Source organism: Patella vulgata, chromosome 9 (assembly GCF_932274485.2).
Source record: "Patella vulgata chromosome 9, xgPatVulg1.2, whole genome shotgun sequence".
Lineage (NCBI taxonomy): Eukaryota > Metazoa > Mollusca > Gastropoda > Patellidae > Patella > Patella vulgata.
The window spans coordinates 35,634,068-35,762,200 of record NC_065887.2 but is presented as its reverse complement, the minus strand read 5'-3'; the positions used below and the strand labels follow the sequence as shown (position 1 = coordinate 35,762,200).

General features: G+C 35.2%; 6 protein-coding genes across 11 annotated transcripts; 3 read left to right on the top strand and 3 right to left on the bottom strand.

Annotated features, from left to right (window-relative positions):
* The first annotated feature begins 13,719 nt into the window (after positions 1-13,719).
* LOC126831829 (uncharacterized) lies at positions 13,720-49,782 on the top strand. 2 transcript variants are annotated; one of them, XM_050562460.1, is made up of 4 exons: positions 13,720-13,851; positions 25,698-25,868; positions 45,726-45,857; positions 47,986-49,782. In XM_050562460.1, the coding sequence occupies exons 1-4, from the start codon at positions 13,724-13,726 to the stop codon at positions 49,763-49,765; spliced, it is 2,211 nt and encodes a 736-aa protein (XP_050418417.1). In that variant the 5' UTR covers positions 13,720-13,723; the 3' UTR covers positions 49,766-49,782. The 2 variants fall into 2 exon arrangements, with proteins under 2 accessions (XP_050418417.1, XP_050418418.1); XM_050562461.2 differs by lacking the exon at positions 25,698-25,868 and having other exon boundaries at positions 13,741-13,851.
* A 5,871-nt stretch (positions 49,783-55,653) lies between these two features.
* On the bottom strand, positions 55,654-81,683 carry LOC126831832 (RNA-binding protein 45). 3 transcript variants are annotated; one of them, XR_007684376.2, is made up of 14 exons: positions 81,427-81,683; positions 75,773-75,870; positions 75,091-75,216; positions 74,425-74,551; positions 73,583-73,738; positions 73,266-73,334; positions 72,143-72,307; positions 71,181-71,352; positions 70,727-70,754; positions 70,317-70,530; positions 69,510-69,695; positions 63,166-63,235; positions 62,044-62,112; positions 55,654-60,346 (listed from the first exon to the last, which is right to left on the bottom strand). XR_007684376.2 is itself a non-coding variant. In XM_050562465.2 (12 exons), exons 1-11 carry the CDS (start codon positions 81,593-81,595, stop codon positions 69,529-69,531), a joined length of 1,491 nt encoding a protein of 496 aa, XP_050418422.1. In that variant the 5' UTR covers positions 81,596-81,681; the 3' UTR covers positions 65,420-67,998; positions 69,510-69,528. The 3 variants fall into 3 exon arrangements, 1 of the variants encoding a protein (XP_050418422.1); XR_008789232.1 differs by lacking the exon at positions 62,044-62,112; XM_050562465.2 differs by lacking the exons at positions 55,654-60,346; positions 62,044-62,112; positions 63,166-63,235 and adding an exon at positions 65,420-67,998 and having other exon boundaries at positions 81,427-81,681.
* A 1,035-nt stretch (positions 81,684-82,718) lies between these two features.
* Positions 82,719-86,976, top strand: LOC126831840 (uncharacterized). Of its 3 annotated transcripts, none has more exons than XM_050562482.2 (3): positions 82,719-82,845; positions 84,449-85,362; positions 86,174-86,976. In XM_050562482.2, the coding sequence occupies exons 2-3, from the start codon at positions 84,468-84,470 to the stop codon at positions 86,359-86,361; spliced, it is 1,083 nt and encodes a 360-aa protein (XP_050418439.1). In that variant the 5' UTR covers positions 82,719-82,845; positions 84,449-84,467; the 3' UTR covers positions 86,362-86,976. The 3 variants fall into 3 exon arrangements, with proteins under 3 accessions (XP_050418439.1, XP_050418438.1, XP_050418437.1); XM_050562481.2 differs by having other exon boundaries at positions 82,729-82,950; XM_050562480.2 differs by lacking the exon at positions 82,719-82,845 and having other exon boundaries at positions 84,360-85,362; positions 86,174-86,975.
* Positions 82,948-83,969, top strand: LOC126831843 (galactosylgalactosylxylosylprotein 3-beta-glucuronosyltransferase I). The gene has a single exon (XM_050562484.2). The coding sequence runs from the start codon at positions 82,953-82,955 to the stop codon at positions 83,967-83,969; it is 1,017 nt and encodes a 338-aa protein (XP_050418441.1). The 5' UTR covers positions 82,948-82,952.
* Positions 86,977-89,564: 2,588 nt separating the features above from the next.
* Positions 89,565-93,096, bottom strand: LOC126831844 (enkurin). The gene is made up of 4 exons (XM_050562485.1): positions 92,893-93,096; positions 91,763-91,908; positions 91,023-91,252; positions 89,565-90,696 (listed from the first exon to the last, which is right to left on the bottom strand). The coding sequence occupies exons 1-4, from the start codon at positions 92,964-92,966 to the stop codon at positions 90,379-90,381; spliced, it is 768 nt and encodes a 255-aa protein (XP_050418442.1). The 5' UTR covers positions 92,967-93,096; the 3' UTR covers positions 89,565-90,378.
* A 1,335-nt stretch (positions 93,097-94,431) lies between these two features.
* On the bottom strand, positions 94,432-122,564 carry LOC126831826 (calpain-7). Its single transcript, XM_050562457.2, has 21 exons — positions 122,463-122,564; positions 120,179-120,364; positions 117,980-118,088; positions 117,655-117,713; positions 116,779-116,895; positions 114,603-114,670; positions 113,774-113,971; positions 113,190-113,276; positions 112,786-112,912; positions 111,889-111,974; positions 111,583-111,676; positions 110,514-110,660; positions 109,816-110,043; positions 109,079-109,223; positions 108,226-108,325; positions 98,548-98,680; positions 98,300-98,375; positions 97,911-98,122; positions 97,271-97,410; positions 96,343-96,435; positions 94,432-95,645 (listed from the first exon to the last, which is right to left on the bottom strand). The coding sequence occupies exons 2-21, from the start codon at positions 120,311-120,313 to the stop codon at positions 95,501-95,503; spliced, it is 2,499 nt and encodes an 832-aa protein (XP_050418414.1). The 5' UTR covers positions 120,314-120,364; positions 122,463-122,564; the 3' UTR covers positions 94,432-95,500.
* Positions 122,565-128,133: the final 5,569 nt, after the last annotated feature.

Below are 128,133 nucleotides of genomic sequence, written 5' to 3'. Positions count from 1 at the left end.
AATTCAGAAAATTTCTGAATTTGGCAATCGGTATAGGCCTTATATTAGTAATAAAGTAATATACGAAGCTTAAGCCTACAATTCAGAAATTTTCTGAATTTAGCGATCGGTATAATATACGAAGCTCAGAATTCAGAAAATTTCTGAATTTAGCAATCTGTATAATATACGAAGCCAACAATTCAGAAAATTTCTGAATTTGCATGGCGATCTGTATAAGCTCACAATTCAGAAAATTTCTGAATTTGGCGATCGGTAAAACATACGAAGCTGACAATTCAGAAAATTTCTGAATTTGGCGATCTGTATAATAATTAATATACGAAGCTGGCAATTCAGAAAATTTCTGAATTTGGCGATTGGTATAATATACGAAGCTCAATGTGATCTAATTATATCTTCTACAGGTAGAGTGTATATAGCAAACAACATGCCGGTGTGACAGTGTGAGACGGTTCCTGATGTGGGATTACCGTTTAGCGCATGCGCAGATGTAGGAATCAGCTCACCGTCATCGACACGGTGTGCATTGACTCCCCGTGATAGGATTTCCCCTAAAATTTTCTTACGGTCAAATAGGTTTCTACACTAGTATTATCTACCAATATTAAATATTAAATTTTGAGTCTGAATCTTTGCAGATATTGAGATCGATATTAAACTATTACAACACAATTGCTAGTAATACATTTAAATAAAATAGTAATTCAGAATCGTAGATTGAGGCGGGCTATATTTCAGCCGCTGATTATCAGATTTCACGCTAAAGTCACGTGACCTGAAACCCCTTATATGAGTAATAAAACAGCTGCGCCACATTGTGAAGTTGTAAAAAATTTAATAAGAAGTACAAATTAAAAATACAATGGTACAGAGAAATCCCAATCATATAAAGGCCAATATTCAATGTAGAATATATTTAATTATAACCAAAAAATGTAACTACTAAATACTAAAACAAAAAAAAAACAACGGCAACAAATCACGGACGATAGAACTATCAATTTCAAACCAATCAACTTAATATATGAATCCGTGCACCTAAATTGCATACTTCACACAAAACTATAGTACAAAATAACCTTGTCAACTTGTCATGTTTGAAAAGATGTTTTTCACTCTCTCTTTGTTGTGGATATGTTGGTCTAAGAAATGTTTTTACCTTGAGGGAAAAAAAATCGGTTACAAAATAAAGTGCTCACTTCAGTCAGTTTCAGACTACATGAATTAATGAGGTGAACAAACAATGCCAAAATAAAAGGGACAAATTCCAAATACTTAAAGAGCCAATCTCGATTATGTTTTTGAGAATAAAACTGCTTAATTTTGTATTAAAAGCCCTTAAAAGTCCTTCAGGCCGAGCAACTGACTCAATATACGTTTTCAAACTATAATATTTTGGACAATAAAACTGTTTAATTTTGTGTTAAAATCCACTACCTGCCGAGCAACTAACTTAATATATGTGATACGTATTCAAACAACTTAAACCCGCCAATCTTCATCTGGAAATGGAGACCGGTGTCCCAAGCTGTATTATGTGGTGTTTTGATAAAACCAGACTTTTATTTTATAAAAATAATGTGTAGGTAAAATTTATCAGGTCACCCAAGGAAAAAAATGATACGAAATCTTCCTGAATTAAGAGCCCTGATTGTACGAAAGATCGCGTTTTTAGCTTGTGGACCCTATAGCGGTCATAATTTTTATCGGATTTAAAAAACCGTTTGAATATATCACCGTTACACCCTAAGACTGGTTGAGTTCGAATTTCGTAAAAATCGGACAAAAACTGACAGACAAAATGGCCGTCCCTCGTACTCAATTAGCGTAAAAATTATATATTCAATGTTGTGGACCCTCTAGAGGTCACAATTTTCTTCTGATTTTGATAAAACTTGAAATGTAAGTTTATAACCCAAAGGGCTTGGTTCCTGTCGATATTCGCGCATATCGGATAATAACATCCAGAATTATGGCCCCTGATTGTACTAAAAATCACGTTTTTAGCTTGAGGTCCCTCTAGATGTCACAATTATTACCCAATTTAAAAAAAAACGTTAAAATATATCACTGTTAGACTGTAATTTTGGTTGAGTTCGAATTTCGTGAAAATCGGACCAAAACTGCCGGACAAAATAGCCACCCATCGTACACAATTAGTGTAAACATATGGTATATCAAAGTTGTTTACCCTCTAGAGGTCACAACCCAAAGATCTTGGTTCCTTTCGATATTTCGGCATATCGGATAGTAACTCCCTGAATTATAGCCCCTGATTGTATGAAAAATCATGTTTTTAGCTTGTTGTCCCTCTAGAGGTCACAATTATCATCCGATTTAAAAGAAAAACGCACGAATATATCACTGTTAAACCGTAATGTTTATTGAGTTCGAATTTTGTGAAAATCGGGCCAAAACTGCCGGACAAATTGGCCGCCCCTCGTACGCAAATAGTGTATAGCATCTGGTATATCAAGCTTGTGGACCCTCTAGAGGTCACAATTTTTATCCGATTTTGATGAGAGTTGAAATACATGTTTATAACCCAAAGATCTTGGTTCCTTTTGATATTTTCACGTTTCGTTTTGTAACTTCCTGAATTATGGCCCTTGAATTTACAAAAAATCACGTTTTTACCTTGCCATTCATGCAGAGGTCACAATTTTTATCCGATTTAACAAAAACATGTGAATATATCACCATTACACACTAAAATCTTGATTCCTTTTGATAATCGCGTATATCCGAACGTTACTTCCTGGATTATGGCTCCCGATTGTTCGAAAAATCGCAATTTTATCTTGCAGATTCTCTAGTGGTCACAATTTTTTTTCCGATTTTAAAAACCGTTTAAATATTTCATCATTCCACCATAATGAAGGTTGTATTCGAATTTCGGGAAAATCGAAATGAAACTGCCCGACAAAATGGCCGCTCTTTGTACGCAAATTGTGTAAAAGTATGCAATACCAAGGTTGTGGACCATCTAGAGGTCACAATTTTTATCCGATTCTGATGAAACTTAAAACATATTTTTATATCCCAAAGATCTCAGTCCCTTTTGATATTTGCGCATTTCAGACCACTGGATTATTGCCCCTGATTGTACAAAAAAATCCTGTTTGTTTTTAGCTTGTTCTCTATCCATCTCATGCTAAATATGGACGTATCCTGCCTGCCAGCCGCTGGTTAGCTTGTGGTTCCGCTAGAGGTCACAATTATTATCCGATTTAAAAAAAACATTTGAATATATCACCGTTACACTGTAATGATGCGGGGGGGGGGGGGGGCGAATGGTTAGCACGTGCGCGCTGTATCATAAGGCCTGTCATTTAGTCAACTGGCGTGGTTTCGAATCCCCGGTTGTACGTGACAAGGAGTAGGGTCGCCTGTCCAACCTCGTGGGTTTTCTCCGGATTCCCGGTTTCCTCCCACTGCTAAAGACCACAACGTGGAAACGAATTATTGAAATAAAAATTAATCCATATGTTAGTCCCGAAATGACCTAGTTTGTGTCGAGTGGACGTTAAATCACGATTGTACGAATCTAATTAAAATATAGATCTATATTTCGTTTGGTTTTTTATACTTTCGATGGCCTACACTACATGTAGATCTAACAAGTTATAGTGGGAGTTCGCGTTCTATGACGTCAGGTACCAAGCAAGCGACATCTGACCCGATAACGTCAGTCATACGATTAACCAATTAGCGACCGCTATGCTTTTTTAAATCTTCTTTTGCTTTGTTTTGATTTCTATCGCTGGTAATGCCTACCCACAGTTCCGGGCAAAAAAGGTCAAACGCTCGATTCGACAGACCATTTGAATGGCTGACCCCTCATTTCAAGCAGAACACGAGTTAGGGGAAAGTGGGGTAAAAGGGACCCCTTAACTTCAAACTTCAAATTCCGAGGAGCGTTCTCGGCCAACACCAGGTCCAAACCCTGGAACTGTTCTCACGTCATTTGGTCGTCCCACAAGAAAATGTTCGAATTTCTTATAACCTGTTGAACCATCTCAACATTTAAGATTTGTAAAGATATAGTCGGCACACCTATAAGGGCAGCGGGGCAGTTGTCCCGTTCTTTTGAAGGTACGGCGTCATTTGCATCTAGGCCTATAACTTATAACACGCCAACATAGCGCCCCTGTGGGTAGTGATTATTCAGACTGGTCTGCGTAGAGAATAGTCTGTGATATGATTCTAGGTGGAAACAGGCGTTTAGCACCACGAACGAATATATCACCATTACTGCACCATAATGATGGTTGAGTTCGAATTTCGGGAAAATCCGACCAAAACTGCCGGACAAAATCGCCGCCCCCGCATACGCAAAAAGTTTATGAAAATGGTATCAAGGTTGTGGACCCTGTAGAGGCCACACTTTTGATCCGATTTTAAATTTATGTTTTTGTATTCAATTTTAAAAAAAAACCATTTAAATCTATCACCGTTACACATCAATGAAGTTTGAGTTCGAATTTCGTAAAAATCTGACAGAAACTGCCGGGCAAAATGGCCGCTAATTATATACAAATAGTGTAAAAATATTTAAAGGTTGTGGACACTCTAGAAGTCACAATTTTTATCCGATTTTGATGAAACTTGGAATGTATGTTTATGTCCCAAAGGTCTCTGTTCCTTTCGCTATTTGCGTATATCAGACCGTAAGTTCCTGGATTATGGCCCCTGATTGTACGAACCAGCGGCTGCCAGGCAGTATACGCCCACATTTTGCAAGAGATGGATAGAGAACAAGCTAAAAACAAAAACGCTTTTTTGTACAATCAGGGGTAATAATCCAGGAAGTTATCGTCTGAAATGCGCAAATATCAAAAGGGACTGATATTTTTGGAATATAAAGATATGTTTTAAGTTTCATCCAAATTGGATAAAAAATTGTGACCTCAAGAGGTTTCATAACCTTTGAATTACATACTTATATACAATTTGCATACAAAGAGCGGCCATTTTGTTGGCAGTTTCATTTCGATTTTCCCAAAATTCCAATTCAACCTTCATTATGGTTGAATAGTGATCCAAACGTTTTTTAAAATGAATTACCCAGATCTTTGGGTTATAAACATGCGGTTCAACTTTCATTAAAATCGGATCAAACGTGTGACCTCTAGAGTGTCCACAAGCTAAAAATGCGATTTTTCTTACAATCAGGTGCCATAATTTATGAAGTTTCGATCCAATATGCGCGAATATCGAGAGCAACCACGATCTTTGGGGTATAAACATGCATTTCAAGTTTCATTAAAATCGGCACAAAATTGTGACCTCCAGAGGGTCCACAACCTTGATATACCAAGGGGCGACCATTTTGTCTGTCAGTTTTGGTCCGTTTTTCACGAAATTCGAACTCAACCTTCATTACGGTGTAACAGTGGTGTAATCAAACGTTTTGAGAAATCGAATAATAATTGTGACCTTCAGAGGTACCACAAGCTAAAAAAAAGGCGATTTTTTGTACAACCAGAGGCCATAATTCCGGAAGTTACGATCCGATATGCGCGAATATCGACAGGAACCAAGATCGTTGGGTTATAAACATACATTGCAAGTTTCATCAAAATCGGATCAAAATTGTGGCCTCTAGGGTGTTCAAAAGCCAAACACGCGATTTTTCGTACAACCACAGGGGCGATAATCCATGAAGTTATGCTCCGATACATGCCAATATCGAAAGGAACCGAGATCTTAGGAAGATAACCCTATGTTTCAAGTTTCGTTGAAATCGGATAAAAATTGTGACCTCTAGAGTGTCCATAAACAAATTGTGGACGGACGGACGGACCAACAGGGGCGACGGCATAATATATCCACATGAAAATGTGGGCGTATAAAAATCACGTTTTCAGAGGTCACAATTTTTATCTGGTTTTGATGAAACTTAAAATGTGTTTATATCCCGAAGATCTATGTTTCTGTAGATATTCATGCATATTGTACGAAAAATCGCTTCTTCTTCTTTTTTTAGCTTGTTCTCTGTCGATCTCTTGCCATTTTGTCCGGCAGTTTTGGTTCGATTTTCACGAAATTCGAACCTAACCAAAATTACGGTGTAACGGTGAATATATTCGAACGTTTTTTTTTAAATAGGATAATAATTGTGATCTCTAGAGGACCACAAGCTAAAAACACGATTTTTCGTACAATCAAGGGCCATAATTCAGGAAGTTGTGATCCGATATGCGTGAATATTGAAAAGAACCAAGATCTTGGGGTGATAAATATGTATTTCAAGTTTCATCAACATTGGATCAAAATTGTGGCCTCTACAGGGTCCACAACCTTGATATACCATATATTTACACTATCTGCGTACGACCATTTTGGTCCGATTTTACGAAATTCAAACTCAGCCATCATTAGGATGTAACGGTGATATATTCAAACGGTTTTTTAAATCGGATAAAAACTGTTACCTCTAGAGTGACCAAAAGCTAAAAACGTGATTTTTCGTACAATCGCAAACGTGATTTTTCGTACAATCGCAATCTGATTAAAACACAGATCCAATTTCGTTTCGTTTTTTATAGTTCAAAATTTCGTTTCGTTTTTTATAGTTCAAAATTTCGTTTTTACTTGTCTTTACTACACTTGGATCTGGAAGACTTGGTATTTAGGCCTAACTCGTATTCTGCTTGAAATGAGTGGTCAGCCAATCAAATTGTCTGTCGAATCAAGCGTTTAACCTTTTTTGCGCGGAACTGTGGGTAGACATTACCAGCGATAGAAATCAAAACAAAGCAAAAGAAGATTTAAAAAAGCATAGCGGTCGCTAATTGGTTAATCGTATGACTGACGTTATCGGGTCAAATGTCGCTTGATTGGTACCTGACGTCATAGAACGTGAACTCCCACTATAACTTGTTAGATCTACATGTAGTGTAGGCCATCGAAGGTATAAAAAAAACCAAACGAAATATAGATCTATAATTTAAGTAGATTGGTACAATCGTGATTTAACGTCCACTCGACACAAACTAGGTCATTTCGGGACTAACATATGGTTTAATTTTTATTTCAATAATTCGTTTCCACGTTGTGGTCTTTAGCAGTTGGAGGAAACCGGGAATCCGGAGAAAACCCACGAGGTTGGACAGGCGACCCTACTCCTTGTCACGTACAACCGGGGATTCGAAACCACGCCAGTTGACTAAATGACAGGCCTTATGATACAGCGCGCACGTGCTAACCATTCGGCCACCCCCCCCCCCCCGGCATCATTACAGCGAAACGGTTATATATTCAAATGTTTTTTTAAATCGGATAATAATTGTGACCTCTAGCGGAACGACAAGCTAACCAGCGGCTGGCAGGCAGGATACGTCCACATTTAGCATGAGATGGATAGAGAACAAGCTAAAAACAAACAGGATTTTTTGTACAATCAGGGGCAATAATCCAGAAAGTTATGGTCTGAAATGCGCAAATATCAAAAGGGACTGAGATCTTTGGGATAAAAGGATATGATTAAGTTTCATCAGAATCGGATAAAAATTGTGACCTCTAGATGGTCCACAACCTTGGTATTGCATACTTTTACACAATTTGCGTACAAAGAGCGGCCATTTTGTCGGGCAGTTTCATTTCGATTTTCCCGAAATTCGAATACAACCTTCAGTATGGTGGAATGATGAAATATTTAAACGGTTTTTAAAATCGGAAAAAAAATTATGACCTCTAGAGAATCTGCAAGATAAAATTGCGATTTTTCGAACAATCGGGGCCATAATCCAGGAAGTAACGTTCGGATATACGCGATTATCAAAAGGAATCAAGATCTTAGTGTGTAAATGGTGATATATTCACATGTTTTTGTTAAATCGGATAAAAATTGTGACCTCTGCATGGACGGCAAGGTAAAAACGTGATTTTTTGTAAATTCAAGGGCCATAATTCAGGAAGTTAAGATCCGATACGTGAAAATATCAAAACGAACCAAGATCTTTGGGTTATAAACATGTATTTCAACTCTCGTCAAAATCGGATAAAAATTGTGACCTCTAGAGGGTCCACAAGCTTGATATACCAGATGCTATACACTATTTGAGTACGAGGGGCAGCCAATTTGTCCGGCAGTTTTGGCCCGATTTTCACAAAATTCAAACTCAATAAACATTACGGTGTAACAGTGATATATTCGTGCGTTTTTCTTTTAAATCGGATGATAATTGTGACCTCTAGAGGGACAACAAGCTAAAAACATGATTTTTCATACAATCAGGGGCTATAATTCAGGGAGTTACTATCCGATATGCCGAAATATCGAAAGGAACCAAGATCTTTGGGTTATAAACATGCATTTCAAGTTTCATTAAAATCAGATCAAAATTGTGACCTCTAGAGGGTAAACAACTTTGATATACCATATGTTTACACTAATTGTGTACGATGGGTGGCTATTTTGTCCGGCAGTTTTGGTCCGATTTTCACGAAATTCGAACTTAACCAAAATTACGGTCTAACAGTGATATATTTGAACGTTTTTTTGAACCGGGTAATAATTGTGACATCTAGAGGGACCTCAAGCTAAAAACGTGATTTTTCGTACAATCAGGGGCCATAATTCTTGAAGTTATTATCCAATATGCGCGAATATCGACAGGAACCAAGCCCGTTGGGTTATAAACTTACATTTCAAGTTTCATCAAAATCAGAAGAAAATTGTGACCTCTAGAGGGTCCACAACATTGAATATACAATTTTTACGCTATTTGAGTACGAGGGACGGCCATTTTGTCTGTCAGTTTTTGTCCGATTTTTAAGAAATTCGAACTCAACCAGTCTTAGGGTGTAACGGTGATATATTCAAACGGTTTTTTAAATCCGATAAAAATTATGACCGCTATAGGGTCCACAAGCTAAAAACGCGATTTTTCGTACAATCAGGGCCTTTAATTCAGGAAGATTTCGTATCAGTTTTTTCCTTGGGTGACCTGATAAATTTTACCTACACATAGGTTTTATCAAAACACCGCATAATACAGCTTGGGACACCGGTCTCCATTTCCAGATGAAGATTGGCGGGTTTAAGTTGTTTGAATACGTATCACATATATTAAGTTAGTTGCTCGGCAGGTAGTGGATTTTAACACAAAATTAAGCAGTTTTATTCTCCAAAATATTATATTGAGTCAGTTGCTCGGCCTGAAGGACTTTTAAGGGCTTTTAATACAAAATTAAGCAGTTTTATTCTCAAAAACACAATCGAGATTGGCTCTTTAAGTATTTGGAATGTGTCCCTTTTATTTTGGCATTGTTTGTTCACCTCATTAATTCATATAGTCTGAAACTGACTGAAGTGAGCACTTTATTTTGTAACCGATTTTTTTTCCCTCAGGGTAAAAACATTTCTTAGACCAACATATCCACAACAGAGAGAGTGAAAAACATTTTTTCAAACATGACAAGTTGACAAGGTTATTTTGTACTATAGTTTTGTGTGAAGTATGCAATTTAGGTGCACGGATTCATATATTAAGTATTGGAGATTTCCCCCTCGAGGGAAACATACGCACAACAGAATAAGAGTGAAAAACATGATAAGATGACAAGGTTATTTTATACTATAATTTTGCGTGCGTAGCGTGATGCATGCAATTCATGTGCACGAATTCAGTTGATTTTTTTTTTATTTTATAGCTTTGCGTGATTCGCGTGACGTATGCAATTTAGGTGCACGGATTCTATTTTGGCAGCGTCTGTTTACGTCATTAATTCATTTAGTCGCCGATGCACCCCAACCTCCCACATTTACGTCCCTGCATATATTTCAAGTTTCGTCGAAATTGGATTAAAAACTGTAACCTACGGTGGCTGATAAGGGACATGAAAAATAATATAATTTGGTTTTTTTAATATTTACCCAAGTCAATTTTAATATAATTTGTTTTTTATAATTCTCACCCAAGTCAATTTTAATTTTCACCCAAGTCAATTTTAATATAATTTGTTTTTTAGAATTTTCACCCAAGTCAATTTTAATTTTCACCCAAGTCAATTTTAATATAATTTGTTTTTTATAATTTTCACCCAAGTCAATTTTAATGTAATTTTTTTTATATAATTTTCACCCAAGTCAATTTTAATTTCCACCCAAGTCATTTGTAATTTAATTTGATTTTTAAAATTTTCACCCAAATCAATTTTAATTTTCACCCAAGTCAATTTTAACTTTTCACCCAAGTCATTTGTAATAAAATTTCAATTCTGTTGAATTTCAACCCAGCGCGTGATGTCATCTCAATTAGCCTCGTTTCCAAAACACTAATTTTCGCCCGCCATTGGGAAAATAAACGTGCAGGGGTCGACACAGTCTTAGTCGGGATCTGACAGTGAAACGTATTGAAATAAAATGAAATGGGGGTTTAACGTTCTACTCTGACTGGGTTACTGAATGCAGTATGCCAAAAGTACGGCGTACGGTGGCTGATAAGGGACATGAAAAATAATATAATTTGTTTTTTTGAATATTACCAAATCAATTTTAATATAATTTGTTTTTTTTTATAATTTTCACCCAAGTCAATTTTAATATAATTTGTTTTTTATAATTTTCACCCAAGTCAATTTTAATATAATTTATTTTTTATAATTTTCACCCAAGTCAATTTTAATTTTCACCCAAGTCAATTTTAATATAATTTGTTTTTTATAATTTTCACCCAAGTCAATTTTAATATAATTTATTTTTTATAATTTTCACCCAAGTCAATTTTAATATAATTGATTTTTATAATTTTCACCCAAGTCAATTTTAATATAATTTTTTTTTATAATTTACACCCAGATCAATTTTAATTTCCACCCAAGTCATTTGTAATTTAATTTTTTTTTATAATTTTCACCCAAGTCAATTTTAATTTCCACCCAAGTCAATTTTAATTTTCACCCAAGTCATTTGTAATATATTTTCAATTCTGTTGAATTTTCACCCAGCGCGTGATGTCATCTCAATTAGCCTCGTTTCCAAAACACTAATTTTCGCCCGCCATTGGGAAAATAAAAGTGGAGGGGTCGACACAATCTTAGTCGGAATCTGACAGTGATACGTATTGAAATACAATGAAATGGGGGTTTAACGTCCTACTCCGACTGGGTTACTGAATACAGTATGCCAGAAGGGAAATTTCCCTCGGTCAGCGGCACGACATGAAATTTCAACTGTCAAGAGTTATTTTATATATACATTCTCGCCAATGTACTACTACTGTGACTAGGGGCCTGGGTATTGATATAGGCATGCACCCATCATAGACAACGCTACCGAACATCCAGACATAGAATTTAGCGCAGAGATAACAAAAAACAACTTGGCCTATGTGCACTAATGAATGATGGGTCACACGCATGGATCTTGACCTTACTACTGGAAACAAACACAGATAGTCCGGTGGCTGAAGGGGTGGAATCGCCACCCGAGCTGTGAATTTATGAGACCACGTTTTTCTAGACCAGTTTTTTGCGTAGATTCCGAATCTGGGTGGTGATCAGGCGTTCGAGGGGGCGTTTTCGAGATATAGGGGGTCAAATGTCTACAATGGGGGGGGGGGGGGGGGGGTGATGTCATTATGTTGACATAATATGTTATGAAAACATAAATTTCTAGGACTGCCCATCTATAAATAAGTGTTTATGATGCCCCTGGACAACTGTTTTGATTTATGGGGAGATGGGGTTGGGGTAGCAGATGTGCGCGTGTGGAGGGGTGGGGTGGGGATAAAATTGGCGGGGAAATGAGTTCACGTTGATTTAAATGATGATTTTCTAAGAGCTTGATGAAACATCTCTAAATATGTTGATAAGATTCCTATTGTATGGGGGTGGACGCCAAGGTGAGTGCCCGTCGTGGGGGGTGGGGCGGTGCGGGTGATGGCGGGTGGCAACATGTATTTTTATGGACAGAAATCATTTCGTTCATAATTGAGCTTAAAGTGGTATCTCGTTAGTGTTTTCATTCAAAATATTAAATTTTCAAGAGATCTGGAAGTGTAAATCAAAAACACATTAACTCAGAGAAATGTTTAGTTGTTAGTTTATTCTTTGTCTTCATCAGAAGATTCAAAATCAAAAGTTCATATGAGCGAGATAAATATTTTTTTGGTTGCTGGCCAACAGCTCGCATATCCTTTGGATATGCTTCAGAAACAAATTCACGTCGTAAATCTTCATTCCAGCCATGCAGCAAAAGACCACGTATACGGCAAGGTGGTAATAAAGAAAGGTCTGTTATTTTTTCACCCAGAAAATCGTTTTTCTAGCGTCATCTATAGTGATGCAAGTCGTCTTTCGCGATATTTTCTACCTTTGCCCGTCTCATTATCGATCAAAATTTGTATATTTGGATCATCGTTTGCGAAGAGAATGATTTGGATGTCTATTTCGCCCGAGCAAGAATGCAAAATACAATTTGTTTCGGCACCTCCATTAATTTGCAATGCAAAGAGGAGTAGGTAAGATATTTTGGTGTCCTCGTGGTTGGTTGTCAGTTCTAGGATATTCTCGACACTTTCAATACTAATCTTGAAATTTTTTGATCCAATCAAGATTAGTATTGAAAGTGTCGAGAATATCTCGGGCTCTCGGCCTACATGCTTTCAGTGGTAATGACTATCTGTCGTTCTTTTTCAAGATAATCCCAACTTTCTAACAATTTTTAAAGAGCCGGGATAGACAAACGATGCTTCTGATAACGTAATTGCTGGTTTAGAAAAAATTGTTTGTACATGTACCTTGTACGGCGAAAACCGACTTACATCAGTAGATGACACTAGGAGAAGGATCTTCTGGAGAAATTTTAATTGTGATGAAAAATAACAAAACTTTCTTTCTAGTCCGGTGGCTGAAGGGGGGGGGGGGAATCGCCACCCGAGCTGTGAATTTATGAGACCAAGTTTTTCTAGACCAGTTTTTTGCGTAGATTCCGAATCTGGGTGGTGATCAGGCGTTTGCGGGGGCGTTTTCGAGATATAGGGGGTTAAATGTCTACAATGGGGGGGGGGGGGTGTCATTATGTTGACGTAATATATAAATAAAACATAAATAAGTGTTTATGATGCCTCTGGACAACTGTTTTGAATTGTGGGGATGTGGGGTGGGGAAAGCAGGTGTGTGTATGTGGGGGGGGGGGGGTCATTATGTTGACATAATATATTAATAAAACATAAATTCCTAGGACTGCCCATATTTAAATAAGTGTTTATGATGCCCCTGGACAACTATTTTGATTTGTGGGGAGGTGGGGTGGGGGTAGCAGGTGTGCGTGTATGGATGGGGGGGGGGGGTACAATTGGCGGGAAGTTCACGTTGATGATATTTTTAGAGCTTGGTAAAAACATTACTTTTTAATTCCACTGCACATCTCTAAATATGTGTATACGATTACCATTGTATGGGGGAGAGTAAATGTATTTTGGGGACAGAAACCACTTGGTTCAAAATGGACCTGAAAAGTGTTTTCTCGAGTTTTCTTTCAGTGCCAATATCGTCATTCAAAATTATAATGGCACTTTTCGAGAGACCTGGAAATGTACATAAAAAAACACATTCTAATAATATGAGTGGGATAGATATCTTCTTGATATGCGTATATCCTTTTGATATGCTTCAAATACTTAGCAAACGGCTGCACGTTCTCACATGCCAATAGCGGAAGTTTATTGACATGCTTTAAAATCACCCAGGGGTAGATAATTTAGTGATAATGCAGGACCCCGAGATTATAGGCTTAAACATTGAATATAAACTGCGTTACAATCCCGTTGAACGAGTTGTAAACGATCGTACGCCTTTCAACACTTGTAAGGAATGTCATCAGTCTTGTACAACAAGGTAAAGTCATAATTCTCACTTAAAAATATCAACCTTATTAAATACAGAGCGGGTGTAATGGTATTGGAATGGAATCATTATATTTTTAAAATAATGGTCATGTATTCAGTAATGGAAGATTTCAAAAGTTATAATGAGTATTAGAAATTTAACTCCAAATATTATGTAATGGTCAATTACATTTCAATTACTTTTCAATTACATTTTATGGCACATACATGTGCCAACTATGTCAAACAAGAACACAAACAATAGTCATCAATTGCTGAGCCATTATACACAAAATTAGCGGATGGTCGGCCGTTGTACCCGATACATGACCTATAAACATTATGCATCACAATGTGTAATACTTGTTACACCTACAGCGCCTTCATCAGGCCTGTGGTGAAATCAAAATAGTTTTTCGTTATGAAATTAACAGATTTAAAAAAAGCATCTTAAAAAGTTACGGAAAATGATTGAAAAAGTATGTTCGTTGGACTTTTAATTGCTGTCAACTACTGCCATTAGTTGTAAAATGTTATTTTCTTAGAGCCAAAATAGGGGTGTTCTTACGGACCATGGCAATTCTTCTTTCAACACCAGTCTTTAAGGTAAACAAAGCATGTGTTTCATAGTGACAATGTTTATCAACTATATATTTACATAAATATTACACGTTTTGGTACCTAAATGCAACTATAATTATTTTCTAATATATTACCCAATGATTTATGTACAAAACCCCCCAAAAAAACCCAATCAATATATATCAGTTATAATTGAAAGTAAAGAATTAAAAGTGTTATGATTTGTAGTCTCGGACAACTAAACCTGGTACATTTTAGACGTCTTGGTAACCAAGACTATGTTTGCAGGTTTTCTACCATACACCATCTTGAAAATTAATGTTATTTTGTAAGACATGTAGATAGATATTGTTATGCTTCACAATGTGAAACGTTTGTTGTAACTTCCATACTCATGTCTGTACATGCAGTTGTGAATAAACTGTTATTATTATTATTATTATTACAGGCCGCCGCCATGTTAGACACGCCACCTGTTCGTAATCATGGCAGTAGGTTTCAGTACCATCCAACATTGATTGTTTTTCAGAGTAAATAAATATAAATGCACCATAAAATAATTTACATATTTGAAAAGAGCAATGAACGTGCTTTTCAGTGATACGTAATATGATATCTGGAATTTTGTATTAAGACCCGTATTTTTTAATTTAAATACCCCTATCCACGTCAAATAATACGAGTTTCGTACCACAGTGGACTTTCATCGCTTTTCAAGGCAAAAAAAATTAAAAAAAATGAATTTACGTAGGTCTCGAAATGTCGCGTCAGCATATAACCTATATAACTTATAATTTTCCACGTCAGACGTTATCCATGTAGGTACACAAACATGATGCAGCTATATAGTTCGCTTATATAAATAAATATAATGGTATTTTTTTTTTTAAATCACATAAACTATTCGTGTATTATTTTTTCAATACGCCGGGGCACAGATAAAATAGAGTTTGCACAATTATGAATCCAGATATAATGGGGAGAATAACCCGCGTAGATGTTTTTGATGAACCGTTCCTTAATGTCATCGATATCTAACTCGAAAGTATAGTTAACGTTCATTTGGACCCGGAGAAAACCCACGAGATTGGACAGGCGACCCTACTCCTTGTCACGTACAACCGGGGAATCATTGACTCAATGATGACAGACTTTATGATACAGCGCGCACGTGCTTATCATTCAGCCATCCACTCCCCCCCCCCCCCCGTCTAATAGCAGAAAATGACCGTTCTGCCTCACAACTTGTCACTGATTGGTAGCAGTCTACATGTATATATATTATTGGGGAAATTATCTTTGGAACACTGATTTTGATTGAGCGACATCAGTTGCCGTAAAACATGTATCGTCAGGGAACCAGTCGGTCAACCAACAACGGACATCAACAATATTGCGTAAATAATACTCCTTTGGGGTTGCGGAGGGGTTTGTGGCTCTGTGAATCGTTAGCTCTTTTCATATTTTCTTCACAAGATAACTTCTCAGTCAAATCCTATATCTCACTGTACCATGAATCGTATATTTTATCTATTTCTTCTCTCGGCATTCTGATATCTGCTCTCGATTCTTTGATATTTTTATATGAACTGTAGATGTCTAATTATCCCTAATCGGTGCTAGAACCGTCTTCAGTGTTACTAGATTTAAATAGTTTTTCGAATACATCTAGCCCACTTTTCATCAATCAGTGCAAAGATCTCATCATTCCTGTACAGATGTAGGGTGACCCGTGCACCCAAAATGTTCCGCACAGAAAGTTGATCTCGACACGGCGAATGTACACGCTTCAGTGGCTTGTCTCGAAGTGATTTCTCGCTTACTACGTACGCACTATCATAAGACTCAGCGGTAGGGTCGATGATACTATAAATAGCCATCGCACGTGCAATTCTCTACACATCTATCAACTATTACAGCCGTAGGCTTAATAATATATTGTTGACGATTCTGAATAGCAGTAATATTTAGCTTATTGGTTATTACAGCAACTCTAGAAATTACGGTCGTTTTATCATTAACTGTACCGTTAGGAGCGGCATCTTTTGGTTTAGTACAAATAATATCTCTGAAATACTTGCGTTGGGCAAGAACATGATACTAGCAGTAGTTTCATTTTACTTTTACAGGGTTCTTAAAACAATTGTTGAGTTGCCCAAAAAACGTGCAAGTTTCTAAATTCAATTTCTTGTTCCAGCTTTCTGCTATGTTTCGTAAAAAAAAGTAGTCTTGATTATCCCGGCCTGTCAATGGCCGGTAGACAGGGCACGTAATCTATTTTTTACTCACATGTGGAGGCAGACCACCATTAAATTTCACCATCTCGGTACCCACGAATTGTAGTTCGTCTATTTATAGCAATTCTCTCCCTCTCTCTCTTTTCTCCCCTATTGCATGCCCATTTTTGTTGATTTTTTGGTCTAGAATGGACGAAGAGGGTTTGAATTAACATTTTCTGCCAGGTTTTGGTAAATATTCATGATTTTGAGGCGGAAGGATAACAGGGTTATCAGGTTGGCTACGGCGATATGTACGGCAACTAGTTACATGTTTTTAGTATGCTTCTTCAAGTTTGTGTATCTCAAAATTTTGGTGGTCAACCTCATACGAGGGGTGATTGATAAGTAGTTAGCCTAACACAGAAAGAAAAAAGAAATTCAAATCAAATGCATTTATTTTTCAACATAGACCCCTTTCAATGTAATACACTTCTGCCATCGGTGTTGCAGAGCCTTTATTCCAGTTCTGTAGACGTCTTTGTCTTGGGTGTGTAGAAAATCATCCACAGCGGCAATGACGTCATCGCCAGACGGGAAATGCCTACCGGAAAGACATTTCTTCAGAGCAGGAAACAGATAGAAGTGTGAGGGAGCTAAATCAGGAGAGTAGGGTGGATGCTGAAGAAGTTGAAAACCACAGTCATAGATTGCTGACATGGCAACAGCTGATTTGTGCACTGGCGCATTGTCTTTTGGTCTTAATTTCTTGCCTCAACTGCCTTAAAAGTGCTGCATAGTACACTGAAAAAAAACTTGTGTTGAAACAACACAAACTTTTCAACACAAGTTAGGTGTCTCTATTTAACAACACAATCTTGTGTTAAATGTTGAAACAACACAAAACTTGTGTTAAATGTTGAAACAACACAAAACTTGTGTTAAATGTTGAAACAACACAAAACTTGTGTGAAAATCTACATATTATTTGTGTTGAAATTTCTGAAACTTGTTTGTGTTGAAATTTCTGAAACTTGTGTTGAAATTTCTGAAACTTGTGTTGAAATTTCTGAAACTCGTGTTGTTTCGTACAAACGTATGTATAACAAAAACTTGTGTTGTATTTTACCAATTTATATCCAGTATAACAACCTTTCGAATGCAACCCCTTCCATTCGTTCTGTTTAAACTGTAATTATTGATAAATGACATAATAATTTTGTTTGTTAAATTATTATTTATTCAATAAATGATATGAAAAAATAAATTAATGCCTAATTAATACCAATACAGACATCCCGAAGGTTAATAAACAAAGTTAATTCCAATACTAATAAAATTGTGTTATACAATGAAAAAATACCCCCCCCCCCATTCCCAATTATTAAATAAAAAGTAGCTATTTAAATTGAAAAATAAAGCACCGAGACATTTGGAATATTAATCAAAAAAGTTAATTTCAATACTAATAAAATTGTGTTCAATAATAACAATATCCCCCCACCCCTCAAAAAAAGCTATTTAATTTTTTTTTACAATTAACCTTAAAAAGAACTGAGAATATAATATATATGTTCACAATATCCCTACCCCATGGTCCCAAAACATGCATTTTAAATATATCTAAATTTAATATCAACCAAACCAAGCACTAAAGACATTAATAATGCACTAAATTGAAATACTTTTAAGAAAAAATAGTCCCTTTAACAGATTAGGAATTCAAAATTTTCTACAGTATATAAATGGGAACTAATAGATAAAGCACAGGCAAATAATTATAGATAGATAAAATAAATATAGCATAAAAATCAAACAAAATGGAGAAAATTAAAAATTTGTAAAACAAAAATTGATTAATTAATAAAACCATTTATTAACATTCGAAATGTTCACTAAATGTTTAAAAATAAAGGTTGATTTCATCCTACAATAATACATTTTTATAATTATCGAATGTTACTATTAATTATTGATGATCCCTCTATATTATTTCAAATTTTCAGGCCAAATCTTTAGTGTTTAGGATTACACTGCATTCTATATAATGAAACAATATTAGAGATGGTTTGGTATTTGACATTAAAAACAAAAATGTGATTAAAAAGGCAATGGTGACATATAACTTTTGGGTTTCCACAATAAGATCTGTAAAAGAATTTGATGACTTTATATTCAGAATTTAGAGTTGTTTTCTTTCTTTGGTATTAATATTCACTAAATAGATATAATTCTCCAAGGATGTTCAAGTGATTATTATAAATACACTTATCGACAAATGGGGTTTTGATGTGGATTTAACTTGGTACACCAGTCATGGGTATAGAGTTATTTAGATGGCAGAATAAAAGTAAAATAACTCATTGAGCAGGGGGCGGCGGCGGGGGCGGGGGCGGGGGAGTTGAAAAGAGCATAATTTAACAATATATTATATTATTTTGAGACTCATATGTATGACTACATGCGAATGCAAGAGGGGGGGGGGGTATTTTAGTCAGGTAGCATTATTGCTTACTCATGTACACCAAAAACACGTCATCTCGCCTAAACAGATGTTTTACGCCAAAACGCTTCAACTTGATTGATTGCCATGTTTTTGGTGTATATTTATATCTTTTCTTGGGCGCCGAATCGAACTACGGCTTTTAAAATGTTCAAAAATCGACGTACATTGATTTTTTCAACGATAGTTGGTATACAACGATGAGCACATGAGTGAGTAGACTGTGGGAAAGTTACGACAACTCATTTCCAGGCGCCATTTTGGGTCCCAATTATGACGCCATAAAAGCTATGACGTCATGGCTTCATACAGGTTTACATACCAAAATTGTTTTTTTTCTTGCAGTATTAGGCGTTGAGGGATAATATAACGTTTTACCCTAAAAAAATGCAAAAGAAACCAATGCAGTTTGGTTCAGTGATAAATATATCAAACAAAATCATACCCAAAATCGGGGAATTTTCTGAGAGCGATATCTCGTAATCAGTGTGTTTTACTATTTACTTGTTGGATTATAAATGATTTCTTTTTAAATTCCTCAAACAGAGAGTGGTTATGCAAGCGAAATGTGCCGAAAAATCGAATTTGACAAACGTCAAATTAAAAAAAAGAAGTATTTGTTATATGGTGCCGGGCGTTTCTTTCATAATGGCCGCCAAATTTGGAAATATTATTATTATTATTATTATTACAGCATATTTATAGCGCGCCCTTTCATAAAACATGTTCAGGGGGCACTTTACAAAGTGACAATGTAATCATAAATAAACAACAAGATTATGGACATGTTAACAATTGTATACAGAGTCAGTTAAAAGCCTCATTAAATAAATGTGATTTAAGTTGTTTTTTAAAAGAATATAGCGATGTACAACATCTTAAACTAAATGGTAGATTATCCCATAAAACAGGTGCTTGATAATTAAAAGAGACTAGTTGAACAGTTTTGGGCTTTAAAAATAGTTTATCTGATGTACGTAATGTTCGACCATTATACCGTGGTTATGTACGCGAAATGTGCGGAAATCGAATTTGACAAACATCAATTAAAGAAATGTATTTTCCATGTGGTGCCGGGCGTTTCTTTTAAAAGGGCTACCGAATTTGGTAATACATGTATAAGGCAATTTAACAAAAAAAAACATAAATTTGGTAGACTAAAAGGGCATCTCTTAAGATACGTAATGTCCTTTATATGGTTTTCGATGTCTCTGAATTTGAAGATAAATTTTGAAAATACAAAATAGCAGCAACACCAATTGGCGGATATTAAATTAATCGTCATTTTTCCTGTTGGATATTAGATAGTATCTCTTAAGCATGATGTACACTGTAGTTCGATGTACCCTGTAGTTCAGATACAGTCTCCAAACCGTGTTTACACTGACTGTAGTTTGGGTGTAGTTCGTCAAATGAAGATGAATTTTACGATACAAAAAAATGAATATATTGTAAACGCGCTTTGCGATAGACTTCGTGATAAAAAATTCAAGGTACATTATATCATTGGCAATAATAAGATCAAATTTTAGTTTTTAGTTACACACTGTTAACCACCAATAGATGTTGTAATGACAATAAATCATAAAATGTATTCAGCTCGACGTAAGACATAAATAGATACAGTTGGTTTAACTTGAATAAAAGTTTTAATTATCTATGCTGCATATATCACCTTGCAGCTGAATCACATTACATATCTTTTTAGTTGATGTTCATATCGTCTTACGTATTTGTCAACATCAAGGTTAGTGCGACCCATTTGTGACAATTTCTAGTTCCCAAATATTAGCGATTTAGCTCCTTTAAAAGCGAATGCAAGTTAAATATGTTTAATCAGAGGCGGATTCAATGGGGGGCGCGAGGGGCGCCCCCCCCCCCCAATTTTCAACAGTGCCCTTTTTTACGGCTGAAAGTGCCTTTTCTCAGACTCAAATATGTCCGTTCCCAACCCGTTGTAGGGATCCCAAATGACTCGAACCATCGACTCAAACACACCAGTCTGGGAAATAGCTCTTGGAATGGCTACAGATGCAAGGAAATGACGGATAATTTTCTTGGGGACCCCCCCCCCCCTCAGCGGCAAGCCACGTCTCCGCGGTCAATGCCTTCATTTTGCAGCCCCCCCCCCCTTTTCAAAATTCCTAGATCCGCCCCTGGTTTAATAGTACTTTTATCTAGTGTATCTTTTATTTTGATTTTTCTTATAGAATAAGGCTATATAACAATAATGTGCGCTTCTTGTTGTATAATACTAATAATAGTATGTTCAGCTATACTTTTCGTTTAAAAAATGTATGTTTTATGTCCCCCCCCCCCCATTTTGGGAACCAAATGCTGGGAAAATTTGGGCACACAATTGTACTTTGTAAAAGTTGTATAAAAAAATATTGTGTTCTTGAATGTGTCCAATTTAACAGCGAATTTATTATTATTATGTAACATACTAAGAACCTAACTACATTTTTGGGGCACCAACCACCACCGCCCCCCAGTCAAAAATTTCCCCGTACGCCTATGGTTATGTGTAAGAATATTCAGTTCAATATATTCACGGTGTATGATTTTATTCATACTTCAATTTTAGTGAGTTACTTCTGCAACGTTTTTAGAAAAAATTGCTATTAATTTGGCCAGTACTGTAATAGCAAGTGTATTAATATTTTCTGTTCAGTCTGTACACAGTAACATATCTGAGAACCATATTATCATTTCTGCCCAAGGCTCCAAGTGATTTATAGTTAGCAGTGATACAAGGCAATTACCAATTTTCCATGCTCTTGGCCTGAAGAAATAAAATAATAAAAGTCAAGTTTTTATTATTATGCAAGTGTAAAAATACAATTCTTCATGGTATGATTTGAATAAATACAACTGATTTGAAGTTGGAATTATTATTTGTCTAAGATGACTGGGCATTTACAAATTGAAATAGCTACTCTTCATCAAGAAAATACATGAATATTTTTTTTCCAATTCACCTGGATTTTATTGTAGGTCTTTGTACGTGAAATAGCTTTATTTAACGTCCGCTTCCACCGAAGTGATATTGCAGAAAATTAACAAATTCGGATTCCCTTTTAAAGGAATTAGACTACACTATCGCTGGATTGTATTATATTCAAAATGGCGCCCAGAACACAAAACAAACATTGCAATTCAGGGCGGACTGGTGTCGAGGTTGTATCCTAAGAATGATTTTTTGAATATTTAATCAAACAGAACACAATTATGCACATGCAGTTATGATATAATATTAAATTAGCTTACCTCAAATACCTCGAAATATACTGTTTGGTCAGTTTGTCCGCCCGTCATATTTCTATTAGTCACACATCCTTCGGCCAATTAAAATGGACGTATATTTTGTTTTAACCGAAACGAAAAATTTGCGTTATAAATACATTGTATTAGAAAATACCAAAATCACAAACCTGATATTCTTATTTTCTGAACAAACTTTTTTCACAACAATATCACTTTTTTCGATACTAATGCTTAATAATACAGTTAACATTTGCAGTACCACAGGGTTTAATACCGCAAAATTACTTCAATAAATATTTCTTTCTTTGTTTTAAGAGTAATTCATTTTAATTGGTCATTTACAGGTAAGAATAAATTTCCAATTTCGATTAATGAACCAATTAAATTAAATAAAAAGATTAACTCGACTATTTCCACGCCCATTCAAACATTTTTTTAAAACGTAGATATAACACAATTATTATTGTCTTTGATGTGTCAAGTTTATTTGGGCGATATCAATCAAACACTTCCAAATGCAGACATTGTAATAACCTGTCTCTGTATATTGTCTAAGACAAGATGTGAAAATAAACAAAGAGTAGAATCAGAATAATCTTTTATTATATCTAATTAAATAAATAGTTTATATTTAGATAATAATTGACTAAAACTTTGATCTCTTATATCAGTATACTGTTATAAAATACGTTGTTTTAAAAGAGATATTAAATGCATCGCACGATACATACATTGCGATTACTACTTAATGTTTGTAATAATTAATATATCCTTTTAGATAATTAGAAATATTAAAAAATAAATCAAGTGAATTACTCGACATTCAAATTCAGGAAGAGTGGTTTTACATATAGGCTAGGCCAGATCCCTAATCCAGTTCCCCAATCCCATTCAGATTTTCTCAATAAATAAAAAACATAATGTGATAAAGGAACATAATAAATGTTATCTTTAATGTCGACGTAATTAATTATATGGAAAAAAAAACCACATAAGATTTTATAAATGTACACAAGTTTGTGTTAAGACATTGAAAAGAACACAAACTTGTGTCATTGCAATGCAATATAACACAAACATATGTTAAATATTTTTAACACAAGTTCTTGTGTTGAGATCCAACACAAGGGTTTTTTCAGTGTATCTACCGTTAATTGTTTGACCCTTTTGGAGGTAATCCACCATGAGAACACCCTCAGAATCCCAGAATACTGAGGTCACCACTTTTTCTGCCGATGAAACAGTCTTTGCCTTCTTTGGGGTCGGCGACGTCACATGTTTCCACTGTTTTGACTGCATAGTATCTACCGTTAATTGTTTGACCCTTTTGGAGGTAATCCACCATGAGAACACCCTCAGAATCCCAAAATAATGAGGCCACCACTTTTCCTGCCGATGAAACAGTCTTTGCCTTCTTTGGGGTCGGCGACGTCACATGTTTCCACTGTTTTGACTGCTCTTTTGCTTCTGGCTGAAAGTGGTGGACCCAAGTTTCATCCATAGTAACAATTTGTTTTAGGAACCGGTCAGGATCGGTTTCAAATAAGGCTAGATTCTCTTGATCAGGCGTCAAAAGCTTTGGCACCCATCGTGCTAAAACCTTTGTCATTTCCAAAGTTTCAGTGATAATAGAATGAACTCTCTCCTGACTAATACCAACTACCCCAGCTATGAATCGTTCGGTAACTCATCGGTCATTCATTATCAGATCATGGATTTTTTGTACCATTTCATTTGTTGACACAGTTTTTGGTCGACCAGGGCGTGGTTCGTCTTCAATGCTGTCTCGGCCACGCTTGAATTCAGCTGACCACCTTTTAATTGTGGCATATGAAGGAGCATCATCTCCTAATGTCTCAACCATATTATCATGTATGGCTTTCGGTGTTAGACCCTTTTTATGCAGATACTTAATCACAGCTCTCGCCTCGATATGCTCCATTTTCTGATAACAACAGACCCTACTTGATTGTTATGACCTGTCACAACCAGTTTAACCGAATGTGATAAAAGTTTGTGACAGAGCCCGAGGAACATAATAGTGCACGTCAGAAACGTGGTATCATTGTGTTGCACGGTTTTCCAATCGAGGCTCACTACTTATCAATCACCCCTCATACAAATTTTAGTGCAAAGACATGACCATTTGTTTCTCTGTCTGTACTGAAAAGCATTCAGCCCAACGAAAATTTTGGGAAAAGTTGAAGGTGGGCAAAGAGGCCAGAATTAACATTGAAGTCAATGGGGAAATTAATGGTGGTCTGCCTCCATGTGCTCACATGTTATGGCCGACACTCGTAACCATCTTTCAGTGTATTATTTATGGATGATTTAATGGTCATAGCTTATTAAATACAGCATCTCCGTTTATTTAGTGACTGTAAATGTTTGAAACTGATTTAAGGCTTGGTGTATATATAAATATAGTGTTGTAATTGTCGAGATATTTGGATATATTTATTTATGGTGGGGCACCCTAACAAATGTGGATTTACTATTACTATGCATTATACCATGACCAAGTTTGATGATGAGAATTTTCTGCTAAGACTAAGTAGCGATAAACAGTTTTATTGATCAAGATTATGGAACATAACAACTCTGCTTTTAATTGAGATAGAATGTTTAAACTTGATGTAGATGTTCATTATAGTAAGTGCAGGGGGGGGGGGGCTGCACCACACACAATTTACACAAAAACAAATACACGGACAATACATCATACCCAGAAAAAGACAAACAATTAAAAAAAAGTGAATGGATCCGGGGGCTAGCCGTAAGCGTCAACTGCGCTTAGGCGAGTCTATAGGGATGTTTTAGATATGATATTATGTGAGGCTATAGACGTTTTAGATATGATATTAGGCGAATCTAGGGATGTTTTAGATTTGATATTAGTTGAGTCTATGGACGTTTTAGATATGATATATTATAGTTATAATAGTGTATTAAATTTAATTGCATGTCCCTTTTAATCAATTAAATGTGTAACAATGCCCCTTTATAATATTCAATTTTATTTTATGATCAGTAGGGGAATACCGCGTTTTATCAGTGAAATAAAAGTGTTATTTCACTGGCTAGTTGTTTTTACCTAAAATGATTGTAAAATCATAAAATAAATAGAACATTTGTCGTTTTGTCGTGAATAACATATTTTATTTCATCTCTAAGCAAGAAAACGTTTATATTTTCACGAATGCGTAGCATTCGTGAAAATATAAGTAATAAAATATGTTATTCACTCTAAAACGACAAATATCCTCTATATATTCATTCATATTGCAGATATATCATAATGTTAACGAGGTTTTTATGTAATAGAAACAGGAGATACATGTATTTGTTGAAACTAACGGGTATATCTGTATTGGTATTATTGGTAATCAACGGACTTATTAAATTAGATGAATATCAGATCATTAAACCACTCAGTAAACCACAACAAAAACAAATCAGGTAAGCTCTGTTAACTTATAACGACTCGTTAAACATGGAGTTCACGGATCGTTATATTTAAAGGAATGCAGGACGGAGGGCCTGACAAGGACAGCTGTCTAGTCCTTCGGATGGGACGAAAAACCGAGGTCCAGTGTACACATTGGCGTGCACGTAAAAGATCCCTTGATAGTTAGAATTCGATATAAGAGTAGGCCGTAGTGCCGCTGTCCGGGCAAAATTTCCCTCATAACAGTTAGCACACTGTTTAAGCGTATGCCCGTCTTCATTAGCCCAGTTCGGAGCAGAACAGTGGGACGTTAAACCCAATTACATTTCATTTCATTTTATATTTCAAATATAAGCTAAACAACATTTGTTCAAGGATTGGAGAATTTTATTGATTTTTTTTTACAGTTGAGCCAATTAATATTTATATACTGTTGGTCTATATTAACACAGGGTACAATTTTATGGATACGCAGTTACTGAGTTTAATACTAAGCGACGTTTCGACGAGGATACTCTCGTCTTTATCAAGCTCATCTCTCTCTCTCTCTCTCTCTCTCTTTCTCTCTCTCCCAATTTCAGCACTCCTACCAACCTTCAACCAGACGAATAATGAGTCGTTTATATCAAAATAATGGTCCCGACCAGGTGCGCAATCCCCAAATGAGCACGCAGTGGCGACACCAAACGAATTCATAATGGTGGTTGCTAGGCAGAAGTGTAAAAATTCTAAATTCGTTGATGTTGATGCTAAACGTGTAAAGCGTCGATTAAGAAGACGTTTTTCGTCTAAATAATAGAAATAAGACGGGATAGAATTAAAATTTACACTGAACAAATAAAGAAGTTGGATTATACATTGTCTTAATTTAAAAATTACATGAATAGAAGTTAGAAATTACATGAATAGAAGTTAGAAATTACATGAATAGAAGTTAAAAATTACATGAACAGAAGTTAGAAGTTAGACGAAAGCACGTTAGAATTTTGGATCTAATATACCGCCATACACTGAAAGTACCAATTCCGCCATGTTACCACTCTCAAAACATTGGTTTCTACCGTTGACGTAGTTGTATTTACCTCAAGGTAAATTTCGATAATTAATTCCATTATAAGTTTTTAAAATAATCATAAATTTTCAAAATTAATAACAAGTTATCCTGAATGAAATGTGCGACAGTTTATGAAAATAAAATAAACTAAAACGTGAAAAATACCGTTTACGTGAGCATGCCTTGGTCTTTCTTTTCATTCATAATCATAATAATGATAAATTAAAAAATGGTCGCATGGATGGTAAATAGACGTAAATCAGGCCTATTATTTTAATGAAACTTTTCATATTATAGAGGAAGGAAGGAGAAATGAATTCACGGGTGAAAAGAAAAGCAAATAAAAACAGATCGGCTTTATAGATTAAGCATTAAGGGCAAACATGCAGCTATTTATAGGCCTACCATAAGGCTAACTACAACAGCCATATTTACGTATTTTAATATAGTTCTTCAAGTTTTCTTTTTTTTTCTTTTTATGTTGTTTTTGTTGTATATATTTCTTCTTTTATATTTATTGATTTTCTATTGACTTTGATTTAAAGTAAAAAGAAAGAAATTGGACACATATTTAGGCCTATATATTAATAGCCTTTTTTTAAAAAAAAATAAATAATCACTACATCCTGGCCTTTTTCCTTCTGGATCAACTGGAATTACAGAATAGTAAAGAAGACAATAAGTTAAGGCTTAGCCTATAATAATATAGGCATTTATTTTATGATCAGTAGTGGAATACCGCGTTTTACAGTGAAACAAAAGTGTTATTCCACTGGCTAGCAGTAGTCCATGTTGTTTTTACCTAAAATGATTGTAAAATCATAAAAAAAATAGAACATTTGTCGTTTTGTCGTGAATAACATATTTTATTTCGGTTGAATAATATCATAGAAATATCTTATTTGCACAGTTTTACGTATTTGTCGACATTAAGCCCATGAATTTTCTTGTTTCACTTGACTGAACAAAACATTTTGTAGGAATGTAGGCTTTTATAGATTGAACAAAAAGCTGATAAATGTTGAGATGGGTGGAACATGCTCGAGACGATTTGTGACAAACCTCAGACACAATGTTTTGTTTAGTCACGTACACAAATAAGATATTTCTATGATATTATTCAACCGAAAGGTCTTATATATGCATGATATAATATTTACATTCAAGTTAAACAAACCGCATCTATTCATTTTAAATCTTCATTATATTCATTATAACATCTACGGATGTAACAGTGTATAACTAAAAACTATGATTGGATCTTTATTGCCAACATTTCAATGTAGCTAGAATTGACTACACCTTGTCTATTGCATCTAGATGTATAAAGCGCGTTAACAATATATTCATTTAAGAGCAACCATGTCATTTCGGGATTAATATACCACATATTACAAGTCATACCCAACGGAAAGAAATGACGATTAATGAAAATTCTACCATTTTGGATTTCATTTTGCCGGCCATTTTGAATTTCTACCATAAAGAATTCTCGAAATAAAATTTTTGAGAATATCGCTGCCCTTTTATTACAAAATTAATGAAGTTTTTTTCATTTTTTTTTTAAATTTGGCAGTCAGTTTGAAAGAAATGCCCGCCATTAAATGAAAAATACATTTTTAAATTGATGTTTGTCAAATTCGATTTTTCGACACACTTCGCTTGTATAACCACTCTGTGTTTGAGGAATTTAAAAAAAAATTATTTATCCTACGACCACTGAAAGACACTGATTACGATATAGCGCTCTCGATAATTCCTGAAGAACGCCAAATTGAATTATGTTAATCATGTCATTTTGCCTTGGCCGATTTTGAGTATGATTTTGTCTGACATATTATCATTGAACCAAACTGCATTGGTTTCTTTTGCAATTTTTTTAGGATAAATTATAGCCCGTAAAACGTTATACCAAGAAAAAAATAAAACGTTTTGCTAAGTAAAGCTATATGACGCCATGACGTCATAGTTTTTATAGCGTCATAGTTACAACTAATTTACAGGGCTTTGCGCATGATCAGACGGCAACAGCGGCCGCCATATTGTTTACATTGCACGCTTAAAAAGTTGATCGGCGTATTTTATCGTTTAAAATCCCAATTTGGGGATTAAGCATGTTCATTTCAAGGTTTTTATAGAAAAGGTAGAATTTTCTGGAATTTAGATGACATTTGATATGTGAAATTTAAGAATATGGACCGAAAAAAGGGATTAAAAGAAGTTAGCCTAGAACAACGATACGATGGTTGGTTTGGGTGATAAATCATTTTTACATCAAATAATTTGTAATAAGTTCCACCATATACTGAATAAAACAAGTCCAGTTTTTATTTATCAGTTATTAAATTTATTACGTCTGTAGCCTACTTCAAAAATAAAAAAAAAATCTCGGGAAAATCAAAGCGTACGGTAACGATAAATCAATTTGACATTTTAAATAATTTGTACCGTAATAAATTCCATTATATAAAATTATATGTTGAATAAAACAATTCTAGGGTTTTTTTTATCAGTCATTAACTTCATTACATCTGTATATAAAAAATAATGGACAAAATCAAGGCATGGGCATCAAGCCATTACCATTAAAATTTTACGATCTGTATATAATAAATAATGGACAAAATCAAGGCATGGGCATCAAACCATTACCATTAAAATTTTACGTTACGGGTATTCAAAATAAAAAAAAAGTATTGACAAAATCAAGGCATGGGCATCAAACCATTACCATTAAATCTGTATTTATTCAAATTAAAAAAATTAATTGACAAAATTCAGCCACAGGCGCATCCAACCATTCAAATCTTAGTTATTCAAAATAAAAAAATTATTGACCAAAAGCAAGGCAACCATTCCCATTAAAATCTTACTTATTCAAAATAAAAAAAATAATTTACAAAAATAAGGCATGGGCATCCAACCGTTACCATTAAAATTGTATTTATTCAAAATAAAAACAAGAGCATTTAAATTCATATTCTGCTTTGAGTGGTAGTTTTTTTAAAATGAAATATGAAATGGCTGCCATGACCGATTATTTGAAATGAATAATCATGCCTATATGAACAAATTCTGTTAATAATAGCAGCCTGTATAGTGTTTACAGACATGCACAAAAATCAATAGGTACCCGCCTGTCTTCGAAATGAATTATAAGGCATAAGTATGCCCAGTTCCAAGATGTAGGTGATACACATAAAAATTGGTCGGGACTAACATATTGCTCAATATTATTTCAATAACTGGCTTTCGTGTGCAGGTTGGACAGCTGACCCCACTCCCTGTCACGTACAAGCTCACGCTCGAAACTCACCACTTGACACAATGACAGATCTTAAAATCTAAAGCGCACGCTTTAAACCATTCGACTATCCAACTCCCCTCCAAACACTAGGGGCGATGGCATAATATGTCCACATTATAAATGTGAACGTATAAAGATAATTGACAAAATTAAGGCATGGGCATCTAACCATTATCATTAAAAAATTTATTATTTAAAATAAAAAAAAAATTGACAAAATCAAGGCATGGGCATCCAACCATTACCATTAAAATTTTAGTTATTCAAAATAAAAAAAAAATATTGACAAAATCAAGGCATGGGCATTAAAATTGTACCGATTCGAAATAAAAAAAAAAAATATTGACAAAATTAAGGCATGGGCATCCAACCATTACCATTAACAAGCCAACAGTGGAGTGGGGCTGATGTCCCCCGCTGAAATCCCAAAATTTCATCACTCTGACTTAATTAGAAAAGAACTAAAGTTATTGTGTCCAAAAGCATCAACCAATCAAATTGCTTATCTCGGCTTACCCTAAGCAGAAAATGCTCATCTTCGAACTCCATCAAGGCATTGACCTAATAAAACACCTACACCAAGTTTGAACTTTATAGCTCAATTAGGAGAGTTATTGTGTCCCAAAAAGTGTGACGGACGGACGCACGGACAGACAGGTGGACGAACCCATTATAATAGTCCCCTGCTTTCTTTGAAAGGCGGGGGACCGAAATTAGGATTGGCATAAAACCATTACCATTTAAATTATTGACAAAATTAAGGCTTGGCATCAAACCATTACCAGTAAAATTAATCAACTGTGAAGGGGATCACGTGGCTAAGTGGGTAAGACGCTGGCTCGCTAGCCTGGAGGTCGGGTGTTCGATCCCTGCATAGGCCGAGAAAGTTCATTCAAATCTTCCGGCGTGGTTTCCTCTTGTCAGTGATGCAGGACCTGACAAGGACAGCTGTCTAGTCATTAGGATGGGACAAAAAACCGAGGTCCCGTGTACAGATTGGCGTGCACGTAAAAGATCCCTTGGCAGTCAGAATTCGATATAAGAGTAGGCCGTAGCGCCGCTGCCCGGGCAAAATTTCCCTCATAGCACACTGTATGGCGTATGCCCGTCTTCATTAGCCCAGTTTAGGAGCAAAACAGTAGGACGTTAAACCCCATTTCATTTCATTTCATTTCATTTCATTTCATTTATCAACTGTAAAGAATTACCGACAACCTTGATAGGGATCATCCTTAGGGTATAATAATTAAAGATACATTATGGGATATTAGATAAAGAGCTGGCAGTTCTCACTGTAATAGTTAAAGATAGGTTGCCAGGTAACGAAACATACGCCCACAACAGCTAAATCGTCCGGGCAGTCAACAAGAGTTGTTGCATATATTTACTTTTTTCGGTAATGAAACATTAATAATACACTAAAATCTGATTAAGAGCAACAACTCATGAAGTAATTATCAGAAAACCATTAGAATTTGTTTGTTTTTATAAAGTTCTGCCCCATGCTAACGTTTTGTATACAAAACTTTTAATATCATGGATTTAGCTGTTCAAGACATAAAAATACATTGAAAATCAATATACTTGTTCGTCTCAAGATCTTAAACTCTGTGTATCAATCTGAAGTCAATCGGATGATAACTTTAGCCTTTAGAGCGTCAAAAAAATGAGCGCCATAACTTTGGGAATAATTATTGAATATCATTGAAAATCAATAGGATTCTTTGTCTCGTGACCTTAAACACTGTGTATAAATTTAAAGTCAATCAGATATTAACTTTGGACTTTAGAGCGTCCACAAGATTTTTTGAAGTGATCAAGGGCCATAACTCTTGCAGTAATTATCGGAAATCGTTGAAAATCAATAGGATTCTTCGTCTCGTGACCGTAAACACTGTGAATAAATTCAAAGTCAATCGGATATTAACTTTGGCCTATAGAGCGTCCATAAGATTTTTCAACGTGATCAAGGGCCATAACTCTGGCAGTAATTATCGGATATCGATGAAAATCAATAGGCTTCTTTGTCTCATGACCTTAAACACTGTGTATAAATTTGAAGTCAATCAGATAATAACTTTGGCCACTAAGTATACAAAACTTTTAAAATCATGGATTTAGCTGTTCAAGTCATAAAAATTTACTTGTTCGTATCAAGATCTTAAACTCTCTGTATCAATCTGAAGTCAATCGGATGATAACTTTAGCCTCTAGAGCGTCACAAGATTTTTCAAAGTGATCAAGGGCCATAACTTTGGAAGTAATTATCGGAAATCTTTGAATGAAAATCAATAGGATTCTTCGTCTCATGACCTCAAACACTGTGTATAAATTTAATGTCAATCAGATATTAACTTTAGCCTCTAGAGCGTCCACAAAACTTTTCAAAGTGATCAAGGGCCATAACTCTGGCAGTAATTATCGGAAATCGCTGAAAATCAATAGACTTCTTCGTCTTAGGATCTTAAACACTGTGTATAAATTTAAAGTCAATCGGATATTAGGCCTCTAGAGCGTCCACAAGATTTTTCAAAGTGATCAAGGGCCATAACTCTGGTAGTAATAATCGGAAATCGCTGAAAATCAATAAGCTTCTTTGTCTCATGACCTTAAACACTGTGTATACATTTAAAGTCAATGGGATATTAATTTTGGCCTTTAGAGCGTCCACAAGATTTTTTGAAGTGATCAAGGGTCATAACTCTGGCAGTAATTATCGGAAATCGCTGAAAATCAATAGGATTCTTCGTCTCATGACCTTAAACACTGTGTATAAATTTTAGGTCAATCGGATATTAACTTTGGCCTCTAGAGCGTCCACAAGATGTTTCAAAGTGATCAAGGGCCATAACTCTGGCAATAATTATCGGAAATCGCTGAAAATCAATAGGATTCTTCGTCTCGAGACCTTAAACACTGTGTATAAATTGGCCTCTAGAGCGTCCACAAGCAATTGTGGATGCCGGACCGACGGACGGACGGGCGGGGGCGACAACAATATACGACCACATTTCAATGTGGGCGTATAAAAACTAGATAATGTAAAGGGAATTTGCTGATAATTTCAGTCAAATTGATACACCCTGAACCGAGAGTTAAAGGATTGAGTTTTGGGCCTAGCCTCGATCATCATTTCCAAAGTCGGAACGATAAAAAAACATAGTCTCAATTATCCATTTTTTGATTTAATCAGCAGCAGCTGACCGGGTTCTAATCCAGTAAATATCGCAGACTAGCGATGACATCTAGAGTTGATTATGGTCTGGATAAGTTTATTAATGTCTAATTAATAATTTAGATCACATTTCAGGCCTAAAGAAAGACCTGCCATAATTTCATACCTATTTGGGTCATAAGACATTCACTGCCCTTTAAAAAGAATTGCTTTAGTCATTTTATGTCTAATACTGTTTCCCTTGACTTTTATGTTATGGGTTTTCACTAGATGATGAATATGTAAATTAAAAAAGACAGTAACTAAAGATCTGATGAGAGAAAAATAATGATTGTTAATTCCCTCTTGAGTTTCCTTTTCATGCTGTGCCTCTCCAAAAACATTACACACTCCAATTTCGGCTAAAACATCTGTTTGAATTCTTAATAAAGTCATATGATTCTTGTAATTTGACAAGTCACAATTTTTTGAAAATCTTCTAATATACTTTTCTGCACATAGTAACACTTGAATTTTTCCATCTGAAGGAAGGATAAATCCACCATTTTGTTTATTGAAAATTAAACAATATGATGAGATGAAAGCCTGGGAAGGTTTTTCTGTTGCCAACATTGCTTTGCAATATATACATTTAACCTGGTGAAGCAATTTCCGTATTACCCAACCTGAAATAAGCCGGGAACAATTATTTTAGTCATGAACACATACAGGAAGGGGTCTTGATTTTTAGTTCCATAATATTATAATAGTGACCATTAAAACTCTTTTGTCATTGTGATTTACATATGTAATGAATAAATATTAATTGTACAAAATCTATGCCAAAGGTTAACCAAAACAGTTAAAATTGTTCACCTGCTATATAAACTACAACATTTTCTACAAGGGGCTCCATCCTTCTTGTATCATATGTATGTTCTATGGCAGCCAAGTTACCAGCAGATAGACTTAATCCATCATTGCCCTCGTTGTATTCTGTGACAGGTGGCACATAACCATCTAAAGCACATCGAAGCAGTCTTGTCTCTTCATCTTCAAGAACTGAACAGTTCCCATGCTTAGAAATCTGAATGAAAGATGAAAATATTATTATTTTAAGACAGAAGCTGTCTCAAAAACAAAACATAGCCATTGATAGCTGCTTATCTGAATGGAAAACTTGGGTGTTGACCAAATTTGATAACGATTCATTTTGCCTTCAAGAAATCTGATCTCTATTGTGTTTACAAGCTTCTTCCATGTTTGAGGGTGGGGGCTGAATGGTCTAACAGCCCTTTAGATAAGGTTTGTTAATGAGTCAAGTGGCGTGGTTTCAATCCCAACCATGTGGGTTTTTCTCCGAGTTCTTCAGTTTTCTTTTTTTGCTAAAGACCGCTATGGGCTAGCAAATTATTGAAATAAAGTTGTATGGTACATGTTAGTTCTGAAATGAACTAGTGTGTGTTGAGTGGACTGTAAACTTCCCCCTTCCCTCATGTTTTATTCTGTAATATTAACTTACTGTTAGGGCTCCACAATGGGAAATAATCTTTAAACACTTTAGCTGTAGGATTGTTATTCCATCCTGCTGTAATAATAAAACAACAAAATTAGTGAAAAATAATTAAATCTTTGTAATAACGAAAGACTGAAAGCCTAATTAGTTATGTAATGTTCATGGAATAGATAATAATATCTTACTAGTACGGCGTACAGCATTAAAGAACAGCTCCAAGTGATCTGGAGAACACTTGTATGTTAACAAGTACTTTTGTGCATCCAGAATTTGGTTAGCAACTCCAAGAACAGAACCAATGAGGATTATAAACCCCCTTACACACATTCCTCTAAAATTAGTTTAAAAATTAACATTAATCATTTTTGTAAGCTCAATATTACTTATTAAATTAGTTATTTTTCTGAAAGAGGTAAGTCATATATACCAAAATTGGTTAGCAACAGAATAAATGAGGATTATAAACTCCTTCACACACATTCCTATAAATATATTTTGAAAATTAACTATCAGTCTTATTAGCTCTGCATAACTAATCAAATGAACTATTTTTCTGAAAGAGATTTGTCATATACAATGTACCAATACCCTATTTTTAAACGCATAATATTACAATATTCAAAATACTTGAGACATAAACTGAAAATATAGCAAACTAAAAAAGTGCAAACTAGACATGCAATGCAGCTATGCTCGGTTAAATATAATATTAAACAATTACTGAATAACAGCGGATAAACATATAGTTTTTACCAAAATGACCTCATTTACAGTGACAGTGAAAATGTTAAATTGATTTGAATTTGAATTGATTTCAAGAGGCATCAAATGAAAATCAAATAATAATTTAATCTGTCGGTCATGTACACTTTCCCAACAAAATCGGACGAATGGGAACAATCCGACAAGTAGTTCCTGAGATATAAGCAAAGTGGAAAAAGAATAAAAATAATACCAACAAAAATAATAGTGTTTCACACCGAAACTGTGTGAAACCCTAACACTCGTTCTAACACAAAACAAAAACAATATAAATAATAAGGGAAAAACTAAAGATGTGTTATGTAAGAGCTAAATCTGACTATTGCAGGTCTTTTTTCTGGCTTCAAATGTTATATAAATTATTATTTAGACATTTATTCACATGACAGACCCATAATCAACTCTCTAGACCAAGTTAGATTACACAATGTTTGCCATATCCTCGTTAAACACTAATATGGATGCCGCTCACAAGACTGCTGAATAAAGGACTGAAAATCCAGACTTTGTTTATTATCGTGGCTTTGGTACTCGACAATCGAGACTATTTAGGATATTTCTTGCCAAAACTTCAAACATTAATAACTTCGCTCTGAATAAAGTAATTTGACTGAAATTTTCAATATATTCATTTTTCATTATCTATTTTTAAACTATCATAGCAAGAACGGCCAGCTATTTATCTAAATCTTACACAGTGCATCTTTAACACAGAACGTAACTATATCAACAAGTAACTGTCCCGATGAATACCTCTTTGTTGATACAAGAAATGGGCCATTGTTAAGTAACCTCAAACTGAGTAAATATGCCCTAGTTTCCTCTAAAAACTTAGTTTTGCCTTGCAAATTATGTTTGTTTATTGGACTTTTGTAGCCCTTTGCTATAGGAGATCTGCTATTCCTTATATCGAAGAGATGGTCCACACACTATATAAAAGTACATGAACATTAATTTTAATTTTACTATGACAGAAGAGATATTACTATAATACATGTTATATGAAATATTAACAATTTTACTACAAGCTGATCTTGATTTAAAGCTGTGTTGAAATAGATGATTTCTTACCTCAAGGAATTTTGCAGTGGCTTCACATTCTGCAAATTGTTTATCACCAATGTCTTTCATTGTTCTCAATGCCTTCGCTACTGATGAGGAGATAACCTGAACAGCCAGGCTGACCTTCATCTTCTGTTGAGCAAATTGTATTGTTTCATTAATAGTTTGTTAGCTAGCTTCAGACCAGATTCATTTTGAACATCATTAACTTCTTTTATAAATTTCCAAAGGACCTGTCCATCACTAGTAAATCCACCGTAGGCTTGAAGAGTGTTTCGAAATAATTTGATCATATGACAAGCATCAGGAAAGATATAAGTAGTGTGGCTTTGACCTAATGATGTTATGGAAGTCTTAATCTCATCAGCAGAAGTGGAAAAATCAAGCTTGGCTCCAAGCAATCTACACATAGCCATATTAGTGGCATGTCCATCCATAGTTATAGCATATACATTAAACCCTAGCTCAAACAGTTTTTCAAGACAATGAGTGACCAGTGGTTTTTGTGTTTCTGCAGATAAACCGCCTGTAAAAAAGTATCCAACAGGAGCTTTCCAATGCCCACCAAGGCCCACAACCATAAATACCAATACTTCTTTGGCTTCAACCTCTTCATCTTCTCCATAACCTAAATCAACATAACCCGTGAAATGGCCATTGTGTTGGTTGTAATCCACTTGTTTTCTGATGGACATAGCATCTAACATGAGACTGAAAAGAAAAATGTTTTCTTATTGAGCATATTTTATTGGCACTTGCTTTTGATCTATGTATGCACCTTTTCACGCCCACATTGAAAAGTGGTTGTATATTGTCGTCGCCCCCGTCCGTCCGTCGGTCCGGCATCTACAAGCAATTGTGGGCGCTCTAGAGGCTAAAGTTAATATCCGATTGACTTTAAATTTATACACAGTGTTTAAGGTCATGAGACAAAGAAATCTATTCATTTTCAGCGATTTTCGATAATTACTGCCAGAGTTATGGCCCTTGATCACTTCAAAAAATCTTGTGGACGCTCTAGAGGCCAAAGTTAATATCCGATTGACATTAAATTTATACACAGTGCTTAATGTCATGAAACGAAGAATCCTATTGATTTTCAGCAATTTACGATAATTACTGTCAGAGTTATGGCCCTTGATCACTTTGAAAAATCTTGTGGACGCTCTAGAGGCTAAAGTTAATATCCGATTGACTTTAAATTTATACACAGTGTTTAAGGTCACGAGACAAAGAATCCTATTGATTTTCAATGATATTCGATAATTACTCCCAAAGTTATGGCGCTCATTTCTGTGACGCTCTAAAGGCTAAAGTTATCATCAGATTGACTTCAAAAAATCTTGTGGACGCTCTAGAGGCTAAAGTTAATATCTGATTGACATTAAATTTATACACAGTGTTTGAGGTCATGAGACGAAGAATCCTATTGATTTTCATTCAAAGATTTCCGATAATTACTTCCAAAGTTATGGCCCTTGATCACTTTGAAAGGCTAAAGTTATCATCCGATTGACTTCAGATTGATACAGAGAGTTTAAGATCTTGATACGAACAAGTAAATTTTTGTGACTTGAACAGCTAAATCCATGATTTTAAAAGTTTTGTATACTAAGCGTTAGCATGGGGCAGAACCAAACAAATTCTAATGATTTTCTGATAATTACTTCATGAGTTGTTACTCTTAATCAGGATTTAGTGTATTATAAATGTTTCATTACTGAAAAAAGTAAAAATATGCGACAACACTTGTTGACTGCCCGGACGATTTAGCTGTTGTGGGCGTATGTTTCGTTGCCTGGCAACCTATCTTTACTAGACTTCATCAAATGAAATGACCTTTAGTCAATAAAATATTTATACTTTATTTAAAAAAAAGTAACTGCAATATTAACTAATCTTGATATCTTGTTATAGATTTTATGAAAGATAGTTACTTGGTATATTTCTCTGGTGACATCTTGCGATTTTCGGCAAGAACTGTGATCATTGCGTCATTTAATCCTGGACTGTAGTCGATACTTTCCATCCACCTGAAATAATGATTTATTTTTTTACAGTTCCTTACATATCTTGTTTGTATACTGCGATTAGCGCTAGTGCTGATATCAAGTAAAATTTTACACATCTATGCATAGGGAGCAACCATCGATTCTGTAAATTTGCCTGTCACCGAAACTCGCTATTGGAACGAAAATTCCTTGCCTAAAATCTAATATGAATTCTTTGTTATGGTAAAGAAAATCTTTCTGCTCGATGCATCAATGTATAGCATGAAGTAGGCTGATAATCACATCGATGAATGATAATAGCACCAATTAGCACTGGGTATTATGAAGAACTTCTTGATCAGTGATTTTACCCAATGATTTATTATATGAATATTTTCCATTTTAGTGATAAAACTGAAATTTGACATACTTTCTTAAAGTCCTTGGATGGGGAAGAGGAAATCCAGCAGTTCTCAGATAATCATAGGCTTTTGGTGACATAAGGTGAAGGGATATCGCAAAATCTCTCTGAGAAGTGTTGTATTCTTTGGTATCTTTCTTAAACAACTCCCATGGCATGTCTACAAATAAATTAAAATACATTATAGCTACATGTAGGATACCTGCATAAAGCTCATGGGGAATTATATGTATATACATGTGTAAGCTTACATATAGAAAACAATGAAACTTGATAGAAAGGGTTATGCTGAAGGAAATTTTAATTATTCATTATCACAATAAAAGGAAGAAGTATATATCTCTTACCCCCAAAGGAGTCTAATTTTTTTTTCAGTTCAATGTTGATATGGTTTTCTGCATACAGCTTATCTGTTTGTTTCTTGCAAGATGTTTTGGCTCTCTGCTCCCTTTTAACCGCATTTTAAAATTTTTTCGTCATGTCATCTAACTTTTCTTCTGTGTCATACAGTTTACGTTTCCACTTCATTGGAGATGCTGAATAATTGTGATCCTATGAAACAAAAACAAAATAACTTACTTTTATGAAAATGAGGTAATCGAATGAAGTATAGACTACTGCATGGACAACTCACAGGCAGTTTGTAAAGCTTGTAAACTAGTTTAGTCCCTCTGGATTTTTCTGGTGTGGGTTCCCTTTGTCAGTTATGGGCGGACGGCCTGGCCAGGATCTAGTCAGTCAGATTGAATAAAAAAAAAACCTGAGATCTCGTGCACACATTGGCATGCACGTTAAAGAGACCCTGACAGTTGGAATTCGAAATAAGAGTAGGTTGTTGCGCTGCTGTCCGGGCAAAATTTCCCTCACCATAGCACACTGCATGGCGTAAGCGGCCTTCATTTTCTCGGTTGGTGCAGAAAAGTAAGACATTAAAATCCAATTTCATTTCATTAACTAATTTAGTGCTAAATAACATATCTTGTCAGCAAGATAAATCCATTAAAATAGATTTATCTTGCTGACAAGATATGTTATTTAGCACTATGATGAACTTGCTCTATTGCCCCATTAACCAATTCAGACTTGTTACCACGAATTTACTCACCCCACCCGCGCATAGGTATGAATTTTATTGTTCCACTTGACTAAAGAAACATTTTGTATGCTTTTATAGATTGAACACTTCTTTGCGATATCATTTTCGGTGGAAACTGGCACTATACCTAAAGAATAAACAAATAGCGGAGACAGGGTTTCAGCCGACTGATCTAAATTATTTCTTTAAATACAGTAAAGCTTGAAATATGTCAGTTTTCACTCTTTAGAATGTTTTTGTAAACAAGTTGTTATTGTAGTTTCCGTGACGTATTCCCAACAAGCGTTAGAAACAAAGATATATACTCTTAATCCAGGTGCCGATGGGTTGTGTGGAGCATGCTAGAGGCGATTTGTAACAAATCTCAGGTACGATATATGTTTGATACTGGTTGAGAACAGCATCAGAGCAACATGATTGTTTTCATTGGAGATGGAGCGCAAATATTCAAGGGGGTTAGACAAACTCTAAACCAACTGCGCCCCTTCACTGAGTCCCTTCAAAGGGGGCCCTCATGGCCTGTCTGTCTACCAGTGGAATAACATGCATTTGTATCTGTTAAATTTGTGTGGTAGACAGATTGATATTATTTATACATAGACGGGGAGTGATAACGTTTGACCCCAAACAAATTGCAAAAGAAACCGGGAAGTTTCGGAGAGCGATATTTCGTAATCAATGTGTTTTAGTGGTGGGGGAATAAGTAATTTCTTTTTAAATTTTTCAAACACAAACTGGTCATAGAGGCGAAATGTGCCGAAAACCGAATTTGACAAAAATCAAAAAATGTATTTTTCACATGTATGGCGCCGGGCATTTATTTCAAAATGACTGTCAAATTAAAAATAATCTCGTAAGATATGACTTTTACTATGTCTTTTAAATGATTTTCGACGTCTCTTAAAGGTCACCGTCGAGTGCCGAAGTCGTGAAACGCACCGTCTGGGGATTTGTTGGGGCCTGTCTCCCCCAGAAAATTTATGGAAATTTCAAGCCGGAAAACGCGTTGTCTTGCTAGGCCGTGAATACGGCAACCTGAAAATGGTTCATTTTAATGAAGACATCTGAACTCCAATCAACAAATCAATCAATCAGGCTGTTCTCGTTGCATTCACATGTCACCAGAAAGTTCACTGATGAAAAAAATATGCCCGAAACACATGTCGCGGTTAGTGCGACCCATTAATTTTGTGACAATTTCTAGGTTTCAAATATAAGCGATTAAGCTCCTTTAAAAGCGAATGTAAGTTAAATATGTTTAATAGCGCTTTTATCTAGTGTATCTTTTATTTTGATTTTCTTATAGAATAAGGCTAGCAATTATGTGCGCTTTTTATTGTATAATACTAATAATAATATGTTCAGCTATACTTCTCGTTTTAAAAAATGTATGTTTTATCTCCTATAGACACATATTAGCGGAAATCTATGACATATCTATCCATATCCCTGTTTGTCGGGACATCCAACAATATAACAGGGCATATAAATAGATAGTGAGTTGGTAGAGTTACTTGGGACCCAAGATGGCGTCTATGTACTCTTGACGTTTTATTTGCATGACGTCATATGAAATTCCTGGCTTCACAGTAGTTGTCTCAACTTTATCTATATACGGCTTTGTCCAGTTATATACATTGTATATATAGATCAGTTGTGTAGGCCCTACATTGAATTTATAAATTTAAATATCAGCCAATGACGAAACAGTCTTTTCTTGGATTAACTCTAATCAGTCCGTTAGATAATGGATACTGAAATTGACTTTCCAGCAACAGAAACGAAACGTTAGCAAGATAACGATCCGTTAGAGTTGAACGGGTCGTTACAATAACTGTCATTTAAGCAACCGGCCCCAGGGCTGTGCATCCCAAACTTAGGCATCCCTAACTAACGCTGCCTGTCTACAATCGAAAACACCGAGTATGCTTTTATTTCTCTTCTATTGTCATTTTGAATGAAATTAAATATATTTATTTGGCCGATGTGTGTATGAAAGATGTCAAACTTATCAAAGCCGAATCACAAAAAAGTCCTCTAATTATTCAATATGGGGGCGCCCATGAAACATAATTTCACAGAGGTGGTTTTGTTTGCAAGACAAATTTAGGAGTATCTAACCATGTTTTGAAAGATAAACAGATTGAAACTCTAAAGACAGTTTACAATGGCAAAGAATGTATTGCAATATTACCCACTAGCACATATTATATACCGCTTTTAACGTAGTGGCAGAAGTTGACATTTTGCCAATGACATGTGTTTACATAATACATGTGCTTGATCGGGTTATTTTTACTCTGTTGTGTACACAAAGCAATAGTCCAGTCGGTAAGTCCCGCCCCAAAATGATCACGTGAGCGTTTTAAATGGAGGCTAACTAGGGCAGTGATCATAATCTCGAAGTATGACGTAGATGGATCGCTGCGTGCAGTTTGAAACTTAGGCTGCCTGTCTACAGCTAGCTCCGCCTGAGAAACAGGCCCTAAGCTAATTACCCGACATTTTAATTCCTACATCGACGATTTTAGTCGAAAACACTGAGTATGCTTTTAGACATTTTTAGAAGTATTTATTTCTCTTCTATTTTCATATTGAATGAAATTAAATATGATTATTTAGCCGTTGTGTGTATCAAAGGTGTCAAACTGATCAGAGTGGAATCACGAAATAGTCCACTAATTATTCAATATGGCGGCGCCCATGAAAGATAATTTCGCAGAAGCTGTTTTGTTTGCGAAGACAAATTTAGGAGTATCTAACCTTGTTTTGAATGATAAACAGATTAAAACTGTAAAGAGAGTTTACAATGGTAACGACTGTATTGCAATGTTACTCACTGGCACGTATTATATATCGTTTGACCGGAGTGGCAAGAGTTGACATTTTCGCTAACTTGACATTTGTTTACATACACCATGTGCTTCGTATGGTGGCTGTTAGCGGCCATTCAAATGAATCTAAATCATCGCCTTGTGAAGAAGGCGACAAGTCGACAGAATTGACTCGACAAGTCGACGAAATGAAGGCGACGATCGTCGGGTTATTTTGTCGTGTCGGCGGGTTGATTTTGTCGACTTGTCGACTTGTCGCCTTCGACTTATTCACAACCCGACAAGTCGACAAGTCGACAAAATACAATTATTTCGACTTGTCGGGCGGCGACTTGTCGCCTTGGAAGTTAATCTGTGCGCATGCAAGTTATCCAATCAGCAAATGCGCATGCTCGAGTTTAACTTCATTCCGTCGACTTGTCGCGTTAATTCTGTCGACTTGTCGACTGTCGACTTGTCGCCTTCTTCACAAGGCGACGATTTAGATTCATTTGAATGCCCGCTAACAGCCACCATAGCTTCGGGTGTCAAAGCAGTCACCTAGTCGATAAGTCCCGCCCCAATATGATCACATGGGCGTTTTAAATGGACGTCATTTAGGGCAGTGATGTTATTGCCGAAACTGTCGACATTCAGCGTTCTACGACTTTCCGTTCTGGAGTTATTCCACTATTGCCGAAAACCTTGTAAACGTGATAGAGGCTATAGTTTTTAACAGATCCGTTCCAAGTTTGGTAGAAGCATTGGTGTCATGAGCGGGTGTGAGCGCAATATCGATACTCTTGCGACTTTCAGTTCTGGAGTTATCTCCCTTTTCCAAAAGTCTTGTTAACGCGACACAGGCCTTATTTTTTTTTTTATTCTTTTCAAATTTAAATGCGAGGCACAGTTTTGTATTAGAGGTTATGATTACTAGAAAAAATCCAATCCAGACTATTATAACTTACTAGTAAGTGCAGGAGGATCACACCACACATAAGCAAACACCCAAAAGACAAACCCTCCGAGGAGACAATATAGGCCTACAGGCATTGCAATTAATTAACATCAAACGTATATCATACCAAGTGTACAGTCTTGTGCCTACAGTGATACGGACTAAACTCAAAATGAGAACGTGCTCACAATCCACGAAAACATGGGAACATTTACCAAACATTGTAAGCCATGATCGGCTCAATGTCAGCATGTTGAAGGGAAATGGAGCAAAATGTCACGTCACGAGAATATCTACAGCTGATATTTTGGATTTGTTTTGTAAACCGAATGTTAGATAATCACTGTCACACTGTGTGTACGATAGAATACCCGACTCGTGTACTGATTATAAAATGTCCACTGTGTCTTAAAGTAGCTAAGTCTCTAACTCAATATCATCCAAAATCTTCAACATTCAAACCGCGAATTATTTGTCAATTTAAATCAACATTGATGTTGTGATCTTACCGGTAAAAGATGGGCTTTTGATGTCTAATATTTAAGACAAAATAAACATTTTACCATTGGTACACGAATCGTGTACCATAATGCGTTTCAGCGCCATTTATAACAAGGAACTCGGAAAACTAGGCTAAGCATATTCAACAAGTCATGTCAAACGGTGACATCATATTCTTATCTGGAGTCTGGAGAGCATGCGCAATAAATACTATCGGTGTAGACTGGAATAACCAGACACTAGAGATTCCAATTCGATTGAGACTTCTGGCGTATTTCGCCGAACATAAGTGATTAGAAATTAGAGTAAAAACAGAAACTATTGAATGTAAATCAGTTTATATACATTCATATTACATTATCATATGCCGTTGCGACCCATTTGTGTCAATTTCTATATCCCAAATATTAGCGATTTAGCTCCTTTAAATATGGATATTAGCGCCCCATATGTTTACGGCAAGATAAGAATATTAATACCGATTGAAATGGACCAATACTGAATTCTAATTCGTGTTTTAAATTTTGAATATTATGAATAATTTTGAGTTAAGAGATTTAGCTCCTTTGAAATGAACGTCATTCAATAAAAGGACAACCCCAGAATTGGTTCTTTAACAAGGCCATTGCACTATCGGCTAATTTTTGTCAAAACCTTCAGAAACTCATAACTCACCCAAAATAAAGTAATCTGACTGAAATTTTCAATATATTCAATTTCTATTATGTTTGTTTGAAGTAAGATAGCATGAACAGTCAGCCCGTTATCTAAATCTTTCATAAATGGTCGTTCTTGCTATAATAGTTCCAAAATAGATAATTCAAAATTACTATATTGAAAATTCCATTCAAAATACTTTATTCTGAGCGAAGTTATCACTGTTTGAAGTTTTGACAAGACGTGGTATATATTGTTTATTATTGTACTATTGTAGCAACGTTACATGTTAATCGAGACTGAGTCTCGCTTCTTCATTTTCAAATCAAATCATTAAAACGGGATCGTATTTCAATCCGTTTAAATCTCACCAATCCGATGGTCTAAAGAGATGATTATAGGCTTGTCATGTAAATAAATAATAATTTATATAACATTTTTAAGCCAAAATAAAGACCTGCAATAGGTAGATTTAGCTCTTACAAGATGTACCTTTAATCCATGCAAATTAGATATTGTTCGAAAAATAAAAATGAAGATTAACTGTTTTTATTGAATAATGTTGAATATTTTCAGACAGCCTCGAAGTGAGAAATGGATAGTAATGGACAGTACAGACATACACCCAGATGACGTGACTTTATTAGATGACCGTGCTGACTGGGCGGGGCTTGTGATGGATTCTACAAAATCTAGACAAAGAATCAAGTAAGCTTTACTCACATTTCAACCGTGAATCCAGATTTCTTCCAGGAATCGCAATTGATGGGTGTCGAACGGATCGAGTCGAGCGACTAGATGCTGTTCTTTGATAATACCGAGTCAACCATCCATCCCACCAGATGGTTCGAATTTTCTTGAGTTTCCCGAATCTTGACATGTGTTTGATATGGTCCAATCTGGTTAAAACACAGATCCTATTTCGTTTCGTTTTTATAGTTCAAAATTTCGTTTTACTTGTCTTTACTACACTTGGATCTGGAAGACTTGTTATTTAACTCGTGTTCTGCTTGAAATGAGGGGCCAGCCAATCAAATGGTCTGTCGAATCGAGTGTTTGACCTTTTTTGCCCGGAACTGTGGGTAATCCACTAGTAACATCAATGCTGATTGGTTAATCAAATGTCTGACGTCATAGGTCAAAAGTCGGTCTTTTGACCCCTGACGTGACCTATCGCTATAACTTGTCAGATCTTCATGTAGTGTAGGCCATCGAAAGTATAAAAAAACGAAACGAAATATAGATCTGTATTTTAATCAGATTGGATATGGTCTTTAGGAATTATACTATTCAAAAAAAGTAGGGGATATTTGATTTTTAAGTGTTATTAAAGTCACCTAATGAAACTGACGAAGAAACAAATGACAAAATGAAATGAAGTTCACATTCATCGATTTATTCCAAATGATCGTTAGACTAAGTAAGGCACAGACTGACCATTATAAGGGTAAAATGATACCCGGGGTCAAACAGCAAAGTTACCACAGCATCACAACCAAGTCAGTAACGGGTAAATCCTCCTCTGTTTGCCAAACAAGCATTGATCCGACGTGGCATACTCCTAATGAGACGTCTAAGGTCATTTTGGTCCAGATTTTCCCATTCCTGTTGCAACGCAGCAGCAAGTTCTTGGACATTGGCAGGACGTTGTTGACGTTGACGTAACCTCTGTCCAAGCATGTCCCAGACATGCTCGATGGGGGAGAGGTCGGGACTCAGTGCTGGCCAAGGTAATGTGGTGATGTTCTGTTGTTGGAGGTAACCTGTAACGATCCTGGCCCTGTGACATCTTGCGTTGTCATCCTGGAAGATGAAACGGCGGCCATGACGTCGTGCGAACGGCACAACATGGACTGCCAAGATGTTGTCCCGGTAGTACTGGCCTGTAACACGCCCTGCAACAACATGTAAAGCCGTTCTTCCAGCAACAGTGATGCCTCCCCACACCATAACAGAACCACCCCCAAATCGATCATGTCTGATGACGTTAACGTCTTGGAAGCGCTCGTTTCGACGACGCCACACCCTCCTACGTCTGTCCAAAAAATCAACAGTGAACTTTGACTCATCTGAAAACATCACATTGCTCCAGCGTCGATTATCCCAGTGTTGACGATCCCTACACCAACGACGTCTTGCCTGAATGTGATGATCTCTCAAACAAGGGATCACGCGAGGACGTCGGGCGCGAAGGTGACCCCTATGCAGTCGATTCCGAATCGTCTGGCCACTCACTCTCACACCAGTGTCTGTTTGAAGACGAGCGCTGATCTGATTTGCTGTGATGACACGATTTCTCAAGGCCAAGGTACGGATAAATCGATCCTGGGCTTGAGTTGTCGCCCTTGGTCGACCTGAGCGTGGTCTGTCCTGTACAGATTGTGTATCACGGTATCTGGACCATAGCCTGCTTATGACAGACTGAGAAACATTCATCGTCCGCGCCACAACCGCCTGTGTTTTGCCGATCTGTAGCATGCCAAGGGCACGTAACCTTTCATTTTGGGTAAGCCGACGCATATCAAAATTTGTTTTCTGGTCACTAAAACAATTAAACTGATGTTTCCACCCTGGAATTCAATGCCACAATGACTGTAACATTCAAAGTCAGAGTCGTGCAAATCTTGGGTTGGACCCCCATGATGATCCCAAGCATCACCTGCATTCCATGCGGTAGCTATTGGTGCGTTTGGGCGTCACATGTAACTGGAAATGTTTCTTCTGTTAGGTTCTATAGTGACTTTTTTCGTAGTCATTTGCATATTTTAGTATTATGCCCCCTAAATCAAATATCCCCTACTTTTTTTGAATAGTATATATTCGTTGTTTCTTTTAGGTGTGCAACATGTCGAGGAAATCAACCAATGGATGGAATTTTAGAAGCCGTTAAAAGTCAGGCGAAATATATCTACTATGCTGATGACGTGTTTTCCCTTCATAAGGAATTGTCCAAACTCAAACTAAATCCACTATCGTATGGTTTAGACTTCAATGGAAAAAACTCGCATTTTGATTTAGAAGCTCATTTTAAATCCGGCAAGGCGAAATCACCGTTGAGCCAGAATTTAAATAGTCACTACCGACTGGGTGAGTGGAGGACTTCACTTATTCAAGCTTTCGTTCCTACAGAAATGTTGCTCCGCCCATCCGAAAGCGCAGATGAAATAGACAGCAGAGCCCCAGGTATACGTCTTCCTAAAAGTTATTATCACCCATTTGCTCAAAAGGGGAGTTTGTATTTTTATGAGGCCTTTTGGGCGATGGCTCCTATTGACCAGCAATACTACACGACTTGGTCTCTAATGACAGAACGTCTACTAGAGGAACTCAGTAATGATGTCATGTTAAATGCTCCCAGGAAAAACAAACAACAGCGCAAATACGGACACATGGGGGTGGAAAAGATCGCACGTCTTAGCGCCATGTTAAAAAAGTGGATTTGTTTTCCTGGACTTCAGTTATTCAAATGTGTTGAATTATTAACAGATGAGCTAGTCGCTGCTCAACATTTACCTAAAGATGTTGGTGAACTGATTAAAGATTTCCTAAAGAGGTTGAGCTCTATTGGATATATACAGCCTGTTAGACTCCTCGGTTCCTTATCCAGACCATTTATTCCACCCATAAATAAGCTCATTTTCTGGCCCGGTTACACCACCGATCGAAGTGAACGAGGTTTGAATAAATCATTCAAATCCATGTGTAATTCGGGATTGGGGAAATGTAAGGAGGTCGGGCATCAGGCAGAGAAATACATTCCCTATTATGAAAACCTCCTTCTGGTCGTGGTGTTTAACCGCCCTGGTCACTATATAGTTGTCGACTACCTCGAAAGGATGTACCGACCGTATTTTCCTAATATGCTTTATTGTGGGCATGACATGCACAATTTTTTATCTGTTTACAATCACATTGATAGAAAGGTTACTTTTATTGAAGTCGAATTTAATAAGGGACAGTATGGATACCAATGTGTCCAAAAGGCGATACAGATGAACTATGACGTAGAAGGTTACATCCATCTTAGTGACGATGTTCTATTAAATGTTTGGAACGTCCAGGATCTTCCGAAGGATAAATTGTGGTTCCAGGGAAATATGAAGGTAGCCAATATCACCCAGGATGTTGTCCCGGATATATGGAAACATCCTCATTGGGGTCCGTGGATGTCAGATTATGGACGCGTAGCAGTTAAGAGAGCTGTTAGTGTTCTACAAACCTTGGCGCTGGTGGAGCAGAAAGTCAAGGTTTTCATGTTTATGTTGTCTACGAACGCCGGAGGCCAGGACCGCGTTTATTACCAAGCATCCGATATTTTTTACATTCCGAAGCGCTTCGCGGAACTTTTCGCTTACATCACAACTACGTTTGATTCGAATTATGTTCATTTTGAGATCGCGGTGCCGACGATGTTAAACGGTTTGGATCTACATGAGAACATTGTGTTTATGAATGGGTCTTATCTGTGGTTTCAAGACCGTCAATTATATCAGCTGAAATATAATTATCAACATGTTTTTATGCATTCCATAAAACTAGGAATGTGTATTGCTGATCCCAAGTGTCAAAAGTTTATCTGTCATCGTTATTTACCTTGTTTATATTCCTCTAAATAAATTAATTGTTAGGTTTTTATTTCTTCTCTTCAGACCATTGGGAAAAGGGCACAGATGCCTTATACCATACCCTTTCCCATCCACTTCTGCGCGTGGTCCGTTAATCGTTTACATTTTAACACATTTTCGACCTATTCTCAAGAATCACAAGCTGGATTTCAACCAGATGGATATGCACGTTGTTTGGGTAATGCTTGTCTTCCTTTTCTGCACTAACATACACGATGCAGTATTCATCGACTTCCATCGACTGTCAAAGTTTCATATACGTGCACGCCCATGTGTACATGAGACCTCGGTTTCTCATTCTACCCAAACGACTATACGCTGTTCCTTTCCCGGCAATCCGTTCAGCACCGTTGCAAATTCCGAGGAGCGTTCTCGGCCAACACCAGGCCCATACCCTGAAACTGTTCTCACGTCATTTGGTCGTCCCACAAGAAAATGTTTGAATTTCATATGACCTGCTGAACCATCTCAACACTAAAGATTTGTAAAGATATAGTCGGCACACCTATAAGGGCAGCGGGGCAGTTGTCTAGTTCTTTTGAAGGCACGGCGTCATATGCACCCATAACACGCCAACATAGCGCCCCTGTGGGTAGTGATTATTCAGATTGGTCTGCGCAGAGAATAATCTGCGATATGATTCTAGGTGGAAACAGGCGTTTAACACCACGAACGTGCAAGTCAGATGGCCATAATCGCGTTTTCTTGCCTTGTGGACGCTCTTAGAGGTCTCAATTTTCATCCGATTTTGATGAAACTTGAAATACACGTTTATAACCCAAAGATCTTGATTCCTTTCGTTATTCGCGCATATCGGGTCGTTACTTGCTGAATTATGGCCCTTGATTGTACGAAAAATCACGTTTTTAGTTTGTGGTTCCTCTAGAGGTGACAATTGTTATCCGATTTTAAAAAAAAAACACATGTGGATATATCACCATTACTGCACCATAATGATGGTTGAGTTCGACGTTCGGGAAAATCGGACAAAAACTGCCGGACAAAATCGCCGCCCCCCGCATACGCAAAAAGTGTATAAATATGGTATCAAAGTTGTGGACCCTGTAGAGGCCACACTTTTGATCCGATTTTGATGAAATTTTAAATTTATGTTTTTGTATTCAATTTTAAAAAAAACATTTAAATCTATCACCGTTACACGTCAATGATGTTTGAGTTCGAATTTCGTAAAAATCTAACCGAAACTGCCGGACAAAATGGCCGCTAATTATATGTAAATAGTGTAAAAATATTTAATATCAAGGTTGTGGACACTCTACAGGTCACAATTTTTATCCGATTTTGATGAAACCTGAAATCTATGTTTATGTCCCAAAGGTCTCGGTTCCTTTCGCTATTACCGCATATCAGACCGTAATTTCCTGGATGATTGTACGAAAAACCACGTTTTCAGAGTTCACAATTTTTATCTGGTTTTGATGAAACTTAAAATGTGTTTATATCCCGAAGATCTATGTTTCTGTAGATATTCATGCATATTGTACGAAAAATCGCTTCTTCTTTTTTTTAGCTTGTTCTCTTTCGATCTCTTGCCATTTTGTCCGGCAATTTCGGTTCGATTTTCATGAAATTCGAACCTAACCAAAATTACGGTGTAACGGTGAATATATTTGAACGTTTTTTTTTAAATAGGATAATAATTGTGATCTCTAGAGGACCACAAGCTAAAAACACGATTGTTCGTACAATCAAGGGCCATAATTCAGTAAGTTATGATCCGATATGCGTGAATATTGATGAGACCCGAGATCTTGGGGTGATAAATATGTATTTCAAGTTTCATCAAAATTGGATCGTGGCCTCTAAGAGGTTCAACAACCTTGATATACCATATATTTACACTATCTGCGTACGAGGGGCGGCCATTTTGTCTGTCAGTTTTGGTCCGATTTTTACGAAATTCGAACTCAACCAGCCTTAGGGTGGAACGGTGATATATTCAAATGTTGTTTATTTTAAATCGGATAAAAATTATGACCTCTATAGGGTCCACAAGCTAAAAACGCGATTTTTCGTACAATCAGGAATTCAAGAAATTACGATCCGATATGTACGAATATCGAAAGGAACCGAGATTTTAGGGAAAAAGAATTGTGATCTGTAGAGTGTCCACAAACAATTATGGATGGACGGATGGACGGACGGACAGGGCGACGACAACATACGTCCACATGAAAATGTGGGCGTACAAAAATTGTTACCTGTAGAGTGTCCACAAACAAATTTTGGACGAAAGTCCGGACGGACGGACAGGGGCGACGACAATATACGTTCACATGAAAATATGGGCGTATAAAAACGACGATAAACCTTTTCTCCGCGGTGTAAACCATTTCTCCGCGGTGTAAACCTTTTCTCCGAACGAAAGCTTTCTCCGCGGTGGAAAAGAGCCAGTCTTTATGCGGCCAGTGAGTGCATACTATCATAAAACTAACTTTTGTCGTATACGTGACATTATGTCAATTCAGTACAAATACGCGTGTTTTGGTATGTCAGGTCACGTCTTGTCACGTCACGTCACGTCAACAATCAAGTTAGTATTATAATATACACACAATGGCCGCGGTTTGCACCGCGGAGAAAACTTTATACCGCGGAGAAAAAGTTTACACCGCGGAGAATAGGTTTTTTCATGTTGTTGTTTTTTATTATTATTTATCATAGATTTAATTGCGAAACAATCGTTCATTGTATTGCAGACTGAATCTTTCTCATATGAGGTAAATTACAAGAAAAAGCTGGTTTTGATCTCGTGGTTATCTTTGAGGACGTTTAATTGCAAGGTAATACCAGCCCCCCCAGGGGGTGGGTGGATCGTGTAAACCTGAATCTCGAATCCACACGAGGTCTGAGTGGAAAGTTTGGTAAATATATACTATAGAGCACTTGTTGATCTGTACTAATCCATTTTACTTTTGTGACACTCTTCATATAATCTACACAATGGACGTACATAAGATCTGTTTTACCAACAAACTACCCCCCTCCAACCCACACTGAATTATCCGTTATAATATTATTTTTAAAGTTACACACTGAATTATCCGTTATAATATTATCTTTAAAGTTACAATTTCATATTTTCTAAGAAAGTCAAAACATAATTATTTCTATGTCTTTTGCTCAATCGGTTGTCAACTCACTATTATACGATCATAGGTGTCATTCTCACACTTAAAACTCATTTACACCGTAAATAATAACACAATTACCTCCCTTGTTTTCTATTCTCCACCATGGAGCAGTTATCTTCAAACGTTTGAATTTGAAGATGAAAATAATATTTTTGCCAATTTCTCAACTGGCAATAGTGAATTATAGGATTAATAGGATTATTCTTTAACAAGGTAGGACTGTTTATAGATACCATATATTTTAAGGCTTTATTTTAATAAATTTCAAAAACATAACTTAAAAATATGAGAGAAGTGGAGGAGTCTGTATCAAGGTCTAGAGGGTCCGCGGTGCCAAAATTCATTTTTGCGGACTGTAATTGTCTTTTACATGGTCTGTAGGAAAGACTAGCAGAGGTCCATTACAACATATATAATCGGTGACCGCTGTTACAACAGTAAACAGTAGAACTCGTAATGCCTATTTTTTGGACAATCCAAGACAGGACAAATGACGACTTGACATTAATCTAGTTGTATTTGATTAATCAGCATTGAGGCTGGTGTCCCTAAATAGATGACACTTATTAATTACTTGCACATCTAACTTATTTATAAAACATCTAACACAGAAATTGTTCTTCACTCTGTGTAACCTAAGCAAAATATCTAATTGCAGAGGCATGTTGGTCAGGTAGTCAACTGCCTACCCTGCCCTCATAAATGCAAAAACAAGAAACTCGAAATGGTTGATAACGCTCGAATCCGATGAGATTTCCTAACAAGGTATATGGGAGGGAGCGGGGGTGGCTATGTGCCCTCTCTTCTGAAAATGTGCCATCGAATATTGTGCCCCCTTTTTCTGCTGTCATCTGTAATTTCCTTGGCCTGGCTTATAGTGTATTTTGATCGTCGTCTCGTTCTTGGGGTTGTCAGTCTACTTTCAATTCTACCTCCCTACCCTCATTAGAGAACAGAATCGAAACTTGGCAGGTACCCTTTGTAAGGAATACCAGTCCCTTTTGATGCTTGTTTTTCTTTACTCACAGGTCGTTTAGTTCTTGATTTCAGCTAACTATGTTCATGTTCGGATCTGTGTGACTTAATCATAATCCCTTATGTATGGTATGTCATGGCATATATGTCAAATCGCGAACCAGTGAATTACCAAGATGAAAAAAATGTGTCGAAAATGAGATCAGCTGCCTTCAAAACATATATTTTGACACCAAATGAGGTAATTTTGTAAAATTCGAATTTTCCCGCCAAAACTGGCCGCCATCTGGAATTATTTCCCAATATTGACTCCGCGGTATAACTAATCACCAAAATGTGTATGGGAATGGATCCAGCTACCTCGAAAGGATATATTTTGATACCAAACTCAATCATATTATGGTAAGTGGATAAAAATTGGCATTTTCCAGTCAAAACCAGCGTCCATTTTGGATTTTTGCCAATTTGACCCATTTGGGAATGGATTTCGGACTGGGACTTTTTTGGGGTGATAATGTACGTCTAGACCGACCATAAAACGTGGTCGGCATTTCTATTGCAGCAACTGCCCGAAATGGTGCCAAATTGAGTTACAATGCCTGGACTAAAATCACTTCGAGATAAGCCACTGAAGCGTGTACATTCGCCGTATCGAGACCAACTTTCTGTACGGAAAATTGTGGGTGCACGGGTGACCCTAGTTATTACTGCCTGAGATTCTACTCGAGTAATATAATTGTTTAGCCTGTTTCATAAGCCAGTTAACCGTCATCTTCAATAGAAGGCTTGATCTCGCTTTAACTACGTACATCCATGTATAAAACTCGCAGTCGTTGCTTCAGGTACATGGTAAACCTTAACCTTAGCGAATTTATCATCACGGCGGACTGTCAGGTTACTTTTCCTCCGGATTCGCCCTGCCTGTTATGTTCATGCTTTGCCAAACGTATTTCATTACTGAAACATTTACTACCATGGCTTTAATAGATTTGGAATTTAGTGGAACCAAAGGCCACAATGTAACCTTTGTAGGCCTAATGGCAGCTTTCTGATCAGCAGTATTTAATGTGACCATGTCATAAAGTTTAGAATTGCTAATTCAGTAACCGCGATTTAAATTTTCTGTATCCTTATTGTCTCTGTAACTGGATCAAGTTTCTCTATAATGGCCATGCATGTAAAAAAACATTCACAATTGGAGATCAAAATAAGTAATGAAATGAAATGAAATGGGGTTTAACGTCCTACAGTTCTGCTCCGAACTGGGCTAATGAAGACGAGCATACGCCATACAGTTTGCTATGAGGGAAATTTTGCCCTGACAGCGGCACTACGGCCTACTCTTATATTGAATTCCAACTGACAAGGGATCTTTTACGCGCACACCAATGTGTACAAGGGGCCTCGGTTTTTTGTCCCATCCGAACGACTAGACAGCTGTCCTTGTCAGGCCCTCCGTCCTGCATCACTGACAAGGGGAGATCGAAATAAGAGTAGGCTGTTGCGCAAAAATCCCTTCATAGCACACTGCATGGCGTATGACCGTGTTCATTAGCTGAATCCGTGCAGAAAAGTCGGATATATTCATCCTCACTTGTGAACTGAATAAAAACACCAGCAAGAATTTTGTATCCTAAGCCTTTAACAGCAAAAATACCTGCCTATACATTTATATCAAGAATAAAACTCTTTCGGTAACAAAATACAATACTGGGTAACAGGGCAAAAAACAAGAGAATATTTCCACACTCACTAATGATAAATTTTATTGAAGCATGAAGACAGTCTAGATTACAATCATTTTCCACTTGCAAAAATAAATCCACATACAAGTATAATTTAAATTCAGAAAAAGGAAAATAATATCTAACAGAGAGAGAGAGAGAAATGGGGTTTAACGTCCACTCGACACAAACTAGGTCATTTCGGGACTAACATATGGTTTAATTTTATTTACATAATTCGCTTGCGCGTAGGGGTCTTTAGCAGTGGGAGGAAACCGGAGGACCCGGAGAAAACCCACGAGGTTGGAATATCTAACAGTGATCTAATCATTTAATACAATTAGGCAAAACCCTTATATGATTTGTTTAGACATCAATTACCCACTTTCCAAGTTATATTCTGAAATGATATTTGTTTACTGAGAACTTACATCACTTTCCATGCATCTCTATCAAACAGTGTAAAATTTGTTTACATGGAATAAGGTATCATTTGTAGTCCATTTGTAGTACACACTGTTCTATTTCTTTGTTTATCAGAGTTTAAGGCACGTTTTATTATAAAGTGTATCCGTAGGTATCAAACAAATGTATTGGTTTTTTAGAAAAAGGAAAAAGAGTTTTGAAATATTTTTCTTATCTTCAAAACCAGCATATATTATTGAACATATAAAATACTTAAAACCAGGTTTATTGATATATTTTTTGATAAAAATAAATTACAAATATTTTAATAAATTACATGTACATCATTTAAGACAGATACTTTTTACCAAGATTTTAGAATGCTTTGAAATAACATTTGTTTTAGAATTTTTAATTAGTTTTTGCATAATTATATTGGTTAGAGTGCCTTCTTTAAAACAGACTTAAAAATATACTGATGAGAAAAATAAAAGATCTGAAAACTGAATTGTTCAAACCCCAGTGAAAATTTGACTGATCTGTCCATCCACTACATTAATCAAGTGGTCTTATATTTGTCTTAACTTTGTATTTTTATGTCACATAGAATTAATTTGTCCCTTTCGGGAATGGCTGTATTTGTTTTATTGTATGCCATTTAAACATTGCAGGAAAATGGTTTTAAAAATCAATGTGTGTCTGTCCAGTTTTCGTGAAACATTAGCGTTATTTTAATATTTCGTTTTGGCTCATGCAAGATGGCTGCAAATTCTTTTCACTACCAGAAAAGACGTGATTTTTTTGTTCTCTACACCATCTAACCAAATGTTTAAGTGCAATTCTGAAGCGGAAAGGAGTATTTTATTATGTGTTATATAAGTGTTATGTTTTTATAAGATTTCTATGTTCAAAATGGAAGAAATTGGAGAGAATTTAGTGAAAGTGATCAAAGTCAAATAGAACCAACAAAAGGAAAGGAAGAATGGTGCCAAAATGACAATCACAAACCTGAATGTGAAATCGATAGTAAAGTTAACAATAACAGCAGATCTACTAAAAATAGCAAGAGACAAAACTGTCTATTTGCTCAGAATATATCACAAGTGAAGACTTTGGCTGATACTCCAATCTTTCATAATCAATTAATAAAAGTTGGAAATGGCTGGTTTCACAAAGTACATGTATGTGATGTTGAATGGCTTGTGCCAACAAATGATATTTCGGTGTGGCTCAAATTCACAAAAGAAGTGTGTGAGAAAGATCTCACTATTATTACAGAAATTGAGGGGGAGAAAATGTTCAAACAATTACACGTGTTTGAGAGTAATGGAGATAAATTTGTTTTCATAACCTTTTATCTAACATGAACTGTTCTTTGTCTTCCACTGGAAAAATGTGTATCGTGGAGAGGTAAGTATTTTAGAGATATCCGAGATTTAGTAGGCATATACATTAAACTAAAGATAGGTTGCCAGGCAACGAAAAACATACACCCACAGAGTTGTCGCATATTTTTATTTTTCGGTAATTAAACATTTATAATACACTAAAATCTGATTAAGAGTGACAACCCATTAAGTAATTATCAGAAAATCATTAGAATTCGTTTGGTTTTTATAAAGTTCTGCCCTATGCTAACGTTTAGTATATGAAACATTTAATATCATGGATTTAGCTGTTCAAGTTATCAAAATTCATTGAAAATCAATATACTTGTTCGTCTCAAGACCTTAAACTCTGTGTATTAATCTTTAGTCGGACTGACCCACGGACTGGGGCGAAGACAATATACGACCACATTTCAATGTGGGTGTATAAAAAGTGAAGCATCTGCTACAAAAAGTGAAGATTCTATTACTATATGTACGACAACAACAACAGATACCAACCTGGAGAGGAGTCAACATAGGCCCAGCCTGTTCTCCATTCCATTTTCAAATGAAATAAAATATTGTTTACAAAAAACCCCAAAACAACCAGATACCAACATTCCTATACCAGTTCATGCAGATAGCAATGTTTCAGTGGACCATCAGAGCCGATTGTACAAAAAAGTGGTGTAGCTAGAAAAGGAGGTCTCATTTCTACAATATTCATTCCAAATAATAGAGAGAACTGTAGCCAACTTAAATCATCGAAAAAATCACCGATAATGTGATTGTGTTGTATTAAGTGACTTTATTGTATTTGTCGATAAAAATAGGTCACAAAGCAAATTGTCACAAATGGTCAGTTACAAGGATACTTGCATTACTGATGACTGATATAGTAATATCTACTCGAAATTTACCTTATCATTCCATTCCAGAAGACCAACTTTCAGTTCAATATTACAAAGAAATTACAATAAATACATGGTGTTTGCTTAATGCAGACTATCTGATTGAGCCAATTGATGTTATTGGTTGCTTAAAAGATCCACATTTAATACAGAGGGGATCACGCATCCATTACCAGTTTGAACCCTTAAGTTTGATGTGACGCGCCTGGTGTTAATCAGTCGTAAGATTGCAATTTGAATCAAGAGATGGATAAATAGGTTTTATTCATTTATTGGCATGAAAATGCTGTAGATGCTACAGACCCCTACGTGCAAGCAAATGATTGAAATAAAATTGTACCATATTATGTTAGTCCCAAAATGCCTCAGACAAATGTCGATCAAGGTAGAGAGAGTCTATACAAGAGACCACTTATGACTGAGAAATGGACTTGGAAACTTTTTTGGGAGGAGACCCCTGCCCCAGGCTCTGCAGTCAGTCACACCTGATTAGGGGGACACAAACACCCTCGATCATTTTTCTGCACACACCCCTGATTTTCTTTAATTAACAGAGAGTTTTAAGGCCCATTTGTATATATAGTTGAACATTTGAAACTGTTAAAATGGCCACATATGAATCCAAATAGCATTCAGGTATTACATGGAAATATTGTACATTATTTATCATTTCACAATATTTTGCGTGCCATGTAAAATTTCATTAGTTCTATTGTATGTTTTTTTTTTATTTATGCCTTCGTAGTTCAAACTGTTTTGATTGTACAAAAAGTCTGTCCATCGGTAACATTAGTACATGCTTTTAAAATACTGTTTTAACATAATTCAAGTATATTCTACCTATTCTAGAGATTGCTATTTATATGAATTTTAATGTGGACCATTTGCATTTGATATAATTTCATCTAGAGTGATACTAATTTAAAAATTCTCAGTATGTTAGGCATAATATTCAATAAAAGTTTTTTTTTAAAAATATATTTTGGAAGAATAGGTATCAGTGATTTTGTAAGAGGAATAGGAATTTCATAATTCAGTTTGGATCGGGAACCTATGGTACACTTTTTAATGAAACATGACTTAAAGTACACTTTGAAAGTATACAGTTATCACAAATTTGTGTTTAAATTTTACACATCATTTCATTCATGAAAATTCCTGCCAAATTTGGAAGTTGTATCATGAGTACTTCAACAATATCAGCTTGATATAAATGGAGGTGCGACAGATTGTTTTCATAACCATCTATACAATAGATGCCAAATATCTACACAAATAACTTTACTTTGGTGCAAATTGGTGACAACTGATGTTCTGGGAATTTGATTTTGTGTATTTTAAAGTAAAAAATATTTATTTTATAATCTCTATAAATTATTATTATCAGTATCTCAGTCCAGTTCAAAGCTTAAGATGTCTAGTTTGTTTGCAAGATATTGATGATAAACATACAAGTTAAATCCACAGATAAATTGATTGGTTAAGATACAATGGATTAATATGAAGCTAATATTGTAACTAGATGTACAACATATGTCACTCAGTTTCACCTGATTATATGCGAAGTCAACTAATAATTAGCCAACGTGTTGAGATGTAATCTATTTTTAGTGATTAGTGTGCAAATTTTATAACTGTGACCATAGTATGTGTGCAAGTTGTTTGTACAAATGTAAAATTGAATTTGTTTTACGATAATTTTTGCACAGCTTATCTCTCATGCCTAATAAAACTTATTGACAATCAGAATGTTTTAAAACCATAAAAAAAAATAAGTAAGATTGTATAAAAATTTACGACCGTATCAGAGAACCAGAATATTTGTGCACACATTAATTTCATCTGTGTGTTCAGAGGATGTTGATCTTGAGACAGACTACCACTGAAAGCTTGAATGTTTCCCATTACAATTCTTGCAAAATTAAAACATCTACAAGTAATTATTGAAGGAGAAAGTGACATAAAACTGTTTATAGTACTTTTGATTCTGCAAATTGTTGTTGTCCTGGACATGTGCTCAACTTTGCTTAAACTGAAATAGAAATTTAAGGGCTTTTATAAATTGGAAATGCTAAAAAGGACAGGGATAGCTAGTAATAAGTATAATTAAAATCATACCAAATACTTATTCTGTTTTACTTTTCATCTATTTACACCACTTAATATTTAAAGATACATTATGGGAGATTTTAATAGAGAGTTGGCCATTCTTGCTATAACAGTTCAAAAATAGATAATGAAAGAAGAATATAAAAAAAATTTCAGTCAAATTACTTTATTCTGAACAAAGTTATCACCATTGTAATTTTTGACTAGAAATAGGAGTCAACTCTCTCTTCACTGTCTCTGAGAATGGCCCGTCGTTTGACAGGCGTTAACTCCACCTACATAATCTTGATTATCAAGTAACGTTTTCAATGGCTGTGGTACCGTTAGCCTATTCAGTTTGAGATGGAGTTGCAATTCAATTCGTATCACATTTATTTTTACTACAAATTAAAAATAAGACTTTTAATATATAGATAAGAAGCGAAAGTTTGAAAGGAATGGACCAAATCAATGAGGCATAATTATAGCCGACTTCTTGTTAGCCTGCTTGTACTCATGTACTGTAACTGGTAGGCCTACGTAACTCCCGAAGCAGACAAATAGGAAACAGTGATCCAATGGGGCTGCAATTCAACTGGGGTGATGTTAGCTGCGATGTTTATCAATTTCCATAATTTTTATAAACGCAAGTGACAAAAGAGCGTATAATACCGACATCCACTCTCTCATTTTAACCAGAACTAAACATAATATCAAGGCCGTATATATCGAACTTTCAATCAAATTGACTAACATGCGGCCTCGATCTAAAATTTCCGGGCGTATGAAGTCAACTTAACGGTTAATCTCAGCTTACGACGCCATTTAAAAATTTAATCAATCAATGAAATCCTGTTTTAATCCAAGCCATTCGTGAGTCTACAGAGTTGATTTTGTGCTTGTTGTGTAAATAAAGATCTAATTTATAATTTCTATGACATCTGAAGCCTAAAAAAAGACTTGCAATAATCAGATTTAGCTCTTGCATAATGTATGTTTAATATTGGTGTAAAGACCTTTTGTATATGATGTGTTTAGTAATGCTCAGATCTGATTAGTCGACTACAGAGATCAACCTCTTTATCAAAATCCATGCTACAGAAAATCTGTGAAACTTTAGAAACACTTTGATGGCTGCCAGATCAAGTTCAGACTATGATGCCTTCACCGTACAGAACAAAATAACATCCAGTTTAATTAGATTTAGAGAAACATTGAAAAGTAACTAAGCAAATGCCCAGAGTAGCTATGATCTCTAAATATTTTGATAACTGATCTTATTGTTAATACATGTAGTTAAAGCTTTTATATAGTTTATATTCAAGTTACTAAATAACATTTGGGGGGTCGGATGGCCGAACAGGTAGCGTGTGTGCGCTATATCATAATGTCTGTCACTGAGTCAACTGGTGTGGTTTCGATTTCCCGGTTGTACGTGACAAGGAGTAGTGTCATCTCTCCAACCTTGTGGGTTTTCTCCGTGTCCACCCATTTCCCAACCACTGCTAAAGATCCCCACATGCACTCGAATTATTGAAATAAAATTGAACCTTATGTTAGTTCCAAAATGACATAGTTTGTGTGGAGTGGATATTAAACCTCATTTCTCCCCCTCTCTCTAAATAACATTTAAAAATCTACCTTTGAGGACACAAAATAACAAAACTTTAGGTGAAGTTTCTGCTGTCATATTTAGTTAATTGTCCAGCTCTATCAAAAAAAATAAATGATATCAGATTAAATCTATTTGTGCACAGTTTCATCAAATATTTTTAGTTTTCTCCCTGCAGATTTATCGATATATAATAGATATAAGCTTCTAGAACAAGTCAATCAAATATAGCCCTGGGTCATGACATGACTACCCACAAGTCATATATTTAATTAAGAAGTTGAAGTTGGCCCTACATGCAATTATGAAATAATTTGGGTGTGTCTGTATCGCCTACAGGCCACAATTCTTAACAGATCCTCTTGAAACTTTGCATACCTATTCCTTATACCCTAAGGATGATATTTATTGTTTCTGATGAAATGCCCAAACCCCAGGACAGAAACTATTGAATTTGTTGCATGTCACGACCCCTAGGAGCAGATCCACGCGCAATGGATCATCATGGAACTTGGCATATGTATTCCTTATAGCCTAAGGATGCCAATTATTGATTTTGGTGCATGTCCCGAACCGGAGGGGCAGAACAAGGCTCAAATGGATTATCTTGGAAGTTGGTTTTGTTCCATGATCCGACCCCTTTGGACATTGCCAAACCCACTGTTTTGTTAATATTTTGTCTGTAAATACTCTACAGATTGCAATTATTAACAGATTTTGTTCCATGATCTATCCTAGGGTTGTACCTATTTATATTAGTCCATGTCCAAACTCCCAGGGGCAGAGCCATGGTCAATTTTTGGGTTTTTTGTCTACAGGCTGGAATTCTGAATGGATCATCCTGGAACTTGGTATATTTATTCCTTATAGCGTAAGGACAGCAACTATTTATTTTGGTGCATGCCCTGACCCCCAGTAGTGGTGTCTCATCCACTTTTTTGTTAATATTTAGCCTGTAAATGTAGCAAAACAAACCCAACAACTAGCCTTGTTTGCCTCTTGTCACATTACAGTTGTTGCAGCCATTTCATATTTCCCTCTCTTCATTTTAAAAAGTACCATATCAATCAAAGCAGGAATGTGGAAGTATAGTGCAGAGTTAGCGTTACTCTATTTTAAATTTTTTTTTTTGGGGGGGGGGGGGGGCTTACCTTCAGTCCACATTTGCTTGTAAATAAACTCTTTTTTTTATCAGCTCCATTCAACTTACCAAATATGCACCTAAAATTATAAATAAATTATACTAATGATTTAAAAGTTAAGATGAAACCAGTAATTCCATTGAACAGAAAATTAAATTCTTGATATCCAAAAGGAAATATTCAGAAACTTAAAATTCATAAATCAATGTTGATCACACTAGACCGATAGTAGACAAACAGACCAGTGGGAAATTTATAAACCGATAAAAATAAATTAAGTAGTCAACACATGTATATCGAAAACAAAATTGTCTGCTTTTGTCTTACTGAATAATTCTAATGTGCGAAAAAAATAATTTAAATTTGAAAAAAATTATGTTTGGGACCAGCCACTGTGTTTTTATGTGACAGATTCAGTCGAAAAGGTTATTACAAGTTTCAAATTAAATCTAGATAAAAAAATATCACCAAAAATATTGAGATTACTATTAAATTTTCTAGTTTTTTAGTAATTACACATTTCTGTTGAACAATATTATGTTTCTGAAACTTGGCACATTTTCTTTTATTATGGCAATTTCACTGTTTCTTTTTGTCTTGAAAACTAATATTCTGGTGCTGTTTCATATAAATGTATTCAACCTCATATTTTCCTCCTTAAAATACTTTAGAACAGAGTCTGTCACATGAGCTATACTAATCACGACGCAACAACAAAAGACAGTTTACCAGGCAATGAAACATGGCCACAGCAGTTAAGTCAAGCAAGCCATCCATAAAGTGTGTCATATTTTTATTCTTTTGCATTCACAAGACACTAAAAAGTCATCTAAGTCAACAACACATGAAATAATCAAAAGAAATAATTTGATAGGTTTCTAATTTTTCTGTCAACAGACAAGAACTTTAGGTGTTTAGTTCAAAATGCTTCTTCGACTTAATTATTAAACATACATTATGCAAGAGCTAAATCTGCCAATTGCAGGTCTTTCTTTAGGCCTGAAATGTTATCTAAATTATTAATTAGACATTAACTTATTCAGACCATAATCAACTCTCGATGGCATCCGCATCGCTAGCCATTATATTTACTGGATTAGAACCAGGTCTGCTGCTTCTGATTAAATCAAAAAAGGACAATCGAGACTATGATTTTTTTTATCGTACCAACTTTAGTAATGATGATCGAGGCTAGACCCAAAATTCAATCGCTAAATACTCGGTTCAAGGTGGATCAATTTGACTGAAAGTTTCAGGAAATTCCCTTTATATTATCTAGTTTTTAACTATTATTATAGTGAGAACTACCAGCTCTTTATCTAATCTCCCATAATGTATCTTTAACAGTGCATTAATTCCACGTCAATCACAAGATAACTTTAATCTATAACTGATACAAAAGAAATTAATGGACGGATAGACAGACAGGGGTGACAACAATATACAACCACATTTCAATATGAGTGAACAAAAATACGGCAAGAAATTTAAAGTTAAAACCAATCATCAGCTTCAATATTAAAATAAGTCATCAAGTATTTCTGTCTACATACAACAATGTTACCTTTGAGATATAAATCATGTCTTGGCAGTTTGTCGTCCTGGTTTTGTCTCTTGTCTGCTTCAGTGTAGCAAGTCAGCAACAATTAATCTATATATCGTCCTTGTCAATCAATAGATGGCTTCGTACAGTAATGATATATTATACACAAGACACAATACTAAGGAATACAATCACTGTTTATTACTGAGTATTGTTTCAATTAGGGTGTCTCTAGTTTTCATCAAGCAATGATAAAGACTAGAGAAGCCTAGTTGAAATGTCAATTAGTAATAAACAGTGATTGTATTCCATAGTATTGTGACCAGTATATTCCAGTTCAATTACTAATAAACAGTAATTAGATTCCATAGAATTGTCCAGTTTAATTACTTATAAACAGTAATTGTATTCCATAGAATTATGATAAGTATATTTCAGTTTAATTACTAATAAACAGTAAATGTATTCCATAGTACTGTGACCAGTATATTCCAGTTCAATTACTTATAAACAGTAATTAGATTCCATAGAATTGTCCAGTTTAATTACTTATAAACAGTAATTGTATTCCATAGAATTATGATAAGTATATTTCAGTTTAATTACTAATAAACAGTAAATGTATTCCATAGTACTGTGACCAGTATATTTCAGTTTAATTACTAATAAACAGTAATTAGATTCCATAGAATTGTCCAGTTTAATAACTTATAAACAGTAATTGTATTCCATAGATTTATGATAAATATATTCCAGTTTAATTACTAATAAACAGTAAATGTATTCCATAGTACTGTGACCAGTATATTCCAGTTCAATTATTAAATGCCATTGAAACATTTTATGATGTAGAGTTTAAATTAATGAAACATCGCTGTTGAAAGCTCATAAATGTTTGTCAGCTCTGTGAAAATGGCATCACTATTTAATAATAATAATGAATCAATGCTTTACATTTATGTCTTGTCAAAACTTTAATTAAGATTTGTTTCAAATTCATCAAACTACATTCTCCCAACCTACCCTATTTAATCTGTCATGGCCACTACTGGATCAAAAGGTTATGGGCAAATATAGCATTTGCCATAGAACAAAACTGACATGAGCTTTCAATATGGCATGCGGAAACATGGCATTTGTATGTTTTTATCTTTATTTTAAACGAAATCTATGCCCATTGATAATCCAATTGAAGCATATTCCATGTGCCTGATTAATACAGGTAACATCAGTTACCCGTTAAGTCAAAATATAGGGCTTTTGCATTTAATTGTCAAAAGGACATTAGTGAATACAGCCTTGATTACCCAGCAAATATTTATAATTAAATGTCAACACTAATTCTTTTGAGGGAAGAAGAAATCTTTTGAAACCCTATTTACCTGGTACCAATAAAATATGTCAAGGATGTAAAATCTGCAATGCCAATTAAACAAAAGAATATTCATATTCATCTGCACAACACACTGGAGCCATTACATTAAAAATGTAGTTATTACATTACCATTACCTTTTAATGTAATCATTACAATTACTTTATTGTTTTTATCCAGGTACTTAATTACCATTGACCAATACATTGAAAGTAATTAATTCCCATTACTCAATGACTATATAAATAACAATATTTTTTCAATATTCTTAATTAATCCAAATAGTTTATCTATAAACCTTGTATATAAGAGGTAACTTATTCAGCATGAATGTGAAACAAAGTACAAAAAGGTAACCATAAAATGATGGGCATACTTGACTTGAAAGCCAATAGAAAGAATGGATTGTTTGGTGACCCTGATGTCAAATTAATGCCTAATGATTGATTGATTGCTAATTAGGAGTAACAATCTTTCAATCAAGAAAAGAGGGTATAATAAAAATTAAACGGACAAGTTATTTTGTCTATTGGAAAGGTTCTTTTTACTCCTAAAGTTTTGGAGATTTTTTTCCGTTAATTTATTTCTTTGATGCTAAAATGTAATTGACCACTGCATGTAATTTATTACATTTCCATTACTCATATAACTTTTAAAATATTACTCATTACATGACCATTACTTAAAACATGTAATGATTACACTCTATTAACATTACTACAGCTCTGGTGCACAAAGGAGAATTTTAAAATGTTTGTCTGTATAATTTAAGGTCCATGTTCAATCATAATGTACTATATTGCACTGGAATCACTAAGTTGATTTCTACTGTAATGATAATGTTTAATTTACACTACAGAACTGTGGTCAGGCCAGCTACAGGTAAAACAAAGATCCACATATATATACAGTTATTACTGCACTAATAGTGAGTTATTTGAAGAATGACAATTTGTAGGCTGTAAGGCATTAAACTGTTCTAAGGATATGCTTATACTTTTCAGCATTAATATCTTATATACAGTGTACACTTACAAATACCTGGGTTAAACAGACTCTAGCTAGATAATGTGCTTATATCAACTCATTTGTGACAGTATGAACAACATGTCATTACATCTCTCCTAATTTAATAAAACTTCTCAAAAGAAGAGCTGATATAAAGGGTTTCCAAAAATATAGGTTCAATATATGAGTTTGTAAATGATCCTTGAGTCTCAGCTTATTAGGAACAAATGAATCTGAACTCATTAACATTTCCTAATATTGACTGAAATAGGAGCGAGCTGATTAATACCGTTGACAGTTCATTTTCAATTCCCATTAAACCATATTCATAAATTAGTCAGAATAAGAAGTCACATGATAAATTATAACAATGATTATTAGAATGTTCTATATTTATCTTAATATAAAACCTGATAATAATACAGATCATGAAATAACAATGTCTTTTGAGTGAGCGTCCAAGTAACTACATATAAGTTATTATGGTATTTATGGTTTATTTCAGAGACAAAAAATAATGATTAACTACAAAATGGATATGATAGTAATTAGTATTAACTTAATATTGACAAATCATAGAATCATTTGTATAAATTCACTTTTAGAACTTAATGTAAACAAGTACAGTATTAGATATCAATTAATAAAAATCAAGAATTTAAAATGTCCATTTTTACGTGTTTAACTATACACAAGGAAATAACAAATTGTCACAATTTATAGATCCATAAGATTTAAATAAAAACATCTTTAGTGTCTGGTCAATTTTAAAAAGAAGATTCAGTCTTCACTAGTATATGTATCTTTTACAGTATCATGTCAGTCATGTGACGTCACGTACATCAACTGGCAGTTTATATCTTGTCTGTTCTGTGATGTCAGTGTGTCATATTCTTTCCGTCCGTAATCTGCGTCTGACTGTAATAAAACACATCCTTTTTAATAATATCATCAAAAGTACAATGGTTCATCATTAAAAAGACATTTTACACAAGAAATTATATTCCAATTCCAAAACTATTAAGACTTTTTGGTTGAATATTTTTTTTCCTTTATAAAATGTCTCTTTAACCTTGTATTCCTTTGACAATTGGAACTGTAAATATATTAAAAACAAAGAATAAATTTTGATTTTCTCATAACTGCTACTTCTATTTACTAAGTCAAAGATCTTGTGTCTCATCTTTACAAGACAATGTCACAAAGTATCAAGCTGTGTACGGGTTTTGCTGCATTTCTCAAAATCGTAAGCCTAATATAATATGGTAGATAAGGGATCCTTGTTACTTGTAGCCTAATAAACCCATATGGACTGTGAGTTTACGTTTCCAGTTCATTGGACATATTAACATAGAAGTAGGCGTGTCAGGTTTCTCTATTACTCTATTTGCCCAACAGCAGCAATGTCGTCCATTCAATTAAATTCCACAGACCAAGTCTTAAAAATATATCTATTATAAACATTAAGTTTTAAAGGTAAAAATAACTGAAAAATGCATTCAAACTTCATTAATTTTTCTCTATACCCAATCAAGTTCAAAAAAATTTCATTGAAAATCTCCTGTATCACAGTCCATTATTTCATGAATTTGAAAGTAAATACAGGAAGGGAGAACTCTGTAATATCTCACTGAATTAATCTTAATTTCATTAGGGTTCGTTACTTTATTCTTGTGGCCACGATATCAACAACAATCCCACCACGTTTGCTCAAGAGCTTTTTCAGTTAACACATGAATTGAAAGATAACTCAGAAAAACACCTACAAAATTTACAATCAGAAAAATTAGATAATAGGATTTTCTTTTATGCCACAATGAATAATCAATTTTGACAATGTTCTTCTGGGAAATTTGGTGTGTATCTTGTTCACAAGATTTCTTGAATTTAAACGTAAACAGTTGGATGATATTTCGATATGATTTGTCTTTACGCCCAAAATAAACAATAAGATCAAGTTATAAAATTGGAATCCTCCATACCACCATATAAACATTCCATCAAGAACTACTTGTTCAAAAAGCTGCAACAGGCCCCCACCTGAATGTCTTTTCAGGGAGGGGAGAGGCAGCCCTCCACAATCAAAAATAACATACTGGGTAAAACCTATTTATCATTTTCAGTTGACAAATTTTTGTGTGACAAACGGGAAAAGCAAAATATATTTCATATATTAGATTTTTTTAATTTTTATATGGACTCTCTTGTTCAACCTGGTCATACTAGGTTTCAATAACATGTGTTTACATCATCTTTTAAATTCAATGTTTCTTGTCCAAAACTATAATGCTAATGTGATCAATTTCATTACTTTAGAGCTTGTCAATATTTCATTCAGAAGACAGATTTAACATCAATACAAGGAATGAAGATTGTCAAACTCATCAACATCATCTATTATAAACTACCCATACATACACAAAACTCACCTTTCTTATACATATTTTTTTAATATCTTGCTTTTTTATTGATAAAATCATCTCCCTCTCCTGATTTTGGAGGTTCAGCTTCCAAAACTTTAACTCTTTGTCCAGCCAGATTTTGACCATGTAAATTCTGAATAGCTCTCATTGCATTTTCCTTTTTGGCATATTTAGCATAGCCATAATTTCTACCTATAAAACAGAAAATTGTAATGGTTTTAACAAATATTCTATTAAACATACATTATGCAAGAGCTAAATCTGCCTATTGCAGGTCTTTCTTTAGGCCTGAAATGTTATCTTAATTATTAATTAGACATTAATAAAATTATCCAGACGGCTAGTGATGACATCGACAGTTGATTATTGTCTGGACCAGACCATAATCAACTCTCGATGTCATCGCTAGCCTGCGATGTTTATTGGATTAGGTTACGATTCGCTGTTTGACTTCCGTTCCATTCATGATTTAATGATGAAATGGATAATCGAGACTATGTTTTTTATCGTACCGACTTTAGTAATGATGATCGAGCATAGCCCGAAAATTCAATCGCTAAAATTTTGGTTCAGAGTGGAACAATTTGACTGAAATGTTCAGCAAATTCCCTTTACATCATCTAGTTTTTAACTATTATAGAGACAACTGCCAGCTCTTTATCTAATCTCCCATAATCTATCTTTAAAAAATGAAAAGTTTGAAAAAATCAAAGAAAATCATTTAAACTATTCGTAATTCCTCATTTCACAATACAGGCTTTTAATGACATCAATATTATTGTCTTTTTAATTTAATTTAAAAGTTAATATTACCTGCCAGGAGATAAACATCAATCAGGTTACCAAATCGACAGAAAGCATCTCGTAAAACTCGTTCTGTAACAGCTGCTGGCTGACATACTATGAATAATCTTTGTGCTACTGGTGTGTCTTCGGTACGTAATGGTTGAGGTAAAGGAAGGGGTATATTACAATATTGTACCCTTTCTCTACTATCATCACCACCTCCACCTCCTAATCCACTCATCTGAAGCAATGAACCAATTAATTAATGAATTAGTAACAATAAATCAAATATTCAAGACTAGATTTTTTTCTGGATTTAATGATAAACCAACATTAACCTATCCAACAAAATCTTGAGGAGTTCACAAAACTAAAAGCTGGTGGATTTACTTTTGTATTGTTTTAATTAATGTTTATAGATGTTTTATATAACCTACCCTATCATCAATGGCATATCTGTCATTTCTGAAATAAATATAATATTCATGAATTTCAATCTACATAAATATCTACATTTTTTTGCACCAATAGTAAATGAACAAGAGACAAGTTGTAGAACAGGAGACAAAGCCTAACACTGTGTTTAGGATCAGGACTGTGTTATAGAAAAAACCCTGTGCATAATATCTGTTTATATCATAAATGTCTTTAATGATAAAAAAAAACAACTGAAATTTCACACGTTTTTTTTTTTGAGAACTCTCATTCAAAAATATGAACCTAAATGGTTAGATAACTCCACTAGGGGTCCACCTTATAAGCAAATTTGATAAAAGATCTGTAAAAAACTTGAAGAGCAGTCACAAGAAATTGTGGTCAGATGACAATATATATCCACATTAAACGTGGGTTTATTCAAACAACAATCAAACAATCAAGTAAATATATTACCCTTGAAACATGCCTGCCATTCCTCCTCCTCCTCCTCGACTACTACCATAATCTGACCCTTCTTCTGGATAGCGCACCATCAATCGACTACCAATTGGATATTCAAAACCATCTAATTTATCTCGAGCATATGCAGCACATTGTGAATTTGAATAACGCACATGGGCTACTCCTTCAAAAAATATTTTAAACATAGGTTTATTTATGAGTAAACAACATGAAATTATTTTAATATCAGATAAATGGTATCCAGTAAATTACAGACATGTATTTATCTATAAACCAAATCATATGTGAAAGATATTCCTTTAATGGTAGTATAACTCAATTAAAAGGTCACATGAAAAGATAAATTCCTGTATGAATTTGTATTTATTTTTGGTAAATGTAAACAAAGAGAGCGGGGATCCTTCAGGACTAAGTCTTATCGTTGAGCCATCCATTGCGAAAGTTCTTAAAAGTGTCAAACACGTTTTGAGTCAAATACTTTCCAGATGACATATTTTGGTAATTATATTAGAATTGAGCCAATACTGACTATCTCTTACTTCTAATCTAGTTTATTCCAGCATTAAGTATATCATTTTCTGTCACAATGTGTATTATACTGATATTAGCATCAATTTGTGATGGGTATCATGCATAAGGTAGGGTATAGTATGTTTGATATAACTTCCATTTGTCAGTATCTTAAACAGAGGGGTTCTGTCATGTGGTAGATTTATATTCATTTTGACATTAGGTTTATTCTGTCTGTTGTGTTTTGCTGGGCATTTATTCTGCAGTCTTTAAACAATAGCAATAGAAATACAAGATAACTATCAATTACATCATATTGTTATCAAGGACACTGGATAGGATCTAATACACAAGAACTGCACAACAAAACAGAGACAACAGATGATCAAAGCACAAATACTAATTAAATATAATACACATATTTTATATCATAAATAATGTACCTGTAACTTCATTGAGGTCACAGTACTCTAACCCTGGTACGAGGTTAGTTAGTTTTGCCAGATATGAGTTACTGAGACCAGGTGCCGTAATAATCTGTAATCTAGTTTGATGACTAGCTGTTGGGTAGGATTGTAACATGTCCATAATATCTCCTCCTCTAGGTCCTAAATAAAATAAACAAGACAATGTCAACTCATCAGAGGTAATTGCTTTTCAAATAGACGATCTGTTAATATAGGCAACAAAGCATATGCCCAAATTATTCATTCCTTACAGAAGCATACAAGACAATGGTCAAGGGCAACTTGTGAAATTGACAAGAAATCAAAGTACAACGTTAACTTTAGCTGATCGAGTTATTAAAAATTATTTAAATTTAATAGGCTTTTTCGTATGATGAACATAAACACTGTCTGTAAATAGGATTATAACTTTAACCACTAGAGAGCATCAACCAGATTTTTCTAAGTGAATAAGGCCATAACGTCAACAGTAATTATATGAAATTAAAGACTGTATAAATTCCAAGTCTGTAGCGTTCACAAGCAATCGTGAATGACAGAAGAACATTTCGATGTGGGACATGTATAAAAATAATCTTGACAGTGGTCTAAAATTAAAGTGCCATGACATTTATATAGGTAAATTTAACTATTTTGTATCAAGTTTGTAATTAATGTGGTTTGAAAACCTCACAAGCATTTTAAGGGATAATAAATTCATTCAATCATGTCATTATAAAACAAGTCATTGTTGCATGATAAAAGGATATAAAGCAGTTCAAATTGTTGCATTTATGGAAAGAATATTTCAAAGATTATAACAAAAGAAAGGTCAAAATATAAGTTCAACTAATGACTCTTAAACATTGACTAAATATTAACTTATTTCTAAAAAATAATTTTTTTTTGGTACCAACTGAGCTTGTTTTATTTTGAACAAATTAAGAATCAAAGTATTATCTTATTAGACCTAAATATTAAAACACTCAACCACAAACAATTATTATATAATTTGAACAAGTGACTATGAAATGTAATATAATTGTTCCTTTAAATTTAATAAACATTTCATTGTGTAGATTTCAGAAAATGAAGTAGATAATGTATACGTTATATATACCTGATTGCCTTTGATTGGATTCATGCATAAAACCATATCCCAATTCTTCATCAAACCCTCTTTTCATACCTGAAAATTCATGAAGTAGGATACTTTCTAGATATTTCATATTTATAGATGATAGCATTTCTGAATTTATTTCTTGTATTTCAAATGCTAACCATTTATTTGTTGCAATAAAAAAAAGATAGTGACATTTTACAATCGTAAGTCCAGTTCTAAGTGCACACATATGTAACTTTCAAATATGTTAAATACTTCTACTCGACATCCACATCAACTATGGGCGTATAAAATTAGAGTTTTAAGGCAGTTACCCCTATTTCTTGGTGATCTGTCCATCATAGAAGCTCCAAGATTACTACCACCTCCATATCTATCTGATGATCTATCACGACGCTGATCACCATAAAGCTCTCGATTTTCTCTTTCTGTTTTTGATTTTGGTGGATCAGCAAATTTTGGTTTAAAAGCTAACAAAACATAATGTAAACAGCTGAGAATAACCATCATATAAATGATAAATATAGGTTGCCTGACAACATACACTAAGTTGTATGAGCAGCCTTGTAATTTACAAGACAATGAAAAGTGATAAAGGATTCATCGGAAAGCATTAAAATTTGATAGGCTTCTTCCTGGTACTCATATCAACAAAACTTATAAATTCAATAATATGCTTGTAAACACAAGTTGAAGTGTATCTTTTCTTTGTGCACACATTTTCACGTTAGAGACTGACTTTGGAAAATCAATTTTTATAAATTTGCATATGGCTATTTACATGTCACCTTCGTTGTTAAGAACAGCAAGGTTCTTGTTTCAGCCATACATATACCAGTCTTGAATGAATGGCTGTGAAATTGACTGGCTGGAGAACTAATCTCTCAGTCAACTGTACATACCATAATATTAGCATATTAATTAAAAATAATTTAACTTTATAATACAATAAATACAGTTAAATTTATAGTTATTATGTGTAAAGAATAAAAGCATTAAAAAATACATTTTAATCAATGGGATAAATTTTCATACTATTTACTTGTTATAAGAAACTTGCATGCTGAAATAGATATCCCATCGCTAAAATATATTATACAGTAACAGATCTTAAATTCATCAAACTTTTCAAGTAATAAGTGTAGCCTATACTTACTGGGATTACAGCTTTCAAATGCAAGAGCTGCATGATATGGTCTCTTGTATTTTACATAACCAAAGCCCTTATTTTCTCCTGTATTACGATCTATGACAACATTACAAAATTCTATGTCACCAAATTGCTATTAATGAAAAAAAGGTTTGAAATTGAGTATGTTTATTAATAAATTGGATTTGTATGTGCAGGTGCTATTCAGGATTATAATTGTTTTGGTTAATGCAACATTAATGGTAATTGAGATATTTCATCTCACCAAACCAAACCTTTTATTTGGTCTGTGGGTTGGCAGAGTTACATTTCAACACTTTACAAAACAAATTACAATCTTATACCATACTGATATAACTAGGTTCCTGTTTTTTTAATCATATTCCCCAGCAAAAAAATATCTTTTTGTGAGAGGGTACTGTGGCTGGATGTTGCCTCAGATTCATTCTCTTCGCAACAAGAAATGAACATGCTTCAATAAACATTGTTTTCTTGCACGGAATCACAAATTAAATCAGTGCACAATTATTAATCCCACACTCCACTCCAATTTTGTTAGGTTAATTCTTATTATTGTAAATGGATGTTATAATTAGGTTACAATAATATGTATGCTTCAACATGATATGACATATTAAAATAACATTAACATAATCTTATAGCTTTGGTTACCTCAAACTCTTTTCGTAAATCGGCTTCTGTAAAAGTTTTGGGGATGAGAACAAAAAGTCGTAGAGTTTTTTCATCTTCTCTTGCATCTCTATTTGACCCTTCAGCTTTATTACTAGCCACAACAACCTTTCAAAGATTAAAAGATAATCTGTATCAATGGTAGGGGAATATAATATTATCAAATTCAGTACTTATTAATGGTTATGACATCCACTAATCTAATAGTTGAAAAATGTACGAATTGTCAGAGACACATACAACTTTGTAGGCAAATTAGCCTAATTTTTATTACGTCCAGATCCTTTTGGGACCTCAGCCTCATGTGCTAAGCAACCATTTTTATTTGGATTTAACTGAGGCTAGAAACAGCATCCATGAATATAATATTTGTGTACATGTAAGAGTTTCACAAGGTTAATATGAAAAGGAGAAATTCAATAGTATTTTACCCAAATTTTCAAACTCGAAAATTTCAAGCAAGATCACCCCTTACCCAAGGTTAGTTATTTCTTGAAGTATTTCAAAATGTTTATCTTTTTCAGTAGTTTCACTAATTTCAGCATTCGAGAAAAAAACTGGGTAGAGTTTTGGCACAATATACTTGAACTGTACTGTATAGACAGACCACTATAATGTGTACCTATATAAATTAAGTATAAAAAGTATCATAAAAGCGGCTTACTTTAAGTGTACCCTGATGATTATCAATTTTTCTCCCATTCAATTCTTCCATGGCTAAAGCTGCCTCTGAAGTTTTCTCCATCTTGACATAGACAACACCTACCACAACAAAAAGACAAATTAGGCTAATCATCAATACATTTAATAAACACAAAACCATAATATGGAACACAATTACTAATTTAGTTTAAGCAATGTTTCGTTGAGGGTTCTCTCAATGTTTTCAAGCAAACGTCGCTTTACTTAAAATAGTGATTGTGTTCCATATTATGGTTTTGTGTTTATTACGTATGTCAATTGCTAAATGCCGCTCAAAGAATAAGACTGATACATTTGTTTTATCATGCTCATACAATCAGAATCAAAAACTCATCATCAAATACAGTCAAGGCATTCACTATTCACCTAATAAACACCCACACCAAGTTTGAACATTCTATGTCAATTAAAAAGAAAGTTATTGTGTTCTAAAGTCTTAAATTAAATCATTTGCCACTAACTGGCCATTTTATTTAAATGTTTTACCCATATTCAAATTTTGTAAAGAAAACACAAGGTGGTGTAATGTGATGTGCAGTTTTTAGAGCTACAGCCTCCCTAGGAGTTCAGGTCACAAAATTTAACTTGAAAGCTTAAAAACATACAACAAACTTTTGTGTTATGCAATAGTATCTATTCCCGATCGCAGATTTATTTAACTGAAATGAAAAATGACTGTCATCAATTAGCTTATAATTGTGTTTCTACAGACAGAATGGTGAATATGTAACATTAAATAACATTGCCTGTACATGTATGTGTAAATTCTACAGTGAACATGCGATAAGATATTAAAATAGTGACCAGTGTTCATTTCTGATGTTTAAAGTAAAGTAGGCAATCATCAAAAATGCTATACAACAATAACATGTATAATAAGTATCGACTACATGTACAAGTTATGAAGACTTTTATTACATTGGCTCAGCTCTACTAATTTTAATAGTTTTCTGTTTTCTTCGAAATGTGGGGGGACAAATATAACAAGCGGTTGCCTTGGAAGTTATGCTCACATTTTGCAAGAGATTGACGGGAACAGGGAAAATCGCTAAGGCTCATCCTCCCATTGTCCAAATACTTCATATCAAATATAAACCCCCCCCCCATTAAAAACCGTAGTCTCTATCGCGTTTACAAGGTCTTCAGAAAAGAGGAGTAACTCTTGAACAGAAAACGTAATAATAATTTATTTTCCAGGAACTAATGCAGGGTCTACATGTATTTTTAATCATATTATTGTACTTTTATCTCATTTACAATGTTAGTCTTGGGAGGTGAAGGGAGATAACTTGACTGGTGAGACACTAACAATAGTAGTTCAGCTTTGAACGTAAGTTCTTGTTACACTCGCCCTGTAGGTTCAGGAACCAGCCTATTGACTCCTTGTCGAAAAGTTTTGAGCCCCCAGTAAATTTTACTGGACAACTTTTTACTGCTAAACAGTTGCGTGTCAGTCCCTGTGAACGCCTGTGCAATGATAGGAACATTTTAGTGAGAAAATAAGACCTTGCTTACCTTAAAGATACATTATGGGAGATTCGATAACGAGTTGGCAGTTCTCACTATAATACTAATAGTTAAAGATAGGTTGCCAGGCAACGAAACATACGCCCACAGCAGCTAAATCATCCGGGCAGTCAACAAGAGTTGTCGCATATTTTACTTTTTTCGGTAATGAAACATTTATAATACATTAAAGATACACTATGGGAGATTTTATTAGGGAGTTGGCCATTCTTGCTATAACAGTTCAAAAATAGATGATGAAAGAAGAATATATTGAAAATTTCAGTCAAATTACTTTATTCTGAACAAAGTTATCACTATTGTAATTTTTGACTAGAAATGGGAGTCAATTCTCTCTTCACCGTCTCCGAGAATAGACGGTCGTTTGATTGACAGGCGTTAACTCCACCTACATAATCTCGATTATCAAGTAACGTTTTCAATGGCTGTGATTTGAGACGGGGTTGCAATTCCATTCGTATCACATTTATTTTTACTAAGAGCAACAACTGAGAAACCATTAAAATTTGTTTGGTTTTTATAAACTCAATTGGATATTAACTTTGGCCTCTAGAGCGTCCACAAGATTTTTTGAAGTGATCAAGGGCCATAACTCTGGCAGTAATTATCGGAAATTGCTAAAAATCAATAGGATTCTTCGTCTCATGACCTTAAACACTGTGTATTAATTTAAAGTCAATTGGATATTATTAACTTTGGCCTCTAGAGCGTCCACAAGATTTTTTGAAGTGATCAAGGGCCATAACTCTGGTAGTAATTATCGGAAATCGCTGAAAATCAATAGGCTTCTTCGTCTCATGACCTTAAATACTGTGTATAAATTTAAGATCAATCGGATATCAACTTTGGCCTCTAGAGCGTCCACAAGATTTTTTGAAGTGATCAAGGGCCATAACTCTGGCAGTAATTATCGGAAATCGCTGAAAATCAATAGGCTTCTTCGTTTTATGATCTTAAACACTGTGTATAAATTTAAAGTCAATCGGATATTAACTTTAGCCTCTAGAGGCTTGTGGATGCCGGACCGACGGACGGGGGCGACGACAATATACGACCACATTTAAATGTGGGCGTATAAAAACTAGATAATATAAAGGACAAAGAGATTGAATTTCCGCCTAGCCTTGATCATCATTACTAAAGTCAGTACGATAAACAGCATAGTCTCGATTATCCATTTAATCGTGAAGGAAAGTTATGCAGTAGATCTCCCAATCCACTAAAGCTCGCAGGCTAGTGATGCCATCTAGAGTTGATTATGGTCTGGATAAGTTAATTAATGTCTAATTAATAATTTAGATAACATTTCAGGCCTAATGAAAGACCTGCAATAGACAGATTTAGCTCTTGCATAATGTATGTTTAAAGGACAATATTGGTGCCAGTCATTATCACATATGTGATAGAGCTGGTTAAACACATTCCAAATATAATTTTAACACAGAGATCATTGCTTGTATTGAGTAATACAGTTTTCCAGAATCGGAAGTGACGAATGCCAAAGGAAAACACGAGTCATCTCTTTATATAACTGACTGATGCGACGAGTGATAACGGATATACGGGTGAATTTCTGTTCACTAATAATTCATTCGAAGACCAAAAGTTGTTGTATGAGATTGTGATAGGATATCTGACAATTCATAAAAAGAATTGACTGCCACTAGATAAGTGAACACGAAAGAAAAACAGAAAAAGTCTGTGCATTACCATGTTTTTATAAGATATAGAATGAATATAAACAAGGGAATGTACGGACTATTTCTATTTTTCTCGTGTTCTCTTATCTAATGACATTCAATTACTTTATTGAATTGTCAGGCATCCTCTTACAGTCCCATCAGTAGCGGATTATCAGTGAGGCTGATGAGGCTGCAGTCTCAGGCCCAAAGATTTTGTAAAAAAAATTTTGTTAGACTTGTCTGATACGATTAAAAACGCATAGACAATGAATGTTAGGGGGGTTGGGTTTAGGCCCAATGGGAATCAACATAGGCCCTGGCCCGAAATTAATTAGGCCCACGCCATTTTAAATAGGCCCTATTTAAAAACTAAATAGGCCCTCCAACAACTGCCGCCTCAGGCCTTGGTGGAGCTTAATCCGCCACTGAGTCCCATATATCAACTTTGGGTCTTCGAAGGAATTATTAGTGAGCAGAAATTCGGCCGTATATCCATTAACACTCGTCACATCAGTCAGTTATATAGAGAGATACTCGTGTTTTCTTTTGGCGTTCATCGCTTCCGCCTCAGGAGACCTTTATTACTCAGCTATCGTAGCAATGATCTCTGTGTTAAAATTATATTTTGAATGTGTTTAACCAGCTCTATCACATATGTGATAATGACTGGCACCAATATTGTCCTTTAAGCTTACAACACTACATGTACATGCTGTTAAAAACGTCCTCCCCTATCAAGTTGTCTTTGAGCAGCCATGACATTCTAAATATAGGTCAACACACAAAGTTTATATTGTCGCCGATATAAGACGAAACAGAATTTAGGTAAGCAGAAGAAACAGATTTGGAAATTTTGAAAAAATTAGATTGTATCTGGGCTAGGCAAAGTAATAAATGACTGAAGATTGTAATTTTTTCAGATTCCAATTTCCCCCCACCTGCTTACCGTACCTAAATTATGTTTCGTCTTATATCGCCAAGGGTCTAAATTTCTGCGCTACACTATATTTAGATCTCAAGGGCTGCTGCCATACTATTTAGCAGAAGGCAACATATTTTTAAGAGCATGCTGTGTTGCATATACTGAGACTCTAGCGAGGTAAGCAAGGTCATATATCTTCTCACTAAAATGTTCCTTTACATTGTACAGGCGTTCACAGGGACTGACGTGCAACTGCAGAAATAAGTTGCCCAGTAAAATTTACAGGGGGTTGAAAACTTTTTGACAAGGGGTCAATAGGCCGGTTCCTGAACATACAGGGCAAGTGTAATAAGACCAACATTCAAAGCTGAATTAGACAATCACATGCCATTGTCTACATTGTTTTTAAAAAGTTGTCCATGAATTATTTCATATTCATTTATATCTTGAAATATTCTGTCAGTTTTTCACAATGATGTAGTATGGGGTAGAGAGAGAAATGGGGTTTAACGTAGTATGGGGTAGTATGGGGTGGAATTTGGTAGTATTCGGTTAGTATAATTGGGTAGTATTCGATTAGTATATTGGGTAGTATTTCAAATTTAATAAATGATTAAAGGCTCAATACCACTCTTGTTGTAACTGAATAATATGTCCCAATCTTTATTCTAGTCAACAAATTGCACTATTTTACAATATTCCAATTAATTGATGATACAAATTTTATCTTAACACACCTAATTTAAAAAATTGGAAAAATTCAACTAAATGATTTGAAAAGCCTAACGTAAACCTTTTCAAACGTGAATTGGATTTAAAAATAATTTCGAACTCTCTGCACAAGTAAAATAGGATATAATGGACAATTTACACAACAAATGAAATGAAATGAAATGGGGTTTAACGTCCTACTGTTTTGCTCCGAACTGGGCTAATGAAGAAGGGCATACGCCATACAGTGTGCTATGAGGGAAATTTTGCCCGGACAGTGGCACTACGGCCTACTCTTATATCGAATTCCAACTGTCAAGGGATCTTTAACATGCACGCCAATGTGTACACGGGACCTTGGTTTTCCGTCCCATCCGAACGACTAGACAGCTGTCCTTGTCAGCCCCTCCGTCCTGCATTTACACAACAGGTAGGACACATAAACATCTAATACTTAGAATAAGGCTATTATTTATTTTCTGGAGCTGTCAAGCCAGCAAGAGTGTTATTGTCCCTTTAAATAAAATTATGCTGTCTCACTCTCAGTTTATCTCCATGAACTGTCCATGATGCTAGATAATTGAATAAGCTGTGACTTGTAATTACATATGGAATTTATCTATTGGTAACTTCCAATTCATGAGTATTTTTTTGTGCCAAACGATATGATTGACCTTGTGTGCAGTCTGTCTTTCTTTGGGAAGCTCCGGAGCCTAAGTAAGTCACACAAATTATAAAACAAAGATAATAAAATCCGGGTGCCTGATAGCGTACCTTTATCTTCATTTGTGCGCCTATCTTTGACAACCCAGACATCTTCAACAGTGCCATACTTTCCAAAGGCTTCCTTGAACGCATTTTCATCTGCACCTTTACCGCAAATTACAAATAAACGACTATTTGTTGGATAATCTCTGACTCTTGACTGTGGCGTGTTCGACATCTTGAATTTTGATGCTGCCCTGTTGTGGTTGACTCCAAAATGAGAGTACGGATCCTATGCGTCAAAAGTGTATCCATTTCATTATTATTATCATGAGTTATGGATACAGTTATACATACGCCGTTCACTGTCGTGATTTATTAATATACCAGTTAGCTGTCCATGTTTGTAACCCTATCAATTATTTAAACATATTTTCGGGTTTATATATTGTTCGATCCACGACATTTTTATTTTAAATATTGCAAAACGGTGTGACGCAAAAGGTGTAGGCTGTTTCGTAACCTGGCTGTTTCGTACTTAGTTCATTCGTACTCCACTTCGTACCTCAAATTGATTCGTACCTTTTCCTATGTTGTTGAAATCAGTTGAAAGAAATTGAATATGCCGAACCAGAATTAGAATATGCAAGAGATTTGTACCTCAAATTGATTAGTTCCATTTCCTAAATCCAAAGGCTGCGCTAAATTTATAAAAATGGCTGCCGAACGAGAATTATAATACACACGTGATTTGTGTACCTCAAATTGATTCGTACCATTTCCTATATGTTGTTGAAATGAATTGAAAGAAATTAAAATAAATCTATATGTTGTTGAAAGAAATTGAAATAATAAACGATTACCTGCCTTTCTTTACATCTGATGTTGATTATCGAACCCATTATTGACGACAGTTGATTGGTGATTGTTAAAGCAGTTTAAAAAAACGAATGAAAAAGTATTTAATCCGGGGTTGATTATTGAACCCATTCTGTTATATCATGGACCGTATGTATATACGGTCATATCACGGGGTAATTCTGTTATTGAAACCCAACTGCATGAAAATGGCTTTCGATCGTAACCGATGTAAATTTAGTGAAATCCGCGGAAGCAATTTTAGTACTATAAATGTATCCTTTAATTGTGTGTGAATTACTACTATTGGGCAGGCTGTGTAATATAAATTTAGCGTAGCCGTTGGATTTGATCAAATCGTTTCACCTTTATTTCAATTATTTTTAACTGATTTCAACAACATAGGAAAAGGTATGAATCAATTTGAGGTGCGAAGTGAAGTACGAAGCGGCTGATTTGAGGTACGAATGAACTAAGTACGAAACAGCCAAGTTACGAAACAGCTGACGTCAAACGCAAACTGGTCCGCAGTAAATTTTCACTTTGTGGCATTTACCCATAGAAAAGAAACCCTATGCATTAAAACGCTGTTAAAACCATTAACGTCATATGTAAAGAAAGGAAATCCATGTAAGATAATATCCCGTCAATTCGGAACGTCCGGCTTGTAAAGAACCCGCTGCATTGTCACCTAGAAACACACCTTAATTGCTTATTCGGTTTCTAATTCTTCTGGTATGGTTATGATCACTCCGAGATTTAAGAAAAAATATCTGTTTCTCTGTTTTTTTGCTTTCCAATTCTTTTTGATGTTCTACATATCATGGTGTCCAACCGAAGACCTCTCCAGAATGGAAAAATTGGTGCTAATTTATCAAAAACAAATAATGACCCAGGATCTTGAATTAAAGAAATTGAAAGTACCGGTAACACGGCCCAAAATTTACTATGGGACAGAACAGAAGATCTTACCAAAGTATATAAAAGACTTACCATATATCTATGCAATTACACCAACTTATACAAGACTTGAACAAAAAGCTGAACTAACAAGATTATCTCAAACTCTTCTTCATATACCAAACTTTCATTGGATAGTGATTGAAGATGCGATAACTAAAACCCAACTTGTTACAAAATTTCTAAGAAATTCAGGGTTAAACTATACCCATCTTAATGCTTTAACACCAAAACATTATAAATTGGAAGAAAAAGACCCCAACTGGTTGAAACCAAGGGGAGTTTTACAAAGAAATGCAGGATTGGAATGGATTGTAACAAACAGGAACAATAAATCTAATGGTGTTATTTATTTTATGGATGATGACAATACATACAGCTTGAAACTATTTGATGAAATAAGATTTACAGAGAAAGTGTCTGTGTGGCCAGTTGGTTTAAGTGGGGGTTTGCGATTTGAAAGTCCAATAGTTACTAACAATGAAGTATCAAATTGGTTTGTTTATTGGAAACCAGAGAGACCATTTCCTATGGATATGGCTGGCTTTGCCATTAATCTTAATTTCTTTCTTCAGTATCCTGAAGCTCGATTTAGTTTAAGAGTTCAAAGAGGCTACCAAGAGTCAACATTACTTTCCCAATTACATGTAAAACTAAATGATTTGGAGCCGAAGGCCAATGATTGTAAAGAAATTTTAGTATGGCATACACGGACAGAAAAAACTAAATTAAAAAATGAAGATAAACTTAAACTCAAATATGGTCATGGGTCTGATTTAACTATTGAAGTTTAATTTTACATTGAAGTTTTAAAAATGTGGGTGGCAATCTTTCTTTATCCTTTTCTGAATCTGAATGTTGTCTAAGTGGAATGGTGTGTGCGGGAATGTTGTGTTAGTGGAATGGTGTGCGGGAATCTCAATTTATTTTAAATGTGCATAAGATTTCAACCCTTGGGTTACTTGAAGTCACTATATTTCAGACAAGATCATTTCATTTCCATGACTAAAGTTACACAGAAGAGCTGATTTTGTAGGTTGAAATGTGGAAGTACATGATTGCTTTGGTTGCTTTGATTTCATCAACAGATTTTAACAATACTGGTACCTAATAAACCCAACTATTTTTATTTTTCCACTAACATTAACCCAATTTTTTTTTATTTTTCCACTTACAGTAATAATATGTTTACTCTTACGAACCTCAAGAATGTAAACTGTACAATGTATTCTTGTAACAGAAACAACTACACATACTTCTTTGACTATTTCAGATCTTATTTACTGATAGTCATGAGTAGTTTTCTAGATGATATTAAGTCAGCCAAGCTGAAAAAGTCAGCTCATGCTACAAAAGACTATTCCAGTCCAAAACTTGCTGGCTTTACTTCTTCTGAAGAGATTAAAGAATACCAAAATGCTGTATTGGATGTCAATACTGAGTTATGGCAAGAATGCCTCAAAGAGGTCACTTTTCCATCAAAATATTGTCCAATCAGCATAGAAGAGGCTGAAACATTTGTTAGGATATTTGAACGTATGTTTAAAAATCTTGATGCAGAAAGAATCTCTAAGATAGATTTGTGGGGAAATCTGACACCAGAAGAAAAGATTGTGATTGATAATTTATCATCTAAATTGGATGTAGTTTTACAAGAAGTGATAAGAAACTCAAAGGAAGGATGTGCTTTTGTCAAAACCTCAAGTAGAAGTCCCAAAGATGCACCAATGGCTCATGGCAAATTTGGAGAATTGTACAAGTCATATTTAAGTAAATTGTCTGAGGAAGAAAGAAACTGTGAAAATCAACAAATAATATGCTTACTAAAATCAGCCTTTGAAGCCATGAAAGTGACGTCTGCACGGGAGGTGATGCAACTAATGATCACTAGCGAGAGAATTTATCAAGACATGCTGCTAGCTTTAGAAATTAAAGATCGATACCATGAAAACTTTGTTGTTCGAGAATTTGTGCCAATTGATGTGGATATGGAGTTTCGTGCCTTTGTTTTTGATCTTGAGCTGACTGCAATAGCACAGTACAATTATCTTGTCTTTTCGGATAGACTTTTAAAGGAAAAAGATGTTATCATAGAAAGACTACAAAAATTTTATAAAGAAGAGGTCAAGACGAGAATAACAACCAAATTTCCTCAACATTTTATTGTAGATTTTGCTGTTTGTAAAGGTATTTGAATATCATTAAATTTTTTCCAAAAATATTCTCCAGGTTCTACATTTCCTCCCCCATTGCGCATAAACAAGTTTTTTAGTTATCATTCTAGCTCCTACCCTAGATGCCTTGATTGATTCAAACAAAACTTTTACTAGTGCTGAGATCACACAAAGTACCTGTACTCCAACCTTTTTCATGATGACCAGGTCAGAGGTCAAATAATAAGAGTTTGTCTTGCACAAAATTAAACTCCTACTGTTTTGATCCAGTTGTCATCAAACTTTGACATGATTTTCTACCGAGGGAACTCAGCGATCGGTATATATATATACACATGTAGTGATGGGTAGTCTAGGACATCCTGGAAGCCAAACAAAATCAACATTTTCTTGACAGTTTTATGTAGCATATCTGTAAGAAAATTAGACAGTCCTGATTTGTAAGAATTTCCAAGTAATTGTAGAAATATAGAATGTTTGCAATGAAGATGGTGGAAATTATTTTCCGAGCTATAGACAAGCATCTGAGATGAAACAATCCAAGAGGAAAAGCTTTACTCTTTTACAATACCGTACAAAAGTGTTAATAGACAGACAGTGCCAAGAAGAATACAGAAATATCAGCCACATGGCCATGCAACATGACCTCTCCCACAGAATAACTCAGTGACAACTGTTTTTTAGTATACCAGAGTAGGAACACTTTATCTCATGCAATAGTTGCCTCAATTAATAAGCTACATGTACATGTATATCGTAAGTCCTTTAGACTACTTTAAAGCATTAAAATACTTAGATCTCTTATATTTGTAATTTTATTTTAGATAAGATATGGGTAATTGAGATTAATCCATTCCTGGTATCTACTGACAGTGGGTTATTTAGCTGGGAACACGAAAGACATTTACTAGAAGGAAAAGAGGGCTTTCAGTTCAGAATTGTAGAAAAAGCAAAACCAGGAGCAAAGACAATGTTACCATCTAGTGTTAAATGTTTACTGTCCAAAACATAATATCTATATAGGTAGGAAGATCTACAATTACAATGCATTCACAAAAAAGAACATTTAAAAAACCCAGAACAAACCCAAAATTTTGTGATAAGTTTATCAAGATCTATCTATTATATCAAGTAGATGGATCTAAAGACAGATTACACAAATATCTTAATTAAACTAAATCTTTCTTTATATTTTTACTTTTAATCGTTTTATTTAATAACAAGATTTTCATAAAGAATCTTGAATAGATCCAGCTCAAATTATTTCTGTTTTGACTAAATATTGGTCTGCACAAAACAGTCTAAACTGGTGTCCTACCAAGATTTCCATTTGTTTAAGAGGAAAAATTACCTTCACCTTGCATCTGAAGTATGCATTATACATTCGTTAATGTGTGGATTCAGATAATTATCAGTATGGATAAATGTATTTACTGTATGTTAGTTTGCAAGTTACTAATACACAATTGACACGGTTTAGTTCAGGTCAATTTGTTCTAGTCAAAGCAAAGATAATTTGATCTGGAGCAATGGAGTTAAACAGGTTTATGTTATATATTTTTGTTTTTTTTAATATTTTACTTTATAAATTATATGGATTTAATATATAAATAAATATATGTCATGATAGACAACTAATGTACCTTACACATTTGAGGTTTTTATTTACCTCAACTAGAACATTTAAAGGAAAAATATATGACCCATGCAGAACTCTAACCTATTAAGTGTTTACAAGAGAGAGGGAGAGAAATTAAAATGTTTGCTTGACACAAACTAGGTCATTTCGGGACTAAAATATTCAACTTTATTTCAATAATTTGCTTGTGCATAGGGTTCTTTAGCTGTGGAAGGAAATCGGAGAAACCCACAAGGTTGGACAGGCGATCATCCTATTCCTTGTCATTTATGGGAAGGGGGTGAGGGGAATCGAAACCACACCACTTGACTCAATGACAGACCTTATGATCTAAAAAGTTTAATCCATCGGCAACCCAACCCCCAGAGTGTTTACAAGGCTTCAGTGACGTGGACAATAATGCTTTAAAAAATCAGATTCTTGGAAGGTTGGAAGGTTGCTTTTCCTCCTGCCAATTGGATAAACTATTTTTATTCTAGTTCAAGTCTAAGGAACTGCTCAAGATATGGTCAGTTTTTCAATGGAAGCAAGTTTAGATGTGAGCTCTTTGAATAGAGACTTGTTTCTTGCAAATATAAATGAATCATATTAAGTTATTATTATATCTTTAAATAAGTTTAAAGAGAGAGAGAGAGAAATGGGGTTTAACATCCACTCGACACAAACTAGGTCATTTTGGGACTAACATATGGGAGGAAACCGGAGGACCCGGAGAAAACCCACGGGGTTGGACAGGCGATCCTACTCCTTGCCATGTACAACCAGGGATTCGAAATCACGCCAGTCGACTCAATGACAGACTTTATGATACAGCGCGCGCACGCTGACCATTCAGCCATCCAACCCCCCATTAAATAAGTTTAAAACAGATAGCTTTGTGTTGATGGTAAACAGCCTCAAGATACATGTATCTAGCAATTTAATGGGCTGCAGCAGTATTCCTGCACTATTTCTTTCATTTAATAGAAACTTTACACTGATTCAGTGATTGGCTCGAAATTTATGCAGTGTTCATGTTCACCAGGCAAAGAAGCATCTATTTCTGATAAGTGAGGTGTTAAAGCCCTCCATCAATTTGAAAATCTTATGGGTGCTCTAGAGGCTTTTATCCCATTTTATTAGGGTTTATACTCATGCGACAAAGGGGCCCATTGATTTTCAACAATTTCTGTTAAGTACTGTCAGTTATGGCTTGTGACTAGTTTGAAAAATCTTTGTTATCTGATTGATCGACTTGAAATGAAATGGGATTTAACGTTCTACTCCGAATTGGGCTAATGAAGACGGGCATACGGTGTGCTATGAGGGAAATTTTTGCCCGGACAGCGGCACTCCGGCCTACTCTTATATCGAATTCTGACTGTCAAGGGATCTTTTATGTGCACGCCAATGTGTACACAGGACCTCGGTTTTCCGTCCCATCCGAACGACAAGACAGATGTCCCTGTCAGGCCCTCCATCCTGCATCACTGACAAGGGGGAACCATGCCGAAAAATCTGGATGAACTTCCTCGGCCAATGCAGGGATCGAACACCTGACCTCCAGGCTAGCGAGCCAGCGTCTTACCCACCGTGACCCGCTCTGATTGACTTGAAATATATACACAGTGCTTACATGTATATGTTCATGAGATGAAGAAGTTAGTTATCGATAACTCTTACAGTGACAGCTAAAATTATCTGATTACTGGTACATTAATAAATGTTAGCACTAAGAAGAACTAGAAGCCAATCAACTTACAATTATTTTTGATAATTACTTCATAGTCCTATCACACACAAAAAAATGAATAAATATGCAACAGCATTTATGGACTGCCAAGGGGAGTTAGCTGCTGTGGGTGCATGTTTCTTTGCCTGGCAACTTATCTTTACAGATGACCCGCTGTAAGGAATAGATACAACAATGTTTTTGGAAACCAATCAAATTTGGTGAATGCTCAGGTTAAGCAGAGATAAGGAATTTGGTGTGTCAAGTTTGATTCTAATTGAGGTTGAGTGATAAAACTTGGGTGTATAGTTTCACTAAATCAAAACTGATCTAAACATTTTGGGATTGAAGCAGGGACATCAGCCTTCATGTTGGCTTGTTAAAATTACATTTCATTTCACTTTTATATGACCACATTTTCATGTGGATGTAGTATATCGTCGCCCCTCTCTGTCTGATCACATTTGTGGATGAGAGGATGAGGCCTATATTTTCCTGGTTCTCTATCTTTCTCTTGCAAAATGTGAGCATCTCTTGCATGTAAATTTAGTCAAGTTTCTATCACAATGTTATGCCAGGAACAGTTCTTTGTATATCACCATTGTATTCCAAATGGTTATAACACCGGGAATTCTAACAATATCTAGAACTGTATACTATACTGATAATTTTATTTAATGTTCATGTGAACTAAAACCTGACCCCAAAATGCCAGATATCAATGTAGAAGAATATAAATAACATCTGATTGGATTGGAACATGAATCCGGTACACATTTCTCAATAGTGTCAATAGTGAAGGCTCTTGTATGTATTCAAGACCAAATAATTAATATCTAGGTCATAACTACTGAAAAAATTAAAACAGTTTTTACCTAAAATGTTTATTTACATAAATTGTGGTGACAGTAAATAAATGGTCTTGTAAAATGTGTGAATATTAATAAAATAAAATTTGACCAAATTTGTAAACATGGCCATTAAATGGAGATATTTTGTGGCCTTGTGATTGGTAACAATGCTGAGCTGGTAATAAAATCACAAGTACAATTCAAGGACTAAAACAATTTTTCACATCCATTCCTTCAGACTATTTTGAACTTACACGTGTATTAACAAAATTCAATTTGATTACGTAAATTTTACATCTTAAAAATTCAAATATTTAAAATGTGTGGATTGTTGAATTCACTATTAGAAAAAAAATAGATAACTGTATTGGACATAAAATAACATTTCTTGAAACTGTAATTATCACCTAGCTACTCTTACTAAGACTGTAGATATTTGCTTACCTAAGACAAGAAAGATACTTGAGGATTACTATAGGTCCATTGTAAGAAATGCCCCCCGTCCTATTTTTAACAATTATTTAAGCGCCATGGGAGTTATTCTGGGAACAACAGTAACAGAAAAGTTTCATATGATCAAATTGCAAGGAAACAGCTTTCTATGCCTTTTCCCACTGTGATGGTTAATATGATTTCTATCAAAGGTATGGAACATATCAAGATTAAAAGCGATTTTAACATGAATTAAAAACTGTAAATTTCTGACCCTTTCACATATTTTCCCGTCCACAGGTATCTTATCACAATTAGAAGCACGCAGGTGCTTGGATTATAAATATTTATTACATACAAAATTTACAGAAAAATATTTGTTAAATATTTCCTGATTCAATTAGAGATGTAAATGATCTTATGTTTTTCAAATATTTCTATGTCTCTTTCTAACTGTTTCATTTGTGATTCCATTCTTTCTTTTCTGTGTTTTTTGGGGGCAGTATCTGTGACAACAGACAAACCCTGGTATTGATCATGAATATCCTCCCAGTTTGTTTTCAGACCATCCAAAATGGCTTTTCTTTCATCTTCTGTTAATTTTTGCATGGCACCACGTCGCATATATTCTGTAACATATTGGTTATATTCTTCCTGTGCTTGGATCATTTCATCTTTTCTTTTCTGTAAATATGTAGGTACCTCACCAAATTCCTGGAAAGAAGGATAAGCTTATGTTTTAGTAAAAATGTCATGTGGGTTTCTTTGGTGGGGTTTTTAATTTTTTTTGTGGGGGGGGGGGGGCATTTTTACTGACAAATTTCACAGGCCCACCAGCAAAAACTTCAATTATGGGGTCAGTAAAATATAACACCCATGGTACAAAAAGAAGACCCATGCTATAAAACAAAGACTAATAAAACCTACCCACTATAAATTAGTATACATGGATCACATGTATGTCTTTTCATAATTCGGGTTTTATAAATTGGAAAATGACAAAGTGAATTGGAATAGAAGATAAAATTATAACCGGGTACCTTTTTCTGAATATATATAGGTTCTAATCCAGAAGGAATGAGATTATGAGCATCCCCATTTCGTGTATCAACATATTTTTTCTCTGGTCGTTTTGGGACAGAAGTAATGTTTTGTACAGCATTATTTGTGATAAAGTTTTTTGTAGTTTTAAGTCCCATCAATGGCTTCTCTTCTTTCGACGGTAATGCTGGCTTTTTGTGGTCTTCATCGCCATACTTAAAATCACTTTCTATATATAAGAAAAAGAAAAATGTTAATAGAAATTGAAAAATTAAATTGTGTAAAAATTAAATACCTCAACTTTATTACCTATTTAATGTATAATGATGTACTTAATGGAAATTTCTGTTTGCATCTACAGACCTTTCTAACGCATACCCGACTGTCTAACTCCTGCTGTTTTAATGAATGATTAGAAGGTCTACTGATAATCTGAACTGAACTTATGCCTCTAAGCTAATCCAAGACAGTTGCCCATGTAAGCATAAGCTGAGTGATAAAGAACATATTATTGAACAGTAAACATGTATGGAAATTGTTTCCCCTGTTTAAATACCAGTGATGCAGATGCAAACAACCTTTCTGTTAACACAGATTTTTAATATGCATTTTAAATATAAATTTCTATTTTTTTAAAATTTACATAAAGGTGCAATAAAAAAGAAATATAATGTAGGAAACAAAATGCTATTGCTAACTTAGTATAGATCACATTTCCAAAATTATTTATTTTACTTACTGTCGGGTAGAACAGGTTCTTTGGAATGTTTCTTCAAATAATTATCTGTAGTTGGTACAGGTACTTTAGCTTGACCCATAGTTTTATGATCATTTCGGTTGGATGTAGATTCATTTCGAACGGTATCCTTAAATTTGGAATTATACCTGAAAAAGTGTTGCAGAAATTTAAATCTTAAAGCTACAATTTCATATTTTTAAGTTATATTTTTAAAATTTATTAAAATAAAGCCTTAAAATAGATGGTATCCATAAACAGTCCTACTTTGTTAAAGAATAATCATATTAATCCTATAATTCACTATTGCCAGCTGAGAAATTGGCAAAAATATCATTTTGAACTTTAAATTCAAACGTTTGAACATCGCTATTCCATAGAGGTAATAGAAAAACAAGGGAGGTAATTGTGTTATTATTTCCTGTGTCAATGATTTTTAAGGGTGGGGAATAATGCCCATGATCGTATAATAGTGAGTTGATAACCTATTGAGCAAAAGACATAGAAATAATTATGTTTTGACTTTCTTAGAAAATATGAAATTCTCGCTTTAAAATCAATCAGAATGAAAGGTGGAATTAAAAATGATCATATGGGTGTTCAGTCTGAAAATTAGACCCAAATAAATAAGAAATGGACGGTTTCACATTTTTTTGTCCTTTTTTTTAAAAAATAACGTAAGCTTACATATTATATAGCCTAGGCCTAGATCTACAGATTGTTACAATTTACATACAAATATGGAGATCATGTTTGATCCAACTCCCTTTTCTATTTCCATCATTTTTACATTCCATCACTTTTACATTTTAGGATTAGGGTTAGGGGTTTAAGATTAATTAAAACTAAAACCGAGTAAGACAAAATCTTCAACGACATTCGACAATGAGATATTGAGACACAAAAATGGTAGTCACATCAAACATGAATGCCTTACAACAACCATAACAGCACAGAATATAAATACATGTATAGTGAATCATAAAAATATAAATTTTAGGCTACACACGACAATATCAATGATATACTGACAGGGACAATAGACATTTTTTATTTTAATATGAATAAATAACTGCGGCCTACCCTACTCCCTTAGCGGTCATATGGCATATTTTAATAGTACTGATGTTTACCTTGGTGGCTTCTGTCGCTTTTGTTCTTCTACTGCAATAAGGTTATAGATCGTCCCTTCATCCAACAGAGACATGTTTACTTATTCCTAGGTACAATATTATTATGAAATCAAATGTGGAAAGGGGAACTTATACAGCTAAATGCCTGCTGAAACACTGGCTTGACAACACAGAGAAGCCGTTACCATGGGAGTCGTCAATAGATGACGTCACAAAACAAAGGGGAGATCATTCCCACAATTTTGGCGTGCTTATCCAGTTCTTAATTCCGCGTCTAGAGCCCAGGCAAGTGGCATAAACTAGTCTGGTAGTTAGCATTTCAATGGACCGTAACAGTCCATTTCCCGCAATATAATGTATCATTCCCCATTTCACAATTCCTAATATGTAACAGACATTGCCTGGTCCGGGTAGAGCGAGGCTGATTGGTGTCAAATATAAAACCATGGATCTTATTAATGTTATAATAAAACCTTCAATTAAAATTCAATATCATGTGAATTTCCAATTTTGTTTCTAAATTCTAATTTAAATTGTATGAGTTAGTAGCTACTGCTTTGGATAAATTACCGATCAGTTATGGTTTTAAAAAAATAACAGAAAAGTGTGAGAATTATTTTCATTGACGTCAGACTAGCAATTATTTGCCCATTGACTTTGATGTTAAATGGCTGTATAGGCTGTAGCTTTTTGCTCAACATTCCGTTGGTTCCAATCTTTATAGGCACATAGGGGACTGCATTTGGCACTCTCCTCATGATTTTGAAGGGGGGTGACCGTTTTTTTGGGGTTTTTTCTTAGGAATATTTTATGCTGACTGGAGTCAAAATCTCACTTCCGATGCATTGATTGCTCGTCCCAAAGACACTTTACACCCCCTCCGCTATAATTATCATCTACCCCAAACTTCTATGAAATTGCAAATTTGATCCCTTTTCTCCAATTTTAGACCAAAAAGTCAACCAAAAATTGCAGGAAACGGGGAGAAAAAAAAATGACGGGAAAAATTGTTTATTTTCATCATTCTTTTTTGATAAATAACTACGCGAATAAGTTAATATTATTCGTTTCTCCTAATCTCAATAATACTAGGGATTCACCCCACTTCCTTTTCTTAAAAAAAATAAAATTGATAATTTGCTGTTTTCTATTCTAAATTGTAATTTTTCATTTCAAATCGTGGCATTTTTGTGTCAAAATGTGTCCCCCCCCCCCCACCCCAATGCGATTTTGAATTTTACATAAAGAAATAGCTGTCAGGGGTTTTAAAGCCGTGGGAGAAAACCCAAGAACTAAGGCAGGCATTTGCCCCACTACTTTTAATACTACACAAAAATATGCCCTGTCTGAACTCATCATGGTTACAGGCATTTCTCTGCGGAAAAATAATTGGGGAAAACTTAGGCAGACCTTCTTGTCAAGTACATTACACGCAGCAACCACTAGTCATACACTGTTCGACTAAATCTTGATTATTACCTATTTTTTGATGGAAGTAAATGTTAATTTTTAAACTACACACAAATTTATTTTCTAAAGTATTCTTTATTTATCTGATTATTGAAAATATATTTACATTCATCCATAAATATAAATAAATAAAACAAATATGCGGTAGTATTGCCCATCATTAGATAAAAATATATATACCAAATTACATCATTAAAAAATATGCACAATATAATTAAACCTAGAAGAGATCTTTTCCTTAAACAAATTTTATTGGTGGTTACATTTTCATCTGCCGTTGATATTCAGATTATTACAGTCGAACAATAAAAAAAAAGAGAAAATGTTTTTTTTTAAAAAAACAATATTATACTCACTGAAATACAATAACAACCAAATTGATTTATACATAACACCATCTAGCAATCATATTTTTCCCTGGTTGTTCATAATTGAACAGAGAAATATGCTGTAAGAAGTTGGATAGCAAAGTTGAAATAAAATTCAAAACAAACAACTAGACAGTGATTTAAAAGTTTCAGTGACTGACAATTACTTCACAAATCAATACTAATATTTGTGACTGTCGTTTGTCAGTCTGTTTGTCTGTCTGCTCAGGGTTGGCGGCTACACTAGGTCTGCCCCGAGTCTGAAATTTGAGGTATAGGGGTAGCTCGGACCGGGGAGTAACATAGGCCAGGTTTCAGGGTTATGACCCCCGAGCGAAGCCGGGCATTCTTCTAGTAGTTAATATATGACACAAGTTTTATTTTTCGTTTTTGGACGCAGAGAATGACTAGCGTTGACAATGTACGACAATATAGTTTTAAAATAGAAGATTTCAGAACATTCGTTTTTAAATTTAAATAAAAAATTAAATAAGAATTTTAAAGGCTTGACAGCTTCAGTCTAATTCTTTAAAATTCTTATTTTTAAGGTACAATTAATATGCACAGTCAGACTAAAAAAAAAATAGATAACACTCATCAAAGTATTTATCACTCTGGTCATCCTATTAATGTTGATGGTACACAGGTCTAGTGTAGAATTTGTAGATCTTTTACAAATCACTTCAAAAACTACCATTTCTCTGTCCTAATGAATATGTAGATCTATTAATGTTGATTGTACACAAGAACCATAAGTTTGGTCATATTATTCACTGTAATTTTGATATGTTATAAGGCACAGAGCTACTGATATCAAGGAAAAAGTCACCTTCTTGTTGAGGTCTAAATGTACATGGCATGATATTATAAACACCTCCTGGTAAATTATTTAACTGTAAAACACAATAACCTGGCCTGCAAAAATAAAATACAATATATTTCATGAAACTGAAGGACTGATTTCTCAAACACACATTCATGAACAAATAACACAATAACCTGGCCTGCAAAAATAAAATACAATATATTTCATGAAACTGAAGGACTGATTTCTCAAACACACATTCATGAACAAATAACACCTACACATGCTTCCCATCTGTTTCTATAGACGTAAAATTTTGTATGAAGAAAGATTATCATACCACAATACAAATCAACATATAAAGTACAATGAAACAGACCATATCATTTTTTTTTTAACTTTTTACCCAAATTAAAGCTCAATCTGCCTGTTGTAGGTCTTTCTTTTGGCTTCAAATGTTATATAAATTATTATTTAGACATTGATTCAACAAGTCAAGTTCTTAATCAATCCTCTAGACCATTGGATGGCTGTGACTTAATTGGATTTGAACACTCAGGAGATTTAAAATTTAACAATAAAATTGACAATCAAGGTTCAGTCTCAGTTGTCAAGTACTGTAGCTACAATAAACAATCTACGCTACATCTCTTCAAACTGTCATAACTTCACACAGAATAAAGTAATTTAAATGAATTTTCAATATAACTATTACAGCAAGAACATCCAGATCTTTATCCAAATCTTCCACAACGCATCTTTAAATATATATCATGATTAAGTAATAGTATTAATTTAAAATTTTACCTGAAGTCTCCAGAAGTCTTCTTTTTTATAGATCCTGATGAATCTGGTATATTATCTGATACACAGGTAACTTCTATACCAACACTATATTGTCTGTTATATAACAAATTATACAATCAATTTATGATATATGGGGGTCAGATAATTAAATGTTAATCCAGCAATATGACGGCATGGCAGATGTCAACAATGGCCACGTTAGAGGTATGACTGTTTATTAAAGAAATGAAACCAAAGTAATTATACAGTGGAAATTTATTGTGAACGCTCAAAAGGAGTGGCTGCTCATACAGATTCTACTGTAGGTTGGTACAGTTTGTTGTTAAATTATGCTAATATTAGACAAATGACATTGAAGAGCATATATGAAATTACCTTGAATCTGACTGTTTAAAGAAAGATTTGGGGGGGGGGGGTGTAATGAACAACTTCTAGATTTGGTGACTGAAACACTGCTCATGGAAAACAGACAGGATCATATTGAGAGACTGGTGACAATCACTCAAATAAGATGTGATCCAATATAGGACATTCCATGACACGACACATCACATTGAAACGGATAGTAAGTCGCATAGGCCTGTATTGTGTTAGCACTCATAATAAAAATTTTGGTCAACTCTCAGATCTTCACAAAAAAAGCTTCATAAATACCTTATTTATATATTCCAAGAATGGATTTGCTAAGGAAATTTTGTTCTTCAATAACTCATTTTTAACCTTTATTTTCTCAAAATCTGGTTTTGAAATTCTCTCCGACTGACCTGGATGTATTTAGCGATATCTCGGCCATTGAACATGATATGGAGTCGGGAATGGTACCAAAAGGAATGTGATTACTCAATATGGCCAAATTGTTACTTACTACCCATTTCGATGTGATGGGTCACATATATATTGTGTTAAATATGAAGAAATTTGGACTTACTTGTATGCTCTAAGTTCTATTAATATGCAATTATCACATTTATTGTTATCTATTTTAAGTTGATAAATTGGGTTGTTTTTATGTGTTTCTTTGTAATTAGAACAACCTCCAGCAGTTCTACCAGACCATTTACCATTTATCTACAAGAACAAAATACATATATTTCAATATTTTTCTACAAAAAAAACACATTCATCTAATGACAACACTAATTTATAGAAATAATCAAAATATAAACAAGCCAACAGTGAGGCTGATGTCCCTCACTGCAAATCCAAAATAAAAGAGGTCAAATACAAATTAATTGCATCTTTATCTTTAATAAAGAAATCAAACCACTTGATCTATACTTAAGTCTTAGCAGAAAATGCTCATGATCAACCTAATCACTGTTTTGATGTAGTGAAACTATACACTAAGTTTCATCACTCTCCCCCCTATTAGAATCAAAGTTGTCGTGTCCTAAAGCATCAACAAATGAATTTGCTTATCTCTGCTAATGGCTTACTATGCTATGGCTTACCCTAAGCAGAAAATGTTCATCATCGACCTAAGTCAACGCATTCACCTAATAAACAACTACACCAGACATATTTTAATAGTCTTTGAAAGGCAGGGGACAATAATATAATATATTTACCTGTTTTTCAAACTTTGACAGATATGGATCTGTAAATCTTGTAAGTTTAAATTCACATGTTGCGTAGACACGAAGTGTATATCGAATAGTATTACTCTTCTCATACTGTGATACAACCAGTGTATAACGTGTTGTTCCTGCCTTCTCTACCAATTTACATAAATAATGAGGACTGTTGATTTTAACACCATCTTTATAAGGAGGTGGATCATCTTTAAAAAAATAATTATTATCATTAATTAAGGTCTATATAGTGCAAAATATTTAACCAATTCAAATTTTATATTCTAAGTTTATACAGATTTAAATTCATGCTGTACTCAACCATAGTTTGAAATATTCTTAATAAGAGACATTATTATATAATAAATACAATAAATGGTACTCACATGGATAAAATACTTGATTACCACCAGTTTTATAAACTAAAACAGTTATAAACTCTTTATTATCAGCAAAATCAGCCTAAAATAATCAATAAATTAAAATTTCAATCACCTTTGAAGTGTTGGAAAAACAAAATAACTAGCATTAACATTAAACCTGTATTGGTTTTTACATTCATAATGACATGGAATCTATTAAATTCTTTCATAAAAAATATTTACATCCATCAGTGAATATTACGCCTACTAACCTTGTCTACAATATGTCTTGTCAAGAGTATCCAGACAGCGGATGGTTGCGTAGCTTTCACTTCTAATCTATACTGTGGATTGTCACTAATGTTATAGGAATCTTTCTTTGGGCCTGCTTTTGCTGACCATGTGCTAAAAAAAATACAACAAGCCAACAGGTTAATGTCGCCATCTTAAATCCACAATATAAATATAGACATTCATTAATTACTTGCACATTTATCTTTTTATAAAGTATCGAGCAATCAAATTGTTTAACAACCTGCTTAACCTGCTCATTATTAAACACAGTCCTGGTATTAATGTAATGAAATTATACAACAAGTTTCTTTACTTTTCCTCAATTAGAATCAGAGTTATCATATTCTGAGCAACAAATCAAATTGCTTATCTCTGCATAAGCAGAAAAACATAGGTGTCATGTTTATATCATGTTAGGCCACACAAAATAAATGTCTTGTTTCTCGGGCAACTGACAGCTGAAACTGTAGGGAGGGAGGGCGGTTTCTTTTTTTTTTTTACTCATTGATGGTGCAAAATAAAATTTGGCTATTACTGAAAATTGTTGGGGCGGGAGGGCGGTCTTTCTTTTTTTTTTTTTTTAAATGAGAAAGTCATTACTTGTTTACGTTTTTGCTTTCCGTTATATTCAACTTTATTGTACATACTTAAAACATAAACCCAAAATCAAGTCTACTAAAACACTGAGACTGAACACTGACTGAAAGGAAAATAATTTTCCATATTTAATTCACATAATTTAAATTGGTTTAAAATAAAATTCCATACGACTATGTAATAGCCCTCCATAAAGACAACAATATTTTTAAAAACTAAGCCTCTTTCACCAGGTGTATCAAAAATAATAATCATGGTAAACAGTATTTAAAACTAAATCTAGTATCGCCGGTTTATTTATAATTATTTACCGAATTCCAACAAATGCATGTCACACCGTGTCATCGGTATTGGAGATTGCCGGAAATACTGTTTCTTGGGATATTCGGTGTGTTTCTCAGGATATTCGGTGTTCTATCCGGTGTTTATATTGAATGACTATTTAAATCTAACTAACAACTGGTCAGTAAAACCATCAAATCGGTAATCCAATTATTATTTTCCGGATTATCGAAACTACCGTAAATGTGCTAATAATAACCCAGATTCTAAGGTATGCATTATGACGACTATCGTCATCGTATCGTATTGTTGTATAGCCATATATTATTATTGTGGTCTGTATCCTGCTACTAAGGATACATGATTTATCTCCCTTACATATTGCCTGTTGTAAGACTGGATAACTTGTATGTTTAGGAGTGAGCTCCCCTGAGAGGAAGTGAATAAACATGTGCCTAGTAAAGAAGTCTTTTGTTTCTATAATTGTGTTCCAATGAAAATATATGAATACGTGTGGGTTTGACAATACACAACATGGTGGAGATGCCAAAAAGTTCCCCAACATAAGTATTTGACGCTGATTTTTATTGGATGGCTGATTTTCACTCCGATTTTCATGGATTGAATTGAGATTAATTGTGTTCCATTAGGTACCAGTGATTTCTGTGTGAGAAATGTCAGACTTTCAAACTACTAATTAGTGGTTGAGACTATTTCGAAGATCAACTTGAAAACTTAGTAACTACAATAGTTTACTCTAGCTAACATTAGCTGATTGGATTTTATTATTACTTGTGATTTGTCGCAGCATTATTCTTAGTATAGTATGCCTACTATAGCCACCATAGATAGGTCTAACCTACAGTAGAGTGGGGTAACATTTTAAATGTAGTGCAGTGGCCTTTTATTTCAACTTGTGTTGATCTCCTGTATACAGCAACTCGATCATAACCATTAATACAGATAATCTGATTGAGTGATTAGCTAAGTTTTTCAACATTGCTTGTAACTGAATTGTTTAACTTTGACAGTCCTCCATTGGATATGTGTTTGACCGTTTTAAGCAGTGTGTAAAGGACTTGTGGAAGCCGTCCATTTCAAAGAACAGTTCCAATTGTTTTTTTACCAGCCAGGACATTCATTGCAATTTCACTGTAACCTACATGTGATTACAGACTTTAAAATTTGTTCTTTTGTAAATTCTAGCTAAATAACAAATATTATATATATAATAGACAGTTTTGTATTGTTTTCATTTGAACTATTAATTGGGTTCCTCGATTTATTTCATCTATGACATTTACAAACCTAATAATTAGTAATATTGTCAGATAATTTTTATATCAAGTGTAACACTTTTGATAGGTCATTTTTTTGGATTTTCATTCTAGTAATTCCATTTTTGTGAAACTGTTAAAGTTTCTAAATATATATACATGTAATTGGTAAATACTGTTACTATTACTATTTAAATCACATGATTAATCATTTTTTTGCCTTTCAGCTTCCTACCATCCTTTTGACGTTGATCAATTTACGTAAACTTTAGTTAGTTATTCATTATGGAGAAAATGATCGATCGATTCGATGGCAATATTATTGATAGGGACAATGCTAGGGCCCACACATTAAGCTTTGAGGACTATCTATATCAAACGGACATATCGCCCGAGGATGGAGATTTGGAACATGTAGTTCGCCTTTTTAAACAGTCACTGAAGGGTTCTGCTCGGTTATGGGTTGAAAACCGTGATTTCGATTCATATGCTAGTCTAAAAGAACAGTTTATCAATAAGTTTTCTCCTACCAAGACTACTCTGGGTTTGTTTTCGCAATATTCTAGCTTACAGTATGACTGTTCTCTTTCTCCAATTGATAATCTAGAGAGGATTACAAAACTAGCTTCACAGTTGGATTATAATGCTTCTCAAATCCGAGATAAGTTTATATCAGTTCTACCTAATAATTGTAAGCAGTCAGTCATCATGGTCAGTTCTGATGACACACCAGTAGAGATCCTTGCTGCTAAGGCCCAGCGATACTTTGATGTCAGTTCCAGTGTTCCCTCTTCAACAGTGAAAGAAGTATCCTTCAGTATGTCTGAATTACAGGATGAGGTCTCAAATTTAACATTGGATTTGAGTACTCCTTCCCCATACACCGATAGTTCTGTCAGGAAGGTCCAGTCAGACCGTCGACTACATAGATCCCCATCAACAGACAGAAACGTTTCTCAATCTAGGTCTCATCGATCTCAATCACCACATAATTCTCGTTCATTTTATAGGACTCAATCACCTCTTAGGGATCACTCTACTTTCCGCAATAGATCACCGTATCCTTATAATTCTCAATCTAGGTTTCATCGCTCTCAATCACCACATAATTCTCGTTCATTTTATAGGACTCAATCACCTCTTAGGGATCAATCTACTTTCCGCAATAGATCACCGTATCCTTATAATTCTCGTTCATCATATAGAACACAATTTCCTTCTAAGCATCGGTCTGAAACTCAATCTCCTCATCCATCCAGACCACGTGTCATATTTTGTGATTATTGTCTTTATCCTGGCCATACTTGGCAGTTTTGTTACGTTCGTCAAGAGCATCTTTCTCATCGACAGTTGTCACAGAACGAGCCTACCCATCCAAATGGTCCTACCATATCTCGTCAGGATTTTTGAATTCGGGAACATTTGATAATCATGCTCCACAAATGTTCCCCAATTCCAATTTTGTAACAAAAGCCATTTCTGCAAATGCGGACCAAGACGTTATTGTTCAGTTAAATCGTTCTAACTTTTGTAAAGGTGTTTTACCTGATAAGAAATCAGTTATTATTTTGTTTGACAGTGGTGCATCCAAGTCTTTAGTATCACAGTCTGTTATTAACTCATCTTCATATCTGTCAAGTCTTTCTGTACATACGTTGGAAAATAGTTTAAATTTTCGTATGGGTAATGGTCAAATATTGACTTGCTTTTCGTTCATGATGGTTAAAATTTTTATACAAGGCTCTTGTTTTAATGTTAAAGTTCATATTGCCCCACATTTAGTTGGTATTGATTTAATCTTTGGTCAAGAAACCCTGTCAGAGTTAAAAGGGTCTTTACAATTTGATACAAATCAATTTCATTGCAAGTCTAAGGAAGTATCATTTACTCCGACCCACAGTGTTTATATTCGCCCTGGCCATACACGTTATGTAACCTTATATGGTAACGTGCCATCTATATACCGGAATCGTGAAGTTCTTCTTAAGAAAGTGTCAAAGGCACCATCTTCCTCGTTTATATTAGCAACATTGCAACGCAATAAAACCATCGTACCTATATCTAATCCCGGTAAGAAGACTCTTCATCTTAGACCTTCTCATCATTTATTTTATTTTAACACTGACAATCTCTTTTTATGTGATTCATCAGATTTTGTGCACCATTCACAACAAATTTCTCATCATTCTCAGAGTACTCTTTCACCTCATAAACCTGAGTTAGAGATTCTTAAGCAGACTATCAATTTGTCTGACGGTTGTATCTTGTCGCCTACTCAGAGAGAGGAGTTTCTGGAGCTTCTAACTAAACATAAGGATGCCTTTAGTTTGTACGGCGAGATAGGTCACTGTCCAAATTTAGAAGTAGATATAGAAGTCACTGATTCGCGTCCATTTTATATTCGTCCATATCACACAAATGAAAGCGATAAACAAGTTATTGATGCAGAACTTGAAAAATTAGTCAAGCAAGGTATTATAGCCGAGGGTCATCAATCTTATACCTCTCCGATATTGGTATTGCCCAAGAAAGGCAGCACTGAGAAACGCGTTGTCGTCGATTTTCGTCATTTAAACAACCGCATTAAAAGGTATAATCATCCCTTCCCTTTACTGGCTTCAACATTACAGCGGATAGGTAATGCCTCTCCCAAAGTTCTCAGTTGTTTGGATTTAAAATCTGCCTTTTTCTCTTTGCCCCTTGCCCCTCATGCCCAACAATATACTGGAATCTCATCATATCATGGCGGTCGACATTTCTATTTTAAAAGGCTAACCCAGGGCCTAAGTGTCTCGCCTGCCATTTTCCAGACAAAAATGGATAAAATCCTATCTGAAGTTCCTGACAGCCGCCATTACTGCATTGCACACCATGATGATATTATTATCTTTAGTAAAGATGCCCAGGATCATAGTAAGCATCTTCAGTCAGTCTTCAAAGCACTGATAGATAATGGTTTAAAGATTTCCCCTGGTAAATGCTCATTCTTCAGGCGTGAGGTCGTCTATATGGGCCACGTCATAAAGGTAAATGATGATGGACTTGTAATTCTGAAGGCTTTAGCAGATCGTTGTCAGTCTATTCAGCATCTCATCCGTCCTAAGTCCAGTAAAGAGGTACGTCGATTCATAGGAGCTGTAAACTACGTATCCAATTTTCTTCCTAGATTACAAGAAGTAATGCAACCTCTCCATAGCATTTCATCAAAAAAGTCCAAGTTTGCATGGTCCAATGTACATGAAGAGGCCTTTCAGAAAGTTAAATCTCTGTTAACTACACCACCAGTTTTGTATCTTCCAACGGCAACAGGTCATCTTACTCTCTATAGCGATACAAGCCGTTCTGCAACTGGCTCATATTTGACACAAGTCATTAATGGCAAGGAAAGGATCTTAGGTTATTACTCAAAGAAATTACCTCCAGCATGTGCCAATTACAGTGTCACTGAACTAGAAATGTTTGGTTTGCTAATAAACATCACCCATTTTCAGTACCTTCTCCAAGGAGTAGAATTCACTGCTGTCGTGGATCATTCTGCCATTGTACACATTCTCCGTTCTAAGAAAGAACCTTGTACTCAACGCCTTAAGAGGATTATCATCAAGCTTTCGCAATATTCCTTCCAAACATGTTATAAAAAAGGTACAGAGATGGTATTAGCTGATTTTTTGTCCAGGAGCTCCACTGATACTCATGATTGTGAAATTGATCAAGTGGTCCCCACAGCCTTTGCCTTTTCAGACTTTGCTTTTCCCATTCTCTCGCCAGTTAATCGACCTGTTACTCGTCGATATGCAAAGGAACAACAAATACCTATCCCAGATCTGTTTCCCAAATCTAAAGCTTCCTCAACTGTTTGCATACCATCTTCAGTATCTCAAGAAGATATACCTCCAACCACTCCTACGTCTGATTTCAACCCAGATTCAGAATCATTTGATAACCAGTCTCAGGCACAGATCCCACATAAGAATGTTTCCAACCAGGTTATCAACCCCGCTAAACCATCAAAGCCCCCTTCTTCGACTAACGTGCCCACTCACCAAAATACAACCTATTTGGGTAAACACAGACCAGTAGTATCCACAACAGAAACTCGTCCCGAGGAGCGTCTTGTTGACAAACCTGAGGATGGAATCGATGACTCAATTCCGATAGACTTGTGTATTCCTCCCAAACCCCTACTTCACAATTGTGAAAAGGTTGTTTCTTCTCATTTTCCAAAGCAAGCTGAACTGACCAAACTCTATAATGTTATTAAGCGTAAGATAATCAGAGATTACAACTTACCTTTTGATCAGAATAAACTTCGCTTAGAACAGGAAACATCTCCTTATTTCAAACAGGTTTATGACTATCTGGCACATGATATCTTGCCTAGCAATCGTAAAGCTGCTAAACGTTTAAAACTACAGTCAGAGGAGTATATTTTAGCAGAACAGCTTTTATTTCGCCTCCTGGTACATGATGATGATCGCTTTACTCTTCAGTTAGCCGTTCCGGAATCAATGTGTAATGGCTTAATCCATCAGTATCATGATAGCCAGTTATGCAATCATCAAGGTGTTGTTCGTACCTATTTAACCCTACGGAAGTTATTCTATTTTCCAAACATGTTTCAGCGAATTACACAGTATGTCAATACATGTTCAACCTGCCAACAATTCAAGCCCAAAACTGATACAGCCAGAGTTTTTCATCCTCGAATCCCTGAGGAATATAATGTTTTCAGCAAATTAAGCATTGATTTTAAGTCTATGCCCACATCAGTTTCTGGTTTCAAACATCTTCTTGTTGTATGCGATGAGATAACACGTTTTGTTATTTGTGTTCCTACAAAGTCTGTCGATGCAGAAACAGTTTGCGAAGCTTTAATTCAGAAGGTTGTTTGCCTATTTGGTCCTCCATCAGTTATCATATCTGATGCTGCTTCAAGTTTCACTGGAAAACTAGTGTCTTCACTCTGCACAGCCCTTGGTATTAGTCAGAAAGTGATTAGTGTTGCCAATCATGGTAGCCTTCTAGTCGAACGACACATCAGGTCAATTTCAGACTTCTTAAAGGTCAACTTAAATCAATATGGAACCGATTGGGTCAGATACGTGTCTACGTGCTGCTATGCATACAACTCCTTTTCTTCATCACGATTAGGTAGTTTTTGTCCTTACGAATTAGTGTTTGGTCGTAAACCGAAAAATCTTACTCATCTCAATTGGCAATTTGATGGCATTTGTCGCTCCTATTCGGATTATATTTCCCAATTGAAGGACAGATTTGATCATATGTCGAAGACCATAATGGATCTCCAGAAACGTCAGCAGGAATCACAAAACATAAGTGTTGCTCATAATCTGAGTAAGAATCCTGTTTACGGATTGGGTCAGCTGGTTTATGTTCTCAAGCCTTCGTCTTCCAGCTTAACCTCAAATTCACGAAAAATCAAGGCCGATTGGTGTGGTCCTTTGGTTGTCCATCAGGTACTCGATCGAACCCATTACGTTCTTGCCACATTGGATGGCAGGGTGCTTCCGGATGTCTATTCTATTAATAGACTAAAGCCATGTTTTGTACGGTCACCTAATTTTCAAACTAAAATTACCCATATTGATCAACTGCAAAAGGAGCTGGGTAATGTTCCAGCCAATAATGCTCATACCCTTACTGAAATTAATCCTTTATGTTTAATTACTGATGAGAATGATATTGTATTACATTCATTCAATGAGACTGTAATCCCTTATAATAGGATCACAAAACCAGTTAATTTACACCAGTATGTACATAATAGTGGTGATAACCATCATCTTGCTACTGTTGGGACTTTGTCTAATTATCAGTTCACTAAACAATGTCACGTTTTACAAAATGTTTCTAATGTGTCTACCATGGAGTTAAAGAAAGCACGGTTCAAGTGTGGTTCCCTACAAGTTTTAGTTACCATACCGCATACCGAGGCAAGTCATAAGTCTTCTTGGGTCCCTGTAAATTCTTGCCCTACATTATTTGCCATTGTCAATAACCTTGTTCATGATAATAAGCTCCAAGTTACAGGTAGCATTAGTAAATATCGATTGATTAACATGTAATACTGTTATTGTAGTGTTCATTCAGAAACCCAGCTGTATATCAACCTAAACACTGTAGATATCTACAACATGTGTTTTAGTACACTAATGGGGTTCGGAGCATTGTGAATGTTCACTTTAATAGCTTCCATATCGTATATGTAAATATATTGTTTGAGTTATAATATGTACCATAGTTTTAGTTTTGCTTTTCTTAAAATCATAGTTTAATCATAGTTCACAGTTTGTCCAACCAGTTGTACTTTGACTTCAAAAACTGCGTTTTTGATTTCAGTCGGGGGGATGTTGTATAGCCATATATTATTATTGTGGTCTGTATCCTGCTACTAAGGATACATGATTTATCTCCCTTACATATTGCCTGTTGTAAGACTGGATAACTTGTATGTTTAGGAGTGAGCTCCCCTGAGAGGAAGTGAATAAACATGTGCCTAGTAAAGAAGTCTTTTGTTTCTATAATTGTGTTCCAATGAAAATATATGAATACGTGTGGGTTTGACAATACACAACAGTATTCTTAGCTATAATTAATTAACCTGTTCTACGGTTCATTATTTTATCAATAGGATTTTCCAAACAAGGACCGACTGAAGCCGGCAATAATGAGCCGATTACGATGGAATGATTGAAATATTGTCGCCAATGACTTTTAACACGAATCAAATTCTAGTTTATCAGGGGAGGTAATTAATATCACGTGATACAAAATGGAGGTTCTTTCGATATCAATAAAAAAGGCAAATCTGCCAAACTTCGCCATTGTTCGGATAAAAAAGACAGCATGTTCATCTGAATCAGTTTTAATACATTTGAATAGATATACATGTATGGCGGATGTAGGTACATGCGGGATATTTTTTTTACGACTTGCTTGTCGATGTGCGGGCGGGCGTTACATATTTATTTTTTTTCATCAAGACTAATAAATAGACTGCACGCGCAACCAATTTTGCGTGCGGGCGGTGCCCGAGAAACAAGTTATTTTATTTGTGTTGCCTTATAATACAAATAAACACAGGTGTAAACATGTTATAATAATAGACATGGGTGTAAACATGTTATTTACAATATTAAACACAGGGGCAAATATATTATATAATATACACAGGTAGTGTAAACATTATATAATAAACACAGGTGTGTGTAAACATGTTATTTATAATAATAAACACAGGTGTAAACATGTTATATAATATACACAGGTAGTGTAAACATGTTATATAATATACACAGGTAGTGTAAACATGTTACATAATATACACAGGTGTAAACATGTTATATAATATACACAGGTATAAACATGTTATAATAATAAACACAGGTATAAACATGTTATAATAATAAACATGGTTGCAAACATGTTATATAATATACACCGGAGCAAACATGCTATAATATTAAAAATATAACTTACTGATGTAAACATGTTGTGTGAGAAAATATTTCAGGATTCCAGTTAATATAAAATACATCATAAAATCTACAGATGGATTCATAATCAATCCAAAATACACCTAAAGATAAACAAAATAAACCTTAGGGTGACAAATATACAGATTTTCAACATACAAATATACAAGCAAACAAACAGATAGTTTCAGTGTTAACTGATCAAGGTTTATGAATGTCGACAAATCTGTTTTATTAGTACCCGGTAATAGTATTCAGGCTATTCAGGCATTGTGATAGAAAGAAAGTAAAAAGATCAAGTTTAAACAAGATGACCCAATCAGACTAGCGGTGCGACTTCATTGGGGGGGGGGGGGGGTCTATCTTGTCAGAATATTACTTTGTTTAAAACCTGGACTGTCACAGATTTATTCAGGACGTCTGGTATGGTAACCCTATATTGTCTGCACCCTATAATGAAAATTATTCTTGAATCTTTATTTCTTAGTCTTGGAACAATCTGATTAAAATACAGATCTATATTTCGTTTCGTTTTTTTATACTTTCGATGGCCTACACTACATGAAGATCTGACAAGTTATAGCGATAGGTCACGTCAGGGGTCAAAAGACCAACTTATGACCCTATGACGTCAGACATTTGATTAACCAATCAGCATTGATGTTACTAGTGGATTACCCACAGTTCCGTGAAAAACACGTCTAAAGCTTGCCGTAACAGACCGTTTCATTGGCTTATCCCTGACACCATTCAGAACAAATGTAGTAAAGACAAGTAAAACGAAATTTTGAACTATAAAAACGAAACGAAATAGGATCTGTGTTTTAACCAGATTGAGTTTTGGAACTGTTACTTACCATTATCATAAAGTTGAGCACTTTTAGGATCAAAGTTTAAAGCTTTTTGTAAATCTGGTGTCCATGTGTCGGTATCGTTCTCACTATATCGGCCCTTCCACCGCAAATGATTCCATGGATTCTTTAGTTTAAATAACTGTTTTCCCTGAAATAATAATTTTACTATATACATCTAAGAGCACCTAAAGAAACATGTATAGGTATTTAGCTGATACCTGCCATAATGCAAGTCACAACAGAACTAGAGTTAGTCAAGATGAGTGACTTGAGAAAGTCTGAGACTGACTGCAGTGAGCACTTATTTTAGGACCGACTATTTCTTTTCCCACGCAGGGAAAACATTTCTTAGACCAACATGGCAACATATGTACAACAGAATAAGAGCTAAAAATATTTTTTCAAACATGACAAGTTGACAAGTTTATTTTATACTAGTTTTGTGTGAGTAGCATGACATATGCAATTTAGGTGCACAGATTCACACAAATACATTATTTGGGATTTTTTCCTACTATTTTGGGATTGTTTGTTTACGTCATTAATTCATTTAGTCGCTGATGCATAATTTTGCGAATGACTGCACTTATTTTGCAACCCACTATTTTTTTCCGAGGGGGGGTGTACCCCCCCCCCCACACACACACACACATTGACGCCCCTGGCGTTGTGTCCATTTCTAGATGCCAAAGAATAGGGGTTTAGCTCCTTTAATACAATATAAAAATTGGGTTATTTACCATTACTTCTCTGATATCTAACATGGCATAGGCATGAGTTGGAACTAAACCGGCCCGATCACCATCAGCATCAGACATTTCACCTGTTGCTACAGTTACCAGACAATGTCCCTTGTGGAATCGCTCTATTAAACGTTTAAATTCTCTGTTTTTATCAAATTCTGGAGAGTTGAGCCGAATGGCGACACGTTCTGGTATCCAACCAGTTAAAGCATTCAGATCTATATTCTAAAATAAACAGTATAGCATCAAAATTTTAATATCCAAAAAGCTCCATACTTTTCTGACAGAATAATCACCCCATAATTCAGAAGAACCATGTAAAGTAACAACCATTAAAATAACCAACAGTGATTAATATTAGGAAAAAAAAGTAGTCAGTGTTGTTAATAATCTTTTTAGCAATTGGAACAACTCCAAGGTACTACCAGTACTAGTAGATTAAAGAGTATGGTACAACTTTCCGCATTAAATTCAATGAATTTCATTCAGATTTTTAATAATTTAAAATAATTTACAGTATTCCCCTCAAAATATTATTCAGCTATTTGATATTTTTTAAAAATTATTTACTGGCATAGTGGTGGTTATATTTCATTTCCTATAGCAAGTGCTATTGGATTCAAACTTGTTCTTTCCATCTGATTTCAGTTTTATAACAGGATTTGTTTATTTTATCTTATGAAATATTTACTTACTGAGTTAGAACCAGGGAAATCATAGCCACCCATAACTTTCATATAGGCTTTTTCTAGTAATGATACCCACAGTTCATTTTTATTATTTGAGAAAGAACATAACAATTCACCGTGTCTTCCCATAGGTAAATAATCATCTAACACAACCTGTATAAACAAACATAGGTAAATAATCATATAATACAACCTGTATAAACAAATATAGGTATATAATCAACCTGTATAAACAAATATAGGTATATAATTATCTTATACAACCTGTATAAACAAACATAGGTATATAATCAACCTGTATAAACAAATATAGGTATATAATTATCTTATACAACCTGTATAAACAAACATAACATATATACTTAAAATATGAACTCTGTACTTAGTAACATAAGCAATCTCACCACATTCAAAAAATTATATTTTGCCTCCACAACATTTCATAAATTTGAAAATAAACTAGGGAATAACACCAAAATTTACCATCGTTATGCCACTATGAAAATCTTACTAAGTCTCAATAAATTTCAATCCGAAACATTTGAAATTGGATAGGCTTCTTCCTTATACTCTAAAACATTCAACAACTTTATCTGGTGTCATATTTACAATGTTTCATAAGCGTGAATGTAAATGGAAGACAAATTCAGATAACTCCCAAATTGGAAATCAAAAAGATTTTGATATTAATCTCTGCAAATTTAAACAAAACAAGATCGTTTCAGAAGAAAGTTGGATGGACCGGCGATGTATATACATCCACATTAAATGAAGATAATGAACAGGATACATAAGTTAAGTTAATATGGGTAATTATTGGACAATGAGTAAGTGCTTTGACAATTAAAAAATGAATTATTTTCAGGACAGGCCTATGTATGCAATTATTGAGAAAGAATTGATTCTCAAATCTATTCGTTTTTTATCCCTATTGTTTATAGTGTCCCCTTCAATAGGTAGAAATACATGACAAAAATACAAGTATTAACCTAAAGACATGGTTGACGGAGCTCGTCACAATTTGCAGGCGACAATGATTTATAGAATCTAAACACTATGTATTATTATAACTAACCTTTCTGGGTACACCATTAATATGTAATTTAACCATATATTTACCACATGGATTATATATTGGTTCTTTATGTTTATTTTGTGGATATATAATACTGTAAAAAATAATAAAAATAGATTCTGAATCAAGTAGTTCATCTCCAATTACTTAATCTGATATTGGTGTTTCTTTGAAAATATATCACAATGCTGCAGCTTGTTGCTTGTGGCTAGAATATAGGGTTCTACACAAAAATAACCAGTTTTATTAACTAAAATATATCTGGGATTGCTCCTATAAATAACTGAAATATTCTATAATATTTACCTTGTTATTAACTGTTTTTTAAATCTTCTTTCATATTGGGCGCTTATTGCTAAAGATGCTACAAAACTACAATCTGATACAATTGTCTATAATAGATACAATAAAACATTAATACTGATTCAAACATAATTCTTCCTCAATTCTATTCAAAAGAGAACGATAAATAAGTGTGGAAATAGTAACTCAACTAAGAACCCCAAAACTATCAGTATTAAGAATATATATGTGAGAAAACCATGAAAAATATGCCTGTATGTCATCAATTTCAAACAAACTTTGGTTTGTGTAACACCAACACTATTTGATTTTCAATTTTGCAGGCCCAAAATGGACAATTATAGCCTTATGTTTGAGAGAGTTGATCTGTGATGCATTTCTTCAATCATGATTACATCATTATCATGTGTTATTGGCGTGATCTGTTAAATTCAGACTTACAAGATAGAAGTGTATCCCTCAACTGAGATTTACCGTCGTCCATTTATAAAAGTGTTACGTTTTCATTGCATCTCAGTATATTTATATTGATAATTACCTAATAATAATAGCACTAAAATCATGGTAGATATGGATATGAAATGAAATCGGTTTATCCTCCTACTCTTCTGCACTGACTAGGCTAAGGAAGATGGTCATATATATGCCAAACAGTGTGCTATGAGGGAATTTTGTCCAGACAGCAGCTTCACGGTCTACTCATATATCCCATTGCAACTGCCAAGGAATCTTTTATGTGTACACCAATGTATACATGGGACCTTGTATTGGTTGTCCCATCCGAACGACTATATGTTCTTCCTTGCCAGACTCTCTGTCTGCACAGGTAGCTGTCCTCTGGTGTTTTTGTATTATTGTTATGTTACATCCAATCCCTACATGTCATATTATGATAATTACCTGTTTTATACTCAAACTAGAAACTGCATAGATCATTCTTGGATCATCACAAAATTCATCAGGACGAACCCAACGTGCAAAATCTTTCTTCTGTTTTGGAGATAAAGCTAGCTTTCCATCTTTATCTCTAATAATAAAAAGAGGGGTAAAAAAAACAAAGTTATAACTGTGCTGTTTAACAATACAAATCACTGGTAGACAAATACATACAATGTAAATAGTATTGTATTACAATATTATTTACATTGTATGTCTCTGTAAGAAAAGACAGGTTGCTAGGCTACAAAAGAAATACCCTACCAGAAGTGAAAAGTAGGCCTAAGGTTATGAACTAAAGAATCTCAACATTCAATTATTAATTAATTAAACATATAGTATATTTGATTATATTGTATAATACTTACGTATATGTTACTGGAAGTGCAAATCTATCACGTGTATCCACATCCATAAATGGAACATATTCTCTTTCATTAATAAATGATGTTGTCCTGCAAACAATATAATTATATGAAATACAATTACTTTAGGTGTGTGAGAGAAACAGAAATGGGGTCTAACATGGATCCACTCAACACAAACTAGGTCCTTTCAGAACAACCATTTGGTTCAATGTTATTTCACTTGCGCGTATGGTCGTAAGCTGTGGGAGGAAACAGAAGGACCTGGAGAAAAACAACAAGTTCGGACAGGCAACCCTACTCCTTGTCGTGTACAAGTGGGAAATCACAACCATGCTACTTGACTCACTTACAGACCTTATGATCTTATACATACACTTTAAACCATTCGGCCACCCATCCCCCAACTACTAAGAGGAGTGATATAATCAATTTACTTTTAACCTAATAACTGGTTACTGTAGTTAAACATTCAATAAATCTCAAGTTAGAGGTTGAATGTTTAATTGATCTAAATGCACCTTTTTTTTTTGGTGTTTGAGAAAAAGTACAGAGGTGAGAAAAGTATTGTAAAAAAGTGCAATTACCTTAGTACAGCAATTTCTTCTTTAGTATATCCACCAGCAACATTGTTTGGTGGAATTAAAATATTTGGATTAGGAACTGAACCAGATAATTTACCCTCAGAACCATCGGAGAGGCCGAGAGGTCGTGGAACAATTTTGACATTATCTGGTTTGATATTTTTGTTATGTATTTTTGGTGTTTTCTTTAAAATTTCTGCCCTGAAACAAGGATATAACCTCAGACATCATGACAGTTTTCTTTATGATTCAATATTAGACTGTTATAAACAAATTTGGATATTTAAAATACAGATGTGACATCATCCTTTGATGTTGGCGAACTATTATTTCAAATAATGGTACAGGTAATGTGCCAAGCGTACATTATTTATACTAGTTGAAATTTTGGACCCACGTGACATATTTCAGTGCAAAGCACATGCGAGTGTCTGTATCTTAAGTTATTTCAATATATTACTTAATGTCTTGCTCTCGACCATTAAACCTCACATATTGTACCTAGATTAATGTACAGATGCAAAATTTTCAATGTAAAAATATTTTCATGTTTCAAAAACACATTTAATTAAACTGATACTTTATCCAAATCCAAGTTGATTCTAATGTTTTAAAGCTAGAATAATAAAATAAAATAAACTAAACCATTCCATAGCATACCAGTACAGCATGTTTCGCTATACTTGTGATAATGTCATGGGTGATTTTGTTCAGTGCTTTCTTGTTTGACTGAACTGCATGTGATCACACTCTGTTGTAGTAGGGTCTTGAATTAAGTCTGAAATTTGGGTAACACATTCCAGTTTTAAGCTATAATGTTTGTACTGTTTACCTTTCTAGTGCCTGTGTGGCCAATCTTGTTACTTTACTTTCTAATACTTGATCTGATGTGTCTTTTGTCTGTAAATAAATTTATGTCATTATTAGGTCAAACAAAAAAATATTCTGGTTCTCAGACAATCCTTACCAAAAATCTGAGAGAGGATTTTGTTTCGTCAAAGCTTCACTAATTGGCTAAATGACTTCTATACACATCAAATTGATGTATATAGGAATGTATGATTATCCAGTATCATTTATGATTGTCATTAACATTTATCAGGGTTGTGTCACGGCCATAACTAGCTCACAGCAACAAGGGGGGCGGTAAGTATTCTCAAGGGTGCTGTAAAATTTACGGACAATGTATATCTATTTTTATACGCCCACATTTTCATGTGGACGTATATTGTCGTCGCCCCTGTCCGTCTGGACGTCTGTCCGGACGTCCGTCCGTCCACAATTTGTTTGTGGACTCTCTACAGGTCACAATTCTTGTCCGATTTTGACAAAACTTGAAATATAGGTTTATCCCTAAAAGATCTCGGCTGCTTTCAATATTGGCATGTATCGGACCATAACTTCCTGAATTATGGCCCCTGATTGTACCAAAAATTGCATTTTTAGCTTGTGGACCCTATAGAAGTCATAATTTTTATCCGATTTAAAAAAACGTATTGTTATATCACTGTTACACCCTAAGGACGGCTGAGTTCGAATTTCGTGAAAATCGGAACAAAATTGACAGACAAAATGGCCGCCATTCGTTCTCAAATAGAGTAAAAATATGGTATATCAAGGTTGTGGACCCTATAGAGGTCACAGTTTTTATCAGATTTTTTTGAAACTTGAAATGTAAGTTTATAACCTAAAGATTTCGGTTCCTTTCGATATTCGCACATATCGGACCATAACTTCCTGAATTATGGCCCCTGATTGTACGAAAAAAGGCGTTTTTAGCCTGTGGACCCTATAGAAGTCATAATTTTTATCCGATTTAAAAAACCGTATTATTATATCACTGTTACACCCTAAGAGCGGCTGAGTTCGAATTTCGTGAAAATCGGCCCAAAATTGACAGACAAAATGGCCGCCATTCGTTCTCAAACAGCGTAAAAATATGGTATATCAAGGTTGTGGACCCTATAGAGGTCACAATTTTTATCCGATTTTTTTGAAACTTGAAATGTAAGTTTATAACCCAAAGATCTCGGTTCCTTTCGATATTCGCGCATATCGTACCATAACTTCCTGAATTATGGCCCCTGATTGTACGAAAAATCGCGTTTTTAGCTTGTGGACCCTATAGAGCTCATAATTTTTATCCGATTTAAAAAAACGTATTGTTATATCACCGTTACACCCTAAGGACGACTGAGTTCGAATTTCGTGAAAATCGGCCCAAAATTGACAGACAAAATGGCCGCCGTTCGTGCTCAAATAGCGTAAAAATATGGTATATCAAGGTTGTGGACCCTATAGAGGTCACAATTTTTATCCGATTTTGTTGAAACTTGAAATGTAAGTTCAAACCCAAAGATCTCGGTTCCTTTCGACATTCGTTCATATCGAATCGTAACTTCCTGAATTATGGCCCCTGATCGTACGAAAAATGTTGTGGACCCTGTAGAGGTCACAATTTTAATCCGATTTTGATAAACTTAAAATGCATGTTTATAACCCAAAGATCTTGGTTCCTTTTAATATTCATGCATATCGGATCCTTGATTGTACGAAAAATAACTTCTTTTTTTTAGCTTGTTCTCTGTCCATCTCTTGCAAAATGTGGGCGTATCTTGCATGGCAACCGCTTGTTTAAATGGTCGACAATTTGTTCACAATGTGGGGGGGGGGGGCTGCGTTATGTAATTGATAAATGAGCCTATGGATTCGTTAAAATATTTTTATACAATATTTTGTGGCAGTAACTAATGAGCCTTTTTTTATTTTTCATTTTTGAAACAAAAACGGGTCATATGGCCCTTTTGAAGTGATGTGTGAAAATCTGGCCTTATCAATGATTACATAAAGAGAAACAAAGTCATGTCTTTATGTCAGAATATTTTTTTCCATATACAAGCATATTATGGCTACAAGGCTTGCTGATTATAACTTGACAGACGATTTACCATTCACAAATGAACTCATCAATCAATATTCTTTTCAAATTGTTATTTTAATTATCTTACCACTTTGAGACATATTGCAATAGCCTGACTATATAGTTCTATAGCTGTATCTATATTATTGGCTTCATCTTCATCCTGAGCTTGTTCTAATAAAAACTTAGCTCTCTCCACATCAGACTAAAATAACACAAACAGTAAACAAACAAATTCATGTGTACCCTACTGAAAATACATTTCTCAAATCTCATTAATAAAAACTCATTATCAAATGAAAGTTATATTACAACACAGAGAAAATGAAAAAGTGTCTAGCTACTTTTCTTACATAGAAAACTGTTCTTTCGGCTGGGTTCCTCCTTTTGCTTGAACAGCTGGAATTTGCTGTAGTGGGAAACAGTACCTGCTGCAAATTGCTACGTCTCCAAACTTATAACCTGTTTTTTCACTTTTTCCTAGTCAACACTTTTTATCAGAGGGGTTATAACCAGGGATCTTAATTGGCTGATTATAGTTTGCTTCAGCCGCTTGAATGTTTGAAAAAGCAGATTGATAAAACAATAAACCGGTCACTACGGTATCATAAATCAATCTACTTTCAGCTAAATTCCAACGGTTTAACTAATAACACTTTGCCATCTTTGTCAATGTACTGTGTGACTATCGACAGTATGTCAAAGCTGGACCATGGCTGATGTAGTGAACATCAAAAAGCTGTTCATGTGTAGTTGATGATTCTTGCAGCATGGCTACCCATAGGCTTTGTGAAAGAGAACAGTTAGGAAACCATCATCAGTACTTCGTTAATAGTAAAATCTTCATTCAACTGTTATGCTTATATACCTTAAGTTAAAAGTAAGAGAATATTTCTACAATGAACAAGATTATAATTTTGGGGGAGCTGTCTTCATGCATCATTTAAGATAGAAATATTATCACCTGTTGTTCTGTGTGTAAAGGTGGAGATGATTTGGTAGAATCTTTAGATTCTGAATCCACTGAAATAAAGAAATAATAACATAAGTCATTTCAGTACATGTAGTAACACTGGTTAGTTGACATTCATACAAATGGAAGCATTGCTACATGTACTTTAGTTTCTTTGTAAACAGTAATTGTTATTTTGTGAACATATGATATATTCTTTCAGTTAGTATTGATACAGCAATATCCAGATGGTTAAATATTCAATTCTGTGAAGTTTTAGAATATCAAAAATGATCATGACCAGTAACATGTTCTCAATTCAATTTGTGCAGCTTACATATCTTTTTAAGTTGTTCAGCTCTTGCAGTGTATTCCTGAGATTTCTCATAAAGATTAGGTACTGGGGCACCGGCTTGGTATGCTGAAAACAGGGCTTGAGCAGCTTCCTGAAAGGGAAATAAAATCAACTTTTGAAGTTCTGTGGTATATACAGAATACAATGAAATATCTTGAGAACTCATCTCAAGAAAATCGCACTTGAGTGATGTAATGCTAGAATTATAACAAAAAGCTGTTAGTAATAAATAAAACAAACTACAGAATTTGCATTTACAAACAATTATTTTTTTTTACAAAGATTAAGATTTATTTTGCAATACAGATTTGTTACATTTTCAAAGGCATAACATTTTTAATGGCAATTAATTAGGTAAACATAGAGGTAAAAAATAATGCATTTAACCATATACATATAATTAGTAAGATATTTACTATATAATAAAAATAACAAGCCATCGCTGAGACTGATTTCCCCACCTCGATCCCAAAATAAACAAGCCAACAGTGAGGCTGATGTCCCCCGCCGAAATAGGAAAATAATTAGAGGACACATATAAATTTATCACAAATTATCTTTTACAAAGTATTGAACAATCAAACAGTATATCTTTACTTATAGTCTAACAATCAAAGTAGGAGAGTTATTGTTTTCCAAAGTCTCGACCAATCAAATTGCGTATCGCTCTGCTTACCCTGAGCAGAAAATGCTCATTATCAAACTTAGTCAAGGTATTACTGTAATGAAACTATACACCAAGTTTCATCAATCTCACTTAATTAGAACTAAAGTTATCGTGTCCCAAAGCATCAACCAATCAAATTGCTTATCTCTGCTTACCCTAAGCGGAAAATGCTCATCTTCGAACTCCATCAAGGCATTGACCTAATCAACACATACACCAAGTTTGAACATTCTAGCTCAATTAGGAAGAGAGTTATCGTGCCCCAAAGTATCAACCAATCAAATTGCTTATCTCTGCTTACCCTAAGCGGAAAATGCTCATCTTCGAACTCCATCAAGGCATTGACCTAATAAACACATACACCAAGTTTGAACATTCTAGCTCAATTAAAAGTTATCGTGTCCCAAAGCATCAACCAATCAAATTGCTTATCTCTGCTTACCCTAAGCGGAAAATGCTCATCTTCGAACTCCATCAAGGCATTGACCTAATCAACACATACACCAAGTTTGAACATTCTAGCCCAATTAGGAAGAGAGTTATCGTGTCCCAAAGCATCAACCAATCAAATTGCTTATCTCTGCTTACCCTAAGCGGAAAATTCTCATCTTCGAACTCCATTAAGGCATTGACCTAATAAACACATACACCAAGTTTGAACATTCTAGCTCAATTAGGAAGAGAGTTATTGTGTCCCAAAAAGTGTGACGGACAGACAGACGGACAGACGGACGGACGGACGGACGGACGGACGGACGGACGGACGGACGGACGGACGGACGGACGGACGGACGGACGGACGGACAGACAGACAGACAGACAGACAGACAGACAGACGGACGAACCCATTTTAATAGTCCCCTGCTTTCTTCGAAAGGCGGGGGACAAAATAGATGACACTCATTAATTACAGGCAAATATAACATTTTATAAAGCATTGAGCAATCAAATTATTCATCATGCTGCTGAACCTGAGCAGAAAATGTTCATGATCTTTTTTAGTCAGGATAATGGTGTAATGACATGATACACAGAGTTTTATCACTTCCAGTCAATTAGAATCAATCAAATATATTGTGTTTAAAAGTCTCGACAAATCAGAGAGAGAGAGAAAGAAATGGGGTTTAACGTCTACTCGACACAAACTAGGTCATTTTGGGACTAACATATGGTTTAATTTTATTTCAATAATTCGCTTGCACGTAGGGGACTTTAGCAGTGGGAGGAAACCGGAGGACCCAGAGAAAACCCACAAAGTTGGACAAGCGACCCTACTCCTTGTCAGGTACTACTACAAACATCAACACTCATTGGTTAATCAAATTTCTGATGTCATAGGGTCAAAGGCCGCTCATATGACCCATGTAGTAGAGGCCATCGAAAGTATTAAAAAATACGAAACGAAATATAGATCTGTATTCTAATCAGATTGATACCAAAACTTAGTAAAATACCTTCTATCTTAAAACAAGTTTAGCAAGATATACCAATACCAATTCGAGTAAAATACTTACTATATAATAAAAAAGAGCTGTTTCATGTTTTCCTTCTCTATCTAATTGCACAGCACATGATGCTAGTGTCACACCATCATTAACCAGGGCACCTGGATCATCACCATGGTTACTGTAATTTGGATCATCACTCATTGTACTTCTTCTTTCTAAGATCTATAAAGATCATTTGAGTAGATTCTTTGTCTAAAAATATAAAAATAATAATTATATCTGCTTTGATGATATTATGAGAAAATAACATGAGATGAATTTGATTTGGTTTTAATCAGTTGTGGATACAGTTCAATTCTTAGCTCTCAAAAGACAATGTATTAAATGTATTTCAAAGAGATAAATTTGATCTGGTTTTAATCAATTATGGATGTAGACTTTCAATTCTTAGCTTTCAGATGACAAACTATGAAAATTTTCGCTCTTATAAGTATGGAAATATAATTCATGGATCGCAGAAAAGTAAGATATTAAAACCATTTCATTTTCTTAGGACTAGCAACACAACCCCAAGAAGTTTATAACAAAAAAAAGAATTTCAGCAACAGAAACAATAACCCTCGATAAAAACAATATGCTATGACTAGTTCATGGGTTCCCAACGTTTTTCATTCTGTTTACCCCCAGTAACTTGTTGAAAATTAATTCAAGTTACACTTTTACTATAATAAGACAACCGACAAAGGGGAACTATTAAAGTATGAGTAGTGTTTTTATGTTTATTTTATGTTGAAATAACAACTGTTATTGTGGTTTACCAAACCCTTGCTTTTAACACTCAATTAATGTCCCATAATTAAATAGTAGTCTAAAAAGTAGGAGTTGATTAATTTATAAAAGTATCAATCCCATATGTTAATTATAGAGTTAATCAAAGAATAAATGCTGTATACTGCATTTTACAGTGCAGATGTACAGTGGACAATTGTGGAATGTTGAATAGAAACGTGTTCGTTCAAAATCATTAAAAGAGCAATAGGAACCAACTTAAAAATACATTCTAGAAAAATACTGGACAAAAATTCAAGGGTGCCACTAACTGACAGTCTGCTTGAGTGAGAATACTAAAGATACTAAAACTTCCAGTAGATACTGTGAATAAAAAGCAGAAAAAGCAGTTACAAGAGGATGTTCCAACTATTTACTTAGACTTTGATATTTTTGGTACCAGTAAATGGACAGCTACACATGACAAATACGAAATTAAATGGATTCTCCCTCAATCAATCATGTCATGTGACAAACAGAAATGAAATGGGGTTTAACATCCTATTGTTCTGCTCCAAACTGGGCTAATGAAGACGGGCATCATACATATACCCATACAGTGTGCTACATGTATGAGGGAAATTTTGCCCAGACAGCAGCACTACGGCCTACTCTTATATTGAATTCCAACTGTGAAGGGATCTTTTATGTGCACGCGAATGTGTACACAGGAACTTGGTTTTTCGTACCATCCAAATGACTAAACAAGGGAGAACCACGCCGGAAATCTGGATGCGCCTTCTCTGCCAATACAGGGATCAAATACGCGACTTCCAGACTAGCGAGCCAGCGTCTTACCCACTTAGCCACTGTGACCCCCATGTGACAAACAAGGTTACCATACTTGAAATAGATACTTGTCTCATGAGGTATTTTTCTCGAGATTAAAATGTTTTGACAGAGATTTAAAGCAGAGAGAGAAAAATGAGGTTTAACATCCACTCAACACAAACTAGGTCATATCAAGACTAACATATGGTCCAATTTTATTTCAATAATTTGCTTTCGCATAGGGGTCTTCAGCAGTGGGAGGAAACCGGAGGACCCGTAGAAAACCCACAAGGTTGGACAGGCGACCCTACTCCTGCGAATTAAAGCAATTTTTTGACAGATAAATTAGCTTGGATATTTTTTTAATCCAAATATGTCATCAAATCACATAGTATGAAGTCATTTTTAAAGTGGAATATGGCATTGGTTTGGTGTAATCTATCCTGTGAAGAGAGTAGGCTATATAATATACATAGCCTACGCTTTCAATCAATATGATATATAATCTGAAGGTAAATGATTCAGCAACTTATTAGAGTATTGTTTTTACAACTGAGTAAGGTGTTTTTTATAACTGTGTAAGGCAAGGTGTTACTTACTACAGGACTACAGAACTACAGGGAAATTTCTAAAAAAAAAAACCTCCGAAACAGAAATTGACAAGCCCTTTTATTTTATATAAAGAGGCTATAAAATCAGACAATTCTAACTAGTCATTGACACAATATAAATTACAGCATATATAACTCACCAATAATTTGTCAATAACTATAAATGTACTTCCCACAACGAGTCAAACTACACTGTCTCTATTCTGGTTTTCCCCGAAATGAATTAATGTTTACACCGGAAGTTGAGGACACCATACGAAATGTGATTTTCGTTAATAGAAGAGTTTTTTTTTTTGTACAGCTATAATTATTCACAAACTGATCAGCAGTGAATATTCGCTTGGGCGTTATAAGAAGGCGAGCTGTCGCATTCGGTGAACCTTTATAGTAAATTCATATACAGGAAAGGCTAAACCGTAAAGTTCTATGGCTAAAACAGCACATGCTAAGAAAAGTGACCCAACGCCCCATGCTGTACTACGGGGGGCACGTACCCATTACAAGCAAAAGAACTGGAAAACGGCTACTAGTAGTAGTACTAGTAAAAAGATGCTTCATAATCAGAAAGACGAGATCCACCTTAACGACACAGAGCACCAAAATCTACTGGACATGATAAGAATAATGATCGATGAAACTGCCCGATGCTACCTCAAAATGCAGAAGCCCCTTCTGTAACAGGGGAAAATCATGGAAGATTGACAACTGCCTCAGTCTCTTCCATGATTCAACAAGTATTTTTTTTTTAAATTATAATTTATATCTTTTGAACCAAATTACTGCCATACCATAAATTATTTTTTTTTATTACATAATACACATACTTATTACCCTTCACCTTAAATTTTTTTTGTTATTTGTTTCTACCCCCCAAACGGGCGGATCGGGCCATCGCCCGAAGGGCCGGTCGGACAAAAAATGGAAACAATAATTTTGTCCAATTCGTCTAAAAAACCTCTTTCTGCTGAACATTATATGGTGGAGGGGGGGGGGGGTATTGGACCGGTGTGGCAGTTTCAGATGGTTCCTGGTGTGTGATTACCGTTTGGCGCATGCGCAGTTGTAGGAGTCAACTCACACCGTTACAGTCGCGGTGTGCATTGACTCCTCGTGATAGGATTTCCCCTAAGATTTTCTTACGGTCAAATCAATATCAATATACCACCACGAGAGGATGCAAATTGACGATCTTTATTATTATTATTTAGTATATATACCCGTCCACAATGCGAACATTCTCTCGTGTATTTGGGCTGTCTACATGCATGTTTGAATGTATGGGATGGTATAATAAATTTATATTTATGTTAAAGAAATCGGAATAAGTTGTTGTTAGTTAGTTGTATTTTACATGCGTTTCCACCGAGGTGATATCGCATACAAAATCGGAATAGTTAGTTAGTTGTATTTTACGTCCGCTTCCACCGAGGTGATATCGCAGACAATAAGAAATAAGAAATTCCATACTTTTATATTTGTGATAAATGAAGCCACGAAATATCAAAGGCCTTAATCTTCCTTTGGAGGTAAATTAATTGATAATTTCAAGCCAATCATCAATTTATATGGTTTCCACTGATCGTACGTGTGAAGAACGACTAATCACTAAAAAAAAACAACGGCAACAAATCACGAACGATAGTAACTACTCATCACTAAAACAACAGCTAATCACGATAACAAGTATGTTTATTAATGACAAAACTCTAATCAAGTACATGATATACTTTTTCCTGTACTGACCAGGAACCAACTCACACCGCAGGAAGTAGATATAGTTTCGTTGTTAAGGCAAACATCAGTTTCGGACATGCGCAAGTGCCCAGGAGAAAACACACACCAGGAGTCAACTCAAACTATCACACCGGCCATGGAGCGATGATGATCATGTTGTATGTGGCCGGTGGCTTTAACGGGCCGCCACGCCATCACTAGCGTCTGGAATGGGCTGGTATAATAGACTTTCTGGGCCGGTTGGAATTCACCCGACACTGTCGCCCGCAAATTTACTAATTATTAAGTCATCTGCACCCTGTTTGTGGGGATACGCCAGAAACATCTGCCGATGGTTCGTAACTCCCCCCCAAAAAAAATCAATTTTAAGCCCTCAGCAAAATTTGATGATAGCTGGTCTGCTGGCTGAATAGGAGTGCGAGACGATTTCCTGAGGCTGGTGTTAAACATTCCTTGACATTTTTATTAACTCGTTATTTTCAGAGATGGAATTACAGAATTGGGATGTCGGGAATGGTCTCAAATTGCGGGAAATGGCCTCCCATAATAATCAGATATGCCACCAAATCGCATATTTGGGGTTCATTTTTCCAAATTTTCCCGGGGGAAAGCCGCGTGTGCAGTAAAAGGGACCGCTCCGACACGGGAGCCCGGGCCGGTTTTTCGTATCATCCGAAGGACTAGACAGCTGTCCTTGTCAGGCCCTCCGTTCTGCACCACTGACAAGGGGAAACCACGTCGGAAAATCCAGATGAACTTTCTCGGCCAATGCAGGGATCGAACACCCGACCTCCAGGCTAGCAAGCCAGCGTCTTAACCAACTAGCCACCGTGCCCCCCCCCCCCCCCCGAAAAGAACGAACAACAGAAATATATACTATTCAAAAAAAGTAGGGGATATTTGATTTTTAAGTGTTATTAAAGTCACCTAATGAAACTGACGAAGAAACAAATGACAAAATGAAATGAAGTTCACATTCATCGATTTATTCCAAATGATCGTTAGACTAAGTAAGGCACAGACTGACCATTATAAGGGTAAAATGATACCCGGGGTCAAACAGCAAAGTTACCACAGCATCACAACCAAGTCAGTAACGGGTAAATCCTCCTCTGTTTGCCAAACAAGCATTGATCCGACGTGGCATACTCCTAATGAGACGTCTAAGGTCATTTTGGTCCAGATTGTCCCATTCCTGTTGCAACGCAGCAGCAAGTTCTTGGACATTGGCAGGACGTTGTTGACGTTGACGTAACCTCTGTCCAAGCATGTCCCAGACATGCTCGATGGGGGAGAGGTCGGGACTCAGTGCTGGCCAAGGTAATGTGGTGATGTTCTGTTGTTGGAGGTAACCTGTAACGATCCTGGCCCTGTGACATCTTGCGCTGTCATCCTGGAAGATGAAACGGCGGCCATGACGTCGTGCGAACGGCACAACATGGACTGCCAAGATGTTGTCCCGGTAGTACTGGCCTGTAACACGCCCTGCAACAACATGTAAAGCCGTTCTTCCAGCAACAGTGATGCCTCCCCACACCATAACAGAACCACCCCCAAATCGATCATGTCTGATGACGTTAACGTCTTGGAAGCGCTCGTTTTGACGACGCCACACCCTCCTACGTCTGTCCAAAAAATCAACAGTGAACCTTGACTCATCTGAAAACATCACATTGCTCCAGCGTCGATTATCCCAGTGTTGACGATCCCTACACCAACGACGTCTTGCCTGAATGTGATGATCTCTCAAACAAGGGATCACGCGAGGACGTCGGGCGCGAAGGTGACCCCTATGCAGTCGATTCCGAATCGTCTAGCCACTCACTCTCACACCAGTGTCTGTTTGAAGACGAGCGCTGATCTGATTTGCTGTGATGACACGATTTCTCAAGGCCAAGGTACGGATAAATCGATCCTGAGCTTGAGTTGTCGCCCTTGGTCGACCTGAGCGTGGTCTGTCCTGTACAGATTGTGTATCACGGTATCTGGACCATAGCCTGCTTATGACAGACTGAGAAACATTCATCGTCCGCGCCACAACCGCCTGTGTTGTGCCGATCTGTAGCATGCCAAGGGCACGTAACCTTTCATTTTGGGTAAGCCGACGCATATCAAAATTTGTTTTCTGGTAACTAAAACAATTAAACTGATGTTTCCACCCTGGAATTCAATGCCACAATGACTGTAACATTCAAAGTCAGAGTCGTGCAAATCTTGGGTTGGACCCCCATGATGATCCCAAGCATCACCTGCATTCCATGCGGTAGCTATTGGTGCGTTTGGGCGTCACATGTAACTGGAAATGTTTCTTCTGTTAGGTTCTATAGTGACTTTTTTCGTAGTCATTTGCATATTTTAGTATTATGCCCCCAAAATCAAATATCCCCTACTTTTTTTGAATAGTATAGATGAAATCAATTACCATATCATACTGCACGCAGCGACCCATCTACGTCATACTTCCCAGAATATTCTCAGCCGGAGCTAGCTGTAGATAGGCAGCCTAAGTTTGGGATGTTACCATATCAGACAAAAAAAACCCAAATGGTAGGAAGAATGGACCAGGCCATACACTCACCAACAAACCGCATGGAAGAATTGCACCGCCCTTCCATTCAACCAGACAAATCGACCTATAAAAATATATATGTAGATACAATAATATATGTCACTTTGTCTAAATGTTCGTCCATATTCACGTCTGTTTTGTTTACATATTCGTATTGTGTGTATGTTAACCTACTATAAACAATAACACGGCGAGAATATGCATTCACTTGATACACTCGCTCCGTTCGTTTGACACCTCTCTCTCTGTTCGGATAAGCTGGTGATTTGGCGACGACCAGTATCGGAAATACTTTCAGGCTGTATTTCCGGCAGTCTATTTCACAAAATATTGTGGCGAAAATACACATTCACTTTGATTCACTCACTCCGTTCGTTAGACACTTTCCTCCCTGGTCGGATAAACTAGAGATTTGGCGACAGGCGGTATCTGGTAAGCTCTATTTATTTTGACGATCAGTGTCTGAAATACTGTCTGTACATTTGACACTTTCCTCTCTGGGGTCGGATAGACTAGTGATCAGGCGACAGACGGTATCTGATCAGCTCTATTTATAGACCGGGAGCCCAGGGGGTCAAGGTAGTTGGAAAGTGTACCAATTTTCTCCTATATGGTATCAATGCATGTGTATCTGGTATCATCAGAATGTAAGTCTGCCGGGTTTCTGGTGGTGGGTACTCTGTCAGGAGTACCCCACCACTAGAAATGTCTGTCAAAGTGTTTTTGTAATACCTGAAGATGTACGGTACACTGTGGTACGATTTTCATGTGGTACACTTTTGAGCTAATCTAGCCTAGTTGGCTGGCATGGCATTTTGGGCATGGAATACCACACCCACCACCAGAAACCCGGCAGACTTACATTCTGATATACATGCATTGATACCATATAGGAGAAAATTGGTACACTTTCCAACTACCTTGACCCCCTGGGCTCTTGGTCTATTATCTCTACAATCGGCACGTCTGAATACTGTCAGACAGCATTTCCGACAGTCTATTTTTCAAAATTTTCTTGGGGAGGTCACCAATACCCCCCACAAGGACTCGCTACTTTGGCGCTCACGAGGGGACTTCGTTGAGGTTCGCAAGTCCGTTCGTTTGACACTTTGTTCTCTGGTCTTATAAACCTGTAACGGTAAATCTCTTTGATCTTTGGGATATATTCTATGCCAGGAATAACTTGCGGTCTGAAAGTCGGGGGAGGTTTTAAATATACAGGGAAATTTGGGGTTATTCTTCTGAAACGTTTTCTTTAAACCTGTAACGGGTTATTCTTCCAGGGTAGGTTATTTTTCCCATAAGAAAACATGATATAAGGTTTTTTCTTGTGGGAATTTTGGGATATTCTCATTTTGCGTACATGTAAACATAGACGGTTTATAAGCAAGATAAAGTCCTCGACCTCGGATATGCTGGGGAAGAAAGACTTCAGAAAAGACCCTCGATAGAAAAACCTCGGTTTTTCTTTCTCTCGGGTTATTTTCTTCACCAGCATAACCTCAGTC

Bases quoted from the DNA above. Each gene is read 5' to 3' on its own strand.
- LOC126831832 (XM_050562465.2), bottom strand. From the start codon at position 81,595: ATGTCGAACACGCCACAGTCAAGAGTCAGAGATTATCCAACAAATAGT. The intron at 75,217-75,772 runs GTAAGCCGCTTT...AATCTTTGAAAG, and splicing joins ATCATCAGGGTACACTTAAA to GTTGTTGTGGCTAGTAATAA. The intron at 71,353-72,142 runs GTACATTATTTA...TATTTTTTGAAG, and splicing joins TGACCTCAATGAAGTTACAG to GAGTAGCCCATGTGCGTTAT.
- LOC126831840 (XM_050562480.2), top strand. From the start codon at position 84,360: ATGTTTACTCTTACGAACCTCAAGAATGTAAACTGTACAATGTATTCT. The intron at 85,363-86,173 runs GTATTTGAATAT...ATTTTATTTTAG, and splicing joins AGATTTTGCTGTTTGTAAAG to ATAAGATATGGGTAATTGAG.
- LOC126831829 (XM_050562460.1), top strand. From the start codon at position 13,724: ATGCAGGACCCCGAGATTATAGGCTTAAACATTGAATATAAACTGCGT. The intron at 25,869-45,725 runs GTAAGCTCTGTT...GAATATTTTCAG, and splicing joins CCACAACAAAAACAAATCAG to ACAGCCTCGAAGTGAGAAAT. The intron at 45,858-47,985 runs GTAAGCTTTACT...TGTTTCTTTTAG, and splicing joins AAATCTAGACAAAGAATCAA to GTGTGCAACATGTCGAGGAA.
- LOC126831826 (XM_050562457.2), bottom strand. From the start codon at position 120,313: ATGAGTGATGATCCAAATTACAGTAACCATGGTGATGATCCAGGTGCC. The intron at 113,972-114,602 runs GTAAACAGTACA...TCCTTGTTTCAG, and splicing joins GCCACACAGGCACTAGAAAG to GGCAGAAATTTTAAAGAAAA. The intron at 98,681-108,225 runs GTAAGTTATATT...TATTTTTTTTAG, and splicing joins CACACAACATGTTTACATCA to CACATGGTCAGCAAAAGCAG.
- LOC126831843 (XM_050562484.2), top strand. From the start codon at position 82,953: ATGGTTATGATCACTCCGAGATTTAAGAAAAAATATCTGTTTCTCTGT.
- LOC126831844 (XM_050562485.1), bottom strand. From the start codon at position 92,966: ATGTCTCTGTTGGATGAAGGGACGATCTATAACCTTATTGCAGTAGAA. The intron at 91,253-91,762 runs GTAAGTAAAATA...TCTTATATATAG, and splicing joins AGAACCTGTTCTACCCGACA to AAAGTGATTTTAAGTATGGC. The intron at 90,697-91,022 runs GTACCCGGTTAT...CCTTCTTTCCAG, and splicing joins CTATATATATTCAGAAAAAG to GAATTTGGTGAGGTACCTAC.